General features: G+C 39.8%; 7 protein-coding genes across 9 annotated transcripts; 2 read left to right on the top strand and 5 right to left on the bottom strand.

Annotated features, from left to right (window-relative positions):
- Positions 1-18,096: 18,096 nt before the first annotated feature.
- On the bottom strand, positions 18,097-22,054 carry LOC134882215 (PAK4-inhibitor inka1-like). Its single transcript, XM_063909825.1, has 3 exons — positions 20,831-22,054; positions 20,683-20,716; positions 18,097-19,184 (listed from the first exon to the last, which is right to left on the bottom strand). The coding sequence occupies exons 2-3, from the start codon at positions 20,698-20,700 to the stop codon at positions 18,222-18,224; spliced, it is 981 nt and encodes a 326-aa protein (XP_063765895.1). The 5' UTR covers positions 20,701-20,716; positions 20,831-22,054; the 3' UTR covers positions 18,097-18,221.
- Positions 22,055-24,503: 2,449 nt separating this feature from the next.
- On the bottom strand, positions 24,504-75,717 carry LOC134882291 (guanine nucleotide-binding protein G(i) subunit alpha-2). The gene is made up of 9 exons (XM_063909922.1): positions 74,968-75,717; positions 40,853-40,895; positions 36,761-36,902; positions 31,985-32,145; positions 29,000-29,128; positions 26,769-26,898; positions 26,474-26,627; positions 25,506-25,721; positions 24,504-25,423 (listed from the first exon to the last, which is right to left on the bottom strand). Exons 1-8 carry the CDS (start codon positions 75,083-75,085, stop codon positions 25,531-25,533), a joined length of 1,068 nt encoding a protein of 355 aa, XP_063765992.1. The 5' UTR covers positions 75,086-75,717; the 3' UTR covers positions 24,504-25,423; positions 25,506-25,530.
- Positions 75,718-77,121: 1,404 nt separating this feature from the next.
- Positions 77,122-107,997, bottom strand: LOC134883287 (sodium-coupled neutral amino acid transporter 3-like). 2 transcript variants are annotated; one of them, XM_063911590.1, is made up of 17 exons: positions 107,611-107,997; positions 95,760-95,999; positions 95,111-95,143; positions 94,859-94,952; positions 94,634-94,749; positions 90,665-90,738; positions 89,644-89,736; positions 89,439-89,520; positions 86,219-86,301; positions 84,741-84,799; positions 84,206-84,352; positions 83,307-83,386; positions 82,719-82,819; positions 81,980-82,104; positions 81,732-81,876; positions 80,714-80,817; positions 77,122-80,033 (listed from the first exon to the last, which is right to left on the bottom strand). In XM_063911590.1, exons 2-17 carry the CDS (start codon positions 95,894-95,896, stop codon positions 79,929-79,931), a joined length of 1,578 nt encoding a protein of 525 aa, XP_063767660.1. In that variant the 5' UTR covers positions 95,897-95,999; positions 107,611-107,997; the 3' UTR covers positions 77,122-79,928. The 2 variants fall into 2 exon arrangements, with proteins under 2 accessions (XP_063767660.1, XP_063767661.1); XM_063911591.1 differs by lacking the exon at positions 95,111-95,143 and having other exon boundaries at positions 107,611-107,995.
- A 6,824-nt stretch (positions 107,998-114,821) lies between these two features.
- Positions 114,822-123,421, bottom strand: LOC134883559 (RNA-binding protein 5-B-like). Of its 2 annotated transcripts, none has more exons than XM_063911976.1 (25): positions 123,299-123,421; positions 122,687-122,740; positions 122,449-122,611; positions 122,218-122,361; positions 121,918-121,987; positions 121,515-121,588; positions 120,706-120,789; positions 119,547-119,607; positions 119,351-119,419; positions 119,094-119,254; positions 118,910-119,007; positions 118,431-118,518; positions 117,954-118,019; positions 117,785-117,857; positions 117,596-117,693; positions 117,413-117,488; positions 117,208-117,296; positions 116,918-117,100; positions 116,675-116,824; positions 116,330-116,404; positions 116,066-116,239; positions 115,854-115,928; positions 115,644-115,753; positions 115,438-115,567; positions 114,822-115,265 (listed from the first exon to the last, which is right to left on the bottom strand). In XM_063911976.1, the coding sequence occupies exons 2-25, from the start codon at positions 122,701-122,703 to the stop codon at positions 115,140-115,142; spliced, it is 2,454 nt and encodes an 817-aa protein (XP_063768046.1). In that variant the 5' UTR covers positions 122,704-122,740; positions 123,299-123,421; the 3' UTR covers positions 114,822-115,139. The 2 variants fall into 2 exon arrangements, with proteins under 2 accessions (XP_063768046.1, XP_063768047.1); XM_063911977.1 differs by having other exon boundaries at positions 123,273-123,372.
- Positions 123,422-124,491: 1,070 nt separating this feature from the next.
- On the top strand, positions 124,492-128,766 carry emc3 (ER membrane protein complex subunit 3). Its single transcript, XM_063911395.1, has 9 exons — positions 124,492-124,723; positions 125,104-125,275; positions 125,754-125,811; positions 125,948-126,041; positions 126,205-126,309; positions 126,462-126,543; positions 126,677-126,756; positions 127,044-127,126; positions 127,957-128,766. Exons 2-9 carry the CDS (start codon positions 125,121-125,123, stop codon positions 128,083-128,085), a joined length of 786 nt encoding a protein of 261 aa, XP_063767465.1. The 5' UTR covers positions 124,492-124,723; positions 125,104-125,120; the 3' UTR covers positions 128,086-128,766.
- Positions 128,767-129,085: 319 nt separating this feature from the next.
- Positions 129,086-141,605, top strand: usp4 (ubiquitin specific peptidase 4 (proto-oncogene)). Its single transcript, XM_063911394.1, is given in 24 exon segments — positions 129,086-129,107; positions 129,110-129,311; positions 130,626-130,753; positions 130,883-131,013; positions 131,098-131,224; positions 131,364-131,509; positions 132,040-132,101; positions 132,271-132,411; positions 134,762-134,879; positions 134,973-135,146; positions 135,240-135,321; positions 135,324-135,397; positions 135,721-135,945; positions 136,106-136,189; positions 136,285-136,379; positions 136,488-136,670; positions 136,788-137,026; positions 137,134-137,352; positions 137,445-137,515; positions 137,605-137,720; positions 137,803-137,952; positions 138,813-138,916; positions 139,259-139,347; positions 139,538-141,605. Coding segments are annotated over 24 exon segments (3,105 nt in total). The 3' UTR covers positions 139,661-141,605.
- Positions 141,606-142,085: 480 nt separating this feature from the next.
- gpx1b (glutathione peroxidase 1b) lies at positions 142,086-144,123 on the bottom strand. The gene is made up of 2 exons (XM_063911396.1): positions 143,827-144,123; positions 142,086-142,760 (listed from the first exon to the last, which is right to left on the bottom strand). The coding sequence occupies exons 1-2, from the start codon at positions 144,049-144,051 to the stop codon at positions 142,410-142,412; spliced, it is 576 nt and encodes a 191-aa protein (XP_063767466.1). The 5' UTR covers positions 144,052-144,123; the 3' UTR covers positions 142,086-142,409.
- Positions 144,124-144,179: the final 56 nt, after the last annotated feature.

A 144,179-nucleotide genomic window follows, 5' to 3' on the forward strand; every position in this document is an offset into this window, starting at 1 on the left:
AGTAAGGAAGTACCACACCAGAACAGTTGCTTCAGGCTGTTCAGCTATCACCCAGTAGCCATTCCTCATGGGTGCTATAGCCGGGATTACCATGGTGATAACCCTGAGGTCAAGGGAAGTGTGCCGGGGGCGGGACCCCCCACACTGCAGACAGGGACCCAAGGGGCCACACTGTTACCTCTCAGGAGACTATAGTTTACCTCATGTCATTTTGATGTGCCCTAATAGACCTAACAGCATACAGACTAAAACACTAAGACTTCTAAAAGGTAACCTGTCACAAGTTTTTTGGGTAGGAGATTATTAAAGAACATTGTGTTTAGAAGATTAAGCTCACAGTGCAGCTATTATTAACTCTTCTTTAACTCTTATCTGATTGAAGTCACTCAGTGTTTTACAATATGGGAGGTTTCAGTTTATTATAATTGTGTCCTAATCTCTGTGTAAGATTTGTGAGACATTTTGACCGCTGCATATTTAAACTAGGGCGGAAGAACTTGTTCATAAACGTTTTAACTCACTCTGTATCCGTTTGCTTCTACAGGTAATCTTTAAATTATTTGGGCTGAGGATTTTTACATAAATGGACAACTGTTACACTCAAGAGTTTACCTGTATACACATATTCATACAATGTGGAGTTTTTTTAGATGGCCTGGTAAAACGTTTTATTTCGCATTATACCTGTACCTATAACTTGTGTTTGTAATGTTGCTGCTGCGGTTCATCCTTGAAGATTTTCCACCATTCCCTCCCAGTATTGTATTTCTCTATCACTAATCCTCATCTTAGTATGCATCCTTTAGCCCCTTTCTCTCCTGCTGTTAGCTGGTTTGGCTGACTGCATTTTCTTTTGTCCTGCCGTGCTGGTGGCCCGGGCTTCATCTTACCTTCCAGGTGTTTTCAATGAGCCATGAGTATCCTAGCAACATGCCAGTGAGCTTGTCCTGGGAAGCCGAGGCAGATGTGGGTGCACAGTTCACCCTCCATCACAAACGCTTATATCTCATGTTTGATCCTGTGTTTTTCCCATGATGCCATAGCTGCCTTCATGCTTTAATTATGGAATAGTCCTGACAATCAACCCCATGCAGCAAAGCACACACACATGCACAAAAAAGAAATGAAGACAGGGATAAACCACAGGAGGAGAGAGAGTGAATCAGCTGGGAAACAAAACGTTCCTCTTGTGGGAGAGGGCGAGTGTGTTTGCAAAGCCTTAAACATGTAGTCAGGGAGCTGTAATCAGGGTTAGTGGGAGAGAGGTTTACCTTCCATCATATTTCATTCACGGGAGTGCCTCGCTGCCAAATAACATGTTGATTTTTGGACATACTTCAGGGTGTGTGCTGTGACCTTCTGCTGGGAAAGAATGTGCTTTCTGTGACATTTTGTGCCTCTGCTCCTGTCTATATTTGAACATAAGAAAGTCTGCTGTGGTGAACCAGATGCTTTGGTCTGGGTTCAGATTTTGAGGTTTTCCTTGGCGTGGCCTGGTGATTACTGAGAGAGGGAGAGCGAGAGAGACCAGTTGAGCTGATTGGCTCTCTCACCACATAAGGATCCCCAAACTGCCATGTGGTCACAGCTGGATGAGAGCTATTATCTTATGAACTGCTGTATGCAAAGTGTCCCACATTTCATGCTGAATTTATTTGCTCGTGATTAAGAATGAAACATTTGCACAATGAACAATTCATTGTCCCTTATCGAGTATGATCTGGTGAACAAATACATTGTATAAGATAAGGAGACCTGTGTAAATAACATACATCTGTTTAAAATAGCAATGCAAATGTAAGCACGTTTCAGTAAAAAATGATTTTAAGCAAAAGCAGCTGAGTTACAGAAGCAGATCGTTCCCCTTATGTTTATACTGCACTGCCTTTTTTCATTCTGCATATTTTCTATCTTGTTTTCCCATCTTGTTATCAACCGTATCTTGTCCAGGCCTGTCATCCCAGTGTGAACCTGAAAGTAAGTGCGGTTGTGATTTTGTTTGTCTGGGTCCAAGGAGAGTGGTCTAGTCCCCCACTGCATTCAAAAGCTTTTCACACCTGGGTGTCAGGGGAGGGGCGGCTGCTGCAGAGTGCAGAGCAGCACTCCTATTAACATCTATAATGACCTGTTCACCAGCTGGAATTAAATTAGAGCTGGACCTGTAGGGATATAACATCTATATGTTATACACATCTTATGACTTATCAGAATCAGCCAAAGTTGGCAGCAGGTTAGCTTAGCTTTACAATGGAAAGCAGAGACGAAAAAGCTAGACGGGCGCTGTCCAAATATAAAGATAATGAATGAAAAGCTATGAAATGACATTATGATATTCAATAAGGAATAAAATGCTGGAAATGTTAAGTGATGCAATTACTTCCTCTTATTATCCCAATAAGGTTTTGAAGGTTTTACAGAATGGTATCGATCCTCTCAACTAACTCTTAGTTGCTGATACTGTTTAATCCTCTAAACAAGTTAGTTTGACATCAAATTATTTGCACTGCATGTTGATGAATACAGGAGATTTTATGGAATGCACAAGTGTAGCAGCATGAGCTGGTATTGGGTGTTTAATGTTAAGCTGTGCATTAAAGTAGTATTGCATCAGTAGCTTTCTTGAGTCAGTCTGACCTCATTTCTTGAGTATCTCTGACTTATAAGGGTTCACATCACATGCCTACCAAACATTTCAGAAACATGTAGAAAGCAGCAAACAAAGAACAACAGAGTGATACAGTTGTTAAAAAATCTTCATAGGAGGAGCACACTATTGGTGTAATTGATGCCAGTAGATTTTCTTCTAGATCTATATTATCCACTAATAAACACATATGAGAGCATAGAAGGAAAATCCAACACTAACTTTGTAGTTTGCAGTCTGGTGCCAATTATCCTGATTGGACAGGTCCCACTGTGCGAAGTGATTACATCCCAGCACCAAAGCCACACACCATCAGGTGTGGGACCACATGATATCCTGAAATAAGAGATGGGTAGCCGGGGCGGGGTGTGGGTACCGAGAGTTTGGCTTTGTTGTATAGTCCAGCTGTGACTCACTCAACAAAATTAGACTTTAGTGTTCTTCCTAGCCAGACTAATTGAATTCCTTTACAAAATGCTGCACCATTTTCAAAAGTAGAGTACTCTCTTTTCCCTGCTGTGTGCATCGAAGCGGGTTTTACAAGGAGCTTTGCAGTAAAAACAGATATGCGGGATGTGTGTCTTACTTGGAAGGGCAGTCTCTAAATCTTGAAGAAAAGCGGATGGTTAAGTTGAGGCCAGATTTAATTTTGGGCCAGCACAAGCACCCAATGTTTGCAGAGGCAGCAGAGTTAACCCCTCAATAATGTCTGGGAACAGGAAGTATTTCCTCCTGCAGCTTAAGGCCAAATATTTAAAAAAGGCTGATTGTTTCAAAAGCTGCTATACACAAACATTTTAGGAAAGAGTGTTCTTCTTGCACTTTTGAAATTATATACAAGTATCTGCTTCAAAGTTGCTCAGGTCAATCACAAACAGCATGATAGGCCACAGCTGTCTCTTTCATCCAAATATGGTATTGGATACACAAAGTGAAACCTTTCCTCTGCACATCCGCCTCACTTTATTGTTTAGACAAGTGGCTGTAAACGTCTGGCCATAAGAAGGACTGGCATAAGTAAGACCCAGGGTTTAAACTCAGCAGTTCTTAGTGCTTCTTCAGCTCTCTCCATATATAGGCCTAGATCATCAGTTTGTTCGGCTGCAGCATCTCGTTTCCTCCTCCGCAGCGAACAGCGAGTCCTGTGTGAGGGCAGCTCTCAGGGTCCACGAGGTCACTGGCTGGGGGAGCCTTTTAGCTGCATTGGAACCTTTTGTCTTTGTGAGGGTCCCTCTGTTTCTTGTACTCTTAATTTTTCCACACTTCCTTCTCATGTTATTAGCAGCTAAAGCCCCAGTTGTCTGAAGAAGCCTGTGTTGTAAAATGCAAGGCCACACTGAGGACCAGTCTGTCACCACTGACCCTATTGATCTTCTCCAACTACTGTGACATCTGCTCAGCACTAATTGAGAGTTTCATGTGTACAACTGTCAGCCACTATAGAGCCAGACTGTTGTAAAACTAATTCTCTCAATGGCGTTAACAAGTCTGTGTTGTTTACTAACAGGCAACAGGCGGAAATCAAGAGGAAAGACCACATATAAAAATGGAAATGCTGAAAATAGCAAAATATATTTGAATTAATTAATGAATACATTTAAATCAATTCTTAAAGTAATATTTGGAGGTTTTCCACGTTAGATCAAAATCTCTCCCTATTTATCCAATTCAAAGTTTGAGCTTGTGAGCGTTTAGCTTAGACTAATGACTGTTATTAATGACAGTTTTGTAATAGAAATGCCTTTTCAATTAAGAAGCCACTTCATAATCTTTAATGCTGATACTTCACAATATGGATTCTATTAGATCACTAAGGCCATATGCTCTGCAGTCTTTTATCTGAACTGTATAGCACATATGTGTCAGATATCGGAGAACAGACTGAAGGGCACACATCACCTCAGGGTTCAGGGGTCAAGAGGAGCCACACTTCCTGTAGCCAGCTCTTTCGAACCCCTGCTGACTGCTTTACTGGCTCTCTCATTGTTCAGATTTATCATCCTTGCCATTGATGTGGCCTCTCGCAGAGGCCATTAAAGACCAAAGAGCATCACCCTAAACCAGATGTTTCACCTGACAAAGTCCTCCGTGCAGTCTGTCTCTGAAACATACAAAGTGCATGAAAGACTGATGGGCTCGCCAATAAGGTTTAGATGTCACCGGACAACATAAAGTACTCAAATGAAAGGTCTGGTAGGACATTCCTGCTATGGTTTTAATTTAAATAACTATATCCCACATTAGAAGAATTATGTTTACAGTATATCATAAACTTATTTAAGAGGAAAAACAAGAAAAAGACATAACAGCTTCATGTAAGACTTCAACATTCTTTCAAAGGAAATAAGTTCAGGTCGCATTGCCACAGTTACTTCAATGACGAAAAGCATACCATGTTGCCATTATGGCCAAACTTGAAAAACAGAAGTAAAAGGGGGATGTACAAATATCTGCTATGTTAATTTAGGTATTATTCAGATAATACATTTTTATCACGGTATGAAAGAACTGTTATTTCAAATGAAAGATTACAGATTTTTTTCCAACACTGTGATCTGGACATAGGATGTAAAACAAGTCAACAGGAATGTCACATTCTACCGTAACTTGGCACAATTGGCAAAACTCGATGAATTGAACTAATGCCAGGGGTAAATATAGTATATAAAGTCATAACAGAGGCAAAACATTGTCAACAATATTTAACTGGATAATATCCTTTGAGACCTAAAAGCATCCTAAACCAGGAAGGTGCTTTCCCCTCTCCACCACCACTTAGGACAAGTATAGCATACAACATGCATTTCACCTATAATTTAGCTGTCATAATCCCTTATGCACAGCTCATTTTAAACTTATTTTCATGATTTTGGACTTTTTGTGGCTAGGCTCTGTGTTTCTTGTGGGTGCCGAGTCCCATGAGGTCTGAGGAAAGAGGCAGAAAGAGAGTGAGAAAGAGCGATGCATATAGACTGTGAGAATGCTTCGAGGTCTGGTGTGGTCTGATGATGTGACATGAAAGCTCTCTTGTCATCTTGGAGTCAGAGCTGCCGGATCACAACCCTGCTGCTGCCTGCAGTGGCTGCAGAGTCAGGGGGTGGGGAACGCTAATGCGATGACTTCAACCCTATTAGGAGAGTGCATGTGGAGAAAAACAGCCATACACAAAGAAGCCCACTGTTCACATCTTTGGTCTAATGGAGGAATGTTCCAGATGCCAGATAATGACATTAGCATCTAATCAAAGGCATCACTTCAAACTGCTTCCAGTGCAGATGATGTGCATTTATACTTGGGACGGTAGTGTTGTTTCTCATTTGAATAAATGGAGGAAGTTGGTAGATCAGTAAACAAGCAGCATCCTCCCTGACTCTGTTTATGGGATTTAAACTGAAACTAAAATTTGGACCTACTCCAGAAATCAAACTATCTTTCAGAGGGAAGTGTTATTTAGCTGACTTCATTTTAATGACAATTCCCCAGTGCATATCCTAATAATAGGATAATTCTCAATCAACACCTCTGGTTTTCACAGCTGGGGTAAGGGTGTGACTGACTAAGCATACACAATATGTGTCTTAAAAACAACAAGTGAACAAGTAATGAAATAAAACTACATCCACTTCTATAGCAGGCATGGCAGGTTTGATGTGAATTTATTTTCCATCAGTCAGCAACACAAGAAGAGTGATTGTGATTGGAGATACAGAAGAAGAAGGAGAAGGAGAAGGAGAAGGAGAAGGAGAAGGAGAAGGAGAAGGAGAAGGAGAAGGAGAAGGAGAAGGAGAAGGAGAATGTAAGGATTGATATATGAGGCTGCAGCCAGTTATCTGTCTTAAAATGAAAACTGGAAAGAGGAGAAAAATAGTCCATCACAGTTTAATTTGTACAAAAGCAAAGTTTTTGGGTCACTTTTGAGATGTATTGTTTTACCTTGTTTCTAGTCTTAATAACAAACTACGTGGCTGCTTGCTGTAGGTCAATATTTATCCACATTCTCATCTAATTTTGCAAAAACACAGATTAGTGAATTTATACATCTACATCTATTCCTTTAAAGAAACACACGTGCCATTGTTTAACTGCAGCAATAGGTACATCCCAACGTTTAAAACATTTCTCATCTGGAAATGGAATAAAACCAACTGCCGGCCTAATTCAGCTGAACTTGCAGTAAAAACATCAAACCCACTTCTGGATTAAACACTCGATAGGAATGTGGACGTTAATTGCTGCTGAGCCAGTGTATTTGATCTGAGCCACATGCATTACTCAGCATTGCAGAGTGACACATCGCTGAAAACCAGCCAAGACCACAATCTGACTTCACTGTGTAAACCACATGCATGATGGGGTTTATTTTCTCTAGTTTGGCTGATGTATGTGTTTGTATTCAAATACGGAGGGTGAAAAAGCAGTGCAGATAAAAGAAATGGAGGATAAATGTACTCCTGACTAAATCACACAGTGTTTATGTGATTATTAGTGATGATAAGATTGCAGGGGGGAGGGAAGGCTGTTATTTGAGCTGATATAGTGCTGATAGGATCCCAGTGGGACACTTAATGATCATATTAGATTTATTAATGGTTTATTTGATAGGGACACAACATCCATAGATAAACTGTGAACGACTCAGTCAATTACACAGGCATTATTATATTTATATTTTACAACTCCTATCCCTAGAAGGGCTTTTATGACACTAATACTATGAGGTAAAAGGAACACAAAGAGCAAATTATAATAAAGCACACATTAAAAACTTTACATGGTAAAATAATTTCAATCACAATTAAAAATACTTCAGTTTGCAACAAATTTCACGCTATCAGGCCTTCCTCTCACAGTAAAGGCTGCCTGAGCAAAACATGTTCTGCAACAACTGAAATGTATTTACTCTGCCAGTCAGTGATTTACATGTGCATTGTCTTGATGTTATATGTCTGAGGACTGAGATAAAGTTTGGGTCCTCTTGTCAAATTAAAGACTTTCACTTCTGTCAGGCACTGTGTAAGAGGGCCTGAGGGACAGTTGATGGTTGTGTGGTGGGTGGGTGGGTGGTGACAAGTCACTGGGGGACACAGAGGTAATTAGCAGCACAGTGGTTCGTCTGTGTTGAAAAAAGCTGCTGTACTGTTCGGCCCTGCAGCCACAACGCCACGGTGCCAAGGGTCAGAACCGCTGCCACGGTCATAAAGTAGTGGACATTACATGATTATTGCTGGTGTGTGTGTGTGTGTGTGTGTGTGTGTGTGTGTGTGTGTGTGTGTGTGTGTGTGTGTGTGTGTGTGTGTGTGTGTGTGTGTGTGTGTGTGTGTGTGTGTGTGTGTGTGTGTGTGTGTGTGCCAAATGTTATTTGTTGTGATTCTTCTTTTTTGCTTACCCAAATTATCTGTGTTTAATTTGGGCCTTATGTTCTTTGCATACTTTTATTCAAATTATTTGACGATTTGTTTTTGGTTAATCGATAATCGTTTTGTCTATAAAATGTATTTTAAATGTGAAAGAAAAATCTTCAATCTGTAGTCTAAAACATTTAAAGGTATCGAGGTATGTTAAATAAAAGACAAAGGAAAGCAAATACTCACATATAAGTGGCTGACAATTTTTTTTACAGTCATGCTTGAAATATAACTAAAACAATTATTCAAACTTGTTCTTGGTTAGCTTTCTGCTAATTGGCTGTTTGATAAATCAGCACTAAAAGATATGACTCTTGCTATCTTCATCAGAGGTTTTTAAAGACGTACCATTGTACGTCTTTAAAAACACATCAAACCAAAAGTTTTTGAGACAGCTTGGAATAACCTGCTAACATGAAATCAGTTTAATAATGTCACGTTTAACTGTCAACAGGCATGCATGAGTGAAGTGACAATGACATCAGTAGTATTTTTCCCAGGTTGCATCCTGCTTGCCGTTTACCCTCCATTCGGAGCTGGTTCAGCCGGTCTAAAGTCTGAACAGAGTTCCCACATGGCTCTGCCTTGGGTGTGAAAGTGATCCATCCCGTTTCCTGACTCATCGTCCGAACCAAAACTTCTGCTATCCTTCCATTCACATCCCTGTTACGAGAAATAGGGCATGGCAGCAGGTAGAGTAGGGACAGCAGGTTATTTTTGATTCAATGACACCTGAAGGAAGTTTTCCGGGATAGTGATTAGGTATTATAATTTTACTGTATACTGCTGAGCAATTGACTGCTCCAGTGGACTCAACTAATCTCAACTTTCCAGAATGATTGTATTTGCTGTGGTTGTTTAATTTTTGTTTCCCATTTATTTCTATTTTATTTTATTATTTATTGAGCTGCTGCAATGTAAACTATTCCCAAATTGAGATCAATAAAGAACCTATCTATCTATCTATCTATCTATCTATCTATCTATCTATCTATCTATCTATCTATCTATCTATCTATCTATCTATCTATCTATCTATCTATCTATCTATCTATCTATCTATCTATCTATCTATCTATCTATCTATCTATCTATCTATCTATCTATCTATCTATCTTCATCTATGAAGGTTACAAAACTTCAATTTGTTAAAAAATTTGCCACAAACATATGTGTGTGAGCGTGTGAATGTACATTAACAAGTCTGGTCATGTGACAGGCTCAGTCTTGCCAGGCAGGGTTAACCTCTCCATTGAATTAGTCTGCTGATCCGTTCTCATATACTGCTGTCAGATGAGACCCATCAGAGGATCCAACAACAAAAGTAAACACATGACTACAAGCTACTGTCCCCCCATCTGTCTGCCCTCTAACACAAAGCATGACCCTCATTAAAGTTGAACTGCTTTAACGTAAGTAAGCATGTGGTCCATAGAAGGGTGAAATGAATGCAATCATTAAGTAGCAGTAAATGATCCCGCCCATAATATCTAAATTGCTCAATTAAAACAGTGTTTTGTCACATGTCACCCAACCTGTCTCACCTTCTTGTGCACCGTTGACTCAGCCAACTGATTACAACTAAAATCAAAGGCTGCTTGAAGATCTGGTTATGAAACTGTTCAACTGGATGTTGGTGTTGTTGAGGCGTTGAGGCATTGAGGCACTCTGATTTACAGATATACTTATCATGTATATAGAAAGGCAAACTTTGTCCAGAATTTAATCATCCAGATGGTTTACAAAAGACGTGGGTTTTCAAACTTTTATTGTGTAAAATAAAAATAAATTGGGATCTTCTCAAAATAATACATGACTATATAAATAGCTACAGCTAAATGTCAGTTGAGATTTAATCAACAACAATTGAAATGATACTGAATATTTCCGGAACTGTCAAGAAATATTTTTCCAAAATATGCTGTTTCCAGCTTCTAAATGCAGCATGCAACAACTTTCTTGTGCACTTGAAAGTTGTGATTGGCTATTGTGACATTTTGTGACTTAATTAATGTGACGATTAATTAATAACTGAAAGATGAATCAATAACTGATCAAAGCTGATAATGCTTATTTGCAGCTTTATTATCACAGATAATTGTGCACTGTTAATGCTTGAGCACCAATCTACTGTAGTGTAAAGTTATTTTCACAGCGATCAGTACTCAATTCATTACATTTGAATGGACTCAAATCTATAGAAACAGGATAATGTGTGCAGTGTGTCAGCTGAAAGGGAGTGAAGTGGAAGGGGTTGAATTATTAGACTCTCAGTTTAATATTTGACTCCATCATTCGTATAGAGACAGCCACTCAGTCATGCGGTCTGCATTAGGACCGACAGCTTTGTTTAAAATCAACAGTAGTCCAGGTGCAGCAGACAGCCATCTGGTGCCTGCAGTAGCCCACCTTCACCGGACCGTGTGTTGACTCAGGGGCCAAGAGCAGGACGCGCCTCTCAGGAGCTTTTTTAAATCTGCTAAAATAATGCTGTGCTGATGAGATTTGGTCAGTAAAAAAAACCCTCTATTGACTGCAAACGTACTTTAGAGTAGTTTACACCAAACACTGGGAATATAGCGTTTTTTAATGTTCTAGGCGGAAGACTTAACGCGAGAAGATTATGTGAAGATTGTGGGAAATATTATTATTATGAGTGAAATTGGTTGAGGATGGCCTCTCACATGACCATAAACTTTACCCTCCAACTCTTTCTTTAGGAAATGCTCCCGTACCCATGATCAACCCAGCTGAACTCAATGACACATGATTTGCTTTTTGGTCATGCTTTTTTGGATAGGAGTTTTTAAACTTTTGCTCTGTGCAAGATGCCAGCTCTTTAAGGAAAGAAATCACTCATTAAAGGTTTTTCATACAGCAGTGGAGCAGTTTCAAAGAAATTGATAAAGTGGAATCACTGACTGCATGCACATCTGTTTGTAATAGAGATTTCCATGTTGAAATTATGTTGGTTAAAGTGATCCAAGATGTCCAATTGTAAAGTTAATATTTGACACTGCAGTTTCTCTTGACTCCAGCAGATTGGAAATAAATCTCTAGACACGTAAACAAACAAGCCGTGGGGTATCATTATGATTATAATGTGTGTGACTCCATGGCCTCCATGGACATTTTCTCTCATTTTCTCAACATTTCTATTTACACTCAGCCTGCTCTGGCATGTATCAGGAAGAGAGGTCACCAAACAAGATCAGCCATCATAACTTATTATCCATAGCCAGACAGTGTGAGAGCAAGTCATGCATGACCAACTGGTTTGACAGCGCAGTAAAGAAAAGTCTGCACAAACAAACAACACATCTATACCAACAAATGACTGCAGGGGTCTGCTCTGCTGGGATAAAGTTAAAATGCAAATAGTTTATCATTTTTATTTCACTGAACTGAAAGGACATCATACCATTGAGAAGATGAGATGCAGGGGGATGTCAGCAGGAAGTGAAAATGTCAGAGAAAAACGAGTTGGAGGAAGCGGGAGCCTGAGAGATCTTTTAGACGACACAATGTCTGCTTTCTGTCTGTCCTCTCAGTGAAACCCGTCGTACACTGAAGAAGGACTCTATTGTCCGGACGTCCAGTGAGGGTTTTCTGTCTGGAGCTGCAGAGGGACAGTTAGTGGCACGACCATGCTGAGGAGCACCACAGGAAGACAACTTATCAAGGTCACTCTGCTGACCTCTGCTTCCTGCTCACCAGAATCACCAATTGTTGGACATAGCAGCTCGCAGGCTTGTCAGATTACTGCTTTCCCACCTCACTCACATTGCTCTTTCATAACTCTCCATTCAATGTTTTATTCCTCATCATCATTCACTCCTTACTTCCCTCTCCTCCTCGCAGTGCAGGATTAATGTCTCCTCTACTTCTTCTTATCTCTCCTCACTTTGAGTTCATCTGACTATGAGCCAGGCAGGCCTCTCCCACACCACTGCACTCTGTGATGCTTCCTGTGTCTGCAATATTTTGGCAGGACAGAGGTTACTTCTCTGTGCTTTTTGTAGCAGTCACATGAGCAACTTTAAGCCAATAAAGATGAAAACAAAGTGACCAAAAACAACAACTAAATATTAGTAATTGAATCCCGAAGGCAGTTTTACAAAAGATCACATCTTGGCAACCCTTATAAGAAATAGCTGCATTATGTCCTAAAATCAGACATTAGGGTACGGTACGTGTGCGATCTTAAGTGCATCTTTAAAGACTGCGTATTTGCTTCCTGATTTCTGGGTTCATGCGATATTCTGGTTTATTGACTGTAACCTTCTGTGTCTATTGTATCAAGGTAAACTGTGTGTGTGTGTGTGTGTGTGTGTGTGTGTGTGTGTGTGTGTGTGTGTGTGTGTGTGTGTGTGTGTGTGTGTGTGTGTGTGTGTGTGTGTGTGTGTGTGTGTGTGTGAGAGAGAGCGAGTGTGAAATATTTGTGTTTGGCAATGGAAGCGTGTTTGACTAAGCCGTGCTGTTGGAGGTGCTGCCTTTGCCTGTGTGACTAGTACACATTGGACCATGTGGTTGTAAACGGACTCTGAAGGCCCAAAGAGTCCTTTCACAACAAGTCATTTAGAGATTTTGTCACCATATGTGGCTTTGGCATCTTCTGCAGGCTTTGTTTGGAAAGACTTCTGTGACTTTGTGGTATTTATTGTAACCATTTTCTAACATATCCAGTTTTAGCTCTGCAATGTGAGGGCTGCATAATGTTAAATCTTATTTATATTTATAAACAAAAAACAAACCTCACATAAACCATTGCCTTTCCCTTGTGGGCTCTATTTTTGTTTAGACAAAGAGTGGGAAACTGCTGCTTTATGGGAGAGCTAAAACACAAGGCTCTGTAAGAAAGGGAAAAAACATTAATTGTCTCCAGAGAAGCTAATGTTTTTTCCATTCTCTTTACTGTGGTGTTTTTCTCTGTTTTTCTACAGTAGAGTGTGGACCTATTACGGCTGCAGCCAATGCTCTTTGTAGGTGATGGCCGCAGGCCCTGCAGAGGCCGTGGCACTAACTGAGCCAAATGTGTGTGAACTGGGATGTGGCATGACGCAGGCTCAAGCATGTCCCAACTCACAGGCAGATACACAGATTTAATAATAAATAATAGAACTACATTCCAGAGGCAGCTGTTTATTAAAGTTGGAAAATCTGCACGATGGCAGAGAATGACTCTTTGTAATATTAAAGAAATTGAGAAATAGCTTCAATGCAGGGACAGGGAAACATTATGGCAACAGTATTGCTATTATGCATATTAGAGATGTATGGATTGCACACAGTGGATCATAGAAAGCAGTGATAACATAATAATCCCCATAATTATCATTGATTTTCTGCAGTGAAGTAATCCAACAGTTTTTGCAGAGAGCGAGTATGATGTAATTACTGTGTGTGGACAGGAATATATACTGAAACAGCTTCTCACTTGCAAACAATTTATCAACTCATTATTGAGATAAGCAAATACATGTCTACTTTACTCTTTGAGGCTGTTTTATTTATACTATGGAAATGTGGGATTGCTTGTAAAGCAGTGCGTTGTACTAAACAGAGGAAGCAGGGTCTGACCTAAGAGGCCCTGTTTGGCCATGAGAACCAAAGCAAAGTCCTGTGGGATATTTCGTCCTGTGTCATCTTGTCTGTTATGATTCCCATGAACCACAGACGAGCAAGCAAAAAGAGAAAAGCGTGTGGTTTTTAAATAGAGCTGGTGATGACTCCCTGATTCTCCAAATCGTATCTGGTCACAACCAAATATACCAATGTATATACTGTATGTTTTTGATCCACAGTATAAAAGGAAACGTACAGTGAACCCCAATAATGATAGAGTTGTACTTGGATAATTTTGCAACGTTATGATCATTACTACCGAGCCAGAAAGCTACTACAGGGCCAGGGTAGAAGTCTGTGTTTTATTAAGATACACAACAGGAACAGCAATGAATAAATGAGTCAGGAAATGATTTTTTGATTCTGGCCAGGTTATTACGGGGGAGTTTCAACCAGCCAGTTCACTGCCAAAAAAAAAGACAGAAAACAAAAAAGACCATTAATCACATTCATTCTTTGCCAGACTGCAGGCTAAACACTCCCCCCCCCCCCACACACTTCACTTCCTGTCCCCCTCTCTGCTGGTTGATAGGAAAAACGTTTGTATGTGTGTGTGGGTGTGCATGCATGCGTGCTTTTGAGAAGTCTCCCTTTTAGTAACCTAAAGTGATAAGTTTATTCTCTCTTTCCATGACTGAACTTAGGACAAATACTACATGTCCAACAGTAGTATTTTAAAGTCAGGGCTGCGAGGGAGGGTGGCTGTATTTCAACAAGAAGGTTGTGGGTTTGATCAAAGCCCATGCAGTCAACATTTGGATGTTTCCTTGGGCATGGTCAACGATGTGTGAATGTGTCGTATTATGTATGGGCTTTGAGGGGACGAAAAGATAAATGATATTCTGCTTTCAATGCAACATGAGAACCTGAAATTCTGAGTTACGCAAAATACTTTGTGAATCAGTCCACTGGAACTCACCCAGAACCCAAAGTACTTCAAAGTCATTCATGTGGTTATCTGTCAGCCAATATATCAGTATCCAGGCATCATGGTTTACCTGCAGCAGCCATTTTTTTCAGATGGAAACCTGCTTTCTCTGAGAGCTTCGCATCATGCCAAGATGCCTTCGGCAAGATGTTCACATGATGTCATTTCTCTCTATTTTCCAAGTAAACGTTTTTTCGGAGGCAGATCTATGCGAGTCAGCAGCCCCCTGAAACTGTAAATCTGTAGAAACTAAAAACAATGGCTCCCTTCTATTAAAACAAACAAAAAGAAAATCACAAGGTTTTATGACAACATTTATCTGGAATCTGAAACAAACGTTGAACCTTTCTAGATTGCTTTCTAAACTCATCCCTTCATCTAAGTCTAATGGGCATCAGTTACACTTAGGAGTTTGGTTGAAAAACCTGATGAATCGTCAACATTTATTATCATTCAACCACTTGGAGAGAGATTGACTTACATTTATTCACGTTAGTGCAGTGAAGGGTTTGAATAGTTCCTCTGGGATGAAAAATGTTTGTTTATTCATTGATAGTAACTGAGATGGCTTCCCAAGTTGACCCAACCACTCTGTGTCAGATAAGCACAATATTATAATAATTGGGATGTTCTTTGGAGAATTCATTCAGGTGTGAAACTTGATTGAGCATTAGAAAGGAAATTGTAAGCATTATGCTAAATGCAGATAGGGCGTTTTTTTTTTAAACTTCCACCAACATCTGCACTCTGCACAAAACAGCATTAATCTTTTGAATGTAAAACAACTGGTAACTGTCAAGTGAGATTAATGTGAGGTCTCTTTTTTATTGCAATAACTCTGAATATGATCTGACAGTCACAGCAGAGGCCACAGGTAGCAGCTCTAATTAGAGCGTGTTTCTATTAACACACAGGACCCATCCCAAACGCATGGCCCATCTTCTCTTTCTGTTTACTGAAGGGATTATTACAACATGGGTGATAGGAGAGAAGGATTAGTGTGGATGGGTTCATGGTCACAGCGGTAGCCAGGACTATCAGTGAGGACCAGGGAGAAGAAAATCCTAAGAGCTGCTTTTACAGTAATTAACAGAAAATTTGTTGTGTGTCCACTACATCAGACTGGGCCACCCTGTAAGCACGCGACGCCTAAGCAGATCTGCTTTGGATCATCTTGTGTTTATGGTAACTGGTGCTAATATCTGCCAGAGAGTCTTGCTTACTATAATCAAACTGTGGGTGGCAACCATCCCTGATTCTCTAAAGTCTGAAATGTAAGTCATTTAAATCATCGATGATGGTAGGCACAGTTTATCATCTTCCTTACCTATCTGTGTCTACCTAAAAGTTTCCCTCTAAAGGTTGTTTAAGATCTTTTAATAAATAAATGTCGGCAGGATAATGCAGTTGTTAGAAAATAACAACTTGAATTTTTTGGGGGCAAAGAAACAAACATGAACCAAAACATAAAATAATGCACTACATTATTGTTTCACTGTGGATCATCTTCTCCTTGGCAATAAGATATGCAGTCTTGTTGACCAGGAACATGAGAGAGTTATATTAAATTAAATATTAGGCATGAAGTTGGACCCCAGATAAACCTAGCAAGAACCATAAGCAGATTCCAGACTCTGAGAAAGGTCAGATCAGAATAATCTAGAATCTAAATAAGAAGGATGATGTCACCGGAAAATGTTTCTGGAAGTCCTGAGGGGAAGTTAAGAGAGAAGCCTGCACAATGTGCTAAACCAATCTGTCCAACAGGAACAAAGCGAGTCTCTATTTGTATGATTCTGTTCATAAAAATAGGGCTGTTGACTGAAAGTAATGTGATTAATTGTAGACTTAATAAACACAATAAATGACACTTAAATTATAAAGGTATATTTGAATCAATCAAACTAGTTTTAACTTCTGCCTTTTCGCAAATGAAAAGCTGTGTCTGTTACAGCATTTAGACTGTATTGTTTAATCTAATTGGGTTGTTCAATTAATAAAGCTTTACCTCACTCATGATGTACATGACAGGCCTCCTACAGAAATACATAGATCTAGATACTAGATATGTGCTGTAGAGATGAGTGATGGCTTGAATCCATTGCTTCCTCTCTCTTCTCCTGCAATCCCATTTCTCTGAATGATTCTCACTCAACTGGGAAGGTGATGTATTGATGCACTTAAACAGCTGCACACCGCTGGGAACAAGCATGTTCGTAAAAACAGGAAAATCAGCAGGAAAGCCTGAAAAACTTTAAGAAGTTCTCTCTGCAATTAGATTTTTTTTTTCTGGGTTGTCACACAGTTACAAACTTTCACTGCATTGTGAATGTTATAGCTGTGTCCTGATAAGAGTTCATTTCTCCCCAGCTGAGGGATCAACAATGTGCCACAGTGACAAACCACCAGGAGACCTAGATAAAGAGGCTAAGACAAGCGGCTCCCAACCAGCACAATCCCTCTCCTGTAACCTCCTGTGGCCTCGATAACAGACATGATTGGTGAGGCTGTCTGCACGGAGCATGGGAAATCCCTTTTTTGGGAAAATTCTTTATCTTTAAAATGTCTGGAGCTATTTTTCCTACAAATGTATAGTCAAAGTGAATATGTAAAGGTGAAGGTGAAGTGATCATTAGCTTATCTTGGTGGATATGTCACTCTTTGCATCAGTGTGTACTTTCCTCAGAGGACCCAGAACTAATAGCACCATTAACCAATGTGTGTGGATGAGTTGGTACCACCGGTGAGGCTAGACCACAATAATAGCAGAGACCAAGTTAAATGAAGCAGGGGGCTGTTAGTGAGGCGTTATGCTTCATAAAGCAAAGTGAGAGTAAACTTCTGCTCCATCTGTGACCAGCTGCTTCGCCTCTCTTCACCTCTTTCTGCTCCGACACTTGGGGAATTACCTCATCAGGCACACAGCACTGTGTTGATACAGCCTGTTTCTTGCCTGTAAATAGCTCTGTTGCCCCGTTTAAAACCTCTCAGAGGGATTCAACTTTTTGTTGAGTAATAAGTTAACTTTTATTGAGAACATAGAGTCCTTGTTGCCTAACGATTGTGCTCTAAAATATTGAAAATGGGCTAAATGCCATGCCTTATTTCTGCTGAAAAGTCTGCAAATCTGAGTTGTAATCATGTTTTCAATTGATCTTTTGTTTTATACACCAATTATACTAAGACATGCATCAACAAACTCCATCACCCTGCCGGAGTATTATATTTCTGATGAAAACTAAATTAACTTAACATTAATTTGCAGAGAAATGTAGAGAGAGTAAAAAAAAAAAACTTTAATCCGGCAGCAAGGAATCATTGTCTCTATAATGAGCTGTAATGAAACTCAGATGATCATGGCGGAAGCTCCATTCAAATAAATAAAATGTGTTTGGATGCCTTCTGGTAATGCTAAATTATATTAACCAACCAAATATCCTGTGTCACATGCAAGATGTGAATGATACAAAAAAGAGAAAGAGAAAAAGAGTATGTAGAGTTTAAATTATGAGACAATCTTTATTCATTTTAGCAAAGTCACAGCATATATAAAGTGAGAAACAGTCATATAAAATATGAAGTGTCTCTGAGGATTGTCCAGTCTATACGTGGCTTTGTGTCAGACATAGCCAATGATTTTGTTGCAGATTAAAGGCTGTCTGCAGCGTGATTTCATGAGGGCTGCAAAGCTGTAAAAGTCTGGGTCCATCTCATTGAGGCCTGAGTGAGACTGGTGGAAAAAGGGGACTTTGGACTGAGATACCGCAACAGGACAGGACAGACGTTTAGCAGCATTTGCAGTTCTGTCAATGTGAGCAGAGTCTGTGGATCTCATCCTCACTTTGTCCTCAACACTTTTAGAAAACCCAGCCAGTTTCCTCCTCATGTTGACAAAGAAACCTCTCCCCGCTCTATTTCCTACATTTGGCTTCAGCTCAGTGGGCTCAGGACATTCTGGCAAGTCCATCCAATTCTGTACGAGGTCTGCAAAGCTGTTGTCACCCAGAACCAGAGGTTGGCGGTTGCGTCCCCTGGTCAATAAAGAGTTTGTCCAATCATCTTGGTTGCTGGCATCAAACGATGTCCAACTCTCTAGACAGGCGTCAGATGTGGATTTGGGTCGGATGCGACCACTTGGAGCTCTGTTTGTACGGAGGCAGGCTGAAGAGGACACCCGCACGTTCCTCGTCCTCCTGAGAACCACAGCTTCATCCTGCCATGATGCCTCGGAGTACCCTGAATCAAACTCCAAACTTTTGTGACTGCTGGGAGAACCCAGACCCAGTCTGAGGCTCAGGCTTGAGTCATCCTCCTCCAGGGGACTCGCCAGGCAGCAGGCCGAGTCGTATGTGCTGGCCGTGCTGGCATCAGATATCCTCAGGCGTGTGCGCTGCTCTCGCTGCAACGCTCGCTGCTGACAGGCCCGAGCCACTGCAGAATGGCGCACTAACGCTGGGAGTTGGGTGCTGAGGGGGCGTCTGGCTGCAGGGCAAGTTCTCCGAAGTTGTTTCAGGTCTTGCAGTGACCTCATCATGTACTGCATCTGCTCCCGTAAGCAGTCGCCTGAGTCTGGCAGGCAGAGCTGAGGAGACAAAAGAGAGGGAGAGTCAGACAAAGTGCCAATAAACCTCTCACCATGGCAGATCGGTTGATAGAGCCAAGCTGAAAATAGCACATTTCTTAAACTAATTGATGAGCTGTTGCAAAATGGCTTTAATAATAAGTTGACTCAATACATAGTTCTTTGGCACACTCAGACTTGCTCAAAGTGGGTTTCAAGCTATTAAAATAACTAATTTTCTCTTATTGTAATCATGAAGGTCAGTCAACCTGCTGATCAAAGAACTCAACTGTTCAATAGACAGATTTTCAACACAAAGCAAATCCATCTGTCCGTTAATTTACTCAACCACACCAACAACTTAGTGAACGCCCTGTTCTTATTGTGTCAGGTGTGATTCAACTCGGAACCCAGACAGAAGTTATAAGAGGGACAGTTGTATTAATGTCTCACCTCAACTTTTTCACTGCACACTGAAACAACATCTGCAGTATATCAAGGAGTAAATGGGGTCTGCTGGATCCAGATTTAGCTGCAGGGGTCCTGCCTCTTTAAGTTTGCCTGCCTATGAAATTCACCAGTGACACACTAAGGAATATAATACTCGTGTTTCCTCTCTGACTCCTGTGCTGATTGGTCGGAATCAGCCAGTGAGCAGTAACGGCTGACTCAAACACTAACAGTGCATACGAGAACATGTGACTGTGTGTGTGAGTCTTTAAGGGTAAATGTGAAGGAAAGATGAGGTCCCAAGTTTAGGTATTCTGGTCTCTTAACTGAGCCTGGATTAATAGTTTAGTATGTCTAAGCTACATAAAAGCAAGTGCTGTTTATATATAAGCGTGTTTGCAGCTTTGAGTGCTGTAGTGTGGCATTGCTGCAAAAGGAGAGTTGACAGAGAGGTGAGATATATACACACAAAAAGTCAGAGGAACCACAGGAAACGGGTTCATATGTGGCCATCGAGGTCACATCCAACACAAGTTACTTGACTTGATGTCAGCACTAACCTTTGAACCAGTAATGACCTCTCTACCAAGATTCTACACAATCCATTTCATTATTTGACCCTGCTGCAAGACCTTCTGCCCCCATTTGGTTTTCATCATAACTCTGTGAGATGTTACAAGAACTTGAGAAAGTACCCAACGTTACTGTATGGAACAAACAAAGCAGGGCATGCAATGTATAACAAAATAATCCTTTAATATAATAAACTACTCATCAAAATCAGTCAGTGTCCGTTAAACATCTCCATATACTGCAGATATAACTGTCATTATTTACTCCAACAATGCTGCGTCTGCAAACTCACGAATTCACACTGTGGAGGCACCACTGACCGTTCTGCTGCAATGGCAGATGTGTTCTCCATATGTTGATAATATTATACTAAATATTGTTGCTAGGGCTAATATTACTCAAACTAAGCGAATTATGGACTGGTAAGTATAAGCAGCTCCGTTATTATGTGAAACAATAAAGTATAACAAGGATGTCAAACAGAAAACAAACTCACCATTTCTTCTCCTCTCATTTGTAAAACTCAGATTCTGCAAAAAGAAAGAAGAAAGAACGTTTAAAAACAAATCCACAGACAGGCTTATCATTCCGTAAGAAAAAACACAACAGCGTGTCCAAAGTAGGCAACACAAGCACACACTCACTTCTGATATGGCACTCTCTGTCCAAAGCAGGTCATATATCCCATAAGCAGAGTTAAGCGTCCCGGTTCTTTCAGAAGGTGCTACGGTGTGAGGGGACCTGCAGCTGACTCCTGAACAGAGGTGGATGTGCTGAGTGACTCTTTAGTCTTGCTCGCCTTCTTTTACAGCTCCGCGCCCTGCTGCCAGTTACCGTGCATCGTGTCTGAATGAGCCAATCAGAGCGCAGGACTCACACGCAGCTCTTTTACAGACCCTCCTTCTTGTGCAGATGAACACAGCTGCAAGAGATGTGAGATAGGATACATCAGTCACATACATTGAATTTAAATCAATAAACGATAAACATTCCTCACTTTAAACTTGATATTGTGGTTTCAGGCACTGTCTCGTAGAAATAAGGTTAATTTTAAACGTCACATGTATTTATTTGATGCTGAAATGACATCATGCTTAGGCTTTGAGTTGGTTTATATCTTAATGCTTCGCCTTAGCATGTTGTCTGTCTACTATGATTTTTTGTCAGCAATGTGCAGACAAAAGCATGATCTTAAAAACAATAAAGATATATTGTGTTTACCACTCTAGAATAATTAGAATGCCTTCAAATAATCACATTTGAATCTGTGGTTTCATTTCTTCTTCAGCCTTTAATCAATAGTCTGTGAATTAAATGAATTGAGTACTTTTTGAATCAGTTATGAGGCATTTGAGTGTGGTATTCAAAATGACTTAAATGCAGGCAATATCTATCATATCACTCCTTTTTCTTTCACGTGATTGTTTTAGAATTGCATCGCCTAAACAACCAAACCACTTTTTTGGGCTGCTTGTCATCTGGTAGAATAAAAGAAGCTTGTCCTACTGGTGTAAATGTTAATCACTGGCTCAGAGTGTTTAAACACCTCCATGTAAATGTGATAATCCTGCACTCATGGGCTTTGAGCCTGTAATGCTGACAGTCGTTGGGCACTCAACCTTTAATTCACACTATTCACTAAATGGATGTTTATGTAAATCTGAGAGCAATGCATCTTTTCATTACTGTTGTGGGTAAATCCAGATCTGATGGCCTGCTGTTCCAGTGCAGATTTGTCTCCACAGCAAGGACAACATTAGCATACAGGTACTTGCAGCATGCCCTGACCTGCTTAACTGGCTTTACCCTAACACAGCATGCTCTGGTCCTATTTTACTACTTTAGGGAGGTTTTTAGCACTTTAATACAGAAAATCTGTCTCTTTTTCAGAATTATGTCAAATAACACTAACATTGACGTCTTCTAAAAAAGAAAGCATACCACCCTAAAACCCACCAGCCCTTATTACTATGCATTAGGTATTATGCCTGGTAATGGAATTGTGATTCTTTCAATTTTCCATACAGACTGACCTTTATTCTGAGTCTCTGTGCTTTTAGGAATCCCTAATGGATTTAATCATTATATGAGTTGGTACCTGAACACATTAGCAGAAAGACATAGTGTAGCTCCTCCCTTTTATGTTTTTATATCTCTGCATGTCATTTCTGGCTTCAGATGACAATCAGTCATTTCAACAGATATTATTGCATTCATGGCTCATAGCTTGAATGCAAGACGAATACATTCAAAGCAACATTTCATTTTGAAAGTTTTGATCCGAAATTGGCTTAAAAAACAAATATGCTTGCTTTAAAAAATGAATTTTACTTTGAAAGATTTACAAAAATTAATACATGATAACATTTTTACTGTTGTGTGTGCAAACAAATGCAACTCTGGTCAGTAGACAGATGTGTTGTGCCCCTGAGGGCTAGGATGAATGGTAGAGCCTTTGAGATGTAGAATTACAGTGCCCTCTAGGGAAAAATTGCTGAAGGTTTATACAACTGAATAAAATGAATACAAGCGCAGTTGCACTTTTCCATACTTTGACACTCTGTAGGGATGATAGTGTTTTTTTTATCTGTTGCTTGATCTGCTCATGTTTTAATTGTTGTATTGGTTATTTGTTATATATATATATTCGGTATATATATCCTTGAAAAAGACAAAGCATTGTACTTTAGATAAATTAAAAGAGTATAAATTAACAATTCAAAATGTAAACACCTCAATAGAAGTAAAATAGCATTAAAAAAGAAGAAAATGTACATGTTATCACCGTTCATTTTTATTAGTGTATTCCTGTGAAATGTTTTTTAATGCTAAGTTGAATTTAAGATCAGCAGGATTTTGTCTGTGTACCATTGGGCAGTAAACTGGTCACGGTGGCTCACAGAGTTGGTTGAGAAAGCAACAGTTATAAAACGTTTTGGGCACCTTACCTTAATCTCACACATGTATGCATATTAACACATACAAGGTATATGTTATGTGCTATAACACACATATATAAACACTCGTCTTAATCTGAGTGAGTACTGGAGAGTTTCCCCCACAGAAAAACATTAAAGGGTCCACAGACTTGTCTCACCCTCTCAAATAATGTTTTGGCACCACACTATCCCTGGGCCAGTACTTGCAGTTTTTCTTCTATGAGTGATTTCTTATCAACATATTTGTGTTTTTTGATTGCAGCAATTACAGTCCATGATCCAGACAACCTTTAAGGTCCAATGATTGATGACATTGCCCTCAGATTTAGACTCTGTCTGTTATATTTCACAATGAATAAATGCATCTTATTGTACAATGCTGCCAATTTCCCTGTCCGATATCCCTGCATTTTAAAGTAAGTCATTTGCTGTTACTTGAGCTTCATCTGTCTTGAAAAAATTAATATGGCTATTGTGGAGGGCATCTGGAGATGATTGGCAGGATGAGTGGAGGGTCATTAAGTTAAAACGAGCATTATTAATTAGCCCTATTATCCATGTGATACAGATCACACCCTGAACAAATTCCCAACCAGTACATATGCTGTTACGTTCAGACATAAAACAGATTGAAGCATATTGTAAATGTGTGTCAAACAAGGCCTTTAAATATTTGTATAACGAAAGAACAAGGTAATAGATGGTCTCCGGTAATCATACTTAATAGATACATTTTCTGAAGGCAAAACGGAGAAACTGATGTTCGTAATAATTGATATCCGCTACATTAACAGACCACTAGATGGGGCCATTGGCCAGTTTAATTTCACTAGGAAGTGGTGCCTGCGTGAGGTCTGTATAAAACTGAATACTTATACCAAATATGTACAGGAATGTTGACATTTTCAAAAAGGCCAGGGATATAATTGTGTTTTCCACTACATTAAGGGAATGTACTATCATTCCTTATTTTTCATTTATGGCCACAATGTCTTGTTTTCAGATAGGTTACAAAGTCTCACTTTTGTGGAAAGTAATTATTCTAAATCCCTATACTTCACTTTTATTTATCTTTGTTTGTTTTCTAACCCTTTTGTGTAAATACATTACTGACAACTGTGAAGTTACCCACAACATATTAAAATATCTTGCAATTAAACAAAGGAACAGGGAGGCTATGGCGCAATGGGATAGTGTGCTGATCTTCGGATCAGGAGAGAGCTGGTTCCACTGCATTCAGCATGTTGTTGTGTGCCTGGCCAAGACACTACACCCCAAATTGCTCCTGTGGGGATTGCCCACAGTATTGAATGCATGTAAATCGCTTTGGGTAAAAGCGTGACATGTACTGTAACGAGGGAAAAGAAACGTGCACGGGTCAGGTGATCTCTACTTTTATTTAAATTAAATCATATAGGACTTTAAAAGCATTTTAATATTTACCAAAAAACACTAACCTTTTGCTGAATTAGATTTTCGTCTCTCATTAATAATCACTATATATTCATAGGTGCTAGGCAGAAAACACAAGAAAAATATAGGCGCACAGTAGGTCAAACAGTATTGAAAGCATATCTAGGAATTGGTTGTAAACAGAAGTCAAGGCACAAACATACCGCAACAGACATGGAAATGGTACTATAAAAATTGAGAGAATGTTAGTTACACACATACTTTAAATATCAATTTTGTCATAATTTCCCCCAGCACGTGAAGCATTTTTTTTTTTTTTCCTTTTCAGCATTTTAACGTTTTTTATTTTGTTTTCGTAGGAATGTTAGATCATTTGTGCAGATTACAGAGCTAATATGTTGAGTCATGCAGAACAATATACGGTTTGGCTATGAATGATGAACTTATGTAAACATTATTTTAAAAAAAAGCACTTTCCTTTATCAATCATATTTTATGTCCATGCCTGTGCTACATCCTTTAAAAAATAAGCTTCCTGTGATTAAAAGTTTAATAATTTGCACATCAGAACTTCTAAAAGTAAAATAAATGCATTTATATAAAAAAAGTTTTCCTTTACCTCCTCTAGTAATTGAAAATAAAGAAAAAAAAAAGAACAGAAATAAAATTAGAAATGTTGATTTTGTGGTCATAGCCCAAAGAGTTAACAATACGAGCAACTGGATCAGCATTTGTTGAAATTCTGCGAGGCTCGTCGGGTTTTCAGTCTCTTAGGTGTCTTTATAAAAAGCAGATCAAAGCAGAAATCGTGGTTGGCCAGTGCAGTCATTCATGATGTGTGTATACTCCCCCTTTCTTTATGGTCATCGGAACTCTTCAAGTAGTCTGAAAAAACACAAACACAAAAATCAGTCAATATTTCCGACAGGCTTGAGTCAGCGACTTGCCAGGTATCCAGGTAACTCACCTTGACTCTTTCTGAGATTTGTTTTTTAGAAGAGGCCACAGTCCTTCAGGTTGTTCTTGATGATGACGTCAGTGACAGCGTCGAACACAAACTGCACGTTCTTGGTGTCGGTGGCGCATGTGAAGTGGGTGTAGATTTCCTTGGTGTCCTTTTTCTTGTTCAGGTCCTCGAATTTGGTCTGGATGTAAGCCTGGGCCTCCTCATACTTGTTAGGGCCTGAGGAGACAGAGAGAGGAGAGGCTGAGTCACTAGGGAGATCAGACTTTCTGGAATGTCTTTTTCTGTTTCCTTCTTCTATAATTACAACTGATTTTGCCAATCAGTCACTTATAGCCTCTTTGATATTACCATTACTTTAGTCACATAATCGATTAAACACTCTTTCCAACTCAGGAGATACTTTCAGTATCCAGAAAGACCCTTTTAACCATCTGGAAAAATATATATAATATTTGGTTCAGCTCTTGTCCAAATCCAAACAAAGATTGGAAGTCTAAATAACAAAAGGGTTTTCTGAAATTAAACAATCTGAATTGTTAACAATTGACCATCTTTGTATGAAATTTTCCAATATTTTCCATTTTCAAACTAAAATTATGCATTGGTATTTCTATCTATTGCTTAAAAAGGGGACATTTCTGGCCATCATGATTGGTAAATATACTCACACATAAAGGAATAGGAGTAATGTCTTTGTCATATGAAATTATGTTTTCATCCATATGGTTAGAAGAGTCTTTAAGTATTTGTAACTTCAATATGATATTGATACATAAGAGGCAAAAGGTGAGTCTAGATTAAGCCTGGTTTAATGGTTCTATACAGAGGCAGAGCCTAACCCTAGTACAAGTGTAATTATCACACCCTATTTACAAATTATTTGACTTTAAAGTAAAGTACTGCGTTAAAATAGTGTGCTCTATCATTTGGGCCTGTCCTGTGTTTGTATTAATGCGTTCAGACCGTACCGGAGTATTCGGGGAAGCATATGGTCAGAGGGCTGTGGGCGATCTTCTCCTCGAACAGGTCCTTCTTGTTGAGGAACAGGATGATGGAGGTCTCTGTGAACCACTTGTTGTTGCAGATAGAGTCAAACAGCTTCATGCTCTCATGCATCCGGTTCTGGATGGGTCAGGTACACGTGTGGAGATAATGAGATTGTTATCATGAATGAAAATAGTTCCCTGACACCCCAACCTCCCATATCCATGTACATTTTCCCGGGAATCACCCCTCGTGAAAAGCATGCAAAGCTTAACTCACCATCTCCTCGTCCTCAGCCAGGACCAGATCATAGGCGCTCATGGCGACACAGAAGATGATGGCTGTGACTCCCTCGAAGCAGTGGATCCACTTCTTCCTTTCAGAACGCTGGCCTCCAACATCAAACATCCTGCACACACACACACACACACACACACACACACACACACACACACACACACACACACACACACACACACACACACACACACACACACACACACACACACACACACACACACACACACACACACACACACACACACACACACACACACACACACACACACACACACACACACACACACACAGCATAAATATACAGTATAATGCCAGAGAGCCGACCGGGCTGCGCACAGGAGAAACAACACTTTCTCCTGTTGACAGACAGCAGCCTTGAGGTCTCTTTCTGGAAATGTGTGTGCTCTCTGCCTCTCTCTGGGGCAGGCTGTTTCACTGCAAAGGCCTCGTCATTTTTCCTGCCATTATTTGGCATTTCTGTTCAGTGCAGTTGCTGTGGTAACAGGCAGCCTTAAGGCAGAATGAGGCAAGGCAGCAGCAGGCTTTCTTTACTGAGATCCTGGGTTATTCATAAAGATGAAGGGTACCTAGATGGAGGATGTCATCTGGACGTTGCAACACTTAAGATTTTCTCCGTATACCATTGAGAGGAGGCTTTTCAGCTGGCAGCTTGAGGCAGATGGAAGCCATTTGCAGCACGGCAGAGCGACACGCTTATTCTTCCTGCTAAGCACTTTTCACTTTGCAGGATGTTTCATTACAGCAGAACTTTGACACCCACAGAGGGCGAGCTTAACGCTGACTAACCGGAGCTCATTATAACAGTGACACACATTAAACTGTTTACCTCAACAATGTGCTCCTCCAGCGCTGCTTACACACGCTAAACATATCACGGCAGTGCAGCACTGAGGAGGTGCTGGAGGTAAACATATGCTGGCTGTATTTGATGATGTCTTCCATAGACTAATAAATTAAACCAAGACATAATTATGAGTCTTAAATATTACATACGCACCACTGAAGGGGGTTTATTTCCACTCCCGTTTTAAATGTGATTTTGAATATTCATCAATCAGTTTTTCTGTGTTGTTTCAAAGGCAATATAGTGACTAAAGTCTAAATCAGCTATGTAAAATAGCATGTTTGTGTATGGAATGAGAGCTGACTTAAGGTATTATTATAAAAATGGGGAATACAGTACTTTTTTTCAGAACATATAGACAAAAAGAACACATTTACAAGTAAACTTCCGAGAAGCATGGAAAAAACAAGCTTTCAAAGACACTTTACTGGTAAGAATGTGTTTGTATTCAGAAATGACTTGTAGTGACTCCTGCAGTGATACAGACAAACATCCCACACATATCTGTAGTTTTTTGTGTGGGATATGTCCCTTTACGGAAGGTTTTCCCCTGGTATTTTTTCCATGTCCTTATATCTAGTAATCACTGTGTCAGGATGAGTGGGACACGCTGTTTGGGTTAAAAACATCTTTATCTCAAATCAATCAGCAACTTGACAAATCAGAACATAAATGTTTTTCTTTCTGCAAAACAGACTGAGTTTCCAAAAAAGGGAAGCATTGTGCACTGGCAGATACAGAAACGCATGACTCATAAAAGGCACACAAATTGAATTACCTCAGTCGGCAATATCAGACAGTCACTAGCGACCATAATTGTCAGAACAAAGTAGTCTGTGACAACACAAGATATGACTTTCAAATTGCTTCTCGTTAAGTTTAAAGTATGTTATTATCAACTAACACAGTGATGCATTGAGGATATCTTAAAGATCAAATGAGTTTCTGCTTTTGTAATGATTATTTTCCGCTGTTACATTTAGAAACATCCAAGATATTTCTGGCAAGGCTCAAAACTAATGTGTTGAGATACTTCAGGTGGTGAGCATGAGCCTCAATAATAATGACTGTCACCTGCTGAGCCTGAGTCCTAGAGGCATGTCACTCTCTGATCAGTGTGGTTGCCATTTGATCCTCTTAAATAAACAGCCATTAAATGTAAGTGATTTTGTGTTCTAGAACATCACCACTGTATATTAGCAGAGACAGTTTTTATTCAATGAATATGATGTGGCTCTTTTGCAGATGAAATATTTAGCTGCACAATATCAATACAAAATCATTTTATCAGCATTTTACAAAATGAGTATTTAAGGAAGAATTGTGAAAGGAGGGAGTATCTTACTTGAAGTGCAGATCCTTGAAGGTGAAATGCGTTTCCACAATGCCTGTGGTCTTCACTCTGGTCCGCAGCACATCCTGCTGTGTGGGGATGTAATCTGACTTGCCTATCCTCTCCAGGTCATTTAGATAGCTGTTTGGAAAAAGGGAAAACACACACACACACACACACACACACACACACACACACACACACACACACACACACACACACACACACACACACACACACACACACACACACACACACACACACACACACACACACACACACACATACACACAATATATTAACACTGACCAGCAACATTGCAGAAATAAAGGGACCTTAAGATGTTAAGGGTTTGGGTTGTTTCAGGTGAAAGGTCTCATCTGTTCCTTCTCACAGACATGAGAAGGACAGGAGGCCCTCTAACAGCTCTGTGTCGTCTCAGAGCAGCCAGGTACAAAGTGACAGTCAGGGATCAGAGCTGTACAAGGCTGCTGCTTTACCTCTGCTTTACCGCTATACCAGTTCACACAGTCATGCCATGCATATTCATTTTATATAATGTACAATATAGTAAAATAAGGAAAGAAAAACTAGGGCCACACACCAACATTCTTTTGTATTTAATAGATATTCATATTTTTATCCTTTGTTCTACCGAGAGGGATCACCATTTCATCTGTGTATCTCTTAAAGTGTTAAATTGTTATATCATGTCTTTTGTTTTTTGCTGTTTTAAATTGTGATGTGTGCCTTGTTAAAGCATTTGGAGCTGCACCTGATGCATGAAAAATGCTATACAAATAAAGCTTATTATTATTATTATATATATGCGTGTATTCAATAAGTAAGGTCAACATTTGTGTGGCAATATTTTAAAGCCAAATTGGAGTGCCGGCCTAGTCTCTTTTATATCATTTACATTAATGATCCAGCACCCAGTCTTATCTTGATATGAAAGCGTTTATTTGTATAAGATAAAAAACTATTTCGTAACTTAATATCTGCTAACTTCCTGAATGCCTTAAAAGAAATGCAACCTCTCCACTCACAATCCATTTAATAGTAACAGGAGCATATAGTATACTGTCTGTGACCATGCTATTGAATACAGACATTGTAAAGATGTAATTCATATATCACATACTCTACATTATCCGAGCCATGGGGAAGCATCCACTGCAAGGTAAGCAAATTAGGTGGATCATAGTGAGGAAAAGCTCTGGTAGCAGATTTCTGTTTCCTGATTACATTTTCCTACAGACCTTTGTTGGCAATCACATATAGTATGGTTCAGCAATACATTCACTGAATCCTGCACTGAGATCTATTCATCCTTATGCACACAAAAGAAATAAGGATTTTTATTTAAAAACCTATATTCCAATGTAATATCTTGACACTATGCTCTGTTTGTCTCCATATTTTCTTTAAAATCTATTCAGAAGAAACACTGTGTCTGTTCAATAATGGAAAAAAGCATTCTCACTGTCCAGCATACCTAAAGCCTGATAAAACACTAAATACAAGACCACAATCCACTTTCACAACCATAAAGTCACCCTGGTAGACAAATAAAAGCCCAAAAGAACATTTCTACGTCATTATTTCAGCACAATACAAAAAAACCCTGATGTTATAAAACCAAGTGTTGGTGCTGGATGTTATCCCATTCAAACCACAGCCGGCTGTAGATATTAGAGCCTCTGCACCACTATCTCATGCCACGTGTTTGACAGTTTAATCATAATCCTGCTCCACACAGGGAGAGGTTTAGGATGCTTTTGTAGTCCACACATCAGATATTGTAACACAGCTTGATTTAGCTATTGGGTTTATAAGCCTTTAACAGTAATTGAATTTGCCCTGCTTGGATTTTAATAAGTAAAGGCACTCAAATGTAATGTGACAGAGTAATTGTCAAAGGCAAAATATTGGTCATTTTACAAGGTTTTACAAGAACATTTAAAACCATTTCAACATGTTTTCGTGAAGTAAACTGTTATGAGAGACCTAGTGTGGAACCCTAATATACTTTATATCCCTTCACACAGAACTATTACGGCATTAGCAGAGACTGTTTGATTTTTATACTTCCAGAAATGTGGAAAGTTTTTCTTTCCTTAAAATAATGGCAGCTGGATTCATTTTTTGTATTTTTTTTTTGTGTAAAGTACATGTCTGTCTTTCGAGTATAGAGGTCTCAATTAATGAGAACAGTGCCATCTCTCTCGCTTTATCTTTCCCTTCCTTTCTCTGGCTCTCAGCAGGTGCTCAGATATGGATTATTCTTTAGCGGCAGACTCATTTAGTTCCGTCTTAAAGCAACCAACCCTCTCAGAGCTCTACAAAGCCATGATGGTACACTGTCCAATCTCCGAACTGTTAAATGTGAGCCTGCTAGCTTCCAGGTCTGCTCCGCCATAACAAGAGCAGTGAAGCAGAGTAGGTGAAACTCCGATAATATCAGCCAACACAAACAGAGAACAATATCACTCCCTGTGGAAGATAACACAGGCGTTACTGCAAAGCAATCACTTGTGAAAGAGTTAACACTCCCCTGACAGTTTACCGCACATTCTGGCAGTGTCATCGTGTTATCAAAGGCTGAGTGTATTAACCAGAAATCAGTTAATTCCTGCTGCAGCTTGCAGGCAGCCGGCGCGAAACAACTCTCAAGCTCTCTGATTTCATCCCACAGGGTCAGAGTTATAACCTCTCAGCTCTTACCAGCAGCCTCTCAAAAATACCTCATGTTCTCCCTGTTTATTATACCGGTACATTATAACAACGCTGCCAAAAAAACTGAGTGCTCAGAAATGAGGATCATTAAAGTAATTAAGACCTGCGGAGAGAGGCTGAGGTTGCCATGATGTTGTGGATTAGCGACACAACTGGTGTTTGAAAGTGAAAGCCCTGGGTTAAACAAAACAGCAAGGCCTTCATTATTAATAACTGCAGCTGTTCTCTGATGTTGCTTTATGTCATTAAGGCACTCACTATGCTGCTGAGTCATTGAGCTGGTACTCTCGGGCCCGTGTGAAGCAGCTCTGCACGCCACCGTCAGCCCACAGTCGCTGGATGATGTTGGACAGATCTTCTGGCAGGATGCCCTGCTCCTCTGCTGCTGCGGACAGCGAAAACAGCAGGCGGGCATCGTCCTGACATGAAAAGATACACACAACACATTAGATACAGCTGATTTCACAAAAAGATACCAAGTCTTGTATCCCTTTTTGCTGATAACCACTGCAGACTTTATTTAGGACATCCTTTTCACATGGCTAATATTATCCCATTTATTTCCTGGGTAAATGCTGATATTATAAAGAGTTTAGAATTGTGATGAAACAATTATGTGTCAGCAGCACAGATTCCTCATATTTCAGCTGATAGAGAAGAAGAAGCCTGAGAACCAGTTCCCAAACACATAACCTTTGAAACAATTGCAAATCTCACAAGGGCCTTTACCATGAAAGGCACTGAAGAATTGCCACAACTGATTGCTGCATATGCCATGTAATTAGTATCGTTCTCAACATTGACCTTCAAAGCTAACTGTGACAGAGGCTTTTTTAAATGTATTTAGCCGGTAGTAGGAAGGGAAAACATTATGTGCCTGTTGTAATTGGGGCTTTTTGAAAACAACTTCACAGACACTGCAGATAAGCGCTCCGACCAATGGACACATTTCATGATGGAAAGAGAAACAGCATTTTTTCCCATGTGATATAATTTGAGAAGTTTCCTGCAGCCCTATGCAAGTCGGATCAGAGATGTCTAATGTAAAATTGTAAGCTTTCAAAACAAATTTGATTGAGGGAAGTCCCAGTCAGAAAGGATGGATCGATCATTGGCCTACTTGGCATAGTATCATCTCACAGTCACCTGCCATAAACTCTGCACAGTAATGAATCCGTCTATTAATGTTAAGTGGCCTGGGAAAGCAGACGCTTCGAATGGTAGGCAGGACATTAGTATTAAAAGTAATGGCATGTACCGTAATTTCCGGACTATAAGCCGCTACTTTTTGCACAAGCTTTGAACCCTGCGGCTTATAGTCCGGTGCGGCTTTTCTATGGATTTTTCATGATTTTTGTGATATCGTAAGAGGTTTTGTTTTGGTTTGTTCCGCTGTTGTACGGCACTACTTTACCTGGCGGAAAGGCATGTGATCAGTCACGGGGGAAAAGAGTGGTATGTTGGTCACATGTCCGTCCGCCAGGCAAAGTAGTGCCGTACGAATTAGCGCGAAAAAGAGACTAGATTAGCAAGAGCAAGACGAGTATTACAGGAGCAAAGGAAGCTTTCATTCACAAACCCTCATTATGGCAAACAAAAGAAATGCATATGATGCAGCTTTTAAATTAAAGGCAGTCAATTTGGTTCTCAACGAGGGAAATAGAGCTGCTGCACGTACCCTTGGTATAAACGAATCAATGGTGAGACGTTGGAGACGCCAGCGTGAAGAACTGGCTCAGTCCAAAAAAACGAAAAAAGCTTTCAGAGGTAATAAAAGCAGATGACCCAAACTTGAAGACTTTATCGAAGACTGGGTGAACACAGAGAGAGCAAACGGGCGAGGTGTTTCAAATGTGCAGATCCGACTGAAAGCCAAAACAGTCGCCACCGAAATGAAGATAGAACATTTCAGAGGTGGACCATCCTGGTGTCACAGATTTATGAAACAAAAAGGACTGTCCATCAGGGCGCGGACGACTGTGTGTCAGCAACTCCCTCCCGACTACGCGGAAAAAATAACAAACTTCCGCAAATTCACACTAAGAAAGATAAACGAATATTCCATCGGACCGGACGAGATCATAAATATGGATGAAGTGCCTTTGACGTTTGACCTGCCTCTCACTAGGACTGTTAACAAGCAAGGTGAATCATCCATCACGGTGAGAACCACTGGCCATGAGAGAACGAATTTCACTTGTGTTCTGGGCTGCACAGCATCCGGGTTAAAACTAAGGCCAATGGTGATTTTTAAGCGGATGACTATGCCAAGAGAAGAGATCCCGAGCGGCATCTCTGTTAAAGTCAACAAGAATCGGTTGGATGATGGAAAGCGTAATGAAGGAGTGGCTGCAAGAGTGCTATGGGAAGCGACCTGGAGGATTCTTTCGCCAAAAAAAAGCATTGCTCGTTTTGGACAGCATGAGGGCCCATATCACAGATTCTGTGAAAGCAGCCATTAAGAGCACAAACTCGATTCCAGCTGTGTTTCCTGGAGGCACAACGAAGCAACTGCTCGACATCAGTGTGAATCGTGCGTTCAAAGTAGCACTACGCGTTCAGTGGGAGGCGTGGATGACGAGCGGCGATAAATCATTCACCAAAACTGATTGCATGCGAAAAGCAAGTTTTGCCCAAGTCTGCCAGTGGATCCTGACAGCGTGGAGAAGTGTCAAAACATCCACGATCACCAACGGATTTCGAAGGGCTGGACTGCTGCGTGATGAAAAGGAGGACACCGCCACGGCCCTTCAGAGGGTGTTCGATTCCGACACTGACAACGAGGTTTTGAAAGCGACAACGAAGGAGAGACTGGGAGAGTGGAGGACGAAGCCACCCTGAGCCTGTTCGTTTCCGACACTGAAGAAGAGGACTTTGGTGGTTTTAGTGCGCAGGAAGAAGACAAAGATGGCAATGAATGACTGTCTTTTCTTCTTGTTAAAGCCGTGTTACTGCACCTTAGCCCAAAAGGTAGGCCGATTATATTTTTCTGGTGTGCTGTAGGTTATTGTTATACAGTACATTTGTTACTCGTTTGAACAGCACAGTACATGTTTCGTACTTGTAATTACCGGTACTTGTACATATAGGTAAAAAGTTATGCAAATATGTACCGTTTCAAAATGTTAATAAAAGGGATGTATTCCCAAACAGCCATCTCTTTCCTGACAATCCCCTTTTTGCATATTCTCTTACATATGGTAATTAAACATTAAAACACCGCAGGCTTTTAGTCCGGTGCGGCTAATGTATGAACAAAACAGGATTTCCCCCGAATTTTAGCTTGTGCGGCTAATATTGAGGTGCGCCTTGTAGTCCGGAAAATACGGTACTTGCCTTTGTTACCCTGAGACAGTCATATTAAGTGAGCTATGACGTTTTGCAACTCTACTTAGTTTGCACTCACTAGGACCCCGAGAAGGGCATCGTCCACAGCTTACATCACCTCCACCGCACCACTCTGACCCTCTGTGTTTGAAAGCTTAACTTCTGATGTTAGGTATTAACAGCAGACTTCCATGTATTGGTTAATAATTAGTTAATTCGACCTGAACTAGTCTTATGACCCTTCTGGTGTTAAATTTGTAAGCAGCATGTCAAAAACCGCAACCAGTGAGTGATGTGCGCGCTGTATCAACTTAGTTGCCAATAGTCTGCAGGAATTGTCGTATTTGGCAAACAATGAAAGCAGCATGTTTCTTGTTTTTACATGAAGAGATTAAACAAACCCCACATGCTGATTAAGAATATTTCTTAATGCTGACTTGATTTCTCTCACAAATGTTGTCTTTTTAATTGCAAACTGTGAAATGATCCAGGACAGTCTGTCCTCTCTGTAGGTCACTGCAGTGTTCGAAGGTGTTACTCAAATAAACTAATTAACTCTGTCCAGCAGAACTCGTCATGCTGAGTTTGCTCCCTCGACAGAGCAGATCCTTGCATATGCCAAGTAGTCAAAAAGCTCTTTGCATACAAAAAAATAATATTTATCCAATTCCAAGGAAGGTCACGCAGGAGAGGCAAATTTGGAGACAACAAAAGCATCAAAGATTTATAGAAACTGCAAAGTAATGGTTTTTACAAAGAGGGTCTAAATTGACTTGCCTGCATTGCAGAAGGCATGTTTTAGTGTAGAGCCACCGCTACACATGACGCAGATCTGCTATAACATATTATATATAATAATAATTATTCCACTTCAGCAAAGTCTGAGGATCAGGTAGGTTACAATTTCCTGTGTGGTATTCACACACTTTTAGAAACATAAATCTACTTTTATAGATGTGTAACATATGAGTTGAAATATGTGTTTCCTTTTCTCGATTTTCGAACACAATCTTTTTAGGTTCACTTCGATGTAGGAGTTGACAGATTGGTTCATCGTCCGTTACTAAAGAGACTCTTCTCCAGATACTAACTTATCTCATACTAGAAATTATCTTTCAACTGTGAAAATAGAATATATGAATCACATCCATTAGATGATGGCATTTTCTCTTCTCATGAGTAATGCCAGAATTGTATTTCTGTCAACTTATCTCCCCGGGTGGAGATGATTTACTTTTTCCTTTAGCAAAACACAAACAAACACACTCATAAACAGAAACGACATGGCACTGCAGGAGTCCATCTTAAGCATCTGCTACCCACAGTTGATTTCCGAGTAGAGACTGTCCCACTGCACTCAAGAGAAATTCTTTAGCTGCATAATTTCTGCTGCCTCAAATCCTCAAGCCGATGAGGAAGGAGTGGAGGCTTCGGTGGTGATTAGTAGAGATGATATAACAGATATATAACACTATACTTTAACAGGCTATCAGTTACTTTTGTCACTACCCCAAACACGGAAACAATTTGACTTCTACTTAAATCCTTAAAATCACATTGGTCTTTTGAGTGTTGTTGTGCTAACAGACACAACATATTTTCTAAAACAATTCAAACATCAGTTCTCTTTGGTCTTGCTGTGGCAGAGAATGATGGAGTGTAAAAATGTAGGAAAGCTCAGTGTCAACTTTAGTGTCAGATACCTACCGCTCTTGTAGGTTCCTCATAGTCGATCTTAAGGTTGGCCATAGCTTTGATGATGGCCATAATGGACTGGATTGTGTTGCTGTAGACAACGGCTCTGTACTGCTTACACTCATCTTCTGAGTATCCATCCTCATGGATAATCCTGAGAACAGAGAGCAGAGGAAAAAGGGGGAAAAAGGCAAGGACATTTAGAAGAAATCACAATGTGACAATGAAACAGAACATGCATGATTACACATTACATCATATGGTTTAAAATGTGTCCTGACCTTTTGACCGATATCTTGCTGAATATTTAATCTCATATTGAATTTTAAGGTTTTATAATTATCCCTTAATTAGTTCCATTCAAAAGTATGTAGTCTTGCATGTATGACATCAAACATCACAATATTGTTGGGTTGCGGTTCTCAGCTAGAGAACACTAGTACATATATTTTCTTGCTTGTGGAGCTGTGGAGGAGTTACATAGAGAAAGAGGCATGCAGTTGAAAAAAAAAGCATGGGGCTTAGACCGAAGCCGCTGGGCTGGAAACCAAACAGAACCATCTCCCCTTGTCTGCCATGAGACCAGAGACCACAGCCAGGATGCACATTGGTTGTGTGATGTGCTGAATGGGAGCTCATTAAAATGCAAGTGAGTCCGCTGTGAAACACTGAGGCACAGTCAAGAGGACTCAAAGCCCACAGTGTTCCTCCCTCATTCAAACATTACTTCTAATAGTTGACATGATTATGAAGCACTTTGCAAAGTTTGTTTTGGAAATTGCCCTTTAAGTAGGTATTTTAATCCGTATCTTACATTGCAAACAGTGGACATTTGGATTATTAATCTAACTTTAATTAAAAAGAATCATAATCATTGAAATTGTGAGATTTTGTGAAGATCTGTACCAAGTTTACCATGTTTTTAACGTGTGTTTTTTCTTAAGTTTAGTTATACAATATAATTTGTAGACTGCAACATCTCTGCACCATAATAATTAACTAATAATAGTATATTGACACATTTTTTATCTTTAATAGATACAGCATATTCTGCGATTTCTCATCACACTGGTTGGCAATTCCACAACCATTTTTCTTTATATTCGAACCAAAGAACCCCCAAAATCGACCTAAAGAGCTTATAGTTCATGATATATGATGAACATAAGAGGGATTTTAGATGACCAGATGAAGGCGCTTTCCACACCACAATCAACATGATTTGAGTGATATCGTGTGGACATGAGCTGCGTGCTTCCCCTTTTTAAATAATTCAATACGTATGTGTTAAAAATAACTTGCAAGTCGTGTTTCATTCAAGGAGAAGCAGGATACAATAACTTTGAATTAAATAGGAATCACATCATTAATGCTTTCATTTCCTTTGACTTTTATACTTTTGTAAGCAGAATTATCCTTTATGTCGCAACATGTAGGTGTAGTGGAATTTTCTGAGTTCTGACTAAGAAGTAGATAAAAGGAAACCCCATCATTAGTAATACAGTTTCCTGTGACTATCAAAGAAGCATACAGTAAGCAATCCTTTTGTCAGAATTAGGTTAAATGTTGCTCCTAGGTCTGGATTCAGTGTGGGACTTCCTTTTGGCTGAGTTATGATTGTTCTCTATTTTTAGGTAGACAAAATAAGTCACTCCTACTCCTCTGAATGTAAGAGAAGACAGTGGTGTTGTGCTCTTTCTACTTCAGTGTCAGTTAAAGGCATAGATGCATATTTTTCACACTGCAAATTTGCAACAGCCACACACCAGTTCCAGCCCCGGTTTTGTGTCTGCATCAATAATGTTATTAATGGCTTTTTAATGCTACGGTGAGCCAAAATGTGAAATAAGTTTAACCTGAGCTCAGTGAGAGGATTACAAAAAAACCCCAAAAAACAGATAATGTATACAGAGAAATAACTTTGGCCATTTGGAGATACTGGTATTTGTGTTGTGCGTCTGAGTATTAACAAAGACTGACAGGAGTGATCTTCCTTGAACATGACCCCAGGCTTTCATTTGTGCTTCATCACACAGAAATCAAAGCTTAGGCTATAAAAGACACATAAAACTAGTGTTTGTCTTCCTCCTTTTCCAAGTCTTTTTGCATATCTTTGAAATTGTTACCGTTGCCAATTGGCCAGTTTAGTTTGAACAAGCCTTTTCTTCAATTAACACATTTGAAACTTGGAGAGTGACAGATTTTCCCACAGAAAGTTTAAAGTTACACTTATAACGGTCTTGCTGCCAAGTTTTTGCTTTTTAAATACAGCCTTTTAGATCAGTTGAACCCTCGAAGCAGCAACAATCAGCAAATCAAGTGACGTGTTTTACATACTGACTTGACTCACTGCCTCTTGAACTTCCTCCCAATGGTACGTTTTAAGTAGCTCACTTTATCTTTAAAGCGAGGCTATTACGCTATAGTTTCCCATAGACTTTCAGTTCTAAAAATATCCTTTAAGAACCAGTTTAACCCTACCGAAGAAAGCAGAATAATCAACATGACTCACTCTAAATTGTTGTGTCGTTTCAGTGTAGCATTGAAAATGTGAACAAAAATTAGCCATAACAAAGCAAATGTATGTGCTATGTCTTGCGTTAAATGTGAATCCTATCTTGGTTTAAACCTGCATGGCATTCCAGGGTCCATATTTTTCAAATTGTCTAACCTTAATCAAATAACAATGACAGTCCATTGAGTTGTAGAAAATAGGGAAGGAAGTGTCCATGCTGATGCTTCAGTTTCATAGAGTACTATCAATCATCTTTTTTACAACCCGACTGAAATTATGTCATTAGCAAAAGCTTACAGAAGCCTTGTCAGATTACAATCAGAGCAGCAACAACAATGGTGGGCTTTCTTTGCCAGACTAAATCTGGATTGCACACACGCAAAACCATGACTGGAAGCATTTAGACTGGAATAATTAGATGTGGTCCAGGTATAGCTCAGGAGAGAGGTGAACACATACAGATATCAGTATTCTGCGCAGTGACTGCACTCCCCACTACATTTGATTAATTACTTAACAAGTGTCTCTCTCCTCCATGAGGCTGGTTAAAAATGATTCATGGTGCAATGTGGGTTAATGGCCTATTTCAAGCCTGGTAGCTCTAAACCAAGAATGCCAAGCTTACTGTGCCACACTCAAAGCAGCACTCACCATTTCAGCATTCAGAAGATTTATCAAAAGGGGGGGGCACGTCCCTGCATACAGTATAACATGAGCTATAGAGCAGAAGAAGATATAGCTTGCTGTCTTTGTGTGTGTGTGTGTGTGTGTGTGTGTGTGTGTGTGTGTGTGTGTGTGTGTGTGTGTGTGTGTGTGTTTTCTAATATAAACTACAATGGAAGACATTTATGGACTAATGTATTGTGCGTCCTTCAGTCTTTCTCTTGTTTTATAGTGAAACAAAAATTACTAACACTTTACATGCCATTAACTAAAAGCTTCTGACCCTCCTTTGCTTGGTTTTAATAAAAAAGATTTGATCTCTGACAGGGTTTCTACAATGAAACATAACACAATTATTATGGATTAATTAACCTTTCTCTAGTACTACCACAGCAAAAAAAGTGTCTTATCTGACCTATAGGTTGTATGTTGCTGTATTTGCTCATTGAATGTGCTTCAAGTTGTATACTAGGATCCCAGGATAGTCACATCAAGCACACTGATTTACCACATCAGCAAAGGAAAAATACATATTACCTTTTTGTGTTCAATTTTTCATTTCGGGTCCGGTTGTTTTTTAAGTGGAAATTAAAAAAACATGATGACTCATTGGAACATAGGAGCCGACAAGAACATGATATTATCTTCTACAAACCACCAAGGAACAAAAGGAACAGGGCTTAGATTTTAAGCCAGCACATTTGGTTGTGAGGAAACATTTCTCCTTCACACTTTCTTTAACATCCACAAATGAATTTGCTGCTCTAATTCTTCTGACAGCTTTACAGAACATACTGATCCTGAAATAAGTGTTGTGAATCCACCTTTGTGTAAATATTCCAAATGCATGTAATTGTGCTGTTAAACCATAAATTAATTTGTCTGAGATGATGGGAGGAAAAGCAAAACAATGAGCAGTCACTCACTTCATCTGCTTCACAATGGTGCTCTTCCCCGACTCTCCAGCACCTGCAGAGAGAACAAAAACAAGCAGAGGTTAAAAATACTCTCCCGTTAGCTGAGAAATGTAAACAGGCAGCCAGCGAGGCCGTCTCACATCTGGACCCTTGTCTCGCTCCCCTCCCTTCACCTCCTAGTCTTGCCTTCAGCTCTGTAGCAGAACTCAGTTTCGTTCTGGACCTGCCTCCTGTTCTCTCTTACTGTACACCTACAGGGACTCTGAAACTTACTTCTATCGGTAGTCTGAATGAAATGGTGAAACACAGGGCTTAATTCCATCCAACATCCCAACCTCTCTGAACCTCTAAAAAGGGACAAAAACCACCTGCCGTCATATTCCTTGCTTTCCATATTAAGTCACTTTAACGTATTTAACATTTTAATGGAAATGTCTGGCACTGACAGGATATGGGTTTTTCTACTTATCCACTGCTGTGTTTATTCTAATAGCCTCAAGCAACCAGAGAGAGCTCATCTGCCACAAGGAATCCAACATCACACACACACACACACACACACACACACCCATGGGTGCCTGTCAGTGCACTCTCCATTCGTACTCGCCTTGGGTAAAATCTTTCTGGGATGACCCTTAAAATACACTACTACACAGCATGCAGCACGCACATGCACATCAACGCCTCTGGGCAGGAATGGGCCAAGATAGCTTCCCGGACAGCTGTCAGCTCCTACTGCTCCGTGGTATATGAGCTCGGACTGGCTTGAAGAGTAGAATATGCACTTTGCCTTGAAATAAAAGGTGTGCATTACATTGCACACATTTTGGCTGACCAAATGTAACAAAACCAAAAGGATGTAAGCCTCCGTGGTCTGTGTGATAGGATTTTCTGTTGAAAGCTGGAAACAAATTGTGACATTGTCCATCTTACATCCACCTCCTGGTCCCCTTTCTCCCCACCAGGCAATTTTACAAATGTTACTGTTTTCATCCATCTGCTGTAAAGACTATGGACCATATTGTTGAGCAGAAGGAAAAGTAGGAATGACATTCTCTCCCTTGCTCACTGGGTACCTTGAATCGAAATCGGTTAACATATTTAATGCTTAAAAAAAATGAAAATAACTCTGATGCAGACTTATTCAATGGAAATGGGAAGTATGCACTCCTGTTAATCTAGTTATTTTTGTCACATTTCAGATGGAAAATGTTGCATAACTGATTCAAGTCACAATTTTGGTTTGAAGCCAAAAGACAATCGAAACATCTTCTTCTGTTGAGCATCCAAACACCGACTCTGTTAAGCATTAGAGAAACATTTACAATTTTGCAAAACACAGTATAGTTTGACCTTGCAGCCTCTGTGGCACAGTTGCGGATACGCAAGTCTGTAGCCAAAACACACAATCTAGACCTGACCAGGGGCAAGCTACCTTGCAATTCTCTTAAGCCACACATACCAAACAAACAAGTATGCACACACACTCATGAAAAAAGTAAACATACTCTTTGGAGTTTGCTCAGTGAAACTGAAGCTGCTTACAGTTAAAGGCGGGAATACCTTGGTGAAACGCTTGCTTTGGTAAACAAATAGGTAGCAGCTCACCTTACTGTACAACACAAACACAACACTGGCATGCTTTGTATATTTCCAGTTATCAGCCTGTGCATGTGGAATCGGTTTAATTTATTGGATCAACTGCAACATACACTTTGTTCCTTAAACACACGACACTTACCTAAAAAAACAACAATAATTATTACGACAAATTGGAAAATAGCATGAGGTTCCACAGTATGTTCCACACAGAAAAGGTTGAAAAAAGTACTTCAAACACCCCAATTCCCATGCATATAAGCAGGCAGATGATGTCCTGCTCGGCACTGTTTCATTTTAATATTGCATACCTGCCAGCTGGCAGTGAAAGGCTGCCAGCAACTGAACAAGCACTTGTACTTTAATAAAACGGTTTGCAGGATTTCTGCAGGACTGGATACATTCGTATAGAAGTGGAGAGGAGAAGAAAAAGGGCTTTTTAATCGGTTTGAATCACAACCCATATTGTGCACCTATTTAACAAAATATGGCACACAGAAAAAGTATGCATATTTCTATATCAAAAATCCAATCCAATGTTTCAAATGTCAACAAACCAAGTGTTAGACTTTCCTTTGATTTGACGTTCTACTCCTCACAAACAAAGTATATTTAACTAAACACTTCAGAAGTGTAAACCTGATCTGAACTAAATATAACTAAACTGACCTTCAGCCCATTGCTTTTAAAAACAAACTGAACTGACATGAAGATTACCCGAAATACACACTAATGCAGCTTACAGGAAAATAAATACTGTCCACTGCCTAGCAACCAGGCAGTGGACAGTATGTTGTGGTTGTCTTTGACTCATGGTAGTAAATTAGGAGAGAAAAAAAGCAGAGGGGGGAAAAATACAGGACTGCCAGTTCAGTCCGCAAATGTATTTGAATAGGATTGCAAAAGTTGTAGAAAATAGAAGAAAGGAGGATGGTTGTGAGAGTTTCCATGCTTAAATGTCAGCTGTCTGCCTGTGTGTTGGAGAGGAAGGTTGCTAGCATGAACATATGTAGTACTAGGAGAAAGCAGCAGGGGAATTGTAAATCTCCCAGCAAGTCTAAAGGAAATTCTTCATAGGTAACAAAGTGACAGATCAAACGCCGTTATAGGTGGCAGGGGAACCTGTGCTAGAGATCATGCTAGAAATGCAGAACCACAAGATCCCCCAAAAATCAATCTCCTGAACTTCTAGTAATGTTTTTATGTCCAAAAACAAAGGGGTTCAGCATCCTTTGGGAAGATATTAGCCCGGTCTCAATAAGTAAAGTCGGTGGCAAAAATGGTAATTCCTTAAGAGGTTAAAGCTGCAATATCACCAGTTTATCAGAACTGGATGTATTATTGAACATATACCAATAAAACATGATGAATACAAGTGAATTGAAACAAGAGCATAGAAAGGCTTTCCTCAATAAAAAATACGTCTTCTCTTGTCCTGGCTGACAGGGACAGACAGATGATTTTTCCAATCACCTGCCAAGTATTTCTTTAAAGTACCTGCTCTTTTTTCAAACTGTTTTCCATGAGAGCCTGTCAGATAGTTCTGTGTAACAAACCATCTGGCATGTAAAATTAGGTGATAAGCTAAGTTGGGAAATCTAAAAGTCCAGCAGTACATCAAATATGTGAATATTATAGACACAGACAGCAGCAGTGCTTTAGGGCCACCCTGCTTGCTGAACTTTCTCTAACTCCCACGGTATGCGCTTCATCATACAGAAAGTCTTGTGATCATTTGGTCGCTAGGTGTCATGCATTTTAGAATCAGCATTAAGCATCTTCACTATCTGGAGATCAAAAAGTAAAGCTAAAATCCCCCTAACATTTGCTGAAGGCGTTAAACTAATTAATTCTGTTTAATGGCAAAAATATGTCCTAAAAAGGAATTTGAATTTTGTTCTGCAGAAAAGGGATCTGAGTAAAGAATTGACAAAGACTTGTTCTTCTCTGACATCTGACCAGGGATGAAACTTGACAAGAAGAACAAGAAGTGTGTCAGACAGCTCCTCGGTGAGGAATCCTGGCATGCGTGAACCGTCTCTCTAGTTTTCGTTATTCAGTGAAGCAAGACAAAACGGACAAGTGCGGACATAAGGAGGGAATGAAAGGTAGCCCCTTTGTTCTGTGTCAAGACTGAGGATCAACAGCTGTAAATGATCGACCTATTTCTTAATCCTGCAGTGCCACGCCATGTGTTGCAGCATCCAGCAGCCACAGCCTCATCACGTATAACATGTTAACTGTTTTAGAGGTCTGCCTCCTATGGTGTTTTCAGTCAGTGTGTGAATAAATGTGCATGTGTTTTGGGCAAATGTGACCCATCCTGGTGGGCCTGCGAGGACACAAAGGCAGCAGTGTGAACCCCTGCTAGATGAGAACAGAGCACACTGTTGATGTTTAGGCCTGGACCTCACCAATCAGCTCTTTAGTTAACACAAGCCACACACAAGCCACACACAAGCCACACACAAGCCACACACACACACACACACACACACACACACACACACACACACACACACACACACACACACACACACACACACACACACACACACACACACACACACACACAAACCCCCCCTGCCCCCTTTCAGTCAGCATGACAACTGCCTTCACCTGCCACATCAAATCGCTTTATGGCTCCTAGCAACAGAAAAGGCTTGAGGGTTCATGACTGAAGAACTTCAATCTCACACCGATGAGATGAACATATGTTCAACTGCGAAATGAGTTTAGACTAAAGTTTTCGAGCCTGAAGTTGATAAGTTAGAGTGAAATCCTAAACACACCATGGTGCCAAAAGTACTCCCTGAATTCCTCAAAGATGAGATGCTTTCAGGCAAAACAAAACTTAAAGTTATCAGATATTAAGGGCTCAGTAATAATTTGTTCAAATGAGAATTACACTGGCTTCAAACTGAGTAGGGGCGCAATAACCCAAACATAAGTGTGATATAAAACAATCCAATTGAAACGTTTCATAAAGTCAGTATTACTGAAGGGGCCGCAGCACTGCATTGCACTAAACTGCATACTGTAGGTGTTAATGACATTTGATCACATTATGCAAGAGTTGGTTGTCAATACTATTCCCCCGGCATGCTCCCATAGCGCTCTCTTAAACATGGTCTGTACTGACTGTGTTTGTGTTATAACTGAAGTAGTTTGGTAGCCCACGCAAAAAGAAATGAATGCTGCACTCTTTAATTAAACGATTATTTAACTGATTCTTATTCTGCCTTTGTGAAAATAGAGAGAGCTAAGTAAAACAAACAGGAAGTTGAATAAAACATTGGAAATGGCACAAGGATATTTCTTTGAAGTCCACTAAATCTATTATGGTCTGGCCCTCGGGTCCTTCCTGTCCACACTTCAGAGCAAATCTGTTGAATAAATCAATACCTGACCCTTTAGTGACGGGCTGACCAATGAATACCAAACATGCACGGGCTTTGAAGCTCGAATCTGAAGACATTAGAAGCAAATATTGGATGTTTTTAGGCTTGAAATCAATATGCACTTAGAGAAACTGGGACCTAAGGCTTTTTAAATCACTTTAATGTTATTTCTTCTCCTGCTTTCTTAGTGTACTGATAAAGACAGTGTTAGACATTGCTTCTCACCAACTTGAGACTTCACATATTCTCTTTTCTCAATCTCAGCACCCTGTCCCTCACTACGATTTAAAAAACCAAGTGCTCAAAGTGCTTTACATTACATAATACATATATTAGACATGTATTACATCAATACGTTGGACAATACCAGTGTTCCCCAGTTCCCCTGATCTGAAGATCAATGCACTAGCCCACTGCGCCACAGCCACAGCCACAGCCACAATATACATTACATTAAACTAAGTATACAGGGGAAAAGTGATGAGGCAGCAGGTGATGATGCCAAGATAAGTTACTAAAGAAATGAAGACAGTAATGAGAATTAAAAGGAAACAGAAGTAGAAAAGGGGATAAAAACAAATGAAAGCTGAGGCAGCAATTTCACACTATAGAGGGATCCAGTAAGAAGATTCAGCATCACAATAATGACACGCATGACTCTTACGCAAAGAAATTGCCTCATCACTTCTCCATCTCCCCAAGGCCCCATTGTCTATTTATTCTATAATGTAATTCATTTCAATTTCCATCATTTCTTAAACTGATCCTCCCAATGTCCTCGGCCTCCTACACACCAGCCGTGAAGCGACCCGATGCTGCCTGTTCTTCTCAGCTACATGTTGAGAAAATGTGCCCACCCAAACTCGAGACCAGAGGCCCTCTGAGAGACACATGTGCCACTTCCTATTCTCAGATCCAATCAAGGAGGAAATGGAAGCAGCTTGAATAAACGTGTGTACACTCAGGAACGCAAAAAAACAACAACATGTGCACACACAGACGGGCATATCTGTCCGTTTGAAAGACAGGGACGGAGAAATTTGGTCTCCTCCGACAGATGGCTACCGTGCCTCGGGCAAAGAACAAGTCTGGACAGCAATCTGACAACTGCTGCCACAGAGGAGAGGCATGAGAGGCAAGAGGTACATATAGACTTCTTCTATGCATATTGACTGGATGTAAGAGAGTGTAGAAAGACACATTTAATGACATTTCTGCAAATGATTTAAACAAGTCTGCAGCCCCAGAAACAATCAATAAAGTATCAATAACCTTTAAAGCCGTGCATTTTACTTTGATGGAAAACCTGCCGTAATTATGTGGTTAGATGAAGAGCTGAGAGAGCAGAGACCTTTGATAGGAAAACCCCTGCCATCAGCAAGGCTCAGATAATAGGTATCATCAATTGATCAATAGCATCACCAATTATAGGCATGAGGAATAAAGGGTCATGCATTTCTTGAGGGACCATAAAAATGACTAAATTGAATCAATGGAGCTTTAGGCGCTATCTGGTAAATCCCCTGTAAAGGTTATCAGTTCACAAGAGGACCGCAGTGAAGACACACCTCCAGAACAATTAAATGGTGCAAAGATTAAACCAAAAAAGGAGCCTTAATATTAGTGAGAGATGACGACTCATTGTTAAAATATAAAATCGGAAATCCATTTAGTGAGAAAGTGTCAACAGTGAATTACAAATGTTATGTTGTTTCTGTGTGAATCCCAGTGTGTATCATCTGTTTTTTAAATCAGATTGCGGGCCATAGGCATATCCAATAACGACAGACGTTAGCCATAGAGTGTCTTCCTTAAAGATAAGGATGCTGCGCAGACATCCTTCATCCGTCAATAGAAACACTGAGGGCTTCTGAGGGAGGAAATGCAGATATAACAATGTAGTATGTGCGGAATCAATCACCATCATGTTGGAATTTGTAAAAATACAAGTCAATAATGAGGCTCACAGGAACTTGGGCTCTTAAAAGTGTAAGAAGGGTAAGATGTTTTGACAGGTTACTGGGACCTTGGGAACAAAATGTCCCGTCTTCTTTCTCCCATTTTATATGGAGATCAAAAAGGAAACAGCGGCTGGTTAAACCACAGCCTGACCCTTCCCTGCTGGTGATCAATTTAATTCAATTCAAAAGGGGTTTTATTGGCATGAAAGTTAAAAGAAACAACGTTGCCGAAGCATCAAAATGCAAAATAATTACACAACATAAACATACATTTCAAATAGTTACATATTAATTATATATAAAGATCAATACAATTATACTTTAGACGTGTGTGTGTGTGTGTGTGTGTGTGTGTGTGTGTGTGTGTGTGTGTGTGTGTGTGTGTGTGTGTGTGTGTGTGTGTGTGTGTGTGTGTGTGTGTGTGTGTGTGTGTGTCATTCACTGTCCCTCAGATCTCTATACTTACACACCTCAGGACCCACATGGCCTCAAACCTCTAACTGCTTATCTTGTTTTCTCATGGTCAAAAAGAAAGAGAATACAATTTTGTTAATACGGTTATTCAGCTTTTATGGCAATATCCCGTAATTATTTCTTTTTCAAGATAAGCTTATGATGTGAGGATCGTTGTAAGATACTGACAGCGGTCATTGGGTTTAATTAGACAAAGAAGAAGAAGAAAAACATGACATTTCTTTACTGAGTAACAAATATCCATGGTTAGTTTTCACCCTTTAAGGCACATTCCCATCCTGCCCTTTACACTGATCTATCCGTCAGAAAGCATCATTCTCAACTCCTCTGGCAACGGTTTCTCCCTTAAAGGCTTTTTCTACACATGAAGCATGCAAGTGAACACATCCACACACACAAGCAGATTGGATGGATGGAAAATGGGACGTAGAGCAGGTAATATCTCTAACCCACCGGCTCTCTGGTCTAAAGGGAGAAAAAAGGCTGGGGCCTACGGAGACCAAGGTAGAAGTCAGAGGTTCTACGTGAAGGTGGAGTGCTATTTGGAGGTTGGAAAACAAGAGGTAGGACAAAGCAATAGGGGGTCAAGAAAAGCTAGGATACTGATGGGAGACTGCAAAGAGCAGGACAACAAACCATTAATCGTAGCAGACAGGAGAGAGGATCAACTGAGTAGAGGGAGAAGGTGAAGACTGCAGAAGGAAATAGTTGGTTTTCAGAGACACTGATGGGACAAGAGAGTGAGGGTGCCAAATGAACTGCCAGGTCGCTGCCTTTGAATGTCGAGGACGAAAACAGACAGAAATCTACCACAGCCAGGAGTAGACGTGTGTATAAAAATCCAATTCAGAAAAACACTTAAGTAACAGGGAAGCTCCAATCTGATAAGTCGATATTTATGCTCTTTAAATTGACTGATGATGAATTAAAGTAGGAATAAAACAAGCCAGGTCTCTCCCCTTCTCATTTAATTGTTGGACTTGGCCCAAGTTTCTCTCCTGCCTCATTTCATCGGCTCTGAATTTCAGCAGTGAAACGATTTGACAGGGCTGTGAGCAGGAGCAGCTAACAGCCCCGCTATAGTGCCAGGAGCAGTAATCGCAGCCCACCAGATGGAAAGAATTCATAATTGATGGCGATTTTCGAAGCAGTTTGCTGGGATGAAGGAGCATCGGGAACAGGGGTGCTGAAAATCTGCAACCCAGTGAGCTTTTTTGTAATGTGGCGCAACATCTGAAGCAGGACTCCTTAGCCATGGTCCATGGTGCTTTTATAAAGCAGATACACATGATGGATTTAAACCAACACTACTATAGAAGTGTCCTCTGATGAAAACTTAATGTAAATGTTATCGTTGTCTGTCTACACCTATACATTTTTAAAGTATTAGATTTACTCCAAAAGAGACAGAGGTATTTCACAGATTTTGCTTTATTTCGAATGTTCTAGATTTTGCAATAATATTCTTACTGTGAATTATTTTTGCCACAATTAACATTTGGAGAAAATCTGATATTGTGACTGCTCTAATATTCACAACTGTATATACAATATATAAATAAATAAACAACAGAATAAAAAAATAGACCGGTGAGAACACATATCTGTCCAAATTAGAAAAGCCTTGGTTCTTTGTCCAGGCATCCTTTATCCATACTTGATCCTTTAGCAAAAGCAAACACACATGCACAACTCACAAATACATGCACCAACTACAGGCCTGTTATTCCTCCCCTTAAGCGGCACCATGGTTCAGAACAAGAGTCAGACATCAATTTAATATCTCCTATAGATGTTCAATGTGCTGTACTGAACAAAAATGAGGCTTAGACGTGTATTTCGAAGGATAAAGCAGGACACAGCTTAGTTCGCTGCTCAGAAATACGCCTTAGACTGCTTCTAACAATGCAACATGACTTCCTGTGCTTTTTACGTCATTAAGGTTTCGGGTTCGGGCTCATTTCCTTCATTTTGTGTCACATTTCTGACTCTTTCTTTAGTAACTGTGTGTGTGTTCTGCGCTTTGCATAAATATATTCAAGAGATTATAACTTGGTGTTAATCTATTAGTGATTTAAAAAGGTTGCTCTGGGATAACTTAAATCAGTGTGAACATGTTTGATCACAGTGCAATGATAAAAATGTGCATATTGTTTGGATCTGGCATAAAGAATTGAGAAAAAAACAAAACTCTTAGTTAGAGCTGCAAGCTCCCCTCATCACACGCGTGTCAACACATGATAAGATCGAGGCCACCCTGAAAACAGTGGAACAGCAGCTCTGAGGAATATCTTTCATAGCTGGCATATTTCACACTCTTTTCCCAGCTCTTGGCCCCCCCATAATTCAGTTTCCCCCTCCCTTAGCGACACCCTGAGAAAACAAACCTGAATTCAAAGTGTATCAACAGTTATGTTTTATGTCTAGGATTACGATTCATAGAGACACAGAAAACTATGGATGTTTTTCTAAAAGAAGATGAATAGACTAAAGCGATGTATATTTATTATTCTTTGTGTCAACAAGCAATCCCCTCCACTCACACTCACCCACAGAGGAGCCACTCTACAGTTATCTTTGGAGCAATCTTACTTAAAGCAGAGCAGTCTCATTAGCAGGCCGTAGCAGCTGCATCCTCCCAGGGATGAGGCTGAACCAGGCTCAGGATTGTTAGCATACGATACCGTTGATGAAAAAACTGTTATACTGATCCTAGGTACAGTACAGCAGGAACATCTTCCCCTTACTTTAATTATGAAGTCTCAATATTAAAGCGAACATGTGAAAGATTGTGGTGATCTCTAACTTACTGGAGGCTTCTGCTGCATCATGGGATATGGGCGACTGGAAATGCACTGCTGATGCATTATACATGTTTCCATTAGCAGCCGCCTGCAATAACCTTTGTACTTAGATGTGCACTTCCATAATCACATGTCCAGGCACATAGACACAAGGATGGAGGAAAAAGTTTCAATGAATTGATTATGGATCGGTGCATCAACAATTAGGCAATGAGATGAGGAAAAGGCGTGGTATAGACATCCTGATAAAAAAGATGAAGTAAAGCCAGACAGTACGGCAACAGTAAAAGCAGAGGCTTCTTATATAGTAGAGCAGCAATAATAAGTTGAATACCTATTAGTTCATCTACAACTGTTTTGATAATTGAACTGTATTAACCATTTTTAGGCAAAAAGGCCAAACAAAAGTTATATCTAGCTTCAACTCAAATGGCCTTGCTATCCGTGGTGTGCTTACCATAAGCGAGCACACTCAAGTTATATAAAAACTGAGTCCACACTTAGCCTACTACATTGGTAAATGCATAATTTTCTTGGTTTGGCAATCTTATCCATGTCTTTTTATACAAAAATATATAATAATCTATTTTAAAAAAAGACTATTGCGACCTGCAGTTGACGAGAAACAACTTCCTGTTGCCTCCGGCTTTCTTTCCGTCATTTTAAATAGTTTACCAACACAAATGATTAACTATAATTAAGTAAACGGTATCCTGTTGGATACATTTATAACCATATATAGTGATGTACTCTTCTGTCTTTGTGCTACAGTTTCTTTCTTTGTTTAGACCGGCTATAAGCTGCTGTAACAACAACATCGGTTACCCCCCCTGGGGTGCACATGATACGAAATATGAATACAAATGTATCTTCTTTAGGATTCAGGATTGTGTTTCATCAGAAACAGAACCGTGTTTCAATCAGAACACAATATAAAAAAAGCATTGACTTGAGGTGAAACAAGACTATAAATGTGCAGAGACCTTTCTATATTACACTGTTAAGCATGATTTTTAAATTGGCATTCATTGGCATTTCAGTAAGTTCAGTTGGAAAATAAACTTGAACCCTTTGGTGTGGATGCATTCATTTGTACATGTGACCAGATTTGTCTTGGTTGATGTACCTTTTTGTGGACATGGCAGTCCACAAAGTCACCCAACTCCCAGTCTGGTCTGGGATAATTATTTCAGACTGAAAGGCCATCGATCAAAGAACAAGCGAGGCGACCAAGGTTGCCTGAGACGGCTGGCCTTCTCGCAGCTCTGAAAATCAGAGGCTGTTAAGGCCTTGAAGCCAGCAGACATGAAAGGCCCGGCCAGACCAATGCACCTGACATCGCCACAGCAAACATCGGGCTCAGCATTTTAACTCAAGTTCAAATGACACACTTTGAATCCAATTCTAACTTTCAGATTTAGGATTAGGCCCACTATATCAACGCCTTTTATGCATCTTAAGAAAGCCATGTGTGTTGTGGATAGCTAATTAGATGTCTTAAAATACTAAAGTTTGTCAGGGCATTTGGTGTTGAGAGATGAGTTTGAGAAAAGCATTGTGACAGTTGGTTAGGAAGATGAAGACATAAAGATGTGTTAAACAAAGAAACTGATATTCCTCATCTGCTGTGCCGCATGATACTAATAGCAAGAGGATGCCCAAGCTGCTACAAACACTCTCTCATAAAAGCCTTGCTTTAGTAAAGTTTTGAAAGGTTACTTAATAAAACTCCTGATGGATCCACATTAAAAGCAAGACTCATCATGCAAACTGCGAGTGTCCTGTTTATCTTATAATTATCTGCATGAGCTGATGAATGCTGTGAAATCAACAAATCTGAAGTGTGCAAAAGATTGAGGATGGAAAAAAAAAGTGCCAAAAGATGCCGCAATTACCCCGGGGAAACAGACAGGAAGTTTATTTCATCTCTGTGTTGCTATAGCAACCTATAAAAAACCACAGGAAATGAAAAGAGGAGGGGTGAAATGGGAGGCTTCTCAACCGTTCACATATTTTCTTCACAGCGAACAGTACAAGCTAAAACTTGCTTTGCTGACACCTTTCACAAAATTAAAAACCTCATGAACTTGTTAAGGAAGTTAATTTTCTAAACTCCACACCAATCTGAATTTTGAACTGGATGAAAAGAAAAGTTAGAAAGTAGCTGGTGAACAAAACCTCTTCATTTGTGGTTGTTGCACAGAGCCCTTTTTATGATTAAAGAGTGCTGTTGATACACAAAGTGTTGACTGGTTGTCCTCCGAGTCACAATTTATTGTGCGTGAAGGATGTGGTCATTTTGTCGAGATCTTTGAAAAAAAGTGTTTCCTCTATGTGATGCTCTGGTAGATATGGAAATGCTCTGTGGTCAAATAGAGGAGGAAACTGAAAATCCCTTATTGGTAAACAGCCCTGAGCGTACCAATGAGCGGCTGCAGTCTGTTCTTGCCAGTGGACGAGATGCCTGCAAGAACCTTGAGATATCAGTATGTTAAACATAAGATAAGCCTATTTAGATGTTTTGATCGAAATTAAAAGAATGAAAAAGTTTGGGAGATGGTATTCGGTCCATGATCTAAAAAGCTTTCTCGTCGACTCACTGTTCAGGCACAGGAAAAAAAACCTTGACATTTTACATCTCAACATATTCGATCAAGTATATTTGACAAACGAAAATGGAGTTGAAGAGTTCAACCACTACCCAATTTGGATGAACAATAACATCTGTCTATCCACTCAAGTCTCTTTACTTCACAATAAGACTCTCGTTATTAGAGAAAACTGTACTAATTCTTAAAATAAATACACCCTGACTGCTCAAGTTTGTCGCATCCTGGGCTGGATCTGGGAGATGTTCTGTGCTATGTGCGCTAACTTCAACGTCATGAAGTTAGCCTCAATGAAACTATATACCCTAAAGAACCACAATGAGTCGTCCTTGGTCACTACTCAGCAGAATATCACCTGTCAGCTGTACACTATCAAGACACTGCATGACACCATGAGAGACAAAGCAGCAGGGAGGATATCTGTTGTCGCTGTCTACACAGATCCCTAACCAGTTCTCTCCCGAGCAGATTTGTTAAGGTGCTCTGCTCTTTCAATCATTCAAACCCAGTAGCTGATAAGACAGTTGCACTTTTCCTCTACCAATTATCTTTGACAGTATGGTTGCGATTACTTTTGTTTCAAATGTCGAACAGTCACCTGCTTTCCTTGCTTCCAAATCCTTGGTCATATAAAAATCTTGTAAAACGTTTTATTCAAAGTGCATGAATTTGTGTTGCTTTTGTATTTTAAAAAAAAGGTGCATGCTCCTTGGCTTCAGCTAGGTTTCAAATCACAGGATTTATTTGACAATAGTGTTGAATTTGAATTAGAGCTTACATTTTTTTCAATGTCTATTGTTGTTTTATCTGCCATTAAAAAAACACAAACTCTTTTCAGCGCTCATTGTGTTATGACTGTAAACCTGCTTCTCTCTGCATATACTTTCCTGAACATACTGTTTATTACTTCTCACGTGATACTGCTTTACAATGTCAGCCTCCTGTACACTTTGTATACTTTACAGCCTCATGAATCCTCTCTGTTCTATGACTGCCATAACTAACCTTTTCAGGCTGCTACCATCACTCTGCTGTATCCCGGTTTATTAAGGTCATGCTTTACTGTGCAATAACAATGGACAGACTACATACGAGAGATGCATGTATATTCCATGTGCATAGCTATTTGTTAGTATACTGTCATTGTGCAACAAGAGATGGCTAATGTCTGCACAGCATTATTTGAAAAGCTTACTGCAGGGTCATTTAGATTTCATTTTGAAAGTGATATCTCGTTTGCTTTTACATACGTTAATAAGAAAAACTTCTCTGTCACTGCTTTTTCTCCAAATGTATGCTCAATCCATGTAGCATTTATGTTACTGATTGACTTTGTTGAATAACCATTCTGAAATGTAGTCATGCATTTAGGCAATTAACCCAATAAATCAGCAGAGAAAAAGGCTATTGTCCAACCTATACAATAAACACTCCAGGTACCAATCCCCTTACTATTTTTTCTCTTCTTGTTGAATGTTTGCCTAAAGTTGATATAAGAACATTTAGAAAAGGGGGGAGATGAGTGTGAAAAGCAATAACAGTCCTGTAACCACTCAGACACCAAGGCAGTCCACTGATCCTTTTTCTAACATGCTATAGACCCCTGTACACATGCAGAGAAAATTGGAGAATCCTTTTAATGAGAAGTGCCCCTCACAGTTAAGAGTATATCTTGGTAAAGATAAAAGTTATTCATAAAGCACGTTAGCCCATAGGAGGGTTTGAAGGTGAAAAACTGTTAGCAGTAGGAAGGGTTAAGTCAAGTTTATCTCTCTGCACTGTTGATGTGTGTGTGATTGTAATGCGTGTGTGTGACTGAGTGAGTACTCCACAGGAATACGGAGCATCAGCACTTGCACAGAGAGCTCTTTGTGTACGCACATTTCCACTGAACCGGTATGTCTACCAAAGCCTCATTGCAGCTTTGTTTGGCTTGCGCTCTTTTTGTTTATTCCACTTCCTTTCAGGTTCCTCTCTCTGCAGCTGACCAAAGCAGCGGCCCCATCGCTCTACTCCGAATCAGGGAGTGAGAGAGACTCAGTGAGAGAAAGTGTGAGATAAACAAGCACCAGACAAACAGACAAGGACTGTGTGAAGTCAATCCTGTTTAGACAGGGCCATGGTTATTGAAAAACTACCAGATGAGCTCTCCTAACAGTCCTTCTATCAAACATCGGCAGCAATCCTTTATCCCAGAAATGGATTATATTGAACATTCTGCACACGATAAAATACGTCCAAGGAAGGTCACGTTTTCCTTGAAAGAGCAAGATCAAATCTAATCTGTAAAGATAATTTACTAGTTTCTGATTAACCCAGCCTTAACATTAATGTCCAATGCTTCCGCTCCACCCTGGGACGAATGGAAATGCTGCTCTCAAAAGTTCCAGCAAATGTGTTCATTGACATTAGTATTTAAAGTGTGCAAAGTTTGTAAAACATCATAAACGTATGTCACAGCCCTTCATTATCATAACAGACAGAACTGATTTTGGAGACTTTGACAAAAAAAAAAAGTTCCCTTTAAAAACAGTCATGCAGGCACACACAGTCACCTCGGTTGCTCCCGGTGACATCCTCCCAGCCCGTGATGGTGCCAAAACAGACCTGTTTGCTTTCAAAACACACTCCGTGCCAGTGATAATTGCCATAGTAACCAGAGAGCTGAAACCCTAAGCTATCCGGACCTTTCCTACCAGTTACAGTTCACTGAAGCAGACTTGCTCAAGACATCAAACATTAGGTCAGGGATGACGAGACGGAGCAGATTTAATTCATTAAAACTGTTACACTGAGAGCAAAGATTTAAGAGTCGACAAATCATTCCCTTAGCAACGCTGCCTGGCGACCGGGCCCTCTGGCCTCATCTGGTAGATGGCCGAAAGGAAAGGTGGAGATAAGGTCTCTTTGCAGAGTGCTTATAGCTGTTTTCTTACCTGCATTTATCACATTATAGGGTATTTATCGCAGGAAGATTCACTGAACATGAACGCTCTTTTGTTCTGGAAACTGCCGAGTACAAACGCAGACTGATGGACCACTGAGCAGCACTAGAGGAAAAGTAAGGGGTTAAGTGTCTGGCTCAAGAGCACTTCCACAGTGATAATGAGTTAAATGCAAGTTCTGCTCTTTCACTTCCCTACCTAGCTCAATTAAATTTCAAATACAAGGCTCATTTTAGGCCAACGCTTTCTATCAAAGCCCAACAGTGATGCTTTGATGAGCATTTCTATCACCATAACAGCACGTTTTTTTTTAATAATTGCCTTTAAGTAAGTACACTATCCTTGAGCCTTGAGGAGGAAAAAGACACTGTTGGCTCACTGCTCAAGAGGAAGTTGGAGTCAAAGGAAAAAACAAGAAATAGAAAGAGTTCTTTGCTGAACTCCCTTCTCTCTCTAACTCTGTCGACAGGAAGTCAAAACAAACTGCAGCAGAAGTTGCCCTTGAGTTCAAGCTGAGGCAGAGCTTCAAGGGTTAGTGTGCATATTTTATTACATTCCCAAGTCAAGATTTCATCATTCTTGATCAAGGTTTTATCATCGACAACATTTTACATTAAAGCTTTGTGAGCTAAATGAGAGCAACTTCGGATCAGCGCTGAAGGTTGTCGGGATTGAAGACATCAAAAGTACTGCAGGTCTAGAAGGAAACAATTGTGGGTTGTGGGTTGTGTGTGTGTGTGTGTGTGTGTGTTGGGGGGGGTGGGTGCATTTCTTGTCATTTTAATTTTTGATAATGGGATTCATGTTCTTTGTCACTTTGTTCAATACCTCAAGAGGGTTTTCTTCCTTCGTTTACCTTCTCCTCTCATTTATGTTGTCTCCTAAAAGGTTTTTTCTCTCATCTTGTAGCTCCTTTGTCAGATTTACCTACGATGCATTTGTTTTTCTGCTCTCAGTCCCTTTAAACTTTTTGTCACATACTTTAATGCAGTCTTTTTATGCCACTTTGGGTTTGATGATAAGGATCTTCCTGTTGGTGCAAATATAGCAGAATCTTTAAAGATGATACTTTACTGTTTAGCTTCTGCTGTAAAAGAATATTGTACAAAATTCAGTTTATTTAAAGTCTGACAATGACATAGAAAGATACAATGTACCAGCAAAAACAAGCAGAACTTTCAATGTAGAGCCCTTTTGGTGACTTCCCAACAGTAGTCAGAGTTTTAGGAGCACTTTAAGGTAGTAACTGGGGCAGATTGAACCCAGCTGTCACTCAGTTTCTTGTCCTGATATCAACACTTGTGTCGCCAAATAATGAGTTTCTGCGGATAAGGGACCTTTTATATATTTGTTCCTTTGTTCTCACTCTGATAAGCATTATCATAGCAACTTCATTCAGAATAGATACTATGTATGGATTGCATGTAGGGCTGCAACAACGAATCGAAAAAAATGGATTACTAAAATAGTTCGCAACGGATTCAGTTACCGATGCGTTGGGTCTATGTTACTCTGTTTGCGGAGCCGGCTACGTCACTCGAAAAAAGAAAACATTCAAAAAATGGCGGAGAGAAGCACAGTCCGGCCAGAGCTCATCTATATACGGCTCGGGTCTGACTAAAATCACCAACAGCGTGGGAGCACTTCACCTTAAACAACACTGGTTGTTTGCTCAATATTGCATGACAAGTAAGGGATAATGTGCAGCGAAGCGGTCATTTAAAAATATAAACCCAATCCAGATCCCTCAGCTTCGCGTGATACTGCCTGTGTGGTTCTTTTCAACAATGACCGCACATTCTACAAATACTAAACAAACTAACGACTGAGTTGAGTTATTTTAACTTATTTAAACTATGCCAATTTATTGATTCAGCTAGTTCAAAGTGTTTACAAATTTGCAGAGAAGGTTGGATTGAGACACTGCATGTGTGCTGTATTTAAGGAGTGAACTAGGACACGCAAATCTGAACATCGCCTAAATTTGGGTTGTCCTGTGTGTTGATTTTGTCAATTTGGAAATACAGTTTTCTGAATAAAATAATGAAAAACATTTTTTTTAATCGTAGAAATAATCGACAGATTAATCGATCATCAAAATAATCGTTAGTTGCAGCCCTTATTGCATGGTTGCAAATTAACAACGTGTGCCCCAAATATTGGGTCGTTATTACTGTCTGCTGGGAATTGACAGCAGATTTTACAGAAGACGAAGGTGATATTTCATCCTCTCTTCCCAAAATAGGTCTTCCATCCTCTTTTCTATAACCATATAAGGTCATTTTATTTTTTGTTGATGCAGTGGTTTGCCTGGGTTTAACACGTTCTGGCTCTGTCATGCCATGTTTTCCATTACTTTAGGCTGTGTACTTAGCTGTTTTCTGGTAAAAATTAAAAAGAAATCACTGCACTTTTTGAACCAAATGCACTGAGGAAAACTAGTAGTCTTTTTAAGCCCAATATTTAATGTAATACAACACTTTGTATGCAACATCTGACCCATGGCTAGCTGCCAACAATTTTAATGCAACCTGTAAATAATTACGATTTGAAAGAATTGAGGAGCTGGTCTACATAGTCAATATGTGTTAAGCTCATGATCTCAATGTAAAAGATATATTGGTCCGGTTATATCTGCTACACATCACGTTTCACACAAAACCTTGGAGATAGATTTAGAATTGGCAGAATAAAGGTGCACTGTGCGAGCAGGATAGCACGGATACACTCTATGGTGTAATACAACCTAGTGTGGTGTAAAAGGGTTTGTGTAATGGTCCAAGAGGTCAGTCATTTATGACTAGGGAAAGTACTCAATGCTGGCTGAACATCAGACAACAACACCTTTTCAGGAAAGAAAAAAAGGTGCCATCCTGTTCAAATGTATAATTTATTGTTTCAAAATAATAAATAACAACCCAAGGTTCAGTTGAGTTGTCACATTTATAGCCTAAGTCTTGATTGATAAGATTGCTTTCAATTTTCTTTCAGCAATGCCTACAGAAAGTTGTAGATAATATGCAACAAACATACATGCGTCACATAACAATAAAACTATTCTTTTTTGTATGGGTGTGAGCTTATCGGGTATCTCACAATTAGATTTATATTCTTTGGGTCAAGGTGCAATTATGTTATATAGAAAATAACACTGTAAACTCGTATTTTGTGTGATTTATTAACGAAGCGCATTGTAGCATGACCAATTTTTCATTCTGCAGGATTAGTGTCCACCATTAACAATACCTAGATACTTTTTTTGAAAAGAAACTTGGATTTTCAGAAGTTGTGAAACTGTTTGAATGTGTCGCCTTGCACCCAAACCCTTTATTTATTTGTTTACTAACTAGCGAATCACATTGTAAAAACGTGAAATGAGACTTTTAATGGAACGTCATGCACATCGTTAACAATGTTAGGGGTCTCCAGATGCGTTTACAAAAAGAAAAGTGGTCTCTGAACTTCTGTTGCATGCTTGTTCATGCAGGAAGATCTTAGTCCTAGTTAATAACTGATACGAAAAGTAAAATATTGTCGCAGACAGCTTTACGTTTTTATGTCCAGTTTATTATGTGGTAATGACTGTGTGTGTGTGTGTGTGTGTGTGTGTGTGTATGAAAGTCGTGTCCCTATCCTACCTCATTCTGCATTAGGCACATGATTAGCTATTTTTTTTTGCACATTATCCTTCAGAAGCCTTCTGTGACGACATATTTTGTCCTCCAATGCCTGAGTACTTCGCATTTTCAAATTCTGTAAGGTTCTGAGTATGAGATAAAATACTCTATAGTGTGTTTCTGTAAAGGAACAAGTCTCTCAGTTTCTCCCTAAGTGGTCTGATCAGAATAAAGTATGAAATCAGAAGGAAGAGTGAGGCACCAGTGGATTGTTTATTTAGGATTTTGGCAGCAGCAGCAGCAGCAGCAGCTTAGAGCAATAACTCGTAGAGCTTCTGTGGTCTGACCCCGCTCACTTCCTGCCTCACAGGAAACACGCCGCATAGCCCCAGCCCTGCCCTTCCTGTTGCCTCTGCCTGTATTCATGCATGGTACACAGTTTGCTCTGGTTGATGGAAAGCTTCTTCCTTTCTTTATGGAAACACTATCAACTCACCCAGGTGACCATTATGTGAACATCATGCTACACTGGATCATTTTATGGTGCAGGGTATCTGCAACATAAACTTTAAGACTGTAAAAACTGTAAAAGAAAACATTGAAACTGAAGATTTTACAGCCTTGCGCTTCTCAGACTGAAACCCAAACTACGTTGTCTTTGCTTCTTAAATAAAACATGAGACTGTGCCAAGGAAAATGCTGAGGAGTTAGAAAATGTTAGGATTACACATGTGCCCGGGCTCAGATGGGCTGTAATTGAGAAGAAACAATGTTAACAAAACTGTCCTCCTGTGGAGACAAAACAAGCTGTATTTAGGGTCTACTAAAGCATGGAGGCCCTCCTCCACGCTGCTGCAGCCCAGAGTCCCATACGGTCTCAGTGCCTTATTTCCACACAGTCTTTAATCACACTTTACTAGAAAGGGTGGGCCATTTTTCACCACAGGCCTTAGCATAAGCCTGCCATTAAAATTGCTAAAGAATGGGGATCTACTTTAACCAATTAAGTGACAATGTTTGAATCTCAAAACCCAAATAGAAGCAAATCCTTAACAATGAATCTGATATTTTATCACAGAGAGTCACATACATGTGTTCAGAGTTTCAGAGAGACAAAAAAGAAGGACAGCAGAAAAACAGGAAATCAACCTGCTGCAACTGGCGGCTTTTTGTGGGAAGGTTTGAGTCAACACATGGCCCTTTGTTTTTGGCTCAGACTTCTTTTAAGGGCAGACTCAGAGAAGACTGAAGGATTAGAAGAAACAAAGAAAGTCTCTGAGTCAGCGTCTATTACACATTATGTAAAAAATAATATTTACTGTTGAAAACATCTAACTTCCAACGCAAGATCAAAATAGAACGAGTCACAACCATAGGCTATGTCAGATGTAGCCTGTAGTATTCAATGTCTGGCTCTGCAGGCACTACAATTAAAGTAGTATGCGGGAATAAAAACCTGCACTCTATAGCTCTGTTTTCAAACCCACCTCAGTACAGCTGTCTGCTCTCCTCAATTTAACTGGCATGGTAAAGACTCTGACTGACAGCAAAGCATGCGGCACAGCCATTCAACACTCCAACACTTTGTCATCACCTCAAGCTCTTTCCCTAACACTCCTGTCCATCACTCCTTTCATGTTCAGTTGAAAGACATCTAGATGTATGTCTTTCCTTTTCTTTTTCATCTATATTTGTTTGGTCTGTTCCAAACACTATGGCCCATTTTGTCCTTTCTTCCACATTTATATAAAGGGATCCTCTGTCAGTCGGAGGCTCCCAGGAATAAAGATTCAGTTCTCAATCAGCACACAACTTCAGGAAGCTGAGCCACTCTAGAGACAACATCTCTCATGCAAATACACACAACTGCCTGACAGCTCCTAAATAGTCTTCCAGCTTGTTTTAATTTCACCGTCGAACAACAAAACATCACAAAGAACTGCCCACCATAATTTAGAGTGACTTGCTTTTGTAGCACGAACTGCTATGGTGTAATCAGATGAATGGTAAAACACCCTAATGAAACTAAAGCAAAAACACAACAGAGTTTTGGTAAATGTATTACACTGCAAAGATAGTCATTGGAAAAATCCAAGACTCAAGCAGGAACAATATTAGGCCCTGACCTAGTAATTTTCAGTCTAGCAATTGATATAATTTAACTATGTAAGTGGGGTGTTAGAATAAATAACCCAGCTGATAATAGACGTGTCCAGCTTTAGAAACCTCATACCTCATACATCTTCACTTTCCTCTCAATCTTTTTTTATACCTGCCCATCATTTCATCTTGTAGCAAACACATGTTTTATTGCTTCTTTTTTAGCACTTGTATAACTGTACAGTTGTTCCAGTTCAAACATCTGACTAACCACACACATATTGAACCCAGAAAGCACATGGCAAAAACAGAAAAGTTGCCCCTATTGCAGCTCCAGCCATGTCTGCTCATACTAACCAACAGAAATAGTTAACAGTGACCCCCGGCCCCACCCTCTCTCTGTTCTCCTACTCAGTATTCCTTTCTAAAAAGAGCCTTAGTGTGGGAGCGCACCAAACTGAGGCCCCACAGAAAACCACATAATTACAAATCACAATAAAGCCCTCAGTGATGTGTCGTTGCCAGAGGCTCAGCTGCACCCTGCTCTGCTCCAGTTCCAGGCTTTTGCTAACAGCTACACCCCCCCCCCCCTTTCCCTCACTACTTTCTTTCAGTCCTCTAACCCATGCCCTCCTTCCTCCTCACCCCTCTTTCTTTCTCTTGTCCCTGCTGTAAATCTTACTTCCCCAAGTCCTCTTTGCCCATCTCTTTCTTGTTTAAATCTGATGAAATTTACTAGTGGGATCAATACATTGTCTTACACATACTCAGAAGAGCATGTTTTTTACATTTGTGGAAACCTACACTGTTTAATAAGTATATGGTTGAAGAAAATTGCTATAACTCCACCAAAGTTACACACATACAAGCTCATACAAAAATACCTGGTAAATAAGGTATGGTATCAATGCAGAGTACCAGCACCACTATGAGAGGATATAGGCTACTTTCTGAGTGAACACTGAACAGAAATGTGCTTTCATTAGCCAAGGAATTGTTCCTTAGCATTAGAAGAGTCTTACAGTCTACTACAGAGTTTAATCTCCAGGTCGGAGCAAAGAAAACTAGGCCAATCATTAAACCGTATTCAAGAGACAGGGGAAAATCTCTCTTGTGAATTCAACTGTAATTATGATTCATCATTTCTACAGGACAGCCATGGTGGTCTGACCTCAGGTTTCTTTTAAAAGAGAATTACCTGCTTAAAACCACCATGCAGGTTAATGTGAGAAGAATGAAAGGGGCCGAGTATCCATTGCTCCAAATAAAAAGGTGTAACAAACTTTAATTTGTAGAAAAAGGTGCATTAGAAAAAATAATCAAATCTGTTTCATAGGTACTATTACCAGCATGAAAAAATTCTGTGCCATGCTTTGAGAACTTCCGACAAAAATAAATCACAGAGTTTATAGTATTTATTAAGTACTATACCAAAGTTTCATATGATTGTTGTTAACATGTAAGAGGTACTTGAAGGTTATATAACAGAAAGAGTCATAACTCATATCTGTTAATCTACTGTTAGGTGATTTTGACTCTGTATACTATTAATGTAATAGTGGCTATAATCATATTAAACGCACAATAGTTCCCTCAGAAATGCAGTGGATTTAAAGGCAAAATAGCCTTAAAATGTTTTACGTACAATACTTAAGGGAACAGACGGCAGACACTTAAGAGGAGACCAAACCCAATCCTTCACAATAAGCTCCGAGGTAGATAACATGAGTTTATTTGACTACTTCAGTGAAATTCTCCTACTTCCGATATCTCCTTTATGCTGTCACTGTCCAATAACCATCCAGCCATTTTCCACCTTCTTTGGATAGCGCTCGTTCAAAGGTTAAAAATGGAAATAAAAGTGTCATAAAAAAGGATTGCGTTCCATACCATTGTAATTTTTATGAACATAGCTGCCTAGTTATCTCAGGTATTCCTGATAAGTCAGCCATTGTGATTGTTTATGTTTGAAACTGGGAGAAGTGTGGCTCTGTCAAACACTTTCTGTTCTCTCTCTTTTGCTCTTTTCTCTGCAACAATCAGCAAATGTAGGGCACATACTCACAGATATCTCCATGGCTGTTTTCTTTTTGTCAGAACTATGATTACACCGTCACACGCATCAACACCAAAATGAAATCCTCTCTGTGTGGGAAGGAATTCTTAATAATGTGGATGAGACCATCATATGCTCTACTTATTAGTTTTTCTAACCTCCGGCTCCCTAACATTCGACAAACGTGTTACAAATGGAAGGCACACAGCTCCTCGAGCCACTGGCACAGTTGTGGCAATTTGAGTTAGCCTATTTAAGTGGAAAGCGCTAAACTAGCATTACATCCATAGTCAACTTCAAAATAAGATTTAGAAAGAATGATGGAAAAGTGAGGATTGAGAAACAGTTTGACATTTTAAAGGGGATTTACAGGCCAAAGCATATCATCTCATTTGATATTTAAATTCTTAAGCGCGTGGATGCATGTTGGTATATTACAAGGGGGAGGGAGAATAGACTTGTTTCAATTGGCCTTTTAACACTCTCACAATTGGTGCGACAATTTTATGAAAACCAATAAACGTATTTCCACAGGGAATTTCCCAGTTATGTTGTATTTATTCCAAGTTACTGCTAATGTGAGAGCATTTGTTTGTAGCTGAACATTGAACAGCACAACCATCACAGGGGGGGCAGGATGCTACGTAGCCCTAGGATGTACTTATTTTCCCCATCAGTGCAATAAGGAGCTTTCCATCCCCTATAAACACACACTCAAATGCAGTGTCAGTATAACACATGCCCGCACAAACACCTCTGTGACCGTGAAAAAGTTGAAATGATGCTGTTGCTCTGGCCTCATGAAACTTACCCCCCACACACACACACACACACACACACACACACACACACAGACACAGACACAGACACAGACACACACACACACACACACACACACACACACACACACACACACACACACACACACACACACACACACACACACACACACACACACACACACACACACACACACAGTGAAAGCAGCTCCCAGATTGCCAGCAGGTCTGATTAAAGTCTTCCTGGATGAGGTAGCCAATGAAAGGCATGAACTGAGTCAGTGTCCTCCACCCATTTCCTTGAAGATGAAAATTCAGGTGATAAAAACTACATGTTCTTAAAAACCTTCACCCTATCTTGCCTCAGCCAAATTGGGCCATAAATAGCCAGGTGTTGCTTGTGAACATATGTGTTAGTTTGTGTTGTGGACAGAGATGCTGTAAATATATTTCTGTTGCACTGAACATCATACAAAGCCTACATGTTCTCCTCATTTATCATCAAAATGTGATTGTGCTGACATTAGTTCTGCACATATATTACAGAAATGCACATCACATCAAAAGACCTGTGGCTTATATGCACCAGCAACTGTTTGTTTTGTATATAGTCTCTGCATGCAATCTCTCTGTGAGGGAAAAGATGCAGCGGCATGCTTTGACATGCAAAATTGACAAATCATCTATCATCACAGAGGTACTTAAAGTGTCACATCTACAGAAAGCATAATTTATGAGTTAATGTTTCTTTTGATGTCATCTTAACTCCAATTGTAATACGTGCCATTCATTTTAAACTCTCAGTCTCACTTCTAATCATATTTCGCTCATGGGAAGGTTTTTTAAAGTTGGAAACTAGTTTTGTGCTTCGTACTTCAGCCTGCCTTTCACATGCCAAAATTATACACCACACGAAAGCCCTCCAAAAACACACACACACACGCACTGACACTAAAAAGATCACACAAATTATAAGTGCCACAAACCAGCCCGTGTTGCCAAGGATATTTCTTAAAGTTAGAGAGCTTGGTCTGGGGTCTCACACACACATTTTCTCCACTGTGCCCTGCTGATCTAAGGGTTTTTTTAAAGAGTGGAAAACAAAACAATACACCATAACATATTTTATGGCACTGGTACATCCAAAAATCATTAGCTGGAAGGGTGTGTTCAGACAAATAACAATGGTGACTGGGTATTATTATGTCCAAAAGATGAGTTATAACAGTCCTAAAGTATCACAGCTAACACTTTTTAAAACTCCACTCCTTGTGAGCATACACAGCATGCTGTTTAAGAGGTGTGTGTCATTTCACCAGTTTATCCTACTGTTAGGTTTTCACTTGCGTTGTGAAAACACACTGACACACGAGTGTTGTTAATACTGCTGTCTGCTAATAATACTTACATATGTAAGACAAAAGAAAAGTTGGAGAGGGAAAAGTAAGGGTGGCTTTAAAGCAGACTGGTTCGAGGGCTTCATTGTTATGTTTCAAACCGTCCATTTTAAAAAGTGGAGCCCACAGTCTGAGGATCAGAACCAGGCTACTGACACAGGATGGGTGTGCTGGTTTCCTCTACCAGCTGAACAAAAGACTCACATCTACTTCTCTTTTACATGCAGTCAGCTGAAAGAGGAAGTGACTGATGGAGGGGGTGACAGGCTGTAACAGGAAATGACATCAATTAGATCTGCAACACGGTTAACAACTATGATCAAAAATGGTAAAAGAGAGAGGAAATAGACAGAGATCTTAACGGAAAAGCATCAACAATGGTGACAGCTGCTTTGAAGTCCCAAGCATCATCTATTTGATATGAGAAAAGTGTGGTTATTTTAACAAAGTACAACAAAACAAATCGACTTATTTAATTAGAAAAATGGTAAAATGAGGTAATAAAATAATAAAAATGAGCTGAAGAGAAGGTGGTTATGGACTCAAATCCCGTAAAATGGCTTGTTCAAAGAGGATCATCATTTGTAGAACCAGCAGGAAGTGCTAATTGGTTTTGGAAGGTGAACCCAGTTTTTATTAACATACCAAGAAATGTATAATAAAGAAATATATTACCTTCAAAAATTGATACAGCTTAAAGTGTAACGTAATGTAAATGTGTTGTGTTTCAGCATGACACTGAAAGCAGCAAACCAGCTGGTAAAGAAGATAATCCAGATAAAAGATTCTAATGAAGTTTAAGGATAGAGTTAGTCTAGTTGTCAGATATTGAAGAGCTAAAGACAGGCGATACAGCAATAAACTGAGCCCTCAATTACAGCCTTCTCTATTCAGCTGTCTCAACATCACACTGAGGCCCCTTGAGAAAAAAAACATAACCTCACCCAGTGTGACATCTAAACTATTCCCACCATCTATCACCTTTGCATGGGCCCCTGCTGCTTAAGTTATGCTAGACACCTCACTTGATGCACTCGCTGTTCAGATGAACACCAACAGAAACAGCTGAGAGCCAGCAGATTGACATATCAAGAAAGGGCCATGGTGAAAATACATCTGATACTGAACAAATGGAACAGACCTAAAAGGGTACACTGTGGCTTCCTGCACCTCTGGCAGAGCGGCACCTGCTCTTTCATCTGACTGCTTTCTGACAGCTTCACTACATCACTGTTTCACATCTCCGCACAACACACTGTCACTCGGTACAAAACACAGCGACAGGTTGATGAAAACATTTGTCATGATAAAATCTATTTTCTGGCACTCCGTCTGAAAAGTAATGTCGTGCTTTTTTTTGCACAGCCTTCCAAGCTTTTCTCTAACACCTAGAACACATTTGAACAGTAGCTGAACTAAATAATAGATGAAAGAACTGAGCATATCAAACCATGGCTACAGACATGCTCTGTCTTCCACTTGGCTAAACATGAACTGTGGCCCAACCGCTGCTTCCATCCTTACTGGTTATCTCATGAGCTTTATTGGATTGGTAGCCAGTTTAACGAATCCTCTCTGTCTTCTTTTTTCATCCTCACTTTAGTGCTGCCTACTTCTTTTCAAAGATGGTTGGGATGAAATGTCTAAAGAAGTCAGCCTCCATTGAAGACTGGAGCTATTTTCTTTCTGGGGGTACCATTTTGACATTTGGCTGTTCATACACACAGGCTCAAAGCTGAGAGCAGGACAGCCCTGGGGGAAGCCCAGGCGTACCAGACCCTCCAGTGCAGAAAAATGACAGGATGACCCGTGCGGATGGAGGGGAAGTGAAGTGAGCTCATTTCCTATAATGGCAGAAAGAAAGGAAATGGATTGTGGGAGGGGAGAGAGGGGATAATGGTTTACTGTATGTGTGTTTAATGACATGGTCAGACAAAGAAAGCCCCCACTCCCAGTCCCAAGCCCCTAAGGGCACTTGGAAAAATAAGCAAAATAAAGTGGGGACCTTAAGTGGACATAATGTGATGCTATTGGAGTGGGGTCATGACTTTGAGGAGTGAATTGTGTATTTTCAGGACACTAGCTAAATAAGCAGCACTGCAGGGAGCACAGTTATTATGCCTTTACAGAATAATGTCGATCAGGTTTGGGTTGAGAGGAAAATAAAGGTTTTGGTAGCCCTGCAGCAACATGTGGAAACATGCCAGAACACTCACTGGTTTGCATGAGCAGGTCAGTTAATTCAAAGTACAAAAGTGGTCAAGTGATGCATATAAATCCGATTTAATCCCCCAGGTTTTCAGACCTCCATTACAGACAGTTCTTCAACCAACCGTATACAGTGCAGGTGAATTACTTTGTTTGTGGTGCTCACACTGGTGAGTGATAACATTTAAAATGCTCTTCAGCAGCACGTATAACCACAAACAGTGTCCCACTTCCTCAGGATCAACTGCAGATCTAATCTATTCACACCCCCTGCGAGAAAAAAGCTCTTGTGTGCCAGTTAACCAACAGAAACAGAATTAGGCGTTGTGTTACAAACTCTGGCAAAACAAATTATGTTTTAGTATGTTGAGAAGCAACAAGGAGGCATTCATTGTAGTGGGCTGGAAGTAGAAATGATGGAGACTATCTGAAATATTAATCAGTTTAATCTAATTCAATTATATCTACATGGCAGGATGGATACCGGTTTATATGTTATTTTAAAGCTATTTCTGTATCTGAGCCTATATCCAAGGCTCTCAATAAAAAAGCTTTGCATTTTGCAACAGTTAGGTGCAGGGTGGTCTGTAGTATCTACTTCCTCCTCCTACACACATTATCGAAGGTTAAGTTCTTGCACAGAGAATAAGGCTAGTGATCTGGACCTGTGTCAAATATCTTCACACCCCGTGGTGATCAAGGTGAACTCTGGATGCTGCACTCAATAACAGTTACAACCCACGGGCTGCAGGCAAAGTAACTCACAAACCGCCTGTCCTCACTAAAATATTCAAGTAGCAGGAATAATGTAGGTATAGAGCAGGGGTCTATATTTGAGGCAGTGGAGGAGGATTTTTCTAAAGCTATCAGTATTTCCTGAGGAGAGAAGATGGTAAAGCGCTATCCCTGTGGACTCGCACTGAGACACACAGTCTGCAGGAGCAGGCTTTATCTTAGCTCTCCCTGTAATTGCAGGATATTCTACCCCTTCACACACACGTTTACAGATCTGCTATCCAGTGCGTCATACAGCTAATTGGGCAGCACTGTGGTGCAGACTGTTGAGTAAACACGGTCAAGTCACCCAAAAAACATAGGGCAACAGCACATATGATGAATTTCACAGAATCGGCACAAATTTGCCAAAAGTGCTCATTGTAAGTGTCAGTTACAAAGCAGCTGCATGAAGCTGAATTTCAGAGATTTTTTCAGAGAAGTGTGCTGCGCTGCCGGAGCAGGCACTTGAGACCTGGAGCTGTGGAACAGGTCAGTCTGACTGGCTTTTTCCAGAGTACCAAGGTCCCTATAATCAGCCAACTGTAATTACACCTGACACCCACTGAAACTCAGACACTGCCTTTAATAAGAGGGAGGAACCGAGTGTCTATGCAGCACTGACCACATGGGCTGACCAGCAGGAGAAGCTGTCACCTTGTGTTGTCATCAAACATTACTGTCTACAGTAAATATGTGCCTGTACTGGAGGCTTAATGTGCTGTTGATGCTATTTGGACAAATAGTGCACCCTGTTATGTTTCATTTCTCTGGATTGTTTTTGTCCTTTAACCTATGGAGGTGAAAATGGAGAAGGAATTTGGGAGCAGTTTTATAGAGATTTGAACAGCAGTTCAACACCAATAATAACCAAGAGGTGAAGATACAATAGCAGAGTCCTGATCTCCCTGCCTCTCTAACCATACTACCACAGCAGCAATGGCTCAGGTTTCCCAGCTCAAATCTGCTCACATTGATGGCTTTCACAAATGGTAGCAGTGGCTGGGCTAGTCGATAGAGGCCCTCTCTTTGTGATCAATACTGCGTCTGCAGCGCTAGGCTTTGAGAAAGTTACCTGATCATACATGTCAAGAGAAATGAACGTAAGAGTTTGGTCTCCTGGAACCCACAGGAGGAAACTGCCTGTGTAGGTGTGTGACCGTGGTTACGACCTAATACAATCGTATTAGCCACAACCAACTGAAGGGTTTGGCTGTGGCTCTCTATTGCAATGAAGAAATAAAAAACAGTTTGTACCAATACAGACACAGACTGGTGTATAACTTAATTTCCTTGATAGATTTGGTGGGTTTCGTTGTTCGTTGAGCTATGGAAAAATGTATTATCATGTTAGCCACTAGGTAAAACTGCATTTTCACTGACTGGCATGGTTCGACTTGACTAACTTTTTCATTCATGGGGGTTTCTAGTAGTTTTTTTTCCACAGTTGATAGTACCTACTCAGTATAGGTGGGTTGATCAGCTGTAATTGAAACAATTAGTTACAATAAGTCCTGTTGCCTGCAGTGATCTAAACTGTTTAACTCTTTAAAAAAAAAAGTAGTCTCCACACATTTAACTAAAGGAAATCTAAAAAAGAGCAAGTCGAGGTGAGTAAGTGTCTACCATCATTTTTTGAATTGGTGCTCACTTCATCCAATAACTGCTTTAGTGTTTGCTGTGAGTCTATTTCCCGACTTCCCGACCAAGGCTTTAGCAAAGTATGCAGATTATCGAGTGAGCATCCTCATTGGCACACTGCAGAAAGCACATTCAAAAAGAGGAAGGGAACACGACTTGTTTCACATCATGTGTTTTTTCTTCTGTCTGTGGTTAAAGCTATTTAATGCTGGTTCAAAATAATGACCAGGGTCCTTGTGTAAAGACAGACATGGTTGAGTAATACAAAATGTTCTTTGCATCTCCTCTCCACACAGATAATATATCCGTAGCCTGAAAACATTAACTATGAATTTGCCATCCCGTGGCATGAGAAATGCAAAGTGGCTTCCGCTTTCATTTAGGTTAACCGTTTAATGCTTTGATCAGGAATAAAACCAGCTGCCGGCTGAACAGTACGTCAGCCTTACATTGTTACATGGCAGCCTCACTGCTGGGACCACTGGGGCTTATGTATTGCAATCCAAGTCAATTTAACATAGAAGCAACAACCGTAAACCGACTGCATAATGTGTACTGCAGAGCATGCCCTGTATATCATGTCATGAAACAACACGTCCACTATCCCCCATGGAAACGAATAACAGCGCTGCCATATCAGTTATTTTTTAAGACCTAAAATAGACCAAGTTGTTTTTCTTCCAAGATCAGCTTCTTTTTCACTGCAGCCCCCTTTTTATTTTTCGTCATTTATCAACTCTATCAAGCAGACAGCTGGGCAGTGAAAAGGGAGTATTCACACGTGGTTCACGTCTCTTTAATGTTCACATATACCGAAGACATTTTTAGTACAATTCCTATAAGTCTATATATTTGTGTTACAATAAAATGTGGCTGTCCTGCCAGCACAATACATACAAGCATTGCCTATCAAGCCTCTAAGCCAATGTGTTTATGCAAAATTAACAGTATTTGTGTGTGTGTGTGTGTGTGTGTGTGTGTGTGTGTGTGTGTGTGTGTGTGTGTGTGTGTGTGTGTGTGTGTGTGTGTGTGTGTGTGTGTGTGTGTGTGTGTGTGTGTGTGTGTGTGTGTGTGTGTGTGTGTGCCTCATGCAGAAATATTTCCTACAACTAGACTGCAGTTTCTCACAGTTTAAGCGAGGCATGCAGCCAAAAGGAACTTTTCATTTGTGTTGAGCTGGAAAAAAAAGGTTAGTAAGCCAAAGGATAGAGTGAATCAACTAAAGTGAGCAGAGAAATCTTTGTTGTGAACGGGGAGGAGGATTACATGTCAATCAAAGATCAGAATCAGCAGGGAAGGCTGTGAATGAGTGCTTCCTGTTAATGAAAACTTAAGCCTCCATGGTATGAAGTCCTCGCTGCTACATTAACTAATGGCTTTCTCTGGGGACAGCAAAGCAATCTAACACAGCCTTCTTGTAGGTAAAGTATGCTCACGGAAAGAGTATTTACAATGGAAATTCCTAATTGCGCGACACTGTATGAAATATAAATTGGGAAGTAAAGATTTGGATTATACTTTCTGTGGTTGTTGAAGGCAGTACTTCAGAATTGATTCAAAAACAGATCCATCATTGTAGTAGAAACAAGGCATCATTCAACATTAAGCCCCACACCTCACATTAAGAGTCTCACGGGTTTGCTCTAAGAGGGACATTGAATTACAATTTACATCTGAGGCTTCATCAGGCCCGACAGGACAGTCTGTTTACTGGTGAAGGAAGCAGGCATTCTTTTCTCAGCTGTTTCAACAGATTCCATGGCAACAGATGGGAGCGCTGAAAAGTGTATACATTGGAGGTGTGATGTTGCACCTCTGGAAGGAGGTCACACCTCCATCACACATACTTAATAGATTATATGATTTAAGCTACAACTAAAAAACCCAACATGGAGACACTGTAACGGAGCTTTATTTTAACTGACTGAATTTTGCTCCATCTTGAAGGAATAATTCATGCAAAACTGCATCCTTTCCAGACTAGATTTTAAAGTTCACGTTTCAGAAAGCGGAAATCCTACAGTTTGCAGGTTTTTATCCAATAGTCTTTGCACACCCTGACCATTTTTTTCAAAATGCACAAGTGAAGGAGAAAAGTCTTTTGTCCATAAATTCACAAAATCCAGGGTTCAGATTCAGACCTCTCCTATAATTCCTGTCAGCCCCCACACACTGCGCTGGATGGTAATTACTGATATTAAACCTGCTGTACAGCAGAGTATGTAATTAGACTTCTAACCAGGGGCACAGCTTAACGACCAGACATCTCTTTAATGACCCAGGGGAGAGAAACACAGTATGTGTTCTCTATCAATTTAAGCAGAATTTACTGTTTTCTGTGAGATAGAGGAGAATAAATCAGTTTTGTGGGACTGCCAAACTGTTACAAAATGCATCCAAACTACTTCTGATTTATACAAGCTATAGTAAGGACAGAGCGTATGCATGAGCGTGGTGTAGAATGAGAATATTAAATAGCTTGTTTTCAAGTATGATTCAAGTTGACCTATATTTCTCGGCTCACAGAATCAATATCAACCAGAGCATATGTTCAGCATGGCGTTTTCAATAAAAACGACTGATTCAAAACTGCATTGAATATCTTGAGACAATAACAGGAGTAATTTCTGGAATGTGAATCAACGAACATGAAATGAAACACATCATTGATGCTTGAATTGACTGATTTTAACTTCATTCATGATTCATTGATTCAGCCAATAAGACGTGTTACTTCCTTTCTTTGTGCTTGTCTGAGCACTTCAGCAATTAAATATTATTATATTTTAAGGATTACCAGTGTAATATTGTTTAATTGCAATGATTTAGACCAGGACAATATTAACATTAATTTCCATGATGCCCCATGCCATATAGGACAATCTAAAATGATAAGGCTGGTTAGAAATACAACAAGATGTCAGTATCTTCAATATTAAAGGCCTATGTAGAACAAAGCAATGTGTCCAGTAAGCTATAATTCAAAGAAGGCTCAATTAAAAGCCTTGGAAAGTGGCTCATTCTCTCTTTGCTACCAAGCATTACTATGAATCAGTTGTTTATGTGTGTGTGAGTGCTGGGAACCGTCAGGGCTGTTGACCCTCTGTCCAAACAGCAGCGGCCCACTCATTATCAACCAGACCTTGGCTTGTCTGACCCCTCAGTACTGTCCTGGTGGGAGGAAACCTCTGCAGATATAAGACTGCCTATTTGGCTGCCTTGTCAAAAGAAATCAGACACTCTGCCTCTCACTCGACATCCAGAGTTTAGCATTCAACACCATCCATTGCAAGACACGTGATCCTGACTGCTGTTTCAACTCCAAACATCCTAAATAAAGCCCACATGTTTACGGTAAGCAGAGCCTAGAATGAAGGAAAAGGGCAGGACAGGACATTCAACTTATAATTAACATGCAAACTATGGCAGTGGGCTAGTTCACAGGACTGCACATTGCCCCATTTGTGTCTCCAGAGGGTGTAAACTCTAACAACCAATTGAGTTCTGTTGTAGCTGTAAAAAACACTTAACAATAGTGTGAAGGATATGAATGAAAGCCACGCTTTTAAAAGGGAAAATGTTAATATTAAAAGCTCAAAAAGTAACTTACTCATGGGCTTTGTGCCTGTTATGTGTCTGTTATTCTACGGTGTCATCATGTACAAATGGTCAAGTGTTTCATGCTATTGCACAATTTATCTGTGGCCTTTAATGAGGGACTTTTGCAAGACAGTACAAGTGTTGTGACACAGTACTCACCCAGCAGTAGCAGTTTCACTTCTCTCGCCGCCTTCTCCCCATCTTCTCTCAGGTTTTTATCAATCATTTTAGACCTCTCGGCCGCGGCTTTATCTTCCTGACTAACCGTACAACCCATGGTTCCTAGTGCGCGCTTCAGGACTGCTGCTTAGTGGGAAAATATCACCTGAGAAATAATGTATCGGCTGAGTCCGAAAAACCCTTATTTTAAAAAACAAGGGCTGAAGTTTGGTAAGGCGACTTCCCTTTTTGGTGAGTGGCGACAGCGGACTGGAAACATAGATTTCCTCCTGCAATGGGAATTTGGATTTCTAACAATTCCCAAACACACTTGGTTGTTCAGTCAGATGGCCAGCATTTGTGGTTTCTTGTAAGAGTGGATAAGTAGTTGTCCAGCGTACGAAAAAACAACTAGAGTAACTTTTTTTCTATCGCTTGACTTTTAGGTAAAACGGTAGTTCCTACAGTCAAACATCAGAGCAGGTTAAAACCCACGAAAACGGGAGTTGAAAAAGTATTCCAGCTGTTGAAAAACCGAGCATTGACGGATTCCTGCTGCCTGTGAGGATACCACACAGCGCACACACCAGCCACTTTTCAGATACTATTTCTCTTCACTGGTTTGTATCTTTTTTTGTTTTAATCCCTATTGCCGTTAAGCATTCTTCCCCCGCGTTGAGATTTATCACGTTTGAAGCCACACCCGTAGCCGCGGTGAAGTTCCCCTCTCTGTCCGACAAACGGAGAGACAGCTCAGTCACCTCCCAGATCAGCAGCAGCAGGGCCAACCTTCCCCAGGAAACGCCCACTCCCGGTGCGTCATGGGAAATGTAGTCAAAGGCGGCGTGCCTCTGTTTTCTTCTAGACACAGCCTTCAAGTTAATCACGTCAACATTGAGGATGTATGTGATTCCCAGTAACGATAGAAGAGATAAGAGGTGTTTTTGTTTTTTAAGATAGGTTAACAGGTAGCTCTATTAACCAGTAGGCTACACTTTTACAACCTAGGTTGGCCTACAGTTCTTTTTTATATTGACCAAATACAGCAGTAGAACAATATTCAGTTTGTTTTCTTGTAAAGGAGTAGCTATATCTCAGAACTTTTACAGGATGTGTATCTTGTGTATTTTGTAAATTGTGTAATTTTTCCCTTTTCCTTTTTATTTTTGAATTTTTAATATTTGGAAATGCATGCCTTTTGGGTAATATTAAAATATCTTTAGCTCTTTTCTTGCCGTAACAAATGAAAGTTTCTCCTCTGTGGGACGAATAAAGTTATTCTGATTCTGATAGCTACAAAACATGATCTGCTTAATGTTGTTTAAACGAAAGGAAGAGTTCTTAATGCAGATATTACAAATGCAATCCAAACATAATGTTGTAGGCCCAGTAGTAGTAGCACCAATACAGAGCCATTTAAACTACTAACCAATAGCCTATTGTTGAATCTATAATAGTACTTCATATATACTTCATTAAAAAATGTGTCTATTTCAATGTTTCAACTTAAAAGATATCCTATCGTGCAAAATCATCTGTAGGTTACCTGTAGCCTTTGAGTAAATGTATTTGGGTTAAAACATATGCCTCTGATTGTATAAAGGCAAAACTGAAACTTATCACAAAAGAAATCTGCTCTTTAAAAAAATGTAAATCCCCAATTTTTTTACATAGCTTGGTGGTCATAACGCCATAGCTGATGCCTACAACAGCTCCATAGTGTCACCTAGTGGACTGGCTACTTTTATTACACAATTCGTCTACCACAGTCTTAATAAAAGCTTATTGTGTGCATATGTATGCCTAAGACAGGCAATAGTAATTATGTGAAATACATTTCTATGCATTCGAAAATGTTATATGAATGAAATATATTTTATCTTATGGCTACATATCACTGTTATCATCCTGCATATAATGCATATAATCTATGCATTATATTGCAATAGACTAAGGGATGTACTATATATTCAAGGTGTATTTTTTACTCAAATCTAATGCTAACATTTTCTAATTGTATCACTAACACACTAATTTGACTGGGGTTGAAAAGTTGTAGAATTGCCAATGTGTTTCAAATGTAAAGAACTGTCATACAATATTCAATCTCCTGTTTCTGGCTCACCATATCTGAAAGAAGATGAGAGATCAACGTTTTGTTACCTCATTATCTTTATTGCAACATTGTTTACAGTACAACTGCCAGCAACATATTAAAATATATAGAGATACAAGAAAATCAACATGAATCCAAGGACAAAAAGGTTTAAAAGCACTTTGAAAATGATTACATTTAAAATTTTAATTGGACTAAAACTTTAATTTCTATTTACATTGTACAAACTAGATATGCATATAGAATATAAAGGGTATACATTTATATACATTATTTATAAATGCTGGCCAATGTCAATACTTATGTTACTTTTCGATCATACACATTTCAATAAATCACACAAAGACGGAGACTTACAACACTGACGTCTAAAAAGAGGTTCTCAGAGATCATCTTATATCAGCCACCAACAAAGTGTATCCCCTAACGTTGCTGCCTGAAGTTAACTTCATTTGGGTGTGTGTTATGAGGTTAAGATGTGTGTTTATATGTGTGTCATTGAAAAACTCAGAAAGGTCAAATTAGGAACAGAAAGGTGGGGATAAATATAAGTATTGCATTGCACAACACCATACACTACGTTATGCCCCAGTGGCTGATTCACATGATTCACTCTGCATACACATACATAAAGACAATATCTAGATACAATGGTAAACAAGGGGATTAAAAAAAGTTTCTCGTGTAACAAATTGACTGGACAATACTCACTTAACCTTTCAGCACTCACTGTAGTCTTTTGTAATAGAGTTTATAATTAAAATATATTGATATTCAGGCAAGTACACCAACTCACTAACAAATCCGAGTTAGTAGGTAACTGTCCGCCATGAAGCAGCAAGGAAGTCAGACACAACCCGAACTATACCACTGATCATACGCCACTAACTATAAATGACTTAAATAGGAAAAAAATCAAACTAAAATTAATAATTTGACAGGTTTTGCATTTCATCACTGGTCAGATTCAATCGAATAAACATTAAACATAACGTTTAAAACAACAGCTAAACTATCAATAGAGGGAGACAAACACTTGAATTATACTTCTGATCAGAGTATAGGTCCAGGTTTAACAACACTAATGCATATAGGTACTATAGTTGAATTACAATGGAGCCATGTTTTCTTTTATAAACAACACGGACACTTAAACACCTCCAACAGTACATCCAATTAATTATTTGTATCTACAGAAGGACCAAAGGGGGAAAATAATGATGGCAGGGGCTCATAAGAGCACAAACCTTAATGTTATTTCAAGTAATGTTTGAGAAGACATCCATATTATATCGTCAAAACATTGCTAATTTTCTCGTAATCTACATTAGATTGATTACTTCACCAAAGATTTCGGTATACAATAGATACATGCCCTTAAATCACATCTAACTAATATGTGAATTCCTCACATTTGCTTGTGTTTCAACTTATTAATGGCTAAAAGAAGTTGTGCTTATCAAAAGGAAAGTGCTTTTGCGAACCAACAACTTTTCAAGATTGTTAAAGAGACAGAAGTCCCATGTCTGTGTCATTTGTGTTAGGGATCAAGCTTGTGCTAGACACAAAACTGTTCCTAACCACTTCATTAAGTGACCCTGTTTTTGTGTGGTTATCTTTGATCACTTCCAGTAAATGTTCAGAAACAACACATAATACAGGTAAAAATACTCCCTTCTCGATCATTAAGAACACTGAGCGGTAACTTACTTCTTCTCATTTCATTTATCCATTATACAATCCACCTGATAAGGTTTTCAGTACCATTTTATCTCTACACAGTAATACTTGGAGAAAACTGCGTACTACTAGGCAGTGTTTTATGTAGTGATCTGGAGAGCCAAGAACCATTAAACAACGGTCCTGAAACCTGCCTCTCTCATACTGATCACCTCAGAGAGACCAAGCTGAGGATCATTAGTCCATACTGCATCATCTGAGGTTTTCATCAAGTACTTTATAGTAATAAGAAAATATACATCTTTATCATCTTGTGTTGGAATGTTAGAATAAATGTGCTCTATACCACCTCCTTTCAGTGGTTTTACACCCTGCTCTGTCTGAAGTGGGAATAATAACACCTCCAAACCTTAAAATAACCACCAGTAGCACAACTTGGTGAAGTGAGCTAAATGCTGCACACTTTTAAGAAGCAACTCAACATCTTTCCGAGCTAAGCTAAAGAGCTGAGTTTTAAGAGTTTTCTCTGCAAGAAAATTATCCACTAATCTTTTTTCTGTGAAAAACATTTTTAGTTATATATGCGAACATGTAGTTGTTGAAATAACTTATTATTAATAATAGACATAAACATCATGAAATAATTGTCTATCATTCAATAGATTTTCATCAATCAACTGTTAAAATGGAGGGGCCTCAGATCATGTATTATGTGTCAAATAGCAGTGTTCAGATCAGAGATAGGGACAACACAGAGTTGGCAAGGAGCGGCAGATGCTCACAACCAACAACACAGGGGAAGGCATATAAAGAGAGCAGCTTTCTAAAGTGTTGCTTTTATATTCTCTTACATCCACCTCTCAAGGCACAGCCTCCAAATGTCAACAACCTATCATCAACTTTCCAGGAAAGTCTACTGGAATGGATCGGCAGTCACTGTTTGGCAGGATGTACAGTACAGAGTAATGTCATTAGAGTGAGAGCTTTTGTGGAGAAATTGAAAACCTTCCTGAACTCTAGACTCCTTCTCTGCGGCCGAAATTCTCTAATGGAAAAGACAGGGCATTTTCAACGTTGAACATCATTCAAAGTAAAAACTGTAACATTACAACATAGATCTAAATCGACGATATAAAACCTGAAAGAAAAACACGGAGAGTGGTGCTTAGTGACCACTGCTGGCGTTGCTGGTGCCAGATGTCCAATCCATGATGATAAAGCTCAGGCTCATGATCATAAACAGGAAACCTATGGCAGCAAAACAGACGGCCTAGGAGAAAGGAGGAGGGATTGAGTTAAAGACAGTGACAACAGGATGGAGAGATCATTAAGAACACCGGATGCATCCTTTACATTGCCACAATATTTACAGTGACGTCCATAGTAAACCATTGAATACCTGTGTAGCTTCAAACAGACATAATTGTCAATGTAAGCATTTTAAGTAAACCGTACAATACTAAATAAGAACAAATGCACAGTGTTTAACATATTAAAATCATCACAACTATTAGCATGTTGTACTGTATCATATATGCCTAAATTATATTAATAGCATTTTTTCTTACTGTTTTACAAATGTCAATGCCATTGTATATTGATAATGATGCATATATATGTTTTTGTATGTATGTATGTATATCTGTAAATATCATTTATAGATACAGGTTGTTTTTTTTCAAACTGTGTATTTCTGTGTCTATGCATTAAAACTAGTGCTAAATTGTTATATTACTTGTATGTTTACACATACTTTGCCCCTGAAGATGATTCTGATTATTCAGCACTTTAAATGACAGTCAAAGCTTTTTGTGAAGCTTTCTGTTCCTTACTTTTGTTCCCATGAACTGCACAGCTTCTTAAAGATTGTATCTAAAGATACTGAAGCTAACCCTAAAATAAATACAACTAAACTGATCTTAACTAGTTGCATACTAAAGATATGCTTACCACGATTTTGGGAAATGAGCTCATTGGCTCCTCTTCTTTGGGTACGATACGAAGGTAGAACACGGCAGGGAATATGAAAATGAGACAAGGGGCAGATGTGGCACCTGGAAAACAGACAAAAAGCCAAAAATGATTCATGAAACTCAATCTCCATAAATTCTTTCTCCCTTCAGTTCTCATTAATTACTGCTGCAAGTCCAACAGTGATGTGTGATGATATGGAAATGAGTATAAAAGGGGTCAAATAAATGTGTTTATTTGCATGCAACTGTTGTGGAACCATTCTGCTCTTTGAGTTGGAAAGTATGAGCAATACATTAAAAACAGACTGTTTCTGGAACGTAAAGAAAGAGGTTTAATATTTATCTGAAAATATAAAGGAGAATGCATATCTGATCTATGTTCCAGCAGGCCTCTAAATCAAATCAATTACAAATGTCGCTGCAGCAGCTCATGCGAGTTTCACAATAAAGTCAGCTTCTTCCGATTAAGGTTACTTGAGTGTACATCATTCAGGATAGTTTTACTGGGACTCTAATTATCTGCATGGATTTGTTTCTTCCCCAAAACATGAGAACCCACTCAGTAAAACTAGTTGAACCACTGAATAAATCCCTTTTCAAATCAGTATTTCTCCCAGGCTCCTATATAGTTTAATCAACATGAATAAAATAAAAAATTACTATAAAAATGTGACTTAAAACTGGATAGAAAGTAAATGTATGACTTCTGGCAAACAACCACAATGCTAATGCGCAATGGCATTAGAAGCCACCTAAGGAAATGAACAGTTACCTTGTTTAAAATGAGTGACTTCTCTAGGTTTAGTGAAAACATTTGTGATAATGTTAGTACACAACTAAACAAAATAGTCTAGTCTAGTCATTTGTTGATATTTTAATGCAGACATGTTCCATAGTATATCTTTAGAGATCACTGGGCGCCCTCTCTTAGTAACTTTGTCTGTCTGAATATTTGTGCTCAAAACCAACAATCTCCCAGTGTTCGTCTAACTTACCAATGACCCCAAAGATGCCCAAGATGTTGGGGGCAAAGATGACCAGCAGGTTGATGAAAGTGAGCAGAACGACCGCAATGGCAATGTGACGTGGCCAGTTGAAGGTCTTGTTGGGAAACGCCATCTGCTGTATTGCTCTCCGTACCTTGTGAAAACAAAAAAAGGCAATTATCACTGGATGAGGAAAATAACTGCTTTATGATTTGCCAAAAGTGAGTGTGAACTTAAGAAACTGAAACTGTACTTACAGGAAAGAGCACAATGGGCACAGTGAGTGTGACAGCCACGAGCACAGCCACACGCACGCACAAAATCAAAGAGTCATACGGGTCGATACGGCTGTAGGTGTGAAGCAGCTCTGCTTCCACTTCACCTGAAAGAGATCAGAAAGGAGCTAAATAGAGTAGGTTCTTCTCAAATCATAATTTGTACTGAATAAATATGAATTAATAACGACGTAAGTAAAATACTAATATTAAAAGGTTTGTTTAAATACTTATAGCAGTTACAAAAATGCTGACCTTATACTTTAATCCCGTCAAAAATAAAGGTTAAAATAAACTACAATTCTTTTGTATCAAATAAAACCTTAATTAATTCATGCTGCATTTTTAATGCAATAGATTACGTTAAGATCTACCACATGACCACTAGAGGGAGTAGAGGCATCATGATGCTTTTCAGCCTTCAGGACTTCTGTTCCGCAAGGACTTATTTTATGTTATAATATATATATATATATATATATATATATATATATATATATATATATATATATATATATATATATATATATATATATATATATATATATATATATATATATATATATATATATATATATATATATATACTATAAGACTACTATACTATAATATTGTACCAATAACCTTATATATATGAAACAAATAAATAAAAATCAGAAGCAAATGAGGATGTTTATAGGAGAGATAGAGACAGAGAGACAGGAGGAGGACAAGGCCTCACCATAGAAAGTTAGGTATCCAAAAAGAGCAGCCAGGAAGTACATGCAGTACATGACTGCAATGGAGATGTTGGCCACATGCTGCATCTTTTTCTTGGTGGGACTGAAATCAGAAGATATTGCAAAGGGATGTCACACGCACACGCACACGCACACACACACACACACACACACACACACACACACACACACACACACACACACACACACACACACACACACACACATTCACAGTGAAATTACTGTATATGCCCATATAGAAAGCATGTAGCCCTGTTACTATTAATACACCATCTCCAGCTGCAGGCTACATAGATGCAGGAAAATGACTCAAAAACGGAATAATCCCTTTAAATCTTAAGAAAACAAGCAACAGTGGTTCAAAGCAGGATGATACATTTAAAGTTAAATTTAAACAACATGCTACATTGTACAAGCAGTGCCAACACATTTCAAAACAAAGTTAAAGCAGTGCATGTGACTAGGATATGATCGGCCAAGCAGAAAACAGAAACAGTGGCTTTCCTCGTTGTTATGCAACTGTTTTCTTGTCCAAAATTTAGCAGGGGTTTCCCATCATGAGAACATACTTGCGCAGCTCTGTGTAGATGGGCAGGACCTCGGGGTGGCACACAAAGGCGAACGCCAGGATGGGAATGGTGTAGGCCGTCTGAAAATGAACCCCAACAGGTCACCATAGATACAGCAGCACCATCCCAGACGTCCTACCACCAACCTCGCGCTTTACAGCCCATTACTCCCTCGGACACATCACAGAGAGCTAATTGTTTCCCTTTGATTAACTTGGGCCTGGCTGAGGACCAGCTTTAGCCTTTTTAAGAATGCCATACTCATAAGCTGCTAAGCAGCTGGGATTGGTCGCACTAGCCCGGGTTAGCTAAGCCTCACCCATCTTTAAGAGATGCTAATAAAGACTTGATAGGAGCAATCTGTTTTTGCTTAAGCTCTAAAAAGTACAAGTGTTTTAATTTAAGTAATGTTATGATACAATCAAACAAATGGAATCATCTAGCTGTGATTAAGAGACCTTCTACAGTCCACTCCTGTTGTGAAGGTATGTGCTAAGTGTAAAAATGAAGAGCACAGAGAAATGCCAAGTCTTTCCCATTTCATTCATTATTATGTCTATGGCCAACAAAGGGCACACTTGATGATCTCCCTGTTAGTACAGAATGCCAAAGCAATTGTTATTCCTCTGCAGGAGCAGACAGCTCAGGGGTCACTGTACATCTTGAGCCTTACATTAATCACAGACTAATGTCGACCGTTAACAGCTTCTGATAAAAGCCCCAATGTCGTCTTGAGTGCAACGGAGTGCTCCAAACCAGGTGCGATTTCCATGCTTGCATTGTGAACTGTCACTGGCATCATGCTAAAAATGACTAAAACATAAATTGGTGGCTGTCAGTGGACATGGCAGTGGAGTTGGATTTGCAGTTTCAAACTGAGTGACAAGCATTTAACATACTTGTGAGTTGAGGTTGGCCATTTTTGGAATACAGGAAGGATCCGGCGCCCCACCAGGATCCATGGCACTGACATTCAGCACACTGGCAGTGCTATTGAATGAAAAGTCCACAAATGGACACGGTGTATTGAACTTCTTGTAGATGACCTGTGCAATGCAGACGAGAGGCATTAAGAAGAAACAAATGCTCTAAGACACGGCTAGCATAAAGACAGGCAGAAAATATGGCACAGAGAAAAAGAGAGAGAGGGGTTGGGGGAGAGAGATATTCATGGATTACAGCTCGCACAGCCAAATGTAGGTCAGAGAACCGACACAGGCTGGAACTGCAGTGTGCAAACACTAGTCCAAGGCAATGAGAAGAGAGAGTGGGGAATACTAAAGAGACGATGGGATGGTGAAAGAATTCATGTTACAGACAGATCCCATTACATCTAAATATGCTGCCTTGATGTTTCTGCCAACATAATTGAAACAAGAAGAAAGACATCATGTCTAGTTAACATGCAGGTATGCCAAGAGGCAGAGAACGTACCGAAACGAGGAAGAAAACCATGCAGCTCAGGGAGAAACCACTGGTGTATCCCAGGTATCCTAAAACACAAACGCTCATTAGCATGTCTCTTTTTTAGGATTACATGGTTATGCTTATTCTCGAATATATTACATAAAAGGTTGATATGAAGAAAATGCAGGGTAACTCTAAAGACTAATCAAAAGTGAGGTAAATATTTCTGCTGAACCTATTACTGTACGGTGAACTACACCGATTTACTGTGCTTGGTGTCGGATCTCATAACTGGACACTAACTGCACCAACTGGCTCTGTTGTTCTTGATGTCTCGGCAGGAGACAGACTTCTTAAAAGAGGTCAGCCAATACGCCTCCTTATTCTCACTTCCAAACTGGCTCTCTCTGCTTTTTTTCCACTTTCCGTCTGTTTTCTTTCATGTACTAGCTCATCTGAAGGGCTGTCACACAGACAGGCCACATGACACTCAACCAACCTTGCAAGAACACATTTGAGACTGTCTCAAGTGCAACACAGGCTTATTATTTTTGAGGGAGTGAACCCTTGGCTGTTTAGCAGCTTGCAGCCAATTATCCGGCATGGCTACTCGTTGAATTCAGGTGTGACTTTAAAAAGCTGGGGAATAAGCCATGTAGCAAGGGACATCTCAGTAGGACAACAGTGGAAGTGGTCACGGAAATAAGAAGAGAGGGAGGGAGGAGAAAGACTCTTCCAGGAAAAATACAATAAATAAAGCAAAGTTTAGCTCTAACATCTAAATGAGCAAGCCCTTAAATAAAAAACTAAAAGACCCATGCGTAGGTCTAAAGGGTAGTGGAAGAAATTGTTACTGAGCAAGTCACTGAATAAACCCTATAAAACCTTTGCTGCGTCAAGCCCTGCAGTACATTGGGAAATTAATATTAAATAAAACTGCCTTGATATGGTGCCGCCCCTAATGGTTAATGGACTGCATTTATATACTTCGTTTCAAGTCTTTATAACCCTCAAAGTGCTTAACATATACAAGTCACCACCTCACCTTAGGTTGGGCCACCATGCAAGGGGCCACCTGCTCAAGGTTATTAAAATTCACCAACAGACATGCACCATTGGGTTTGTCAGGAGAGATTTAGGGTAATGTATCTTTCCCAATGATACATCTATATGTTTTGCTTCCAATTGTTACACGACCACACTACCTTAAAGCCACAGTCGCAGTAATGTCAGCTCAAACTTAAGGTAAGTATTACTTACAATTACAATTGGCAGACTTAGTAATGTCCCTAACGTTTTTCATCATTGGAAAGCACTTTGAATTGCTTTTTGTTGAAAGGTGCTATATAAATAAACTTGCCTTGCCTTGTGCTGTTGCTATAATAGCTTAGCATTTTAGATAAATGTTATACCGTAGTTTTTTCCGAATTTACAAGGAAGCCCAGAATGAAAGATTACTGGGCTGGGCCTCTCACTAAAGGAAGGATGTGGTAGTATATACTCACCTAGCTGTTTCATGAGAGCCAGTGGTAATATTACTGCAACAGATACAATCATCACAAGGTAGTTTCCGTTCAGGTACCATTCACTGCAGAGAGACAGAAAGACACAAAGAATAAAACCCATCGATTAGGAATTACTCTGCTTAAACACTCCTCTCAATCTTAATCCTCTTGAGCATTTGCACTGCATCAGATATTGATTTGGAAGACACAGGGGATAAGTGGGGGAACAGCTAGAAAATCAGGTGCACACAAATAAGGCTTACATGGTGGAAAAAACTGATTTAATGAATGAGTTTTTTTTTTCTTCCATCACCACCACTATGCCAAATCAAAGAGTTAGGGTAGAAAATAAGCCTCTTTGCTCCCCGTACCACTGGACACCGAGAACCCAGGCTGGAACACAGGTCATGTCCTCTGTGCTGTTTATGAGAGTGTTTGTAAGGTTAATATCACATACAAATTGGACATACTATTTAGTGTTTGGACTGATTGTGGTATTCTCTCATAATATATTATCCATTGACAGTACAAATTATTCAAACACAATAAGGAGACCAAACATTTGTCCACCAGAATCATTAACCTGTGTAGTGTGGAGAAGGCTTTGAAACAGACAGTGTTTAACCGTTCACATTTGAGATGTAAAAGTAATTATCAATACAGCTACAAGTTTTTTTTTTAAGGCTAATCAAAAATGGATTAGAGGTGTGGTGTTGTGATGGGGTATACCGACCCATGACCTCAGTGTGTAAAAAGTCTTGGCTACAGCCCTGTTGAGAACTTAATTACACCATCACACTACTCTGCAAGGATATGATGGAGTGGTTTCATAATGGCGAGGCTGGCTGACTGCAAGTGCATTATTGGAGCGTACTTACTTATGAATTCCACTAGACATACACAGTAACATCATGAGTAATACGGTATATCATTATGTGTTGTAAAACAATTAATTTACTGAAGAAAATCAAGAGAGAACCCATTGACGGGTATACTAACCAGAAAAGGAATTCCTGTTTTTGGCTAAACCAATGTAAATATCATTTATTAGTTATGCCCCTTGAGGCAATTTTAAGATTCTTTGATATATGGCTGACTTGGTTTCTACCAACTGACACAGAGTCAAGTGGAAAGTCACATTCAAAGTGTAAACATTGTGACTAAGTGTAAGAGATGAATAATAGATGTTTGGCAAAAAACCCACCCACCACATGTGTCTGTCTCATACACAGACATGCTGTGAGCTATTTTTAGATTGACACAGTAGGGGTGATTGATTACACGATTTTTATCAGGTGGGAGGCTCTGCAGAGATGCAGTTGAACACACACACACACACACACACACACACACACACACACACACACACACACACACACACACACACACACACACACACACACACACACACACACACACACAGAACAAGAGGCTCTTCTATCCTGAAGTTTTCCTGCCCTCCGACCATCTGGACCAGGGTCTCAGTCTCACCAACACACACACGCACACAAACATACAGTATTTCATAAATGCACCACTACTAATGAGCACAAACAGTGACTTGATAAGAAAATATAAATGTAGCAAATACCAGTGGCTCCCTGATAAGCTAGTTAAACAAACATGTTCACATAAACAAAGAGACAGCCTGTTCACAGGTGTTCATTGACACAGTGCACGTGAGCAACACACATCTAGACACCTAAAAAGATACACACCCATGCAAAAGCCATTCGACGACAACTATCTTGTGTTTTTACTTTGAGGTTTTGTTGAAAATCTACCAGTTTAAGAGCACCATATACTGCTATAAAACATAGAGTTAAACTACAACCATCCAGACTAAAATACCTACACTGAAAATGTGGAAGATTCAACTGGAAAAATGATATGTTAATGCTTGTACATTTTGCCTTGGTGATGGAAAAAACGCTATACATCAATTACTTTCTAGAAAAAGATAGTTAAGAAATACATGGGGAAAAAATGCAAATCAGTTAACGATAGTTTTTAAAAACAATTACCATAGTTTTTAATATAATTATTTTATGACAAATTAACATTTTCAACTTTCAAAATAAACATGGATCGCTTGGGTATTTGTGTATTAAAAAAATATCTATATTTATATACTATGATTATCCATAGATGCACTAGAACTGAAAACCCTAAGCTGTAATTCATACATTATAAGCTTTATCATTACAGTGTAATTCTATCCTTTCTAAAAGTAGTATTAAATATAAAGCTATTTTATTCTATTGCATTGGCTCGTGAGGTGTGGTGTTATTTATGTCCCCTGTACAGTTAAACAATATAAACACACATTAAAGGCCACTGGGTCAATCTAGTCTGTCATTTCAAATAAACTGTAATCGTTGACCATGGCCCACAGCACTGCTTCACAGAGCAAGAGAGCTGACACCAGAAAACAAAGAGGACATGTTATCACAGTATGTCACTTCTACAGTATTGTGAAGGGTGACTAAATGTAGCCTGACACATTCATCTAAACATTTATTAGCAAAGGGGGTTGCACAACATCCGTCTTAAGGGTTGAAACCAGCACAGCAGGCACTTATAAAGTATACCGCTATAACAAACATTTCTCAAACCCAAAGAATATGTTAGGAGAGGCTCTAACTGGGGTAAGGGTTAAGGTGTGAGGGGGGAACATCCCACTCCCAATTATTTGTTTCTGAGGCCACCTGCACCGGCCAGTGATATCCCATGGTTTACGTTTTCAGCCGTGGAGTCTAGCTGTGTTTTGATGTGAGTGTTTCAATGCGGCCATGCTGCTCTCCTCCTCCAGGGTCACTATCACAGCTGTTCTCACGCCAGCTGCTCAGCACATCCAGAGCAGCACCAAGCCCGCAAACTGGCACAGCCTGACACCTCTGCTCTGTGGAGGCTGAAATCTTACGCAGCAAGCGACGAGATATCAGACTACTTTCTGACATGGGCATTTTTATTTCCATTTACCTTACCTTTAGGAGGCATGGCAGTTTCTACAAATGCCAAACTGAGGCAGGGGTATTTCAACCAAAGTATTTTTTAAAATAAATACGATTAGTAGATTATAACATCTAGATAGAGCTTAAAATAATTACTGTACTCCTTCCTATATGACACAGCATGTGTTCCCTGGATCTGAGGTCACTTGTGTAACTGCATTGTGTGAAAGGAAAACTTTGATGTCATGCATGCAATGACCACTCACCCTGCAGGTTTATCCACCCTCAGAAAGGCCTGGATGACCAAAGGGAACTCATACTTGACTATATATAGGTAACTGGACATGGCTGTGAAAAGGAGATAAGTACACACACACAGTTAATACAAAGCCCCACATCACAGAATACTACAAGTTTATCACACAAACGTAAAAAATGTGAGTATAAGTGTGAGGACAGATGTCACCTCACCTCCAATGTTCTGCAGCGTGATGGCAATACCTGCCGCCATCTTCCCGGGGGTCCCAAAGGCCCTGTAGCCCAGCTGCTCATACGCACGAATACCTGGGCCGCAAAAAAAAAGTACAAACCTTTTTGAATCAATACTAATAATTACTGTAAAGAGACATTAAATCTAAATAAGCTCAACTGGTTGTGTCGTGGTTTATAGAGTACGATCATACCATATCTGATATTAGAGGGTATTATTTTGGCTTTGTTTATTTGGCCTGATAAAGGATGACAATGAACAGCCCTGCAGGAGAGAGGTGAGAGAGCTTTCCCATGGTGCACTGTGAAAAACCTTTTTGTCAATGGTGCAAAACCAAGTGATTATTGATTTTGAAAAGAAAAGGACCTCCACTCCACTAATGGTGTTTCTGTCTAGCATTGGATTTTTTTTAATTCCTCAAGCATAAAGATTTTTCTAACCCTTTTAATTGGTATTAGAACACATACTGCATACTTAAATGTGCACATCCACAGGATAACGCTAATGTTTCTTATATTTTTGTCAGTGTATATCAGTGCCCTATTTAAAGTGATTTACAGGAGGTTTAATTGTGTTTAGGAACCTTACTGATATCTGACCTGAAGCGACTAGGTAGGGAGCAATAATAGGGAATCAATCAGCCATAGCTGTATGAGTGCAGGAGCAGGAAAAGGGGGAATCCCATTATCAGAGATAACACTCATACATCCCTTATTTTCCCTGATACCATCGGGTAAGCGATATTGTGGCATCAAGTTACACACCACTCATTTTAAAGACAGCTTTTAACCTGAGCCAATAGGATTGTTTCATTTTCTGCAAAACGAAGGGACAGGTAGCCACTGACTCTTTATATTTTCAAATCTACTTATTTTTGTACTGGTTTATATTTCCAAACATATGTATGTATGGAAATATACTAGAGACCTTTTGTATGCATATGAAAAGAAATTCCCTGAAGTTTTGAATCAGAAGATGCATATTGTCAGGATACATACATACCTACAATACCAGATAACTTTAGCAGTAAATGGATGGAATATGATGAGAGGACTGCCACCACTGTTAGAAGTACCCTGAAACAGACAAGCAAATACAGATATGAACATTTTTACAGTTACAATATTTTATTAGCAAAAACACCATTTTTATTAGCACAATACCAAAAGTTCTCATTTTAAACAACTTTCTATGTTACAGTAATACACTGTGCATTCGGCTGTAGGCTATTTATACAGCTGCATTACAGGCATACATTGTCTGGATGCAGTTACATAGATTATTGTGGAAGAACAGGGTCCCTGTGGCTCTGCTTTACCCTGGATTGTAAGGAGGCTGCGCTGTTAGCCCCTCTGCCCTCTGACACAGTAAGCACACACACCAGATGGAAAGTTTCAAAAGAAGGCGTTTCTGTCGCTGAGACTGACAGAATGAGGAAAATCCTTTATAAAGATTAATCTTCTCCTTTTTGATCCTTAGCGGTGAAATAACCCACTTCAGTCACAACAACAGGCATCCACTCTATATTCAGTAATACAGACATCTCTTCAAGAAGGAATGGACTCTCCACTGATTCATATTTCTGCCATTCAATCATTAGATTGATCTGTTTTGTTGCTGGATTATTTGCAATGCTTTCCAAAAAGCATACTCTATTTGGCTTTCATTAAAAGATGATCCCAGATGAGAATCAGAGTGGCCTCGGCTAAGAAACCTGGGGACATATATGCACAAACATTCTGAAAAGGCTCTGAGAGCTCATTACATGGCCCAACATTTTCTGCAGTCCTACTGAATGCACACACCAAAAATGAACCTTAAAAATATTAAAGTATTATTAAGGATTCTGATACTGTCAGCAATATGCGGCTGCCTGTGTGACTGTGGTGCAACATTAACTAAATATTTTAACACTACTTTAATTTTAAAATGTTTTGCAGAAAAACATGTTTATATATCTCAATGTGAGCTATAAAGAGTTTTGTTTTTATCTGAAGGACCACTTTGGCATTGGTTAAAGACAGCCCTGTTAAAGCCACTGAATAAATATGAAAGAAAACTTCCAATATTTTTTTTGGGGGCAAAATCTACTATGTTTAATAATGTGTTTAATTAGCTTGCGAGACAAGAGTTACATTTTTACTAATTTTTTAAAACTTTTTTTAAAAGAGATTTATAAGAAACATTTTGTTATGAAACCTTTTTCAAAATGCAAAGCATGAGGAACTTTGTGAATGGGTCCCTGATCTATTGACTGACCCAATCACCCTCATTACAACTATTTCCTTTTTCTTCTTCTTTTTTTGTTGCTAGTGGCGACATTAACTTTCTCTCCCACACACACTCTCTCCAGTTCGGTTTGTAAAAGCTGGCAGCACGTCTTTCAACTCGTCTTTAACTCTTGGCCAGTTAACAGATTTTTTGTTGTTGGTTTTTTTCAGACTATGTGAAAAAATGCTTGGCTGACTTGCGGTGGAGGATTAGGTAAGTCAAGTTTCAGTGGGAGGACCGATCTGCTGACAGACAGACAGACAGACTGACACACTTGGGTCCCTGTAGCTCTGCTCACAGCTTTTCCACCCGCTGCATTCCTCCTCGGCCAGGCCACTGACCTGCTGAAGCCTCTGCACCAGCCAACACAAATCTGTGTGACACATCGGGCCATTAGGCAAAGTGAAACAAGGGACATTCTGAGCAGCATGGGTCAAATTGTGTTTCTTACTGTAGTCCTAAAACTGTCCTTACATAACAAATGACCTCACAACAGCCTGAACCCTGCAACCTGAAATAGGCTCAGATACAGGATGTGCTGACGGACATTTCACCATAAATTGTTCAGCTAATAATATTAACTCAACAACATTACTGTTGATACTGTTACATAGTTATCGATCAAAACTCCTCTGCAATTATGCTCAAATGTTGACTTATGTTTACGTATGTGGAGTGTACTGATGCATCTGGCCTAACCACAGCGTTCAGCTTAAAGTGAATATTTAATTATCATAATTCAATGTGGAATGTACAAAAGATGTCCGCAGCAAGGGACCCAGTCAGAGAAACAAAAGAAAATGACTATAACAAAAATAGCAACAAGTAGTGTTTATTTTGCATTTGTTTATGTCCCCTTGTTTGAGCATACATGGTCTTCTCATTTTAAGGTCTTCTGTCCCCTTAAGGTACAGAACCTAAGGTAAGGTTTTTTGTTTTGTGTCTGTTTACGTGACCGGGCCGTTTTTGTTATCAGCTTTCATTTAAATAAAGCTCGCTTTTAGTTTGAACACCATACCTGCCTCCTCAATTCGTTCTCAATTGGGTCCTTTTCCCCCACACCCTGACAGTCCCAATGACAATGCTAGGAGAAAATATGTATATATTTGTTCAGGAGATCACCAGCCTGGAGCCAAATGGGGAAAATATAATGCCTGCATTTCTGTGCCAAATATGTCCCTGAACCTGCCTGTATTTCTCAGTAGCTCCTCTATTGTTTTTACAGGATTTCTGTCACATTCGTGTTTCATGTTAATTCACATGCAATTAGATATTTTCATTAGAGATAAATTTTATTCGGATAGAGTTGATTTCAGCTCCTTGGTCTCATATAGATTGGTGTTCCGTGATAAAGGGTTCAGCCAGGCCAGACATCAGACAGTCACACAACTCAGCTCAAAATAAGAAGCTTTCTTTAACACGTGGAGAAAAATCCTCCAGACATTCCTGCCTCAGAAAAAACTAAAATGACCTTGAATAATATTTGAGGCAGGCTTTAAAATCTTCAGTTATTAGTTTGAATCTTGAAAGCTAACGTGAATATGTTATTACCAGAAAAATACTTAACTTAGCCGGTTTCAACCACACACCCTTTACAATCTAGCGCCATCAGGAAGAGGTGTCAAAACAGCCCACAGGGGGGACAAGATGGGGAAAGTGTTGATTTCTTTCAGCGCTATCTGTGAGATTACATTCTGGAAACACCACCATGACTACTTTTGAGAAGCATGCAACCAAACTGATCAACCTTACAGCTGAAAAGATCATGAAGCAAGGGGATGAATCAAGTCCAGGAACACATGTAAGACCTTCATATGAGCATGTTAAGCTTCAACATCCCATCAGTCCAATATCATACAACCACTATGTATAATTTATATTTCACCCTACAGCTTCATGTTTGCAAGTACATGCAGAATCCAGTCACCATTAATCAAAACTATAAGGAAACCATCTGAAATGTTGGGGAGATACTTGAGTAATAGCTATCAGAATAGATCTGCTTTCCCCCAACAACACTGATGATGTAATCCCATACCACACTGTATGACAAGCATGTAATGAAGTGGTCAATCCAGTCAAATTTGCTGAAAGCAAGCTACTTGAAAAGCATTAATGGCTATAGATATTCCAAATGTTTTTATTGTCAGACAATACTGGAAAATACCAAAACAAGCGTGAGCACTCACTTACAGCTCATAGGTCAGAAGACATCCAGTGAATTTAAAAAAGGTAGAAAAGCATCTGCGTGAAAACATTAATATTCCACCTGAAAGCTGCAGTCGCCTGTGGCGTCATTATCCTGACACAAAATTCTCCAGCAGAGGCTTATATATGTTAAGCCACATGCAGAATATACATCCACTGGTTCAAGACAGAGAATCAACCACACAGAAACAATGTGGTAATTTTCTGCCTCCCTAATTGCATTCATTTATAGAACAAGTAAATGGATGCCGAAACGCTATTAATCAGAGCCTTATTTATCAAACAAATGTGCCCTGTGTCATCAGCTTCAGGGACTGCTGCCTGGTTCAGAGAACAGAATAACAAGTAGGTGCTATTTATGTGTGACGCAGATCTCCGCTGTAAAGCCTGAAGAAAAAATGAGTCAGACAACATCTGTTAACCGTACGTCATTCTTCCGATCAGTAATCATAGTGACACATTTAGGGAATCAAAAGCAGTTGAATATCTTACAGAAACAGGACGACCCCGGTGTTGGCCATGGCGTATGCCAGTCCCAAGATTCCACTTCCCATGATCGCATTTCCCAGGTTGAAGACGGACATCCCAAACGAGGTTTTCCCCTCAAACTATAACCCATGCAAGACAGATGGTAAGATTAAACATGTTAGAAAATCTGATAGTGAATATATATTATGATACCATTGGGAACAGTGGATTGGATGTGTTTGAACTTACATCTGTAAAGAGAGTGGTCTTCTTGTCGTCCACACCTGATAGAAACTCCTGGCTCTCTGGGAGGTTGGCCTCTGCATTCTCAGTTCTGTGGGGACTAAAGGAAATAAATACTGTCAAAGAACAAACTCACTCAAGATTCATCACAAATTATACATTTTTTTCTACCATGCTCTTGTTACATTAGCTGCTAATGTCTAGCACTTAATTCAGATATCAAACTGAATTCTCTGTTTCTTATCATAACATACATACCTAGCATTCTGAGTACTATTGGGTACAGTTTCCCTACAAGCAGTGTAGAGAGAGAGGCCATCCATCACCCAACGAGAGCACAAAGTGGAAAAACAACACCCTCAGTTATAACATAATCAGTCAGAAAATGTGGCAGAAGGGACCATTCATGGATCAGCATCTGAGAGGGACATTTTAATTAAACTATTCATACAAAATTAGAGGGTATTAAAAAAAGTATTGCAAGACAAACAGTGATATAATACTGAGGCATTTAGCATACATGTCAGTACAATGAAGGAGCAAGTGTGAGGTAAATTTCACCACACTGACAATTTTGAATCTCCCCATAACGTAGGCCTTTGGGTAATACTTTTGTAATGCTTCTGGCCAATTTATAAATATATTGCATAATGTTTGCCTCTCTAAGTGAGGGCAGGTCCTTCTTATGCTGAAGTCACCCTGATGATTAGTCAATAAACAGCAACAGGCAAACTACACTTGACATGTATTTCTCTTGATGTTCTGCTATAAGAGGAGACATTTGAGACCTTCAGTGACAATTAAAAGCATCCAATGACTTCAATCACCTGCCTTAAATAGTGCTGACAGACTCAAAAGGTATTCCCGATAGTTCAAATAAATCAATGTTAAAGAGGATTGTACTCACTTTACACCGCCCTCTGCAGGTGGTGTTTTGGCCGATGCTGAGATCTCCTCCCCAGAATCATGGCCTTTTCCATTAGGAATTGCATTCACCTCCGCCGGAGCCGTTACCGCAGTATCGGCTGGTTTATCTTCACTCATATCTGCTCTGGTGCCTTGTTGTGTGTGTAATAACTAGTCTGTTCAAACGTGTGGATGTCTAAATAGTGTTTTATAAGTGAAGTTTGTATTTTCTTCCTGGGATCTGTAGGGGAAAAAAGATGTGGGAAATTAGCAACACAACCTTCAGCATTTAAAATCATTGGACACCAATGATATACACTATACATTTAAATGTTTTATGAACTGGTGAAGGCATATTGAATATACATTTTAATTAGAAAACCACGTCAGAACATTAAAGTCCCCGCCTACCCACAAAGGTGCTTTTACTTATGATAATCCAAATTAGGGCTCCAACACTTATTGGTGCAATATTTTTTTATATATAAACAGAAGGATAATAAAGATCCTTTATAAATAGTTTTCATTGGACAGTAACAAAACGTTGCTTGCTTGATATTTTAGATAATGTTTGCCTTTCCTGGATCATAATAGGAAGTCCAACTCGATTAAAAGTTGACATGGAGTGCATTGGCACTAGCAATGCTTTCATTCCTAGTTATAAGAGACACGTGGGAAGATAAAGGAGGCCACCCTGAGGGCATTCGAGTGAGTCTGTATCTTCCATAAGGGACAACAGTGACAGGACTGAACTGCAAATCCCTATTAGAGGACGACAAAGGTGATGTCAAGATGGAGCAACATGACAATATTTCATTCATTCCTATTTAAATAAGCAACTGAATTTAATATTGAAGTTAAAGCTTAATGGGACTGGTGAGGAATGAATACTCTGATTAAATGTCCCATTAAGAACACTCCACAACACATCGGAGATTTAGATAAACATTTTAAAACTTTCTGAAAATGTAAATTGAAATGGATAAAAAGAACAAGCTCAGAATTAAAGTAAAGCTAGTAAAAAATTCAACTTGTAACCTAAATCAAGACACAAACCCCAGTGATTTGACAATAAAGCGATGTTTTGGCGAACCCTATGAATAATTGACACATCAACTGACATGTCTACACTCAGAGGAAACAGAGCTTTCAGTTATCTGTGACACACTGGGCTTAGCATCAGGCCTCTTTCTCCTGGGTATCCCGTTGTGGTGTGTTAGGTGACCAGCTGGCTTGTGGGGCCCAAAAAAGGCACTAGTGACATGTATCTCCTGCAGTTGACTAAAGGCCCCTAACTGGCCGGCCCTGAAAGATCTTCTTTGCTCTGCTGCATAGTGGAGGCTTTAATGGAGAGCACGTCAGGGGCCATAGACGAGGAACACAAATGGTTGAATCCCCAGTATTTGATAAAAGGAGAGGAACCAGCTAGGACCAGCTACGAACCAGTTCTAGCCGTCTTTGTGCCTCCATTTTTCTGCTTGTCACTTTTCTCTTGGTTTCCTCTCTTATTGAGCACGGTTCAACATAACAACAATGCTCAGGGCTTTTCTTTACGTCCATTCCTGGCAACCACTCAGCTGTCCTTTTCCCCTCAGGCTTCTTCCGCTTCACAGCCTGGCCTCTTAAATGTAGCTTTGTACAATATTATTTTAACACATCAAACGCAGTGTGAGGGGAATAAACCCTGGTCTTCGTCTAGAAGTCTTCTGAACCTGTCTTACCAACCACGTTGCTGTGAGCTGCGCTGCACAGCCAGGGCTCTCGGTGTCTCTGGCTAAAGCCGGGCAACGTGGATGGGCAGCAAAGCACAGTGCACAATGGCACATGTTGTGCGGTTTCCTGGGAACGGGTTGGAGAACAGTGGAACTATTGTGCCAGGCATCATTATACTACTGGGGCCCCCTTGGCTGTAGTTCGACAGACCACTCGAGAGGCTGAAAAGGTATTTCACTGCGTTCTGGTTGAAAAGACGCCACCTTGGATTCAGCAAATGCCAGTATCCTGTATGCATGCACAGTTGTAGCAGAGTTGCTGACGGTAGCGATGGCAGAGGCAGGGCCCCTCTCGTGGGACAAATCACTGCACAGAACCACACTGCCACTCAGAAATTCTACAAATCACAAGGAGGTTGGGAGAAGCCATTCAAGGACAATACATGATGGGTTGTCCGGGTACAAGGGTGACTCTTCAATGGCCTCAAGCAGTGAAGCTTCATACAGAAAGACCTGATGGCAGAGTTGTGGCTCTCGAGAATCAATATATTCAATAACAAAAGCAATACATGACATCCTTGAAAGAAGTTGAGTGAAATCAAACTAAATCAGGCACAGCATTTATTTTTAGGAAGTTTGTTCTCCAGTCCTTTCATAAGTTTGAAGCGAAGGAGGGTGAAAAGGAGGTAGCTGAATTGCTGTGGGGAAAATTCTCCTTTACAATTAGAACAAGTTTTCTGACAAAAGAAAAATGAGTTCTGTTCATGTATTATTTGCAAAATAAAGATATTTATAGCCAAAAATGGCAGATGTGGATAAGATTGCAATGGGATAAATCCTAAAGGGAAATATTTCACCTAGACTTACATACTAGAACTTTGTGATGTATAAGCATTTCTTTTGTTTGTTGTTAGTGACAAACCATCAGCAAATATTAAAATCTAAAAATGGAGAGAAATCAGTACCAGCACAAAGACAATTGAGTTGAGCCCAAGTTGACATAGCACCATTGTGATATGAAACAGAGAAGGGTTGTATGTTCACAAGGAAATGCTCACTGTGATGCTCTGTAGTCTGCAGACTCTATGTCATCCAAGAACACGTGCAGTGTTACCCCGAGCATGTCTTCACCAAAAGAAAAACAGACGTTTTCAAGAGCTCCACATAAACAACGCTAGTTTGTTTTATGTGCCCATTTTCCTAATTGCACCATGACACATTGCAGGACATAGAGACGCTGACAGGGTGATAATCTATCTTCTTAATTATCAGTCTGATTGTCTCAGTAGTGCCCTCTGTTTCAAACATGTTGACTAATAAACCACATGTCTTTTCAAATGCAAATGTAGAACATGTAAATTAAATAACATGAATTGTTGTACAGGAGAAAATAAGAATAAATAAAAGAAGGACCGGAGGGAATAAAGATCCTTATTACAAATCCAATGCTCCTTCAATGATACAAACTTCCGAATCCTTTGCAACAGTTAATGCCACATTGTGATGCTTTTGGTGGGGGCAAGTGAGTCTTTTCACAGCAACAGCAGAGGCTATGTTTATTCATGCCCTCATCCAAAACATCACTTCAGTGTGCCAACACACAGCGAGTGCATGCGCCTCAGCTCGCAGGCTCCGACGTAAGCAGCTCTGCTCAGAGACGTCATCGCACAGGGAGGCAAACGGAGCCAGGCGCTTCCACTGATTGTTATTCCTGAACTGATACCTAAACCAGAGGACACACTGCATGCTGATTCATCCTCACTCATTTCTTTTCAGCTGTGTAGTTGCAGTTGTAATTCTAGGAGTGATTAGATGTGTCTTTATGTGTGCGTGTGCAGTTTATGCAATGAGTAATCTCAGTGTAATACTGTCACTACTTGATTCTCACAGTCATCTGGCCAAAAAGCTTTCTTAAATGAGTCTCCAATGTATTTCACAGAGACTCTTAATCTGCTCAAGTGCATATGGACAATCATTGACACTCACAGTCAGGTCTTTGCATACGCTTATAGCAGAGCTAAACTGTTTTAAAAACCTTTTAAAGAAATCAACCTCTCTCACTACAGCAATGCAATGAAAATGAATTTACAAAAGATTTTTTATGGTTCTCTCGTCTAAAGCTAATTCCTCATCCTCCCTTTCTGTCTATGAACAGGAAGAGATTTTCTGTAGATTAAGAGATTACACATGCCAACAATTTCACTGATGAGCAGCTAATCTATCAGGGAACATTTTATGGGAAAACAATGAGTTTAAACTTGGGACCTCTGACAGCAGGATATTAGAGTTGATCAGATTAGGTCCCCTAACTCTCAAGCAGGAAACCAGGATCAAACCAATCAGGTCACTCTTTATACTCTTGCAACTGTATAAAAATAGCTTTAAATGAGTGAATACCCTCACTGTAACCCCCACGCCATGTCAGACTCAAAGCTGTGTTTAAGTGGGGCTGTATGTTCCACTGAGCACTGCAGCTGCCTGAAACAAACAGCAAACACTCAGGAAACGCATCCAACAACCATCTGCCTGTATTCTGGTCCGTCACACGAGAGTGAACATGCACATAAACACACAGGAAGCCAAACACAGTTACAAAGACATATGCAATGTAATTAACGTAAAATGGCATGCTGTTGTTGGATGAATGAAACATGTTAGACTGCTACAGAACCGAGTAGAATCACACATCTCTGTATTTTTCACCATGTTTGAGATATCCTGTCTTCCTATGTTACCATGGGCTTGAAACTTTTTATTTTACACTCAGCTAAAATCGCTTCAATTAATGATTTGGGGGAAATTCTGGTAAATACAGTGCAATGTTTGCTCACACCCAAACCAAACAGCAAAGCATGACAGTCCTCTACTCAGAAGCAGTGCGGATTCAGGCTCATGGGTAGTTAAATATTCGGATACCAAAAAATGAAAAGTTCACGTAGAGTAGACATTTTCAAAACTGATGCCCGCATAAATATATAAACCTTCATCTGGTTAAATTATAAAAGGAGTTGTTTTATGTTGAAGAAAATGTAAGATATTATTTAAGGCTATGCAGAACCACACAGGTGCTTCCAATCATTATTGCTGATTAGGGCTCTGCTCAGCTGGTCAGAGCTATGCTGGTAATTAGTTTAGGTTACTGGTCTCTGCGCACGATATATGAATGATGCAAATGCCACCCTAGGGATTTTAGGCACCATGCTTTTATTGCTTTTTTTTTTTTCCATCTTACTCCCATTTTCCTGCCAACCCTCCACTGTTGGCTTTTTAGGGATGGCCTCAATGCCCCTCAAAAAAAATTCTAGAACGAAGAAATGCTGATCAGATTTGAGAGTTATACTTGTCCTCCAGAAGGGAAAAGTAAAAAAAAAAAGAATCATAACATTCACCACAAATTGAGAAGGATTATAGTGAAACTGCATTTACAATACACATGCAGTGCCTTATGGCCTCTGTTCCCTCTCTTGACCAGCCTTCTCTCTCCCTGCTGCATGCCCTGGGTACCACTGTGATAAACCAACAGGGAGAATAGGAGATTAACGTCTGACTAAGAGATTTGTCTGTTTCTGAGATACTCCTCATCTCCAGGATTCCTATAAGCTACTGTGAGAAACCCATGTCAGAGACTGTGAAAGGATGCAGGATGTGGTTTCTGCTTGGCAGTGCATTTAAATGTTCACTATCACGTGGAAGGAATTATCCCACAGTAAGTCAAGTGTTTCAGACAGAGTCTATAATCGGGATTATTTGGAATTTTCAAAGCAGAGAGGAATATTTCTTGGCAATAATTTCCCCTCAAATCTCCTTTAATGATTTAGTAACCAACAATTTCTTCATAGGGGAGGGATGCTGACGTGTGTAAGTACTGTAAAGAAAGCCATGGCACACTTCACTTGCAAAAAAAGAAAAAATATGCTCATAAAAAAAGGCTGTGTTATTAATAAAAAACATCCAATGTATGCAAAATAAAGATCTTTATTGCACAACTTGGATTACTTACTTATACCCTGATATTTGAGACTATTAAATAGGTGGGTGGGGATGTTTTTTTGGGCAGTTTTATGTCCTTTATGTTTGACGGTGATATTTGTTCCATAGTATGGCTCCTCACTATTTTTGCCAAACGTTTATTTTATTTGCTGTTCTCCAAATCCCACTATTTATTTAAATTCAATTTAGATTTGTTCAAGTATATGCAGACAAACAATGTAAATCTATTTTAACATCACATTTAGGTGCCACTTCTTAACTAGTGTACATAGTTTTCACTTATGTCTGCCAATCATCCAACGATCCACTTAGGTGAATATATCTTTCCTATTTTGTCTCTCTCATTCCAGTCAACAAATTCTTTATCAAACACTTGTTTGATAATCTGACAGTGTCTCTCCACCTGCACATAATTATTCCAGTAAGGCAACATTTCAGCATATAAAAATCTGGTGTCATGTCCCTCGTTTTCTCCACCTTCCAAATAAGGAATAGTGATAAAAAGAAAGAGCTTTTTTTGAATTAATTTTAACAGGGAACAGCCCTCAATAACGTATGGGCCGTGTTCTGTTCTCAGTTTTAAACCCTGAAAATAACAGATACCCAAAGTTATATTTCACTACATTTCATCAATTTGCCAGATGAATGTAAGGCTCTGCTACACCTTGTTGTTATCCTTCTCTGAAAAGTGCGTTGTGTATCAACTTGCAACAAATGGCACACAAGGACACAGAACATAATCAAGCCAAAGAGAGAAAGAGGCAAATTCCACTCCAAGAAATATACTGTAGTTACTTGTTTTGCACACTCCTCTGTGGGACTCAAAGAGGCCAATGGTGCACTGTATTGTCTGCAGGTCTGACCGGCAAGCTGCAGCTGGAAGCTGACATGTGTTTGCAGTACAATGTAAAATATGACGGATTAGAGCGAAAGTAAGGCATGAGGCAGTGAGGATCATCTTTAGTGTCTCATGACAACCCTGTGTAGGAGCACCAGCCTGGTGACTCACTGAAATTGTGATTTATTTATAGAATCTCGCAATACTTTCCGTCACTTTGGCTCAACTCTGACTCTGGACACCCCACAGACAGGAAGGGACAGCAGAGGAGCAGTGTAACCCCATAGAAAATTCCAGTGACTTATTTAAAAGAGTGCAGACAGAGCATTAGCCAAGTGAAAGTTCTCTTTTTGGTTTGTGCTAATAGACAGTTGCATACAGTGTTTATTTATTATGCTTGCCCTTTTTCTCTCTTTCTTTCTTTGTTTATTTCTGCATGTACTATATTTATATGTGTATGTAGTATCTTATTTCAGTTTCCAGTTTTGGAAAATGTATGCTTGGAAATTGTGTGAAGGTTATAAAATCCATCAGAATCTGCATTAGCTGGGGATGACAATCAATTTGCAGCTCCAGCCTGCAGTGCATGTTTGAGGCGTTGTATGACACACACTTTTCCAGGTGCAGAACGCAGCTGTAATTACGCACTGAAAGCATTCAATTAAATCACTGCTGACTTAAGTTGGGTATTGTGGTGGCATCTAAAAGAAAACCAAAAAAGCAATAAAGTGTGTCTAAACAGAAAGAGAAAAACCCAATCAAAATTGAAAATGCAAGAAAGGGGATATCTTCCAACATATCACAAAAAACTGTTTACAGTGAGGATGCTGGATGCCACGTTGCTCTTGAGGTGATGAGCTGCTTCAAAATAATTGATAGGATATCAATATTCTGTACAGTCCCACATCTGTGTCAACAACATACTGTGAATGTAGAAACAAATTATTCACTTGATTTGAATGTGATCTCAGCCCTGCAGCTCTCTGGCTGACGAGCTGCCATCATCACCTCTGTGAAGAACAATATAACACCATGATGTGCAATACTGCAAATAAACTGTTAACAAGTTCCTTTTGTCACACACAGTACACTGAAAACTTGTATTACCAAAATGTTTATTACAAGACGCCAGATAGGGTGTTGCTAAAATATTGGATAGTACTTAGTGCAAAAGTACGTGATTAAGTGATGTTGTGTTCACATTGTTATCAGAAGGATATCATGAGAATGGATATGGAAACGATACCCAAAAAGGTGAATATTCAATGTTAGGTATTGATTCATTTAATATATATATATATATATATATATATATATATATATATAATTGATGACATCAATTTAAATCACTTGATTGGATTAAGGCTTCTTGCCAAAGCAGTAAATTACTGGGATTGTTTTAAGAAAAAGAGAAACATGTTTTAACGCATGTACTCCATTAACTGTATCTGAGTAAATACAGTAAGGCTGATAAGACCTGGCCTGGATAGCAACCCAATGCTGACAGGGATATGGTAAATCAAATTTGACCAGTTCTCATCAGACAGCTGTCAAATACAGCACTGAAAGCAAAGACCAGTATATTCACTGCCAGATGAATAAGCCTGCAAGTCAGGGCAAGAAAAAAAAAAGTGCTTCTTTAAAACGAGATGTTTTTAGTATAGCTATATGAATGTACTGTATATGAACAATATCTGATAAATAACTTATCACAAGGTTGCTGTGTCTGCAGGTGTGTGCAAACATCTAAAAAGTGTAAGCTGGCCAGCAGACTACTGGGTTTGGCCTGCCAACCAGTTTCTGGATGAAAGTACCAATTCAGTTTGATTTGGAATATCTTGGCAGCTGAACAGATGTATTAATGTAGCACAGGTCACTGGTAAACAAAAATATTTTAGCAGGAACTGAAAAACTTCTAATTAACAGATAAAACACTTCTCTTTTTGTTTTAAACACTTGTGAAAACATATACAACCAAAAATATATTATATTATTTTTTTACTAGTTTCAACAAACTATGAAATGGAGACAGTTTCAAAGCATATATTTGGCATTTATGTTCTTCTTCTAGCTCTAGGAAGAGTCAGTTTATAGGGCTGCAATTTGAACAATTATTTTTCATCTGTATCAATTCATTTTCTCAATTGATTGCTTCTTTGATTGGTCTGTTAAACATCAGAAAACAGTGAAAAGGCCTATCACATTATCTCATGGCGCAAGTGGTAAGGCAAGGCAAGTTTATTTATAGAGCACCTTTCAGCACACAGCAATTCAAAGTGAAGTAATAAAAATGTCTTGGTTTGTCCAACTAACATTAAAAGCCCCCATATATATATATATTCAATAAACAAAAACGTAAGACTTATAAAAGTAATAAACGCTCATTTGAAAACCTTTATTAAATGTTTAACATTTTAGCTAGAAAAATCATTTTTTATCAAGTCAATGTATTTATAAAACATTCTTAAAAATCATTTTCTTTTGATCAATAATTCGACTACAGATCTGACTGTTTAACCGGGAAATGTTGTCTTGATATAAAAGCAAATGACATTTTTCTCTCTCAGATAGTCAGCTGTGATTTTTTTCGCACTATGGCTTCATAGGCAAATTGACGAAAGACTGAGCATTAAGCTCAGCAGTGGCATGGTCAAGGACATCACCTCATTGAGGAAAGCATATGCCCGTTGTTGGTTAAACAATACAGCAGGATGCAAACAGCTATCCAGCCTTTCATTCAGACGTCCTCTGTCAACACCACACTTCTCAAAGCCATCTCTGTCTTCCCTCAATCATGTGCCCTCAAACAAAGTACCATCTCTCCTGGCATCTGCCACTCGGCTCACTCCTGTTTCCTCCTGATCACATGGGAGGGGAGCAAAAGAAAGAGAGTACATCATGGGGGCGAATGCATTCATTCAGCTGGAAGTACAACTCACGCAGTGTTTGACCACCCTGCTGGATGTTGCACTGCTGACTCTGTCACATGCTGCAGCACCATGGACGTCCAAATCCCAATCAGGGCGGGCACTGACTGTAAGCAGATCAATGTAAGGCTTAAGCATCAAATCCCTCATAGAACTAAGAATTGTGCAGAGTACAATAAGCCAACGATGGATAATGAGCAAAAATACAACTACAGTTAAGACTCAGAAGATTGTATTCAGCTTCTGGGCAGTTTAATTTGACCCAATGATAAGACTTAACACTTCTTCTGTCCTTCTGAGGTGTCTTCGGCAAGTTATTCGAGACCAACAAGAACCAAGACAGACTCACACCAACCAACACTTTCCTCTGACTTTCTTATGAGGAGAACAAATGAAAAACAAATGCCCTACAGAAGTGGTTCCCTGTTGGTAAGTATTGTGGCGGCATGGAGCGGATGGATTAGAAAGTCCTAGACTTTTTAATCCGTCCACTTTAATTTCAACTCTGTGAATACAAATATTTTGGCTTTTATTTTAGCCAGTGAGAGGACAGGGTTAAGGAATTTCTTTAGTTTGCTTTTTTATTAAATCCCTTTTGAAACCTCAACTCCAGACAGAAAATCATGGCCTTTCATAGATTAATACAATCAACAAAGTCACAGCAGGGTGTTCCTTTCTTCTCACAGTGAACTACATTGCACTTCAGGGCTGAACAATCCCTTCATGTTTTTCTTATCATTCCTACAGATGTAAACCAATACTGCTGCTGAAGATCTGAAATACAAATAGGGCTTTGATCAAATCAAATAGGAACTAACTGAGTATCTCTGTCTGTGTCATATCTAATGGTGAATAAAAGGGAGTCAGGAGAAGGAGTCATGAACACTTCTCATCCACTAACCGTTGATTTAAGGAGAAGAAACAAATACTAAGGAAGATTATTATATCTTATTTTCTGCTGTATAGTAGTTGTGAGTGAGGGCTGTGACCTTTGTTGCATAGAGCTCACCACTCATTTCTTGCCAATCGATACATTTTGTTATCAACCTGCCAAACGATGACATTTGTGAAACAACACCTTTCATTCTCCACTCAAATAACCAGCTTCATGCATGTGCATGATCAAACACTTGCACATTTGTTTTGATTTAATACACCACACTTTCCCTCTCATACACGTGTGCAAGGACACAGTCTGAAACACACAAATACAGGCGTTAATCTCACAGCAGATCTAAGGCTGGATAAGTCTATTCACACTGTGATTTCATTGTGGGGTGGAGTTTGGAGAGAGGCAGCACACAGGCGAACAACAAGCAGAGAGGTGTGTCACTCAATTATATCGAAAGAGGCCATGTGGGCAAGACACAGCTCTCAGCAGCTCCAAACCGTGAAGTCTAACAGCCACAGTCTCACCTGCTGCTCACGAGCCCTTGAGGTGACTCATCGTGGAGGAGTCAATAACTGGACCTTGCAGACGGCAGGTGTCTCCAGAAACCATGCCGATGTATGGAGTTTTATCCAGTCTATCGCATGTTGTGCACGTAGCCTAGATGTATTTATTTGAGGGCTGCTTTGGCATAGTTGGATGTGGAGTCCCACCAAAAGCATGAGTTTGTCCTTTCAAACTTGATAGCATCTGTAACCGAGCTGTGACGTGGTGTGAGCCAGCTGTGGATGCTTTGCAGGCACATCCTTAAATGATAGACAATCCAAAAGTGAAGCTTGAACCTCGATGTACCTGCATGAGCATTTGGTTTGTAGCAAGGCAGATACACAATGCCTCAAACATGTATCACTACAACAATGTCATCATAGTCTTGAGTGCAATACATACAGTACATACAACTGTTCAAATTGGAAAGTATAGTGGTCATTTGAAAAGCAACTTTGATCACTGAGCCACTACTGGGTCATGGTAGTGAGAGGGAATGACTGGAATCATTGTTCAAATCAGAGGAACATTTATTTAGTTGTGTATCAAATTATTCTAGCTGATTCTAAAATAAGCCAGGAGGAAGAAATCACTTATAAAGGAGGTCCGTGGAGTGAAAATGGCATCTCAAAAGATAAATGAAGATCAAGTACAGCAAGCTTTGTAATATTGCATCTCTCTCTATGGATGGTTATCTGGCGACTACGGACCTTGCCTGAATGAAACAACCCTTAACAACGTTATCTTGACGTTACTTGTTCTCCCGTTTAGTAGGCTAAATGCACAGTCGGACTAATCAAGCAGGCTGATGCTGCACACATACACGATACAGAGCGATTTGTTTCCAAATGTAATTTTTTTTTAAGGTCCCTGTCTCTGAAAAACACAAGTTTTAGACATTGTGGATGCTTCGTCAACGCTAAAACGTACGGCAGCATTCAGTGTCTTACCAGTGAAGTACCAGTGTCCAACTCCAAATATCTCCACACAGAGCTATCCTCTGCTCGCTGCTGGTTCTGCCTCCTCCGGTGGCGTTTCGTCCTGCCTCTGTCCCGCTACGTCCGTCCACCTTCCCTCCAAACTGCGTAAATGTAATGTGTTTCCCACTACAATTGTCCTCGTAATCTTCTCAAAAGTGGGATGTGAAGAGTGCCCGGGTTCCGCCTACCGCACGCACAGCAACCCCATTCAAATGATTGTTGTGTGCGTGTTGTTGCAAAGCCAGCGCTCAGGGTCACGAGAGCCCCACTATTTGGCATGCGCCCCTTTAAATCGTTTACAAAAGATGACCCACGCTGCGTTGATATCGTCGGTCGTTGAAAGGCTGGTGCCTGCTGCTTTTATCATGTTATTTTCACACGGTGAAGGTGGTCGTGTGCATTTCATGTTGACGGATTGATCGTCATGCTTGAGCGCGCATTATGAGACAATGAGACGTTGAGTGGTCGCACACACCATGCATTTATTTAATCTACTCGAGTGTCTCTCCTTTAATTGGTTCGAAGGAAAACAATTTTAAAAATATTTTTGGCAGGTATCAACATCTACAACGTAAACAGCTGCCTGAACCATGTGCCACAAAGACTCACTGTTGCTTACGCACAAAGGATACGCACGCTTCATTTCTAGGTCATGAGCGGGAGCGTGTTTTGATGTCACAACGCTCTGGGTCTCTTTTCTCTCTCTTCTAGCTCACGATCACGAGAGGACGACACACACACCTGCAGTCAAATACGAACAGGTCCCCTAATCCTGTGAACCTTCATCTATATGGGGGCAGGTAGAGCTAACACACATTTTCCATAAAAAATGACTAATTTATAAGGCATTAATTACTCAATGTGCATACAAACACATGCCTTATCTTTTTAAATCAATGCATTTAGATCCATGAGCTGATACATTCCGCACTTGCTCCCACAAATACCATACTGTCTTCTCACCCCAGAATGACCAAGAAACCACCATTTCTTTTGAAGCTGTGGCAGTAAACCTGACCTTGTGGAAAACAGAGGACATTTAACCTTGGGGACATATAAGCACAGCATCTGCTCTGAGGTTGACCCAGTGGGGAATGGCTACCCATTGAGGAAAGGGCCAGAGATGCTGAGAAAGTGGCTGGTGTGTCCTGGAGGTCAGCAGAGCAGCTCAGCAGATGTATGCTATAGTTCAAAGACAGAATCTAAGGAAGTGCGTGTGCTTTCATTTCTGGGCTTCATTTCAAGAGCGTAGTCCTCTGGTTGTTCCTATTCCCCACTAAAATGTGTTGGTAAGCTAATTTAAGCACTGTCAGCTAATGAGGAGGAGAGGGTGAATGCAAGGACATCTGGCTACTGGTTCTGGAGGCACACCATTTTCATTCACTTGTATGAACTCCCCCGGTTCTTTCTTCTTTAGACCGTGCATGTGTACCAGTCTCACCTTGCCTTACCTGCTAGCTTTAAGATGATGCGTAGTACTCCAGAGGACTTTCTGACTACCAAGAGATGTGCACAGCAAGGCGTAACCATAGAAACTGGGTGTAGCAGGTCTGCAATGCAAGCAAGATGGCAGAGATGCTAAATAAATAAATAAATAGATAAGTATTATAGCAATGAATTTATTTTAGCTTACACATGATAATTTTATGTCAGAGAACTCTGAACCTTATTACCTAATTAAAAAAGACTAGCTACATTGAAATGGGGGACAGATGGTACAAAATACTAATAGGTGTACTAACGATATTCCAATGACCATCGTTCTACAGCCATGCTAGCAAACATTTGCTAAATATTTATAAACACAAAAGGAGGCTACAACTGAGGTTGATTGTCATACCTTTGCAGGATGTAATTGCCTAAAAAACTCAATATAAGACAAACTGAAATTGTATCTCAATTTGGCGCTTAAAGGCAAAGCTAGGAATTGCAGTATGCACGTTTGCATGTCAACCCATCCAAAGGTTTATTAGTTATTTCAGTTTGGAACAAAGCTAACCAACCTACCAAGTAACATTGCTGTTTACATTCACTGACTGGCACACAAAAGGTGAGTGAAAATATTTTTTGGGCTACACTCTTATCTCACTGTCTTTGTGAAGGTGCTTGTAGCCTCCTATCCTTGCTCCACAGCCCCACAGCCCTACAGCCCACGCCATCTACATAATTAGGAACGGGAAGAAAAGATCTCATCATAGACCACTAAACCCATTCAGCTTATTTTGCTGAGCCCTGCTGGATGATGTTGCAATCAAACTCAATTAAGGCCAATCTTCTGTGTGCATTCATCATTTGGGGAAGAGAGGAAAGTCACTGTGGTATTATTCAAAGCAACATGGCCCACTCATGGATGAGCAACAAATAGCCATGCTGTGGAAATGATGTGGTTATGCAATTACCTGAACGGTGGTTTCAGTCACATGGTACCTTTATGTACTGTAGGACTATAAGCAGTTTGGCAAAGGCTTATTAATGTCTTCTGAATCGAGAGTGGGGGTGACTCATAGTCATGCGTGAACATCAGCTAACACTAACAACACTTGACATGGTGCCTTGGGGACTTCAGGCATGAGTCAGTTTGTGGGTGTTAAAGAAAAATGACATGTCTGCTCAATAGTAAAGGGGGTTGTTTTTATCAACACATTTAGTCAATACGAAGTCTGAGAATAATCAGATCCATATCAAATAATATCAATATCAATTTTATTGTTCAATTGTATTAATCTACGTTGGTTATTTTGGTTAGGGCTCGGCAATATGATTGTATTATAGTGATATCTTGATATAGTCTAAGATTTTGGATATCTCAATATTGCACAACTGTTGTCTTTCTTCTGTTTAAAGGCTGCATAAAAGTAAAGTAAAGTCATTTTCTGAACAACATCGTCATCATCAATGGTCATAGCTGTTTTTTATTTCACTTTAAGGACCTCTCCTTTAGGATCCGATGACACACATTTGATTGAGTTGAATGAGAGCATCATTAGGGAAAACATTGTTATATTTCATTAGAAGATTATTATTATCACCACATCAGCACCAGCAGGTGATGAGAAACATCTGTAAAAAGGAAAGCAGGCATATTTTCAGCAAGTGTTAATCTTACAAAAGGACGTGATAGGCTAGAGTAATCTGGGAGTCTCTGAAGCATTTATCAAGAGGAGACATCTGTCAAACCAGGATGATGATGTTTGTTATTCTCACCAGACTTCAATCATCTCAGAACGTTTTTACAGAAGAAGTTCCCTCTCCTACACACATAAACAATTACTTGGGCCACCTGCCCGTCCATTGCTCCTTTTACAATCAAAGAGCCGTAGTACACACACACACAAACACACACAAGAGAAGTCCTGAGCATTATTTCTCTCTGCGGGAGGAATTCCCTGAAGGAGCAGCCTAGTCGTTCCAGGAGGGAGCTGAAACTTTGAAGCCCAAAGGAGCCAAGCACGTTCTAGGATAAAGGTTTTGTTCAATGGCGTACTTGTCATTTGTCCCTTACACATGGCCTTGATGCTTTTTTGTTTTACCATGAAGTTCATTAACGAAATGATAACTTAGGAAATGTTACATTTGATATGGACCGGCCCCGGCCATGGTGCAACTGGCTGGGGCACCTGCACCGTACGCCAGCGACCCGGGTACGATTCCCGACCCGTGGTCCTTTCCGGATCCCACCCCGACTCTCTCTCCCACTTTCCTGTCACTCTCCACTGTCCTATCCGATTAAAGGCAAAAAGCCCCCAAAAAATAACTTTAAAAAAAATATATGGTATGATATGGACCTTCTTCCAATCATCGAAAAAATAAACTATCAGTTGCAACTCATTTTTGTCACATATCGCTATCACAATATATCATTTTAGCAATGCAAGTGACATGGCTCATAAATGGTAATGTTTTGTTCAGTTCACCAAATTGGCAGAGATGGCAGAGATGCTAAATTAAACACAACAACAAATAATGGATTTGATTGAGACATTCATAGTCCCCAGAGGATAAATGCAAAAGACTTTTGCAACCCTCTAAGTTTTTTTCTATGGCCATCAACAGGTTGAATCTATTAGGTATCCAGTAGAGTATCTCGACATCTATTGAATCGATTGGCACCAACTTCTTATGCAGATATTCATGGTCCCCAGGCAATGTGTCATACTTACAACTGAGAGCCCCTGACAGGCTGAACTTAGATTATAAAAATGCTAAACATTGTACATGCTAAACAACACAACCTTATCATTGTTACTGTTAGCATTCAGGTCTTAGCATTTAGCTCAAAACACAACCATACCACACAGCCTTCCAGAGCCCATTGCATTGCTCTACATCCCTAAAGTTTGAAGCCATGGAAATCTCTTGAACTATAGGCTTTCTTTTAGAAGTTACACCAACTGATGGTAACATTTTGTGAAATCAGATTAGATTCACCTTGTTATATATAGTATCTTCAAACCAGCTTTTAATTACAGACAGAATATGTCCAAAATTGGATTGGACTCAATTAACAGCTGAACACTGTAGCCACTACCAACAATACAAAAAGAAACACCCAATGTTGATCGACAACATTCAGACTCATACTTAAGATTCTCAGATGGATGGTATCAGGAAGTTGTCTTTAGGGCCCCATGGAAGAAATATCCCAAAGTCTTTTTAGAATAATACCTGCATAATAAAGTAGAAATACCTTATCTTATGAATGCTAAGATTGAATAAGACATCTAAATTCTTTCTAAATGAAACCAGCTCCTAAGTTCCTCAGTTATTGCATTCTCTTGTTTGGACAGCTGGCCAGAGTCTAAAGCCAGTTGCCTGCATGAGACACGTGTACGACCAGTGTGAGTCCTTCTGTTTGTCATGCATTTGTTCGGAGTATAGTCTTAGATGTATTTCCTTTTAGATCCCAGAGGAAAGAAAAACAAACATTTCAGATGTAGACAAACACCATGCTGTACAGCATGTCCTTTTGATCAGTGCAGCTTCACAATCAACCTGACAGCATACAGAGCTTCCCTATTTAAATTGAAAAAACAGACTTAATTCACTTGATCAGATAATGTAATATAATTTAGATGTTTGATAATGGACTTAAAATTCTCATCTTTATGCCCAACTTTCTTTGTCATTACAACCCTCTTATTGACATTCTTGTAGTCACATGCAGGAGTGTCCTTTCCGCTTGGCTTATGAAGTTCTTGTTTTTCAGCTTCAATTTTCATGTGACTTCTTATCATGTTCTAACAAAATGTATCACCCTTTTTATTTCCGCATGTCATGCTTCTCATACATCAGGGGCAAATCAGGAGATTGTTTATGCTCTAGTTTCCTGTGCTTCTTTTTCCTTTAAATCCACAGAAAATCAAAATGTGTGTATCGATTTGAGATCTTTCTTCAGGTTTAAATAAAGACAGCAAGATTGACTATCATCAAGATAAATTATATTTGCTTGTCTTTTGGAATCATATTGTAAAAGGCAAGACATAATGCTAGTTACAGGTAGTAAGGCAACATACATTATTAAATTGATCTGACCTGCCCCACGGTGATAAATAACAAAAACTATGGAATATACATTTGAATTCGAAGAACTAGGCTCTTTTCTAGGACTAAATCATATTCATATCAAATCCTCCATACATTTGGGACTTGCTTTAGATATGCCAACCTCATCCTTTCACATTTTATTCAGTGTGGCCACCAACTGCGTTATGCAAAACGGCTTAGTCAACTGACACAGATCTGGTAAGCTGAGCCAGTGCCATGCTGAAAACTGAGTAGGCATTCACAAGTGTCCCAGTGTGACAGTGAGCACAGTTCGTTTTGTGCTGCAGTTTTAATCAACAAGGAGATCACAGCTGTCATTCTGCTACTACAGGGTTAGTTAGGCTACACTGCCTGACTGTCACTCAAAGACACATGCGTGCACTGTCATCCTGACTAACCATGCTACCTGTGACGATGCATAGAAACCTATAGAAAGGGAGGGATTGCTCCTCCTTGTGACTGTTGTATTATAAAGTAACACCAGTGATGTTAATACCCTCCCACGCCCAACTCTGTGCCCAGCAGCAGTGAGGACATCACCACGTCACTGTGAGGCAGGGACATGTTGATGTATTAACAGCAGATATAAAATTGCATCAAGAAAATATCTGACCTGACCAGCAATTATAAATAAAAATGATCTCGTCCAGAAAACTGGATTGTTCTTGAAAGGTTTTAGTCATTTTATCATATTTAAACAGTGACAGTCTGAGATACCTTCAAAAACTGACACTGCCCCCTAGTGATGGGAATGAAGGAGGATTCTGGAATTTAAATACAACAAAGGCATGTGTATAACATCAAAAAGCAGATATTAGCAGTATATTAAACTCTCTGAAACGCTTGGCTGAAACCTGAGATTGGAAATTGACTGCTGGTCCGAGTTGTGAAAGTGACTGACAAAGGCTACAAAAACGACTTTAAAATAAACTACATGAGAAATAATAACATGAAAGTCTTGAAACTCTCCACAGGAATTAAGGACACAATAACACATCACTGGTTATTAAAGAGCTTAAGAATTACAACACAGTGATTAATTTGGCCAGAGCTACTACACTGTCGAGTATCCCTTTGGCCTTACACTTCAGCCTACTTAAGCTAGTTTCAGTTCTTCCGGGAAAAAGCAGAGAGATGAAACAAGCCAAAACAAACATAGCAAGGATTCTGTGGGACATCTTCAAAATCACTGGCATTCACACTGAAGCCAGAGCTAGGGAAACATTTCAGCCATTAAGCCTCAGGTTAGAGGATATGAAGGCAGGCAATAGAGGCAGCATATCTGAGGTTGCTGAGAGATAGAAATTCAGTATGAACAGAATCAAGACAATTCCAGCATTTATATAATGATCCCGTGCTATAGGTTTATACCAATTTAAATGTCTGTACACATGATCAACCTGTACAGCAGTTAGAATCCAAAGACTGAGGATGTACTGGATGAAGCTAGAGCGCCTCCATGTTCATCCATCGAGGGATATTCTCAGAGAATTTGAGAGAGGTTTATGATGTAGGATAATATGCAGTAGAGTTGTTTTACGTTAGTTAAAGTGTTTGAATAACACCATGAGAATCACACGAATAAAATACTCAATTTCTTTGTACAATAAAAAAAAAAGTCTTTCAGATACAAGTAGTTGAGCACAAAGGTTGGGTTTAATAGTCAGATTTTTTAAAATGTTCACACAAACAAAACCTTAGATCCACAGTATTTTATGTACAAACAATATACAGCATTTACATGTTCCTTTAACTGAAAACATATATATATATATACTGTATATATATATATAAAAAACCGAACTAAATGTTATGTACATCGAGAAGAAAAGAATTACAGTTTAAGTTTGTGCAGGGAAAATAACAAAAAATACTTTTCTCCTTTTCACAGTTTGATTATTTGGCCACAAAATCAATAATTCCTGGTTCAGTACGATTACTTTTCTCTCACCGGTTCACTCCATCTCAGTGAAGCGTGCGAACATGGCCTTACGAACAGCATCCTTGTATGTGTCAGATGCTGAGAGTTCATAAGAGCTTCCTTTAATACCCAGGCCTGTGCCCTTGGTCCTTAATGAAGCCTGTGGGGAAAAGAATGTTATTAAAGTCGACAGATTGGAGGCAGGCAGTCCTCAGGTTACAGTGCTAATTGCATTGCAAGTGAAAACAAAAAGAAATAGACATGCATATTCCATCTGTTAGGAGCTAGTAGGTATGCAGTTGAGTTTTAAAAAATAATTTTTCACTCCTCACCGAGATGGGAGCAGTGATGCCCTGTTGGTGGCGCCCCAGGCCTTTGCCTTCCTGCCAGCCCATTGCTTGCAACATTTTGTTTCCAATGTTATCACTTGTAAGGCCGTCTTTGGTGGGCTGTTCATAGTTTCTGTAACCAGGAGATGTTAGAGATTAAATTACCGAAATTTCACAGATGACTGCAGTGAGATTTAAATGACACTTACACTGTAGTGTACTGGGCCGGCGGTTTATAGAATTTCTTCTTCTTAGGAGCAGGAGGTTCAGGAACACCATACTTTTCCCTTCTCTCTGCAGCTCTGTCTCTGTATTTCCACTGTTAAAATGAACATGAAGCCTTATTAAATGTGTCCTCATTGCAAAAAACCAAAACAAATCACTGCTAGATAAAATGGGTTCAAATTCATGCAAAATACCTCAGTTTCTTTCCTCTCGAGCTCCTCCAGTTCATCTTCTGTGAGTTTTGATCTTCGCTGAATCTCCATGTTTTGCTTAAACAATTAAAAGCAACTGTAACATCTCCTTCCTCTTTATTTTGTAGTGGAGCTTAATACTGTTGAACAGATGGCAACAGCCAGTAATTTCCACAGCTACATGCAGATTAATGCCTGCTGTTCACCATCCTCACCTTGTGGAGGTCGGAGAGCTGCTGGTGACGCAGCAGAATGTCCTTGCTGGGAAACTGCCGCCGACAGAGCAGGCAAATTATCCTCTTCCAGTCTGTTATTTCTCCATCTCCATCTCTCTCTGAGCCGCCCTCCTCCGGCTCACTATCTCCGTTGTAGGTAGAAACCAGGACGTTCTATAGTATGAAAATTGAGAAAGGTGGGAGTAATGTCAGATTTGTTTTTAATGGTCAAGTGGGAGAATTAAGGCAAAGGTGCAAACTAACCTTGGCTGGAGTCTCCAGTTCTGTAGTCTTGAATTGTTCAATCATGAAAGATGGCATTTCCAAACCTCCCGTCTGCTAAAAAGAAAGCAACTCTTAACAAATATTTTACCACTGTAATTCATTATGAAGAGAAAGCTAATGGTTAACAGTCAAGTCAGTCATAATGCAAGCAAATGTAACATTGGAGTTGCTAAGAAAACCATTATGAGGTAGTTTCTCATTCAATTAATTTTCTATGATTACTTCACAATTACCCACCTCTGAGTCTTTATTAATATGGTCTCAATTATGCTATGACCCTAATCTAATGCGAAAATAAAAGGGCCAGTAGGGGAAAATAAATACCTTTTTCTCAAAGAGGAAGAACCCTGCGTCGGCAGCTGCAGACTCTCTCCTCTCGTCCTCCTTAGACGATCCAAAACCTTGAAAAGTGCCCTTAAAACTCTCTTTTTGCTTATTTAAGGTTTTTGCCCAACGCTCCATGTCCTTTGCGATCTGCAATTTTTATGAGCCATCAGTACAGATATCCTTTAAATAAAAAGATGCAAGTTATACACAGGGGTATAAGGATTTAAAAGTAGCATTTACCTGTTGTGCAGATTTGCTTTTGGGCTTTTCTTTTTTATCTTTGAGCTCTTTGCTGTTTGGGGTTGAAGAACTATTAGCTGACAGTTGTTCTGCACCTGTGTCTGATTCAGAGGGCGCAGGGATGTACGTCTCCTTCTCGCTGTCCCAGTAGAGGTACTGCTGAGTCTCTGCGTTATAGTAGTACTATTGAGAACAAGGATAAGAACATTTTGATAAACTGTTCCACTGGTAAAATAAAGGATAATAGGAAAGCATATTGTAAGGCAGTATATTCTGCTCAGGGAACATACTTGGCTGCTGGGATCATAGTAGAGGCCGGTCTGTGGATCATAACTATAACCTGTAGCCTCATTGTACTGGTAAGTGGAGGGGTCAGGGGCTGCAGATACAGAAAGAGACGCATATTGAGAAAAACATGCCTCATAAATCACAGGAAATACTTGTATTCTGTTCATTAACATGCAGAGGGGCCATTTTAAACATTGTCTATCTCACCTGTAGTGTGACAGACAGCAGCTGCAGCCGTGGAAACACAAGCAGTCTGTAGCGCTGCATCAACAGGTCTTACTAACTGATGTAACAGAGTGAAAGAAAATAATAAATCAAACATCAATAAAACCCCAGTGGTAACCTAAAAATGAGATGTTATGTGTAAGTAAATAGGCGCCATGGTGGTACCTGTATGTCTGGCTGGCTGACGATGATTGGTTGGTAAACCTGAGCTGTCTGCGATATGACAGCAGCTGCAGGGATCCATGCATGTATTGCTGGAGCAGCTAAAGACAGATGGTAATAATGGATCAGCAAACCCAGTCTTAGAATAAGAATCAGGGAAAATATCACAGAGGGATTGACACCTCTTTTTACCTCCAAGTAATCCATCTCCAATCACTGGAGCCAAGACTTCAGGCTGCTGCTGCCACACCTGATAACTCTGTCCCTACATCAGAGAATACAAAGTGTCACATAAGTCTTTGTTCTTTTTGTCTTTTTTAATATAAAGTCATGTTCATAATAAGGCAGAGTTTGGTCTGACCTGTGTTTGCTGTGCATAGCCCTCGGGGGAAATGTAGTCAGAGCTGGCACCTGAAGCTTGCTGCAACTACAAGAAAAACAGAGGAGAGCAAAATCAGCAAAAATACACAAAAACACAAATTTAAAAAAGTCAAGCTTTATAAAAAAATGTCCTCACTAAAATCATCAGAACTGTAATTTACACAAACAGTGAATCATGTGAGGTTTAGGCTCTATCTTACTTTAAAGATGCTATTTCTACAAAGAAGTATGATACCAGCTATTCTTACACACAACCACAAATATATACTGATGGCTGACTGGATATATCCTTTAGAGAAATCACTAAATTGTGCATTACACCAGAGGTTCAATATTTGTACTCATAGCACCTTTGAGCATTTCAGGATAGAAATGCAACTGAAAAACTGGAAGCTCACACCTTGTACTTTTAATTTAAATGATTTACAATGATGGCACATGAGTAAAACCCAGATACCTGGCTGGATGACCACTGAGCGGCAGCAATGGCTGTGCTGGCAACAGAGAGAGCGCTGGCTCTGATCCCGTCAGGCTGCGCTGAGTCCCTGGAAAGAAAACAGAGTGATTAGTTAAACACTCATTTTGTAGCACACGCAGGGTAAAAATGTGTCCTTTATTGGCGTTTAAATACACGTGCATTTAAACAAAATTACCTCTTTCAAGCTAAATATAAATGTTTGAATAAGTGGACACATTATTTTGTCTCCATTGCAGAAATTAAAGGAAAATGAAGCTATACTTTGTGGAGACCAATTTTACATTGTTTTTCATTATCAGAGCATTAGAACAAACTACTCAAAGAAATCTATACTATGTGGGGATAGAACTTCCCACCTGGTGCAGTTCATATTGTGCCATTCTAAATGGAGCTTATATGTACTATGTTCTATTAAAAGAAAGCTTTATCAAACAGCATGTGTATGTGTGATGACTCACTTCCTAGCACTCTTGGCATAATCGACACCCACGGTTTTTCCATCGAGTTTCAGAGGTGGCTGAAGGCTCTGGAGAATAGTTAGCAGCTGAGAAGCCTCCTATACAAGAAGTGAAAATGCAAGATTTGTCACACGTGTGCACACCCCAGAAGAGACAGGTTGACTGATTTTATGACACAGCATACCAAGGGAGATGAGAGCTGAACAAAGGCAAAGCCTCGATTCTGGCCGGTCTGCTTGTCTTTGATGAGGCGGATGTTGCCAGCTGACAGGTTGGCATAGGGCGCCAACAGGTTCAATATCCCATCAACACTTGAAAGATGGGCAATGTTCCTCAAGATGATTGCTGTGAACAAAAACAGTAACAATGAATAAATGAAGAGTAATGTATGTTTACTGGATGCGTGTACTATGGAATATGTAATGAAAAAAACACACTCACTGTCTCCATTGTAGTCCCCTGGCTGCTGAGACTCTGCAGTCAAACCACTTGGTCCTGGTGAATCCCCATCTGTGCTCAGCAAAGAGGGGTGACATATAGGTTGCCAGAAGTCAGTGAAATACTGAACGACACAGCTGAAGGTACATAGAGGGAAGAACAACATTTTTTATTTTAGTTTGAAGGAGAAACAACTCACCAACTTTGGCTGATCCACACCTGAAACACTTCAGCCTCTTCCGGAAATTGTACAGCCCACACTGCGATAAATCAATGACAGCGTTGTTTACAAAGAGACAAATATTGTTGGATCATAGTTGTGTGCCTAAAACATACAGGCAGTTTATACCAACATATTCACATATAAACTGTTTATACAGCTATACATGTGTGTTACATGCCAGGCATGCTGTACTTGTGTTGTTGTTTCCCTCCTGCTCTTTTCCCTTCTCCCCCTCTCTTCACTGCAGCTGATCAGTTCATGCTGGTGCACCTGAGACTGATGGCTGACTGGATCCCCCCACCCTCAGCTGGCCTATCAGCAGGCAGGGCTGGTCCTAAAGGAAGCACCTAGGAAGCTTTCTGTCTCTCAGCCCTGGGGTTAGGTCGAATTGTCAAAAAATCAGATCCTATCGCCTACTCCTACCTACTATTCCTTGACCTTTGCGTGAAACGTCACGGGGTTAAGGAATAGTGGATAGGAGAATTCAAAAGGACTTAGGAAAAGAGACTGCGGTGCTTTGAGAATCCGACTGCACTTACACTATCCCACGTATTTATGATGCACCAGCGGACGTTATTAATGTGCATCTGCTGTGGGGAACTAGTTTCCTATAAAGCGGACTACTGAAAGTGCACCTACTCTGCACAGTGCTCTCTGATGGTGTAGTTTTATGCTTTATGAACGTGGACAACAGTGAGACACATCTTCTTCATTACAAAGGTTGGAATTGAAATAAAAAAGAAAAGTGCAACTTATGCTTGTCACCCTCACCCTCCGGTCCACACATATTAATCCACATGAATCCCAATACGCAGGCCCGGCCCTCACCAATGTGCCTCCCTAGGCAAGATTTTAGCTTGTGCCCCAATCATGGCCTGTCACTACCTTCTGTTATTGGTTGTGTGTTACTGTCTCCTAGCCCCCTAAACCTTGGTGTGGACGTAACAATGTGCTTTGTATGTTTAGGTTTCATTCAATTCTATCTTTTCTTTTTAATGTAGTCTACCGATTTTACTCTGTGTATGACCTACATACAGCATGTTGTGTTTGTTGTTCTTTTTAACTACTCATTACACACTTTGTCTCTAGATTTCCTTTAAAAACTGTGCGACACTGCAAACAAAATGACACTCACTGCATTGCAAAGCCAGTTTTCAAACTTCTGCCTCCTGTTGCTGTAGTGCAACACAATGCTTTTCCCCTGGATCACCAGCTTGTTCTGCAAAACCAGAAATCCCAAGTTATTTCAAAATTGTATGAGAAGAGTGAGAGCAGCTGGAACGGGAAAGAGTGGCTGGGCTTACACTCTTAGCTGCTTAGGAGTGTCTCAAGGAGTAAAAGGGAACAGAGATAGAAAGTGAAGTTCAGAGAGAAAGCTGCAGTTCTGTGTACGAGGGAGTGCACTCTCAAAAAACAAAAAAAGGGTTTCTATGTGTTTGGGATCGGAGTGCTGCCAGCTCATCCATGCCTCGCTCGAGTCTTCGGATTTTAAATGGAGATGAGAAAATATCCAAGTGACTGAGCTGGAGCAGAATGTGCTATGGAAGAACTGAACCAGACTACTTGGGACTCTGTGAAGAGGAAGTATAATGCTTTCATAAGGAGGCAAAGGTTATTTTAGCTTAAGGCCCTAAAATATTCTCGGCATAGTATTTTGGTTAACATTTAAACAGAAAAGAGATTTTAATGCATTTCCAAAAGCAAAAACCTTTAAACAGTGATTCAAGGCTGAAGTCACAAAATTCAGTAAACTAAGAATTTTAGAGAATATTCTGTCTGTAAAAGGCTGCTGTATACTAAACGAGCCAAGTGTGTGATATCAAAAATATTTATGTAAAGCTCTGTATTTCAAATATGCACAAGTCTCTATGGTCCTCCCCATATAAGTTCATTGGGGATGTAATCTCCAAGAAAAATTCTAAACTTGGTGATTGTTGAAGCAACCTGATTGGTCTCCATCCATCGGGTAGAATCTTGCAAGTGATAAAACTCCACGAAGGCGAAACCTCGGCTTATACCTAGAGACAGCATTCAAATATAGACGGGAGGCGTGTTAGTTAGAATGCCTTGGTGCAACATTCAAACTCACAATGGGCTTGTATAGTCCAGTTCAAATCAAAACGGAGAGCGGAAGGGTGCTTACAAGGTCAAGGGGATGGTGGTAGATTTGTTTTACCGTAACATGTAATGTCTGTACAAAAAGGGTAGGGAATAACACATACAGTTACCTCCTTACCGTTAGACATCTTAAAAAGTGAGGCTTTTTTTAATCAGGGATCGCAAAAGAAGAGATAAAGCAGGTTGTAAGACAGAGTGTGGATGGGAATGTGAGACACTCAACACAAACCTGTCCTTTTCTTCATTAAGCGAATGTCCACAGGCTGGGGCCCTTGCAGCTGCTCGAGAGCTGAGCGGATCTGGAGAATTTAGGGGGAGAGAGTCATATTGGTCTTCTCTTGTACTTTGCATAAACTTACAAAATGTGTGCAACATTTAATCAGGTTCAATCACATTGAGCTGACACTAATATCAACCTTCTTGTATTATCTCCATTTTCAGAAACGTCCAGTTGCCTCTTTCTAACTAAATTCATTAGGTCACGAAAAAAAACGGTGAGAATCAGAATCAGTGAGATTTGTGCGCTTACATCATCCTCTGTGACATGAAGAGAGAGACCCCTCAGCATTATAGTCTTGCTCTCCTCCTCCTGCTCCATTTTGTAGTCCTGGTCTGGATAATCCCCATCATATTCATCGTCCGATCTATCACTATTGCGACGTTTTCGGCCCCTCTATTGCAAAGGAAGACAAACATAATGCAGTTATTAGTACATTTAGAACCAAGATGTATTAAAGTTTAGGTTTTCCTATTTACACACCTCTGGACTGTCTCTGCGATCATCAAAGTGCTCTCGCTGTCTATCGTCACTCCATCGCCGATCATAGTCCCTCTCCACATCTCGACTCCTTCTTTCATTCCATTCTGGATCCTCTCTCCTGCCATCCGAACCATATCTTCCACTACGCTCACCCCGACCAAGCCTGAAAAAGAAAACAAGTTTCATTGTAAATTCAAGGAATACATGCCACATCCACATTAAATTATGATCATCTTACCTTTTATCAGCTCCCATGCTTTGATGTAGAGGACACACGTTTGATCAAGGAACTCTAAAGAAAAATCAAAGGGATGTTTTAGCCAATAAATCTAAATTAAAAATCGCTAATAGAGACTGACTTGATCTGAATTTACTTTAATGGCAGATTTGTTCTGAATATTTCAATACTCCACTAATACACTTTAGTTCAAATAAAACTATTGCACTTTTGCACTAAATATGTTGCAACAGCGTTGATGAAATGATTGCATTTCGATCTTATCCTTACATTGAGAAGACATATGGAGGGCTGAGGTAAAAAATGAAGCCATTAATGCAATAAGGCCGGATTTGAACGACTGGTCGAAAATGTCCCATTGTTTAGATGGAGGTGAATTTAAGATTTTACTAAACTGGCATCGTTGATAGGATTGGAATTTAGAGATTACCGTGATGAGGGCCTTTGCTAAAACAGCAGCAGCCCAGTTTAGCTAAATGAAATTTACGATAGCTTTAACGTTTCAAACAACAGAGTTACCTGAAATAACTTAGCTTACGTTAGTTGGGAAAACAGATACAAATCTTATTTATTTTGTGCTGCATACCGTTCTAATACCGAAGACTGTCTCACCTCATCGTTTGTAGTATAATAAATTGTTTTTTCGGATTTTTTTTTTCAGTTTTTCCGGTGAGCAGAAGATTCTTCTTTTCGGCTTTTAAGACTGCTATCAAACACGTTGAATCACCGCCACCTATTGAACGGGAGGACACAGTAAACAAAACGACAAAATAAAACAATCACATATTTCCACAACATCCACTGTACCAAGGAAGTAGGAATATTATAGTTTAATATGCAATAATAGCCTACCTATTACTTTCAAATGTATGCTCAGGTGTTTTACATTGCATGAGCACTTCACAGTTACAGTTTGAATTGCCTATTTCTGATTTCTTTAGAAGGACAAATACATTTAAATCCATATTGGTTCAATTTAGATACTATTTTGCCCATTAAGTTATTACAAAACATAGGCCTACTTAACTTAAAAATTACGATTTATTATTCAAGTTTAGATACATAATTTTCTATTAATTCAAATTATTTTATTTTCCTTTTCCAAATTGTATATGAAGAAATTACCAAGGAATGCAACATGAGGGGAGTGCAAGACAAAAGCAAGCATACAGGAGTTAAAGGGCACAGCAAAATAACATAGAATATACATAAACCCAAGAACAAGTCAAACCTCCACACAGTAGCAAAACCTTTTTTATGACAGCCCAAATAGTCTTGTTACTGGCAAACGTTAGTCTACCAAGAACTAAAATAACTTAGTCAGCCCTTAATAGGAATTTACTTGATGTACTTTATATTTTGATTGTAAAACTTTTGCATTTTAACTAAAATAAAGTTTTGAATGCAAGAGTTCAGGATTCAAAAGATTTAAGGGATTTTATTGTTGTGATATAGACATACCTGGTAAGCATGATTTAAAAGTATAAGTAAAAGCATAAGGTGAAGTCAACAGTGCAGAAAGAGTGGTAACAGTAAAAAATGGCAATAAGAGTTTAAGAGAAAGAGTTTTCTAGGGCCTTTGTTCAAGGCTCTGGTTGCCTGTGAAAAGGAACCTTTTACTTGGAGCAAGTGATTTATACACTTTAATATTGCAATTCTTAATTAAGTTCAAGTGTTCTTATTCCACCACTGATGCTGTTTGCCCTGTCCTGAGATGGACCTCAGGTTGTATCTCGTTCACATTGACCCGGGCAGACACTCTCCCCCATCACCGCGGGGCGGCGCTGCAGTCCCGTTGAGATGCGGATGAGCTGCAGAAGCAGAAATCTGCTCTCATCCCTGGATCCAACCAACACCACAGTGCGATGGCCGCAGCAGTGGATGCGAACTGTTAAACATTGTTTAATTTATTGAATTTAGTCACTCAGCGTATGTTTTGCGTCTCTCTCAGCTGGGATTAAAACACAGAAAGTGGTTTCTGCTGCATTTAGAGACTCCCCTGCTCCCACCGACCGTGACCCCGGCATCAGGAAGAAGGTAGCCTGGCTAACACTTAACATTAGCGTGTAGCTAATAGTGTGGACTGTATTAATTGGTGGTCATTTCAAACATGATTGCTCCTGATTTCTGAAAGAACAGATCGTGTTTACTTTGTGAGGTTGAGCTTAGATCACATTGTGTGCGTTTATTACGTTAGCCGGCTAGCTAGCTAAACCGGCAAATTGACAGCTCTGTGGTAACGAGGCTCGGTGGTGGCTTGCTACATATGACTAATTTAGCAAACTATAAAAATAAAAAGGCGTTACATTCAATAGAACATCATTTTAATATATTGAATCATTTTAAACAAACAGAGGCTGTTTTTAACTTGTCTGCTATGTACTGAAATAATGATATGGCTGTCTGTGACTCTTTAGTTAAGCTAGCAGGCTGGATGGCTGAGCCGGAGCTGCTGCTGGACTCCAATATCCGACTTTGGGTGGTGTTACCCATTGTCTTCATTACCTTTCTCGTCGGGGTGATTCGGCATTATGTCTCCATTCTCCTTCAAAGTGACAAGAAGTTGACGTTAGAACAGGTTTCTGACAGGTAGGTAATCCTCAGTTGAAAGGTTGATCTAATTTTAAAAAACAAATTGAAATTGGATTAAAATAGATAATGATCCCAAATTGGGAACATTTTTCAGTATAGTAGCATGAAGATAACACGTTGGAACATAATAAGACAAAAATAAAGGATATACATATTATTAGTAGAAGATAAACATAAAAGATAAACAAAGCAGTGAATATATACATATCAATAATGAAGGATATGTATCGATATTGTATTTCTATTGAATACACACTATACATATACAAATATACAGGATTGATGGCAGTGTGCACTATAATAGGCCAGCCTATTAAAATCACAAAATGTAAACATTGAATACAATATATAATTTACATTTGAGTGAGCAGAATAATTACAGTGAGAAACAAATGACTGAATTTGTGTTTTGGAGAAGGAAAGAACTGAGTTGAATGGTTTTACAAACCGTACTTTGTTTCATCTCCAAATCCAGCCAGGTTCTTATTCGGAGCAGAATCCTCAGGGAAAATGGAAAATACATTCCCAAACAGGTGAGGAATTTCATCATCCATTTTAAACTAATGCACAAGTTATTGTCTTATCCACACAAAACAACTATTTTTTCTATTCATTTGTCAGAAGGACAAGTTGTAGGAAAATGTTACTGACAACCTCTCTTTTCATTAGTCCTTTTTGATGAGGAAGTTCTACTTCAATAATCAAGAAGATGGGTTTTTCAAGAAGACCAAAAGAAAGGTTGTTCCACCCTCACCAATGACAGGTAATCCTATTAGGTATTTACCAATACACAGATTATGATAATTCCATTTTAATTGTTGTTATCCACATAATAAAGCCAAACAATTGCATAATTTATTATACAAAAAAGGTCCTTAGCAAGACTTACATTTACTGTTTTTGTTCCATGCTTTATCTTTTCACAGATCCCAGTATGCTGACAGATATGATGAAAGGAAATGTCACCAATGTGCTTCCCATGATTCTCATTGGAGGCTGGATCAACTGGACCTTTTCAGGATTTGTTACGAGTAACTATCTCATTGTCTCTCAGATTTTGCCGCTTGTGATGCACAATGCAACCCTCATTAAAGATAACTTTTCATTTGTCTTGCTACTTGATAGCATATTGTCGATATGGAATTACAACATTGAGTTCCTTTTGTAATCTATTTCATTTCAGCTAAGGTTCCCTTCCCTCTCACTCTTCGGTTCAAGCCCATGCTGCAGCAGGGGGTAGAGCTGCTCTCACTGGATGCCTCCTGGTAAACTAATAATAAACTAATGGGATCTATGGACATGTACTGTATCAGTCCTTTTGAATTAATCTTAAAATACTTAAGATACTATGTGACCTTTTTGTCATTTGTTCTGTGTGTGTGTGTCTTTATCATCTAGGGTGAGCTCGGCATCGTGGTATTTCCTGAACGTGTTTGGACTACGGAGCATGTACTCTTTAATCCTAGGTCAAGATAATGGTAAATGCAGCTAATTCTAAGATAATTTGCAATGTTTTGCATATTGTTTGATGGTAACATGAAATTGTTAATTCTACTTATTCTGATTGTCAGAAGGTTCAACAGTATTTGCCAGCAGTTATTTCATGTAGAACAATATATATTTCAAAACATACGAACAGAGTTGTTTCATTCAAAATGTTTGAAGATGTTACTGGACATTTATAGAAGAAAAACAATTTAGACTTGTGATTAAAGTCTGTGACTTTGGTATATTCTGTAATTGTTTATCAATGCAATCCCTACAGGTGCAGATCAGTCAAGGATCATGCAAGAGCAGATGAGTGGTGCTGCCATGGCAATGCCTGCTGATACAAATAAAGCTTTCAAGGTATATACTGTAGATTCAGCATAATTAACATGGTTGGGCTTTGCTTGGTTGTAGTGTTGTCACCATACCAACATTTTTGTTTCGATACCAAGTCAAGAATTGTGATTTCGATACTTTTTCGGTACTTTTCTTAAAAAAGGGGAAACAGTCTTAAATGTCATTATTGTGCTTTATTTCAAACCTGGGGGGTGAAAATCAGTTAAACAAACTACTTATAGTAGATGAACTACATTATTCAAAAGTTTACATTAACTTTGGATAATAACACAAATAAAGGGAGTACTCTTTTCCCCTCTCCCTCTCCTGACAGCCAGTCCGTCTCATGCAGCTCAATGATCCAGTAATGAGTGACTCGACAGTGAAGAATAAACATATTTATAACTAGTTTAGCAAGTTCCAGATGTAGATAAGATAGTTAAGTGTGTTAAGTCTTTAACTTGAAGTACGTGTTTTGCTTCGCGCACGGGTCCCGTCACAACGGGCGTAGCTGCAGCGTCTTTTTTGTCAACAAGCCGAGGCGCATCTGCAATAGCACTCGCACTTGCAGCTATGCTCTCGTTTTGTCACATGATATGACAGCTAGAGCGTGCATGAGAGAGGGGAGGCACTGCAGGCACGGCTGCAGAGAGTGGAAGCAGAGCGCTTAACACACATAGGAAATACGGCTCTTATTAAAACAATGTCATTCTGTCAACAATGTCAAGTACCAATACTGATGAAATGGGGGAATCATTGCGTTTTTAACTGCAGGGTATCGCGATACCTTTCTAGTATCGGTGCACCGTGCAACACTACTTGGTTGTTAATGTGGTGTCTGTCCTTAATTTCAGGCTGAGTGGGAGGCACTGGAACTGACGGATCATCAGTGGGCACTGGAGAGTGTAGAGGAAGATTTGATGAGCAGAGACTTGGACTTTGATGGCTTGTTTAGCAAGGAGCTGCCATGCGGTATCTTCTGATGGCCTGGTCAGTTATACCTGGAGCCTTCAATTTGAATTTTGATCATTGCAGGGATTTGTTTTTGGTTAAAGCAACAGAGATGGGACAAATCCCTTCATGTTATGCAAAGTTTACATTCACTTATTTGTGATCCTTGTCATTTCACATGTATTATTTCCTTTCCATTCCTGTTAATAAAATCTCTGAAATATCTTAACAATACACTGGTTCTGCTGCTGCCTCGTCTCTTTTTGAGACAAGAAAATGTTTGGGACGATCACAAAATATGTTTTGCTTTTTTAATGCATTATTATTAGCTAGTATCTGTATGGCATCATGCCATTAGGTTATAGAATGTGAACTACCTAGTGATTATTTTTTCTTATAACATCCACAGCTAAACTAGCTGTTCCAATTCTCATATATATCATCGTGTTTAAACAATAGGACACACTACCATTTAACAGGTCTGAATGATGTTTATTCAATTATACTTTAACTACCTTTAATGAGTCCTTTGTTAGATCATAGATCAGGTGGTCTGTGTCAGTTGCCTAAAGTTTTAAGTAGACTCAGAAATTGATTAACTGTTGGCAGAGAATGTTTGTGTGATTGAAAATTATGTTTTGGAAGTATTTAGATGGTTTATTTTGTTATGTAACTCCTGTGTTTTGTACAACATAAAGCCTGTTTTGACAAAATACCTTGTTTTATTTGTTTCAATGCACCCAACACATTAAATACTATTACAATGCAAGCGAGTCATTTCACTAATGTGCCAGTCCTCTATCAAACCACAAGGTTTCATAGGTGAAATTAGTGATGAGGTTTGTTGATGCTTCAGAAGACGTTTGAGGTCATAACAAAACATATTTTTTTAAGTAGCTCCTTTAGTAGGCTTGATGTCATATAGCGTTTTATAGGCGTATGAATGACTGGTTTGGCCATGCTGTTTGCAGAGCAGTCATACTGGATCGATAGAGCTCTGCTTGTACTGACCGTAGAGGAAGAGCGTTTCCCATGAGCAGCGCTCTGAAGCTCGCCACAGTGCGCCTCTTCCATCGGCGCGTTCACGATACCGGCACACTCACTGCATGATGGCCGAGGGAGGAGGACCCGAGCCGGGTGGCGCGGCAGATTCTGACTCGGAGCCGGTAGCAGCACAAATGCCAACCCCTTCAACCGAAAATCACAAACAGACTATTGGATCACTTTTAAAAACAACTCTGAGAAAGGGTGACGAATGGTAAGAATCGGCAGCGGCAAACGTTTCCAGGGTGTTTTCTGTTAGCTAGCTAGCGTTAGCTTGTGAGAAACAGGAAACGCTAAGACGCTAAAGCTAGCAAGCTAACGCTACCAATGGTTTTAAGTCGGAAATTGAAAGCTGCTGAGCTATATTCTGGCAAGCTAATGTTAACAAGTTAGCACGCTAGTTGTTAGCCAGCCTGACTTTCCAACGTATCAGCTGAGAGTGGAATCTGCAGTAACAACTAGTTAGGTTGGCCGTAAACGATCAAACTAACATTGCTAGCTGTGCGGCTCATGTGTTGAGTACTGGGACCTTAATATCTCATTTGTGACAAGTTAAGTGACGTTGGCTGATTTGGTGGCTACTCGCCTGATAGAACAGGCCCTGGATTCAGATGGTGGAATCTCCTGCCAGTCTTACCGGCTCGTTGCTAGATTAGTAACGTTAGTGATCAGGAAACGGGCCTGTTGGCAGGAATATTTTTGCGATGTCATTACCTGCTTGTATTGACATGCCTGTCGAAGTTGTCTGAAAGGTTTCTTTACCGCCCTGCTGCCTGTTTTAGCTCATATTGTTTTATGTCATATGGGTCAGCCAGGCCTAGGCTTAGGGAGTTTGGTATATTAAACAGGCTTTACCACTGCATTTACATTCTACCGCAGAGAAAAGTCAGATGAGCAATAATTTAAATGGCCTTCTTTGTTGATAGAAATGGACACCAAAAGAAGAACCACTTGTTTTATGTCTGTCAGCTACTAGCTACTCGGTCACCATAACAAAAGGTGTTTGAAATGAATCAGTAATTGCCTTTATGTAGTGTCTCAGGGCACTGTGACTTATTTAAAGATACGCTACGGTCTCATGGCATTCAAGCTGGAAGATGTGATTTTACACGAGCATGATTGTGTGATTGAACTCTGTTGCATAGCCTAGAAACAATAACCTTAGTTCAAGGGGCAAAGATCACACACTTTCATTTTGAGACTCCTCTGTTTTGAAGCTGTTGCACTAATTCTGACAGTGGTAAGGGTAACAAAATCCACGACTCAACGGCTTACTTTGTGAATGCTTTCTAACAAGCCTATTAACTAAAGGAGATTCCTGCTTGTGACGAGATTAAGGCAAACTAGCTTGCTCTTACTATAGCTGCAAATGCCAAGGCAGTTTGTTGTTACATAATCTTGTATCATCATTTGACCCTTTTCTGTCCTTGCTTGATATAAAAAAAACATGGTGACCAAAAAATGCTTCATAAAGTCTCATAGATCTCAGAAAAATTAAGTGTGTTCGCACCATCTTATTTTTTTTAAGGTATCTAATCGACAGCCGGTGGTTCAAACAATGGAAGAAGTACGTTGGATTTGACAGCTGGGACATGTACAATGTTGGAGAACGCAGCCTCTATCCAGGACCAATTGATAACTCTGGGCTCTTCTCAGGTAAACTTTAAACAAACATACATAAGACGTTCATTGCGTGCTTTTGACAACATCACAAATCCCACATAAAGATTACAAGAGTTGTATTACCCCCTGTAGTCATCATTTTTCCCCCTGTTTTCTTTAAAGACCAGGAGACTCAGTCCCTGAAAGAGCACCTTATAGATGAACTGGACTATGTCCTTGTACCCACTGAAGCATGGAATAAGCTTGTGAGCTGGTACAGCTGCCTTGAGTGCCAGAGACCCATCGTCAGAAAGGTAACACTGTTGTCAATTTTTGCTTTGTTTATTTTGACCATTCAGTGTTGGAATGGGCTCCTAAATGTCTCCTTTCTGCTCCAGGTTGTCGAACATGGCATGTTTGTCAAGCACTGTAAAGTGGAGGTCTATTTGCTGGAGCTGAACTTGTGTGAGAATGACAACATGGACAATGTTGTTACACGTCATTTTAGTAAAGCTGATACTATAGGTAAGGGGCCACATTGTTTTATGTATTTAACTTGGCATTAAAAAAACTAAATAGATGGCTTCCTACACACTGAAAGCATGGCAAAGTGATACGATAAGATCATAATAATAAACAAGCTCTGCAAATCTTATTTTTTCAGATACCATAGAGAAAGAAATGAGGACGCTTTTCAATATCCCATCGGAGAAGGAGACACGGCTCTGGAACAAATACATGAGCAACACCTACGAGCAGCTGAATAAGCCGGACAGCACTGTACAGGATGCTGGTCTCTTCCAGGGGCAGGTAATGTAGAGCTGTGTTATTCAAATACCCTTCAGATCAATGAGAGACTCTGTTCCTCATTTCTTTTGAGGAACTCCACAGCCCAGTAAAGTACTTGTACTCACTGCGCATGCATAATTCATTGACGGGCATTGTACAAAATAACAGGAACTCTGAGTCTATTGTAGTACAAAAACTCAGCGTTGCAATCATATGTATATATTGTTGAGGTCAAAATGTGTTGTCATAAAGTTCAGGTTATGGTTCAGTTGTATTGCAATGTATTACTAATATGACTTCACTATGGCACAAATGTTTTTGAGAGTAAACAGCAGCCATGTTTTAAAACTGCAAGCTGGAGGTCAACAACAGACAAATCACACATGGAAGGAAGTGAAGTTGATAGACCTACATACAGTACAGCTGCTAAAGCTCTGCAACACTTGGCACAGGTTTAACTGTTAGTATTAAATTCAGGCCTGAGACATGATAGCTCGGACATGAAGGTCATTTGTGCCAGCATAGCTCTCATTTAGCTTGTTTTACCACAGGTGCTTGTGATTGAGCGGAAGAATGACGATGGGACGTGGCCCAGACAAGCGTCCCATTCCAAGTAAGCAAATACCTTGTTGTGGTTTTTTGTCATTCAGGGACATTTGGTGAATTGTATCCTCGTATAGACTTTTAGAGCATTTTTGTTTTGTTAAAACAACATTGAACAATGATCTTTATTTTTTACACACATGTGCTTTCTAAATGATGATTTTGCTCTTGTTCACCAGATCAAGTACAACCCCATCCAGGAATTTCACTACCTCCCCAAAGCTCTCCTCCAACTCAACAGCCAGTATCTCCTCAACAGTGACCAATGGAGACAGCAGCCCTGGCTACACACTCAACAACAGCACCTCCTCCGGCAACAGGCAAGAGATCTCCGCTTCACTCACTCTTTACTCCATTCACAGAGACGATCCTTTACCTCCTGGGCGTTTACTGTGTGCTTTATATGGCACAGGACATTCTGAGGTTCGACCAAACTAAACAAGGCTAGTCTGAACGCGCCCTTATGTTCTTTTGTAGCTGTTACTTCCTCAGCTACGGACAGCTCCAAAGACTTATTGCTTGTTATAGTGGAACTTGCGTATCCTATATTTCTAATTTCTGTGTATTTTATACAAGATTAAATGCAGATTTTCACACATTATTCTTGCATTAACATATAAATTGACTCCAGGGTTTTGTCTGCCCGGTTCACAGGGGTGCTGCACCCTCTTACTTTCGGCGTACGCCCTCATACCAAAATATAGATATTCCCCATATTTTAAATTGATGCCAGAAAACAATATGTTTGTATGATTACTCCAAATATATGAAAATCGTGCCAAATAGGCAGCTTTGTTTTTACGGAGCTCTAAATAAATAGGGGATCGATGTCCGGTCCGTCTGCCGGAAGACGAGTGGCAGACAGCTTACACCGAAACTGTGACTTCTGAATCAAATAGTTTCTTTTACTGTTCCTTTTTTTTTGTAGAGGAAGTAAAGAAACCGTAACTTTGGATTTATTTGATGTTTGAGGTGCAATATATGAAAGTGGCCGGGGCCGTCATTTTGGCCGGAACTGACGTTAGCGCCCTTGTAATATACCCTGGAATGAGTACACTGCATTAGCCTCTACAGCCACTCACCAAAGCATGACGTTTTTGTTAACATAACAAAATAGTTGACAGATTACTAATATTTAGGGATGCACCGATGCCAAATTTCTTGGCCGATGTTTTAATGTCATTCCCTCTGTTATTATTCCATTCTCTGCCAGGAAAACCAAAAAAAAAGTCTCTCAAAATGGTTTCAGTTTCAAAGGCTGAGCAAGTTTGTTATTATAGTACGCTATTTAGAAAGTACGCAGCATCCCCGGATCACCTGCAGCTCTGCCGGCTGTGAGGGGACCAGTGAGCGGAGCAAAACACAGGTTTAGAATTAGACTTATCACACTTAGCTATTGTATCTACCTAAACTAGTCATAAATATATTTACTCTTTACTGACAGATCACTTTGTTACACAATCATGTGCTTCCTGTAATATCATTCATCTTTTACAGCTCTTCTGCTTTTTACTGCTTAGTCTATTCATCAGTTTCCATTTGACAATTTGTTTTGTATCGGGTGTGTTTAGTTTGCTTTCAATGTCACAGTGTGTCACCCAGGGATAAGTACATGTCAACACCCATTTAAAAACCGGCTTTTATGAGAGATGTAGATACACCCCAGAGCTGTATGAGCATACTTTCAATCATGTAGCATTGTGAGGAACATGTTGGCAGCATGGGTCCGTTATAGTGCTTCATTGAAAAAAGCATTATGGTCTTAAGGTGCTCGCTTTAGCTCTTTGTGAAGTTAAGGAAGAGTTGATGGATTATTTTTTAATTTCATGAGAGAAGGCAGGTTTATTAGTCGATATACACAAGTACCAATTGATTTGGTACATGCTTCTGCTTCCAAAGCCTTTTGAATGTGTCCAACTCGTCTCCACATGGGAGAGTGTAGACTGATCACATTATTTTGAATGGCAGTTAGAAGTATTTGTCCACCGTTGTGTTGGATAGCGTTGGATGTGGCTAATGAACTGGCCTCTCAAAGTAGATAATATTGATACAACCAACTCCAGAGGAAAATATCATCGTCATATAACTCTGTAGCAAGAACCGTTTTTAACTGCTCTGTTTTTGGTAATAGAATGTTTTTTTCAAGAGAGATACAAGCTTTGTGCACTCAAGTAGAAAACATTACCATAATTAGTTCCCTGCTCAATATGTGTGTCTGTGCTGAAGACACTATTTGATATAAAATGCAAAATAAGAGATGAAAAATATCAGTGGATTGGAAAATGTTATATAGAACTAAAATATATATTTAGGATATTCAACAACATGTTAAACTGCCCTGGGTTTGTGTGAACTTCTTGGACATATATTTATTAATAATAATAATAATAATAATAATAATAGATTTGATTTGAATGCGCCTTTCTCGGCACTCAAGGACACCGTACATGATAATTTGTTCAGGATTTGCATGCCTTTGTGTATTCTTAATAAGTAGGAGACAGGGTGGTAGCCTAAGCAATATTATAGAGGACACACATGAAGTGGTATTTTGTCAATGTGATATTTTATCCTTATACCATCATTGAGTGTCATGCTTTGAATTATTTGGCTTTATTACAGCACAGTATCTTTGAGGATACCCTTAGTAACAGATCTGCTCTTCAACAGATTGGGAGGCTACAATTCGTACAGCTCCTCCTACAATTACAGAGAGTCGCAGTCACAGCCGGGCCTGTGTGGTCTCAGTAATTTGGGCAACACCTGCTTCATGAACTCTGCCCTCCAGGTATAGAAAACAAACGACTAATGTTACAACTTCGATTCAGCTGTGTTTTAGGCTTCTATGATCACATAATATCCTTTATTCCTCTTCTTCCAGTGCCTGAGTAATGCATCCCCACTCACAGAATACTTCCTCGAAGACCAGTACGAAGCGGAGATTAACCGAGAGAATCCCCTTGGCATGAGGGGCGAGATAGCGGAGGCCTATGCAGATTTAGTAAAGCAGATGTGGTTGAGTCGCAGCAGCTATGTGGCCCCACGTACATTCAAAGTGAGTTGGGTCATCTGAAGTGAATGTCTACAGATTGAAATGACCCATTTATAATCTGGACTTTTTAAACCAAAACTACCTCTTTGTTTCCAGACCCAGGTGGGCCGTTTTGCCCCTCAGTTTTCAGGTTACCAGCAGCAGGACTCGCAGGAGCTGTTGGCCTTCCTGCTCGACGGACTCATGAAGATTTGAACCGCGTCAAGAAGAAACCCTACCTGGCCCTGAGGGATGCAGAGGGGCGGCCGGATGAGGTACAACATAGAACAAACAGAAACAGCGTTGAACTGGGTATCTGTGGTTTTAGACACATTTCAGAAATCAAGAAATCTTCAAACTGTTTTCATACATTCGTTGTGTTTATTGGTGAAGTTGAGTTAAAGAGATTTGACGGAGCTACAAGACATAGCATAGGCTTTTGTTTTGAAGCTACACATTGGGGGCTTTGATTTACATTGTTCTATTTTTAATAAAAGCGCAAAATGCTTCAATGAACTACATTACAATATCAAGATGCACCGTTTCTTCTGAGGTTTAACGACAACATCTAATGAAAGTCGTTCTGTTTTTGTGACAGATCGTTGCAAAGGAAGCTTGGACAAACCACCGCTTGCGCAATGACTCTATCATAGTCGATATTTTCCACGGCCTCTTCAAATCCACTCTGGTTTGTCCAGAGTGCTCCAAGGTGTCTGTGACCTTTGACCCCTTCTGCTACCTCACATTGCCTCTGCCCATGAAGAAGGACCGGACTATGGAGGTGTTCTTGGTGCGGTCAGACCCTCAGTCCAGACCCACACAGGTGAGGTGGAATGAAGCTTCAGGGTTTACTGCTTTAGACTACGACTATAAATAAAGTCATAATAATTAATACCAACTAACTAATACTAGCAATGCAGTTTTGAAAAACAGAGTTGGATTTGTACTTGGTGTTTAATTATGTAACTTTTCCCCCCCGACAGTATCGAGTGGTCGTCCCTAAACTGGGCACAGTGACAGACCTGTGCAGCGCCTTGTCCAAGCTCTGTGGATTCCCCTCTGAAAATGTTAGTACTTATTCCTTTTTAACCATCTAGCTTTAGGTTTCCTTTGTCTTGGGTTCAAATAATGTGCCAACTTTGCAATTTCATCCTCTTTTTAGATGGTGGTTGCCGACGTTTACAATCATAGGTTCCATAAAATATATAGACGGGATGATGGCCTGAACCAAATCATGGAAAAAGATGACATCTTTGTGTAAGTCTCGTTCACGACTGAAAGCGGAGATGTTTTTAGATGGTCACTGAGTTGGCTGTTTAATACTAAGTGTATCTAATGTGTATTTTGTGTTGTTGCTCCTTGCAGGTATGAGGTACAGGAAGAGGACAGCGAAAAGATGAACCTACCTGTATATTTCAGAGAACGCCACTCCAAGCATGTAGGAAGCTCCAGCAGCACCATGCTGTTTGGCCAGCCTTTACTCATCACCGTGCCCAGACACAACCTCATAGCAGACGTGCTGTACGAAAAGATCCTAGAGAGGATTGGGTAAGGACCTTCTGAGTGCAGAGTAAAGAGGAAACAGCCTGACAGTGCCGTGTGACTGCTAATAAAAAACGTGAGTGTATCTGCTGGTTAACTAATCTCCCTTGTTTCTTTTTGCAGGCGCTATGTAAAACAATCCCCAACCCCGAATGGTGAAAGCAGGGCCTCGGCCTCAGCCTCAGCGACCTTTGCCAGCTGCAGCCAGGCTCCTGAATGTTCCACAGCATCTAATGCCAATGCCAATGCCAGCCTGGGTGGCTGCGGCAGCCCGCTGTCAGACGGGGCATCGTGCAGTGCCAGCTCCAGTAACGGCAGCAACCACTCAGGGACCGGCCATGAAACTAACGGGGTATACGATGGTACGCAGCCAACATTACTCATCACCACATTTTAAAAAAGGGTGGAAGGAAAAAAATGATCTGTGCCAAACAACTCCAAAGAAATTATTTCATTGTTGTTTGTTCAGGTGAGGAGGCCATGGACCACCAGGTGAGTCCAGAGCCAGAGAATGGCCACTCCGAAGAGGAGGAAGAGGAAGCGTCTGACTTGGAAAATGGGTCTAAAGGAGACACACCCAAGAGGAACTCGTCTCCAGCCAAACTCTTCTCTTTTAGCATTGTTAACTCTTACGGAACAGCTAACATCAGCCCGCTGCCCTGTGATGGAAACGTCCTCAAACTCAATCGTGAGTGCTAATCTCTTGAAGTTATTTTATTGATCTTGATCTTTTGAAAGCCACATTTTGTTGACAAAGCCTCTCCACACTCTTCTCTGCAGCACATTCCACAGTGGCGATCGACTGGGACACGGAGTCAAAGAAACTGTGTTATGACGAACAGGAAGCAGAGGTCAGCAGGGTAACGTTCATCAAAAAAAAAAAATCCTGTCACAATAACTCCAAACACTGTATTTATTCTTGTGTGAATATTGTGTGCAGGCCTATGAGAAGCACGAGAGCATGCTCCAGCCCCAGAAGAAGAAAGCCACTGTGGCTCTGAGGGAATGCACGGAGCTCTTTACAACCATGGAGACGCTGGGAGAACACGATCCATGGTAGAGTTCACGACAACTGCAGCCTAATTCAGTGTCAAACAAAAACCATGGTCATATGAATGCAATCTTTTTCTAAATGCAGGTATTGTCCAACATGTAAGAAACACCAACAGGCCACAAAGAAGTTTGACTTGTGGTCGCTGCCTCGCATTCTGGTAGTTCATCTGAAGCGCTTCTCCTACAACCGGTGTTGGAGGGACAAGCTGGACACGGTGGTGGACTTTCCCATCAGGTATGCTGGCTGGACTGCTCGTTAACGTAATGGGAGGAGTCTAAAATTCTCACGTTTGATGAAGAAAATTTTACTTTTCGAGTCTTTAGAAGAATTCACTTTTGATAGTTGACGTGTAGAGCCTTTTAGATTTGAACTTAAGATTCATGTTGTATCAGTTTTTCATTATTACCATTATTAATGTTCGTCGGAAGAGCAGTACAATAGATTATGGCCACTAAGTGTTGCTCAATTTTATTTATAGCTGTGGATACACATTAGGTCACTCAATTTGAAAGTAGTGATTGTCATTCGTTTATATTGTGCCCAAGGAACTGAGAAACGCTTCAGTGCAAGTGGCCCTTTAACACCAGGGGGAGCTAAAGTGTACAACCCAAAGAACACTTCGGGGTCGGAATGAGGAAATACTTGTTTTGGACTTGGAAATGGACTTTGGCTTCAGCAAACTTGCATCATACTATAAAGAACAATTACACCTGTGTTCTTATTGTCCCTAACTGTCTTGTTGTATAACTTTTATAGCTCTCAGAAATAGTCTTTTATCATGAGTCGTTTACCTGTTTAAGGTAGTACACAATACAGTCGGTTTCTTTCTTCCTGTCTCACTCTTGGCATCGTGTCTGTTGAGAAACTTGATCAACTAGAAACCAGTAGGCTGAAAACATGAAGTCCAGCTTTCAAAACATGCTGAGTCATGCTCACTAAGGTTGGCTTAGACATACAGTACAGTATGCTTTGTTTTCCAAATCTGATAGTAACTGAATCAATTTTGCGGGTATTCTAATTTGAATTACTCAGTTTCGTTGCGATGGCCATTCCATTTTGTTCTCTTGTGACTGATGTATGTTTTTCTCACTCAGGGATCTGAACATGTCAGAGTTTGTGTCCGACCCCAAGGCCGGCCCCTTCATGTATGACCTCATCGCCGTGTCGAACCACTATGGAGGAATGGGAGGGGGTCACTGTAAGTAGCTTCACATCACAAACCTTTGACAATTAACTGGTATTTTCAGTCAAAATATCCACCCTTTAGTGCTGGCACAATTTTGTTTCTTTAAACACCCCCACAATCAATATGTGTCAAACTGTATTCTGAACGACAGCTTTGTCTCCATGGACACCAGCCAGTTACATATCAATATGGCAGAGTGCCTTAGGCCTCTTTGTTCTCTGTTGACCTATTGTCAAGTCTTTATTTGAGTGAGCTGTGTTTATTGATAGTGAGCCGGTGTGAGATCAGTATCTCTTCCTGGATAAACAAATGAACTGAAGAGCTGTTTGTTTAACACTTCTTCCCCTCTAACAGACACGGCTTATGGCAAGAATAAAGTAGATGGAAAGTGGTATTACTTTGATGACAGCAGTGTCTCCTCTGCCTCAGAGGACCAGATTGTGGTGAGTTTTCCCTCTTCAATATGAATAAATGTTGGTGTATTGTTCCCCAAAAGATGCAGCATAAAGGAATCCTTGGTGTGCTTTTATCAGTGACCAATGCTTGATGACGATAAGCCTTCATGGCCTTCTGTCCGTGGTGTCGAGTGTCCCTGTTTTTGTTTTGTAATCGTATCCATGTCGCCCCTTGCAGACTAAAGCAGCCTACGTGCTGTTCTATCAGCGCAGAGACGAGGAAGCCCCCTCCAAACCTCAGCCCTCGGCCTCGCTGGGAGGAGCCCCAGAAGCAGCCGAAGATCACATGGACACAAATTGAGGAGCCCTGACGCAGAGGGACACGCACTGAAACACATACAGCAAATAGAGACACTTGGACGCACACACAAAGCTACTTTAGTGACAGAGGACTCCGCAGACTCAACATTATCTACCCTTCCTTCCCCGTATTTTATTTGATTGCTGTCTCGTATATTGTCAACTAGAGCCAACAGCCATGTCCGAAGAGTGACCTGAGAGACTTCCTCCCTGCAGCGGGCGGCCCACTGATCTCAGAGCATAGTTTACTAGTCTGGAAGTAAAGAGGAGTATAAATGGATAGAGATCCTCTCACTGGGTAAACAGAATGTTAGAAGTGCCCTCACATGCGTAGATACAAAAAAAAAAATGTTTCTGTTGCTAACAACAACAACAGTCAAAAACCTAAAAAAAAGAATAGAAAAAAAGCCAAATGCACATGTTGTTTCAACCAAAGCGGTCAGAGGTTTTTATGGCGAAATGTACCATCTTATAAGACATTAGCAAGAAACTGGCCTGGATTTCACTCTTGATAGTCTTGCTGGGCTGAGGTAAATGCAAACTTTAACAGTGTGATGTGCACGCGGAACAATACATGCCATGCTTGTTGAAGAATCCTGTGACTTTCTTCCACCTGCAGAGTGGATCACTGATGGCGGATCTGGCTGCCGCAGTCTAACTGTTGCGGTTGTGCTGCTGGCTCTGTGTTGCAATCTAAACCACAGAGGGGATTTCTTTATCAAGGTTTTAAAATCTGCATCCCGACATGAATTGAGGCAGAAGCAGTTTTTGTTCAGCCATCAATTTCTTCTTCTTTGATGCACAGAATGGGCTCTGCTGTTTCTCGGACCCTAAACTCATGAGAGGAGTCTTACCCTGCTTCTAATGTTTATTTTACCTTTTTTTTTGTAATCACAATGCAAAAGCGGCCTTTTGATTCCTGCAGCCTGACTAAAAAAGGGGGCACTTTGAATTCTCCATGAGTACATTATCTACCTGCTTCTGGACATGACAAATCTGTATTATTTGGCCTAGGCATTAAGGGTTGTAGTCTGTCATTCACTTCCACATCATTTTAATGTGTCTTATAGGAATATTTTGATTGCTGCCTGATCAGACCCCTAGTCTTGTACATTAATGCAGCTCTGTATTGAAATGGCTATGTTATTTGATATCTTTAAAGCACACTGAGTGAAGCAAAATAAACTAGTATAAAAGTGGTGCTTTTATTCCTGAAACTTGACTTGCTCCTTGTGATTAGGGACAATGTACATGTGTCATTAGATGGGGTCATGAGAGCAGCACTTAAACAGCTGACTGCGGTCATGTGGACCCGATTTCTTTGCTTCCGGAGATCATAGACATAAGGCTGTCTCTGCTGGTAACTTAAGAGAAGAATCCCTTTTTTAGTCTTTCTGATTTGGGTCATTGCATACACAGTTATCACAGGAAGCACAGTTATAACAGGTGTCTTAAACACATTTACCTATAGTCAGTCTCAAGGATCCTCTGGGGAAACCAGATGGCAGTTAGAACTTAATGAATCTGTTTCCTGAAGTCTTGTTCTGTGGCATAAATTCTGCACTTTGTTGCATCACAGCATGTTGATATGCAGGACCTCCAAGTGCCCTCTTTGCTGGTTGGTCCTCACGATCATGTCATTTGAAAGTTAACTACCTAAATATACTCATTCAAGCCTATGCTTAGAAAAGCTTTACATCATTTTAGGAATCCTAGATACTTTGAAAACAACATTCAGCTGCTAAATGCTGAGGATCTTGTTTTCCCACTAAATCACGACAGCAATTCAAACTCGAAGATAACCCTAGAGATGTACATGATCACACTATTGAAAATAGGTGTATAAATTCTTGTCTTCATATTTATCTTATTGCCGATATCGAGAGTATTTGTTTTTAACTGAGAAATATTTGAATTCGAAGTACAATAAAGACTGGAAGCCTCAACAGGGTGGTTTGTTTGGAATAATTATACGCAGCAAAAAAATAGTATATGTAATTTGATAAACCCACACCAAAGCCGGTGTAATGTCAGTAGTGGTTGTCTGATAACTGTATTTCAAAATGATCTTCATTGCAGTTGCTGCAACTTTGATGACTGGTTGCAACAATGAACTATGATCTGATTACAGTTAATATCCTAGATAAGAAAGTTTATTTGTACAATTACAATGGTACCCTGGTATAAAACCAATATAAAAGAAGGTCAAAATAAGACTTCAAAGTGCTATCCAGTGTTCAAAATAACAATAGCAGCATTAAATCCTGCATGGATATTTGTAAGAAAAGTTGAATTTTCATACCAGATCTTCAGTGGACATATGGAATGATATTTGAATTAAACAATATGGAGTTAATCAAAATTGGCCGTGTTATGGTTGGTGTAAAAAATTGTGTTGCTATGAATTCACAGAGGGGTAGTCAGAAAACGTTTGAAAAAATAAGTTTATTGGTCCCTGAAACACAGCTGTGCTATACATGCACACAGTGCAGCTGCACACATTCAGCCTTTTACATTTCATCAGATACCCCCCTCACAACGAGTTGGTTTCAGAGGGTGACTTCATGTAGTAAAAGAACAGAACACAGCCATCACTGCATATAAGAGAGCACAGGTGGTCTGGATAAGTGCCGTATAACATCTACAGAAGCTATGGAGGGGAAAACAATGAGCCTCAAGGGGACGTGAAGGTCACACTCATCGTGCTGGTGCAAGCTTTAGGATGGACAGCATTTTGGAGGACGGCTTCTTTAGTTGGCCTGACTGAGGAGCTTCTTGATGTCTCCCTCGATGTCGCTGGTGAGGAACCTCCTGCTGTAGCGCTTGAAGGGCACTCCATCCGACCCGATTAGGAACTTCTCGAAGTTCCAGGCCACGTCGTTCCTGCACACCGGGCTCCACATGATCAGCTTGGGGTCGGTCATCAGGGCAGATGGGTCGTCACTGGGAGCAGGGAGCTGTTCCCTCAGGAACACAAACAGGGGGTGGGCATCGTTCCCGTTCACATCCACTTTCTCCAGGAGCTTAAACTTGGGCTCAAAACCATTTCCAGGACGGATATACTTCAGGGACAAAATGATTTCCTCATTCTTGCAGTTCTCCTGTATGGGTGGATCAGAAGAGTATGTGTCATTGGGAGACATTTGAGATAGCAGAGGTGTTCGGTTTACAATAGGAAGTTATTGATAAAGTCCAACATGGTGTCCCTATAGACATGAATTACATATATATAATGATGTTAGTGATCAGGAGATACTCTCATAGGACATTAAAGGTTTGTTAAAACAAGATGAGTGAAAAGCTTGACTGAACACTTAGACCTACATTACTACTTGGCTTAAAGTCTGAAATTGTTGAAGAAAATTGTATTAATGGCTCATAGAGAAATGTAGTTTAACATATTGGTAATCTGTTAAGGAAACCATTCTAACACAGGGCAAACATTTGGGTTGCACAGGTTCCTCTGTCAACAGAATTGATCTGTTTTTGTTTTCTTTATCTTAAACAAGTCTGAGGGAGGAGAGATGACCCCTCCTCCCTCAGACTGTTCAACTTCCTGCTCCGTATTTGAACCATCATGTGCGTAACCGGCTATTAATGAGTTACTAATATTGATGCCATAAACAAATTATAAAGGAAGATAGTAAAAACATATTTTTTGTTGTGTGTATTATAATTGTCAAGCAGAAAACCTTGCATGCATTTAGTTACAAGGAACCAGTTACAAACAAGTATGGCTTTTTGTTCTGAAACCAAATAACTTTACCACATTTCCTGTTTCCTCTATATCCCTGATTTTGAAACTGTCAGAGGAACTTAATTATTCAACGGTCGAAAAAAATGTCTTAAATAATGTATCTAATAACATTATTATGTCCGTAGCAGACACAGAATAACGTTATATAAGACTAAATCTAAACCTGAAACCAACTAAGTAAACGTTAACAATGTAAAGCAAGTGTAAAATAGGCACACAATTGCCTCCATTTGATTAAGTTCATAGTTCCTCCTAACCCTTTTTTACAATAGCTGTATTATGTTTTATAACTGGTTAACTATACTGCAAAGTCTAAACTAAAATAAATAAGAAAAATACATACAAATACAAATAACCACAGTGTGGCTTAAAGTCGATAAGACAGCAGGCCTGTGACGGTCATTGCTCACCTGATGGCCGAACTGGTTGCAGGGCACTCCCAGAATCACAAGCCCCTTGCCGGCGTACCGTTCGTGGAGCTCGTTCATCTGGGTGTAATCCCTGGTGGTCGTACCTCAGAGAGACGCGACATTTTCAATGAGGACAACTTTGCCCTTCAGGGAGGATAAATTAAACGTTTCTCCCGTCAGTAGTCTGGACGAGAGATCGTAAAACTTCGTAGCCTGTCTTGCCATTGTAGATACTTTCCCCTTTGTATTGGTCACACACTCTGCCTTACTTTCCAAGACACTGGCTGCTTCAATTTCTTGAGCGATCCCTATATGGTCAAAGATCCTGTATTTGTTGTCAAGATAGTTCACAC

This window comes from Eleginops maclovinus, chromosome 20 (genome assembly GCF_036324505.1).
Source record: "Eleginops maclovinus isolate JMC-PN-2008 ecotype Puerto Natales chromosome 20, JC_Emac_rtc_rv5, whole genome shotgun sequence".
NCBI lineage: Eukaryota > Metazoa > Chordata > Actinopteri > Perciformes > Eleginopidae > Eleginops > Eleginops maclovinus.

Coding starts and splice junctions, on each gene's coding strand:
- LOC134882291 (XM_063909922.1), bottom strand. CDS start 75,085: ATGGGTTGTACGGTTAGTCAGGAAGATAAAGCCGCGGCCGAGAGGTCT. Junction 29,129..31,984: donor CTCAATGACTCAGCAGCATA/GTGAGTGCCTTA, acceptor TTTTCCAAACAG/CTATCTAAATGACCTGGAGA. Junction 26,628..26,768: donor TGGCTGAGGACGAGGAGATG/GTGAGTTAAGCT, acceptor TGACCCATCCAG/AACCGGATGCATGAGAGCAT.
- emc3 (XM_063911395.1), top strand. CDS start 125,121: ATGGCTGAGCCGGAGCTGCTGCTGGACTCCAATATCCGACTTTGGGTG. Junction 126,757..127,043: donor AATCCTAGGTCAAGATAATG/GTAAATGCAGCT, acceptor CAATCCCTACAG/GTGCAGATCAGTCAAGGATC. Junction 127,127..127,956: donor ATACAAATAAAGCTTTCAAG/GTATATACTGTA, acceptor CCTTAATTTCAG/GCTGAGTGGGAGGCACTGGA.
- LOC134883287 (XM_063911590.1), bottom strand. CDS start 95,896: ATGAGTGAAGATAAACCAGCCGATACTGCGGTAACGGCTCCGGCGGAG. Junction 95,144..95,759: donor CCTGCAGAGGGCGGTGTAAA/GTGAGTACAATC, acceptor CACTGCTTGTAG/GGAAACTGTACCCAATAGTA. Junction 82,105..82,718: donor TGGATACCTAACTTTCTATG/GTGAGGCCTTGT, acceptor GATCTCTTTCAG/GTGAAGTGGAAGCAGAGCTG.
- LOC134883559 (XM_063911976.1), bottom strand. Junction 117,489..117,595: donor TCAGCCAGCCAGACATACAG/GTACCACCATGG, acceptor CTGTTACATCAG/TTAGTAAGACCTGTTGATGC. Junction 115,266..115,437: donor GCATCACTGCTCCCATCTCG/GTGAGGAGTGAA, acceptor TTTTCCCCACAG/GCTTCATTAAGGACCAAGGG.